The 144,179-nt window shown below is 44.6% G+C and overlaps 2 protein-coding genes across 5 annotated transcripts; one reads left to right on the top strand and one right to left on the bottom strand.

The window, feature by feature from the left end:
* The first annotated feature begins 46,265 nt into the window (after positions 1–46,265).
* C1QL3 (complement C1q like 3) lies at positions 46,266–98,320 on the top strand. 2 transcript variants are annotated; one of them, XR_014792413.1, is made up of 4 exons: positions 46,287–46,874; positions 54,511–55,107; positions 66,347–66,414; positions 97,734–98,320. XR_014792413.1 is itself a non-coding variant. In XM_084858991.1 (2 exons), exons 1-2 carry the CDS (start codon positions 46,287–46,289, stop codon positions 54,688–54,690), a joined length of 768 nt encoding a protein of 255 aa, XP_084715117.1. In that variant the 5' UTR covers positions 46,266–46,286; the 3' UTR covers positions 54,691–55,216. The 2 variants fall into 2 exon arrangements, 1 of the variants encoding a protein (XP_084715117.1); XM_084858991.1 differs by lacking the exons at positions 66,347–66,414; positions 97,734–98,320 and having other exon boundaries at positions 46,266–46,874; positions 54,511–55,216.
* PTER (phosphotriesterase related) lies at positions 57,525–101,583 on the bottom strand. 3 transcript variants are annotated; one of them, XR_014792412.1, is made up of 7 exons: positions 101,464–101,583; positions 76,189–76,652; positions 69,881–70,146; positions 64,058–64,198; positions 61,643–61,778; positions 60,248–60,464; positions 57,525–58,302 (listed from the first exon to the last, which is right to left on the bottom strand). XR_014792412.1 is itself a non-coding variant. In XM_084858988.1 (6 exons), exons 2-5 carry the CDS (start codon positions 76,618–76,620, stop codon positions 60,254–60,256), a joined length of 1,050 nt encoding a protein of 349 aa, XP_084715114.1. In that variant the 5' UTR covers positions 76,621–76,652; positions 101,464–101,583; the 3' UTR covers positions 57,525–58,302; positions 60,248–60,253. The 3 variants fall into 3 exon arrangements, 2 of the variants coding, with proteins under 2 accessions (XP_084715114.1, XP_084715115.1); XM_084858988.1 differs by lacking the exon at positions 61,643–61,778; XM_084858989.1 differs by lacking the exons at positions 60,248–60,464; positions 61,643–61,778.
* Positions 101,584–144,179: the final 42,596 nt, after the last annotated feature.

Here is a 144,179-nt window from a genome sequence, read left to right as displayed (position 1 = left end):
TCTCATCTCTGGCACCCGCAGATTACGTTTCAACGGGCTTAGGGAATTTTGATTATATGACAGCAGGGAAAGCGGCTGTTGCTGCTGAGGCTGAATTCATTACGAGTGGAGCCCGAACTTCAGAGAGGTTTGGGCTTGGCTCTTATTTAGCCTGGACAGTCTCATAGTCCAAACTCTCAGACACCGTTGACCGGGACAGAGTTTAGTTTGCAACAGAAAAGTGAGATTTTCTGTTCAGTATTATTCAGTAGCACCAGTATTAAATCAAGGGGCATACTGCAGAGTGAAGATTCTGTAAAGGTTAATTGTCAACTGGAGCAGACATATTACCAAGAGCATGTGGGCTCAACCTTTACTGAACAGGAAGCACAGCCCATAACCAGAGCATGTTGAAGAAGGAACTATAGCTGCACCATGCAGCCCTGTATAGCAGAGACCAGGAATTCCTAAGAAAGAGAGGAAAGTTAGTAATCCTTGTAAAGACATGGGGTTGGACCCAGATTTCAGCTGGATCAACTGTGCTGGCAGAAGTGGACTTCCCCACACCCACCTTCCAGGGCAGCTCCTCCAGCCCCATGAAAATGCTACACAGAGAGAGAGGTCTGAAACTTTGAGAGAATGTCATGGGTGCTCTCACAAAATGGTTGCCATGGGGGGTTGCCCATTCATAAAATGGCTACTATGATGGGAGTGGCCAGTCACAAAGCATTCATTTTCCAGAAGGCAAACTGGTGAGACTAAAAAACAAAAAAAGGAACTCATCCAAGAACCTGAGTACAAGGCAGAGGTGGCCTGAGCTCCAAAACACAAAACCACTCTTTTGAACCCAAATAAAAATGGTGCTGGAAGACAGCACTTTGCTTTGCACTATGCTAGCCTCTCACTAAAAAAATAATAATGTGAAGAACCTTAAAAGGTGGGAGCAGGGATCCTGGTTGGCTCCAAGAGATTGGTGCCCACAGGTACAACACCAGAGACCCCAGGACAAAGGAAGCCCTGCTGAATGGGGTGAGCTGTGGTGTGTAGGGAGAGGGGGGATCCCCATAAGTCAGGCAGAGGGATCTTCCATGATCAGATACTTTCCTCTCAAGGAAGACAGATCCTGGATCCAGCCCACATATTGGGGTGTGTACAGTGCAATTATTTTATATAGTTCATCCCAAGTCTTGCTGGTGAGAAGAGAATGCCTTTAGTCCACTATGATTTTATTTATTTATTTATTTATTGCATTTATACCCCGCCTTTCTCCCTCTCGCAAGGAACTCAAGGCGGCTTACATTATCCTCCTCCTCACCGTTGTATCCTCACAACAACAACCCTGTGAGGTAGGTTGGGCTGAGAGTCTGTGACTGGCCCAAAGTCACCCAGTGAGCTTCCATGGCCAAGTGGGGACTAGAACCTGGATCTCCCGGCTCCCAGTCCGTCACTCTCACCACTACACTACACTGGCTCTCCAGTGTACACTACACTATGATGGACAGGATCTGACCTGCTAAGTAGTTAAGAACATAAGAAGAGCCCTACTGGATCAGACCATGGGTCCATCTAGTCCAGCATTCTGTTTACACAGTGGCCAACCAGCTGTCGACCAGGAACCCACAAGCAGGGCATGAGCGCAACAGCACCCTCCCACCCATGTTCCCCAGCAACTCGTGTACATAGGCTCACTGCCTCTGGTACTTAGTAGTGCAATGGCAAATTCAGAAGTGCAGGGACCCTTCATGATAGTCACAGCCATGCTGCCTCACAGCCACGCCCCCTTCTAAAATTATACAACCTTGCAAGATTATACAATACAAATGAGCTTTCAGTCACTTTGTTTGGAGTATCTGGTCACCCTAATTCAGACTGATTAAAAGGTCCATTTGAAAAGAAAACACACACGCACAGTCATGTCCAGCAACTTGCTAGAAAATATTATTTGGTGAATCATAGAATAGTAGGGGCCTACAAGGCCATCGAGTCCAACCCCCTGCTCAATGCAGGAATCCAAGTCAAAGCATCCCTGACAGGTGGCTGTCCAGCTTCATCTTGAATGCTTCCAGTGTGGACTAAAAAGTTTAGTCCTTTTTAATTCAAGAAACATCATCATCATCATCAGGTGTAAAATTAATAGAACTTAGTCCGTGGTGACCTCCAACTCCTTTAAGGCTGCAATCCTATGTACACTTATTTGGGAGTAAATCCCATTGAACGTAATGGTACTTACTTCTTAACAGACAAGTAGGATTGCCCTACAAGGCTACAAGCATAACTACACTCACTAAGGGAGTAAACTGAAGTCCAAATCAGCCTCCCATCACTAGCCACAGATGTAGACAAAACACACTCGAGTGGTGGGTTAGGAACAGATTTTTACTGGAGATATAACAAACTTACATCTCAAGGTAAGCTGGCTGAGGTCAGCATCACTTGCAGGAGGAAGAAGGAAGAAGGCAAGAACCTAGAGGGAGGAGACAAGGAAAAGGCAGAAGAGCACTCTCATTCCCTCCCACCTTACTCATATTAACCCTTCAAGTTCAGCTTAAGTGATGCATGGCCCTAGTCCCTCCATCATAAACTCCACTGAACACATTGAGACTTACTTCCAAGTAAACAAACCTAGGATCCTACTGTCAACCAGATGGGTTGGATCCATCCCCAGGCCCCCTCCTGTGCCTTGAAGGACAAACTTGATGTGCAAACAGAAGGTGAAAACTTTTCACTGCATGGTGCTAACGTCTTCACATGGATTCCCTGCTAACATCGGCACATCAAGCCCACTAGAATCCATCTCTAACACACACAGCAAACCCCATGTGTAAGCACAAGAATCAGACAATGGCAGCAGTGGCACTCCCCTCTCCTGCCTGCTCCTACTGTGGCCAGCAGCAGCAGCCCTGAATGGGTGGCCGGTGCGGCAGGACGACGAGGGCAGCGCCGGGCATGCAGGCATGGAGCGGGGATGGGCAGCAGGGTGGGAAAAGGGTCAGGAAGCTGAGGGGCTGTCTGGGGATGGTCGAGTTGCGAGGGGTGGTGGCTGCTCAGGGTGTGGAAGGAGGAGAGGCAGAGAGCTGAGGAGGAGAATAGGGGGTGCAAGAGGAGGCTGCAGAGCTCCCTCAGGCTCCCTCTATCACCACCTTTGTCTGACTGGCTCTGCGTGGTAGGTGAGAGGCAGCCGCCAGTCGCTCGCACTCCCTTCCTCTGCTCCCTCCTCCTCCTGCTGCGTCTGTCCCACAGCGGCAGCGGCAGCAGCAGACTATGGCAAGGCTGGGAGCTGGCTCCAATAAAAGTGCAGGAGTGAAGACCCGGTGTGACCCCAGAGCACTACACCCCTTCTGGTACTGGAAGTAGCCCAAAGCCACCAAGACTAGTAGCCACCGATAGCCTTTTCCTCCAGGAATCTGTCCAACTCCCTTTTAAAGCCATCCAAATTGGTGGCCATCACTACATCCTGGGGTAGCGAGTTCCATAGTTTAACGGTGGGCTGTGTGAAGAAGCACTTCCTTTTATCTGTCCTGAATCTCCCACCAACCAGCTTCCTGGGATGATGCCAGGTTCTAGTATTTACTAATTTTCTCTGATCTTCTGCAGGCTTCCCAGATTTTAATAAAAAATATGGTAAAACGTTTGCCCATAAAGCCATGCAGGGCCAGCCCTACAAAATGAGGCAGGCAAAAGATGTTGGGGCATTATTTAGCAGAGGGTAAATAGTCAATTATATAGGGAGCAATCCTATCTAGATAAACGGCCGCCTCTGAACTCAGAGGCGACCGCCTATCCAAAGCAGGGCAGGAGAAGCACAAAAGGGATCGGTGCCTCCGCGCTTCTCCTGCCCTGCTTTTTCGGCTAAACAGACACATAGGATGTGTTGTACAGGCAGTAACATTCTCCCCGTCCCTGAATGCCCCAGCCACACTCCTTTCCGGCCACTCTGCATTTCTCTTGCGAGTGCGGAGGACGGGGCTGTTCCATTCTGCCTCGAAGGCAGTATGGAAGTGGGGGGAGGTCGGTTCTCCTGGAACTGACTCCGGAGCGCGGGCTCTGAGGTCGGTTCCCAGAAAACACCATATCCTGTGGCCGTCTAGCCACTGTCTAGCAGCCATAGGATTGCTCCCTTAGTTGATTATATTTTTACCACCAGCAGGGGATCCACTTGGATTTTCTGCCTTGGGCAGAAGGAAGAGAAAACTCACAATGTTTGTGAGAGGAAGAAACCCCTTTACCCCAACAGGGAAATTTCATATTATCTAGAAATAATAGTAATAATAAGCTGTTGGGGGTGGGTGGGGTGGGAATGAGTTCTCCTTTCTTTCAATCTTTTAATAGACCAGGAGGCAAGAGATCTGAATCTTGTTTAGAATGTGCGGTTGAAAAAGAATATCTGTGAAGATCCCTTGTAACACGGTGCTCCTGTGACTTTGTCAACATCCAGGACAGCCTTCCCAGCCTGGTGGCCTCCAGATGTATTGGGCCCCATCATCCCCAGTGAGCAAAGCCATTTGCCCAAGCTGGCTGGGGATGATGTGAGTTGTAGTCCGACAGATCTGGAAGCTGCCAGGCTGGGGGAGGCTGATCTAGGATCAGAAGCAGGACCTGATGACACTGGGTTGGATCCAGATTTAGTTAGGACTGATCCATTGAAATCAATGGGATTGAAGTTACTCATCACTAATTGAAGTCCCATTGATTTTAATGGGTCTACTCTAAGTATGACTTCATCTGGATCCAACCCACCAAATCCCAAAATGGCTCATAAACTGTAGGCCAGCACTTGACTGTGTTTCAAGTGACGATATCTCAGTGGGGATTAACACCGACGTGCTACAGAGAGACCACTCTTCTCAGAGTATAGCTGAACTTCACATTATAATTCTGTAATCAGCTCTCATCTGCAGTGGCTAAATGCTTCTTGTAGCCCACAGAGAAACATTATCTTATATCTGCCAGGAAAAAAAAAAAACAAATGAGAAGGGATTCCATACAAGAACTAGTGACAGTAATTGGAGGCAATTTCAGTAACGCGGACAGAACCTTCCCCTCAACCCCTTTCTGCCCCAAACTCACAACTCCCCTGGTAGTTTTTATAGTAATTTAGCATTATTGTAATTTAACTAAGCCGTATTTTTTTAAAGAATGCCATTAGAACTGCAGAAACACAACAAAATAATACTTTTCTATAGGATTATTAAGGACTCTGGCTTGGAGCCAAATAAGTGTGAGCAGAAGGAAAACAGCCATTTGTGCTGTTCCACATCTGCACAAGAGTCAGGGCAGCCCAAGACATTTTGCTGAGCCAGCTGAAGGACAAGATGGTACATTCCACATACAGAAGGTGACTGGACTGGCATCAGAATCTTACTACAAGGCTGGCAATGGTATAGTCTCCTCCACCGTACCTGAAGGCAGCTGGTCAGCTTAGGGGATGCACAGCTCTGTCCTCCAACGCCTAGCCACCTGGTTTACTGTCCCCCAGCACCTGCCGCCTGAGGCAACCGCCTCAATCTGCTTCACAGCAGGCCCATCCCCAACAAGAGTTAATGCAGTGCTAATGAGTGATGGATTCTACCTCTCATTGCTTCCTCACTGTTGCTCACCTTCCCTGGCTGTTTCAGAAAGTTTGTGTTAAATGGATTGATGCCTTCTTCAACTTTTTCTATTTTGTGGCTTTATATGCTTGCTGCAGCTATATTACTGTGTATCTAATGATCTGTCTGCAAATTTTCTGAACTCCCATTCATCCACTAGGGATCCTAAGTTGGTATATATAATGGGTTGCATCCAGACTTAGTCATAGTTAGAGCAGACCCATGGAAATCAGTGGCACAATCCTATGCATGTTTAGACAAAAAAAAGTCCCAGAACTCTCTTCATTCCCCAGGCAGCCAGGCTGGCTGGGGAATAATGGGAATTGTGGGACTTTTTTCTGTCTAAACATACATAGGATTGTGCCCTCAGTCATGACTAACATAAGCCCCATTGATCTCAGTGGGTCTACTCTAAGTATGATCACATTTAGATCCAACCCATTTCTTTAAAACACACACACAACAACACAAAGACACAAGCATATTACACAGACAATAACAATTAAGTCAATACAATAACATTGATTAATGTATCGTGCAATATTGCATTGCACAATAACACTCCCAGCAAACGATACACTTCATGTTAAAAGCTTGGCCAAATCAAAATGTCTTGAGCTGGCACTGGAAAGCATATGGGATCAGACTTGGCGATGAACCTGGATGCCCAGGTTAGGGATGTATGAAAGTCACTTACCTTTTCGAAGGGTGACATTCGCGGTGCGGGGGAGGCGCTCCGTCCTTCCCCCGAAATTCTCCCCGGCCGGCTCTGCTCCGCAGCGACTCCGCAAAGCTGCTGGCCGGGGCTGCCTGCAGCTGGACATCCGGCCGCTGGGCTGCACAGGGACACAAATGGCGGCCGCCGTAGCTGCCGCCATTTGCATCCCTGTATTTTGCCATGATAGGCTATGTATATATTTACGTAGCCTATCATGGCAAAAAAAAAAAAGGGAACGCAAATGGCGGCGGCTACAGCGGCTGCCATTTGTGTTCCTGGTTTTTGCCGTGATAGGCTACGTAAATATTTATGTAGCCTATTACAGCAAAAGACAGGGGTGCAAATCATAGAATCATAGAATAATAGGGCTGGAAGGGGCCCACAAGGCCATCAAGTCCAACCCCCTGCTCAGTGCAGGAATCCAAGTCAGAGCATCCCTGACAAATGGCTGTCCAGCCTCGTCTTAAAGGCCTCCAGTGTGGGAGAGCCCACCACCTCCCCAGGTAATTGGTTCCATTGTCGTATTGCTCTTACAGTCAGGAAGTTTTTCCTGATGTTCAGCTGGAATCTGGCTTCCTCTAACTTGAGCCCATGATTCCGTGTCCTGCACTCTGGGATGATCAAGAAGAGATCCTGGCCTTCTTCTCTGTGACAACCTTTCAAGTACTTGAAGAGTGCTATCATATCTCCCCTCAGTCTTCTCTTCTCAAGGCTAAACATGCCCAGTTCTTTCAGTCTGTCTTCATAGGGCTTTGTTTCCAGTCCCCTGATCATCTTTGTTGCCCTCCTCTCAACCCTCTCCAGTTTGTCTGCATCCTTCTTAAAGTGTGGTGCCCAGAACTGGACACAGTACTCCAGATGAGGCCTAACCAGTGCTGAGTAGAGGGGAACTAGTACTTCCCGGGATTTGGAAGCGATGCTTCTGTTAATGCAGCCCAAAATAGCATTTGCCTTTTTTGCAGCCACATCACATTGTTGGCTCATATTCAGCTTGTGATTGACAACAATTCCAAGATCCTTCTCGCTTGTAGTGTGGTTGAGCCACGTATCCCCCATCTTGTAACTGTGCATTTGGTTTCTTTTTCCTAGGTGCAGAACTTGGCATTTGTCCCTATTAAATGTCATTCTGTTGTTTTCTGCCCAGCGGTCCAGTCTATCCAGATCACTTTGAATTTTGTTTCTGTCTTCCGAAGTATTAGCTATCCCTCCCAATTTTGTGTCATCTGCAAATTTGATCAGCATTCCCTGCACCTCCTCCTCCAAGTCATTAATAAAAATGTTGAAGAGCACTGGGCCCAGGACTGAGCCCTGCGGTACCCCACTCATTACCTCTCCCCAGCTTGAGAAGGTCCCATTGATAAGCACTCTTTGAGTCCGATTCTGTAGCCAACTGTGGATCCACCGGATCGTTGTTTCATCTAGCCCACTTTGAGCTAGTTTGCTCATCAGGGTATCATGGGGCACTTTGTCGAAAGCTTTGCTGAAGTCAAGGTATATGATGTCTACAGCATTCCCACGGTCTACAAGGGAGGTGACTTGATCAAAAAATGAGATCAGATTTGTCTGGCAGGACTTATTTTTGACAAATCCATGTTGGCTTCGAGTAATCACGGCATTGTTGTCAAGGTGCTTCCAGATGGATTGCTTTATGATCTGCTCCAGAATTTTCCCAGGGATTGATGTCAGACTGACTGGTCTGTAGTTCCCAGGTTCCTCCTTTTTACCCTTTTTGAAGATAGGGACAATGTTAGCCCTCCTCCAGTCATCTGGCACTTCCCCCGTCCTCCATGATTTCTCAAAGAGAATAGACAGCGGTTCTGAGAGTTCTTCTGCCAGTTCCTTTATGACTCTAGGATGCAGTTCATCTGGCCCTGGAGATTTGAACTCATTCAAAGTAATTAGGTGTTCCCTGACCACATGCCTATCGATCTCAAGCTGCAATCCTGCCCCTTCAGCCTGTACTTCGCCTTTGCCAGGGGGGTCATAGACCTTCTTTTGGGAGAAGACTGAGCCAAAGTAGGAATTGAGCACCTCTGCCTTTTCTTTGTCATCTGTTATCGTTTTGCCATCCTTATTTAATAGCTGAACCACCATTTCTTTCCTCTGCCTTTTACTATGCACGTAGCTGAAGAAAGCCTTTTTGTTGTTTTTAACATCCCTTGCTAACCTCAGCTCATTCTCAGCTTTAGCCTTCCTGACGCCATCCCTGCAATTCTGTGCTACCTGCCTGTACTCTTCCTTTGTTACTTGGCCTTCTTTCCACTTCCTATATGTGTCCTTTTTTGTTTTCAGGTCATCTCTAAGCTTTTTGTGAAGCCACATTGGCTTCTTCTGTTGTCTTCCACCTTTTCTTCTTGTTGGAATTGCTTGTGATTGTGCCTTGAGAATTTCCTTTTTTAAAAGCTCCCACCCATCTTGGACTCCTTTTCTCGCTAGCATCACTTGCCATGGGACCTGACTGATCATTGTTCTGAGTTTATGAAAATCAGCTTTCCTAAAATCCAGGGTACGTGTTTGACTACACTCGGCTTTTGCTTCCCTTAGAACCAAGAACTCAAGTACAACATGGTCGCTTTCCCCCAGAGTTCCTGTAACTGCTACTTTATCCACTAAGTCATCTCTGTTGGTTAGGATCAAGTCAAGGATAGCCGATCCTCTAGTTCCTTCCTCTACTTTCTGTAGGAGGAAGTTATCCGCCACACAAGTCAGGAATTTTCTGGAGGGGCCATGTTTTGCAGAATTTGTCTCCCAACAAATATCGGGGAAATTGAAGTCCCTCATTACTACTACATCATGCTTCCTTAAAACATTGGCTATTTGCTTTTCAAAAGTTTCGTCCTTGTCTTCTCCTTGATTGGGTGGCCGGTAGTAGACTCCGACCACCAGGTTCCTTTTATTCTTTGCTCCATTTATTTCAACCCAGATGCTCTCGATGGGGCTACCAAGCTCCTCCTCCTGTATTTCTGTGCAGAGATATGTATTTTTCACATACAGTGCAACCCCACCTCCCTTTCTGTTCCTCCTGTTCTTTTTGAACAAGTTATATCCTTCAACTGGTGTATTCCAGTCATGAGAGTCATCCCACCAAGACTCAGTTATACCTATCAGGTCATAATTTCCCTCTTGTATTAATGTATAAATGGTGACCACTATGCCATTTGCGTCCCTGTCTTTTGCCGTGATAGGCTATGTAAATATTTACGTAGCCTATCGCAGCAAAAAAAGGGAACGCAAATGGTGGCTGCGGTGGCCGCCATTTGCGTTCCCTTTTTTTGCCGTGATAGGCTACGTAAATATTTATGTAGCCTATCACTGCATCCGCAGGGACGCAAATGGCGTCCCTGCGTTAGCCGTGATAGGCTACGTAGTTATTTACGTAGCCCAACACGGGTATAATGAAGAAGCCTTTCGCAGGGTGGGGAGCCGTTCAGCGCTGCACGTGAGAGGGCGCCATTGGCATGGTGGATTCCTGCCCCGTCTCTGGGCTGAAAAGCAGGCAGGGGTCTCAACAAGGCTTAAGAAACGAGCCCACCAGTGGTGAGCTGGTGGACACGCTGGTGGGCCTGTGTTGACAGGAGCGGCCTTGGCTCCCCATGCCAGAAGCCCCCTGTGCTCCAGGCATACATGTACTGGCATTCGGTCTCACCGAGATCCGTGGCGGAATTCTCCGACATCCCTAGCCCAGGTCTCGGTGGTAGCCAGGAGTGTGTTTGCACAGCGGAGGCTTGTGTGCCAACTGCACCCATTCCTAGAGACAACTGATCTGGCCATGGCCACGGATGCCTTCGTCACATCCTGTTTGGACTACAGTAACGCACACTTCAACTGGTCCAGAATGCTGCGGCCAGAATGTTGACCAGGGCTGATTACAGGGAGCACGTGAGTCCCTTGGGCCTTGTTGCAACAGCTTCATTGACCACTGGTCTGTTTCAGGGCAGGATTCCAAGTGCTGGTTATGACCTATAAGCCCTATATAGCTTGGGACCAGGCTCCCTGAAGGATCGCCTTCTCCAATGCAAGCCTGCCCGGTTCTTAAGATCTTCTGGAGAGCCCCTTCTTTCGAGACTACTGCCCCCAGAGGCGCGTTTGGTGGCAACACAAAAGAGGGCCTTCTCGCCAGCTGCTCCCAGGCTGTGGAACTCCCTGCTGAGGAAAGCTAGGTTCACTCCCTCTCTGCTGCCTTCCAGTGGCAGGTAAAGGTAAAGACCTTTTTATTCAAGCAGGCCTTTGGTGTGTAGGCAGGTCTATTGAGCTAGGTGCTGTTTTTACTCGGTCATTGTGTTTGTAATTGCTTTTAATGGTGTTTGAATGTATTTGCTTATTGTTGTTTTTATCAATGATTGTAAGCCACCTTGAATGCCATTTTTGGTAGAAAGGTGGGGTACAAATCAAATAAATAAATAATAATACACTGATGCCAGCCACACCTCCCTTGGGAGGGCTTTCCAGAGCTGCCTGCAGCACCCCCATAGAGAAGGCCCTCTCTTTTGTAAATGCATAAACTTTTCTCAGTGGTGGAACTCCAAGAAGGGCCTCCACTGGCTGGCTCCATGCATGGGCAGGATGATATGGGGGGAGGCACTCCTTCAGCTATTTAGAGATGAAGCCATTTTACAAATCAGCACCACCATCTTGAATTGGGCTCAGTAGCAAAGAGGAAACCAATGTCATTCCTGCAGGATGGGTGTAATGTGGTTCCACCCAGATCAGCCTTCCCCAACCTGGTGTCCTCCAGAAGGATTGGACTACAACAACCCACCATCATCCCTGGCTAGCATGGCCATTGACTGGGGGTTATAGGAGTTAGAGTCCAACACATCTAGAGGTCACCAGGTTGAAGAATCCTGACCTAGATGAACCAGCCAGAATACTAGTAGCTGGATGTTGTACCAGTTGACACTTCTAAACCGTTCCCAAGCAGACCCCCATATATAGCACATTACAATGGTTCAATCTGGAGATTATCAGAGTATGGTCACCATGACCAGACTATCCCTGTCCAGGAAAGGACACACCTGGCCAACCAACCGAAGCTGGCAAAAGGTGTTCTGAGACACCAAGGGCACGTGGGTCTCTAGTGACCAAATTGGATCAAGGTGCATGCACCTGCTTGATGAGGGGGGGGGGTGACCCCATCCAAAAAGGATTGTTTTATATTTCTTATATGAGTGCATTGTTAGTTACCTTGAGTTATCCAGAACAAAAGCCAGGATAGGTATATTCAAATGCATATGTACAATAAATACATACAATAAGAAAGTTAAGTAAAGAGCAACGCCTTTGCAAATGAAGGAAGGAAAGGAAAAGTTCAGGGGACCTGGGAGGCAGCTTTCAAACTTACAAAGGCTTCGACCTGAGGAGAAGACAACTGCTGCAGGGTGGGAGCAGGGCTTTAACCTGAGGTAGAAAAATATCCCAAGAGTCCCATAAATAGTTTAATGTTAACTGTGCATGTTAGGCTGGTGTTCCTTCTTCTCCTAATCGGTGTATCTCTCTTCCATTAACACTAACAGGATAATAGGCATCATGCATCTTCATTAGGACTTATCCCCTTGCAACCACAGCATTATTAGGGTGAGACGATCACCTCAGCAATTCTGAAGACGGAGCCACTTTTTGGACATCTGAACACGGATTTAGGCGGCAACTTCTGCTGTTGAAGATAAAGGAGCTTGGAAGGGTACATGACTTGGTGCAAGGAAGCAGTGGCTAAACTACACACTATGTTGAATGTATAGTGTGTAGCTCATCTGCACTTTTATTAAATTTTAGTGTAATGTTGCAGGGGCCCCAATCCAGATCAGGCCCACCATATGCAGGTAGAGGTGAGTTAAATCTGCCCACCCAGGTGCTTTCTTTACCCCTAAATCCCCCCGCATATGGGGTTTGTGTGTGATCATGAATTACAGGGTGATCTGATGTCTACTCAGAAGTAAGTCCCATTGAGTTCAGTGAGGCTTACACCCACATAAGTGTGCCAAGGGCTGCAGACCTACAGCACAATCTTACATTTTATGTCTATTCAGAAGTAAGTCAGAGGTTTCCTGGGGGCTGTGAGAAAACAGTACAGCAGAAGTTAAGCTACGAAAACAAGACACACACACACACACACCTCCTTTGCACACATACCAGGGAGGGAGGGAGGGAGGGAAGCACTCCCTCAGTGCAAACCACATGGCTGCCATGTAAAGCAGCCCTTCCTAATCCTGCAAAGAAACTGAAAGCAGGAAGCTCTGGAAAGGATGTGGATTTTTGCGGGTTTTTTGCTTAATGTAGAGACACCCTTAGTCTATGGAAGAACAAGCACTGTCGCCTTCTTTCTGGGCAGGGTGATCTTATTGCTGTGTCGGAGCACTCTGACATGTCCTAAGCCCTGCCAGGCTCTAGCTGGTAGGACAGCAGTGAGGGAGGAATGGCGGTCAGCACTCTACCTCTATTCCACCACCACCACCACCACCACCATCATTATTATATTTATATCCTACCTTTTCCCAATACTGGGACGCAAGGTGGCTTTACAACATTAAAACTTATACAGTTAAAACCTATAAATAGAAATATAAATACAAGTGTACAAAAGTTTAAAATATAATTAAATCATCAATATTAAAATTGTGAAAATTTCTAAACATTAAAAGACAACCACAACAACAAAAATAGTATCCATACGTCATATTTTCACAGGTCCAGAGACTAGTTATCCCCAAAGGCCTGCTGGAACAAAAAAGTTTTTACATGCCAACAAAAGCATATCAAGGAGGGTGCCACTCTTGCCTCCCTGGGAAGGGAGTTCCAGAGCGTTGGGGCAGCCACCGAGAAGGCCCTCTCCACGTTCCCACCTGGCATGCCTGTGATGGTGGTGGGATGGTGAGAAGGGCTTCCCCTGAAGATCTCAGGTCACAAGTAGGCTTATAGAGGGGAATACGGTCTTTCAGATAACCTGCCTTTGTTTTACTGTTTCCTTCCCATTGCAAACAATGGGATGGAAATAGTTTAGACCAGCCCCAGGACTGGTCAAAACCTTTCCTTATGTTGGTTGGGGGCATGGTGAGGGCTCAGGGGCTCTGGATCTTTCAGATTCAAAGCTCCCCTGCTCTGCCCACACCACACCTCCGAACCTGGCCCCCTTTCCCCTCTCAGATGCTGAAGTTCTGTCGTCGGAGGGTGAAATGGCCGCAGAAAGATCCATGGGGGCCAGGATGGTGGTTGGAGTTCTGCCTCTGACTTCAGAGAGGGAGAACGTCTCTCTTTTGCGACCCATGGGATGCCACCCAAGGGCTGTAGGGTTGCAGCCGAAGTAATACACAATAGCTATTGAAGTGCAAGAAATGACTTGTGCTAGCTGCTGTTCTTAAACACAGCGAATTCCCAGGACTGTGTGTACTCTGTACTAAACATATGTCTGTACTCTACTATATATATATATATATATATATATATATATATATATATATATACATGCTTCAAAGCAACCCACATTCTGCACTGAAAGCTGAATGCAATGGTGGACTTGTAACCTTAACACAGCACTGTGCAAAGGCAATATGGCACCCAGCAGTGGCTTGCTGCCAGATGAACTTATTTTATTTATTTATTTATTGCATTTATACCCCGCCTTTGCAACTTGGTGAGGGGCACCGGCTCACTTCCTGGCTGAAGATAGGAGAAGCCTGTAGACTCCTGAACACTCTCAGGAGTGTCCTTTCCTGCCACAGTGCACGGGAGTTGCAATGTTCTATGGTTCCTGATTCAATCAGCCTCTCAATTCAAGTCAGGACCAGGGCCAGCGTCAAGGGTCGGCAAGGCTGGGCAACTGTCCAGGGCTCACAACCCAGCAGGGGCCTACTGGCAAGGCTCTTGTCATCATAGATCGTTGCAGCTCCCCCGGAGCTGCTCTTCCCCTTGATCACTGCAACCTGCCTTTCATTCTGGCCCACACAATGGTGGCGGTGAGAAGAAGGAGCAGTAGATGCCACTGCCTGCTTGCACACTGGCCCTCCGCCTGTCAAGCAGACAACTGGTAGCAACACTGAGAAAGAGGATGAGGAGCAATAGCAGCTGGTGACAATGGCATTGAGAAGGTAGACTCACTGGGGGAGCAGTCCACTGAAGGTGCCTTGTCTGAGGGCTCTCAAACACTTGGAGCTGGCACTGGCCAGGACCCAAATTTGGAGTGGTTTGTGCCTGGCTAATATTGATTTCCTAACTTGGCAGGGGGTGTTGCATTCTGAGTCTCCAGTTCCAAATGTCATCCTCATCCTTAAGTCAGTTCTTCATGCCTCTCTTGAGCATGAGGCCCCATAGGATGGTACCCAAAGAGGCAAGGGAGTATTATTTTGGTATCACAAGTCATCAGTCACGTCGAACTCAAATTGTGATGTAACAAATGTGTTGTTGCTGTTGTTGTTTTAAATCGGGTCTTATTGAGTCTTCTGCAGATACAGAAATCCTTTGGAGATAACAATGCACATGAAAATGAGCTATAGTAATACAAAAGTTTTAAGAAGTGTTCTTCCTACTTTTTATTATAATGTGTATGTTTGACCAGCCTGCATAAAACTACAACTAGATGAGGTTTGTCTTGCATAAACTCTGGGGTCCTGTTAAATATACAAGCAAAAGAAACTTTGGGGATACCGTGCTAAAACAGTTGCTGTAACTCTCATGCTGTAAGGTATGAAGTAGTCGAGGTTAATTCTAACAGAATCTTTCCATTGAAATAACATTTCCTTTTAGGTACCCATTGAGAGATGGTCCATTTTTCCACAAGAGACTTCATCTAAATAGAATGAATTGATCAGACACCATCTCTAAGAGGCCTGTTCCAGGTTCATCATTGTTCTCTGAGCTCAAACACATGGGGTGAGCTAGGTAGAAATTGCTTATCCATATAACCTCCTTTGGGATAAGATCCTGAACAGTGAACAAAGAACATATTCATGGAACCATTAGACCCAAATTGACAAAAATTACCAATGTAGCATTTCTATGTATTTGTTTTCTGGCATTGTTCGCTTCCCCCACTGAGGACATTACATGATAAGCATTGAATGTTGGGCAGCCAGAGATTGCTCTCAAGATATGTCAGTTTCTAGGGACAAGGGTGGGGCTTCTGGGTTGTGATGATTTCCATTCATGCACAGCAGCCCATGGCACACATGTTGCTCACCCCTGCCCAAGAATATGAGAATTCCATGAAGATCTCTCCTTGAAGGGAATAAGGGCCGGTAATTCAACCAGAAGGAAGCTATCCCACAACGATCTTGGGTAATATCAGCTTCAATCCTTCAGCCCAGCCCGCAACTTCCAACAGATTTCCAGCATGTACCGGCATCTCTGCAGTTGTTCTTCCATATGGTATGAATTAGAGTAGCATTTTCTCTGTCCCAAATCTTCTTGAAAAGGTGGAGAGCTGAGGGTTTTTCTTCTCTGAGGCCTCCCATCTCACTTAAATACCAGCCTCCGCATGAATGCAGTATTTCTAATAAACCTAATAAAGCAGGACAAACAGCATGAAAATGTCATAGACATAGACATAGAATCATAGGGTTGGAAGGGGCCTACAAGACCATCGAGTCCAACCCCCTGCTCAGTGCAGGAAACCTGATTCCCAGGTGGTCTCCCATACAAGTACTAACCAGGACTGACCTTGCTTAGCTTCCAAGATCAGCCAAGATCGGGCACATCATAAAACATGGCTTACTGGTCATCCTGTCAAAAGCAACATCTTTGACTTACAGCAAAAGGAAGGATCTGAACTGAATCAATCAACTATCTATCTATCTATCTATCTATCTATCTATCTATCTATCTTGCATCTTGTTTTTGCACCTGTTGGTGTTTCTAAGATTTCTCATGTCTCAACTCACTGAAGCATCCATTTTGAGTTTTAAAAAATCATACCTACAGGTTTCAACAGGACACAAATATTCATCCTCCTCCGCCATCTCTGATCCAGCATGCAGTCTTCCCCAACCTGGTGACCTCCAGGTATGTTGGACTACAAGTCCCACCATTCCTAGCCAGCATGGTCAAATGGTCATGTTAGCTGGGAATGATGGGATTTGCAGTCCAACACATAAGGAGGGTACCAGTTTGGAAAAGGCTGCAGTAGGGTGTTTCAAGCTAGTAACTTGGGGGCATATTGTGTTCCTCTTTCATGGTTTGCTGGGGACCAAAACAAACATTACTTTAAATGTGTGTCTACCAGCTACATCTTTTTTAGTTTTTATTTTACTCTAGAGTAGGTGTAGGCCCCTGACCTGGATCAGGACCCTAGCATGGGGGCAGAGGGGCTTTTAAGATCCAGATCAGGGGCCCCTGCACCTACTCTGGAGTAAAAATGTGGGGGGAGAAAAGATCTAGCTGCTAGACACACTGAAAGTAATGTCTGTGTTGGCCCTAGGAACGTTGGCTTGACTCTGCTTTCCTCTTGCTCTCTCTTTCTAGTGGGCTAAAAATGACTGTATCTGAAGAGGGCTTCATGACATACTTGCCATTGTACAATAATATAATGCAATTATGGTACATGATGATGTGGATGTTTTAAAGGCCTAGGCTGCTACAGGAAACAGGATATAAAGGGCATAGCAGGACACAGCAAACTGAGATGAGTGCCAGATGTTGAGATTGGTTAATGGAAGCAGTAAGCAAGAAGCAAAGACCATCAGCCAGCTTCACTGAAAGAAATATCTAACTGAATGTCACCCACTGGTAATAAGTATATTAAAACACTGAAAGAAAATTTTCCAAGCTCACTGATACCCATGGAAATAACATTACAGCACTGAGACCAAGACTGAGAAATGGCTGCCTCAGTACACAACCAGTTACCCTTTCATACTAATCTCTGGAATCAGTTTAAATCCTGGTTGGTTAACCTGCTCAAGAGGTGAATCCATGATGATACTTGGCATCTGTAGAGCGCTGTCAGGGTTCAGTGGGTTGGATCCAGATTGACGCTGGATCAGTTGCGCTGATGGTAGTGGACTTCCCTGCCCCCTCCTTCCTACGGCAGCACCCCCCCCCCGCCACCTGAAAATGCTACAGAGAGAGTCAGAAGACTCTGCTGAATGGGGTGACCTCTGGTGTGGGGGGGCATCCCCAACAATTAGGTAGAGGGACCTTCCAGAAACAGAGCCCTCCCTCTGGCAGAAGGCAGATTCTGGATCCAACCCAAAGTGGTTCCCATATATGAACATGTGGTAACCCTTACAACAACACTCTAAGGTAATGTTACCTTTATCTCCATATCTCCCCCACATACACACCAAAAAAAGAACTGAACAAAATTCTCACCCATTCCTACTTATTTCAGGATTCACGGGATATGACTCAGGAACCTTTGCTCTTGCTAGTAAGGGGAGGGGGTAGCTTTCTTTGAAATTGCTTCAGCCTCCAAGCATAGCAGCTGAGCTACAAAACAAGAAGTCCTCAGTTCAAATGTTGCTCCTGCCATAAATTAAATAAAATAGGGAGCTTCCTTAGGGCCCCTTGTCATTTCATCTGGTCTAGAGATGTGAAGGCCTGGAGGAAAAAAAAAAACATGGGGGAAGTGAAACAAATTGAAGGAAAATGCCTTCCCCCCTCCCCTCCTATTTTTTTCCAAGGCCCTAGGAAAAAAATAGGTTTTTAAAATCTACGCACACACACACCACCCAGGCTTTCACATCTCACACAAGGATCAGCCAACTGAACAACAAAACAGGGACCCCTTGTCAGGATATTGCGAAGCATGTAGCTGGCGCTATCTCAGGAAAGCAAGCAGAGTGATTTCTCAGGACGCTCCTAGTGCCAACGCACCAGCCTTATGCGGATGCATATCCTAGAGTTGCAGAGCACCTCTGACATAAGTGGGCAGCTTTCCGCAAGTGCTGAGACTTGGCAATTTTAAAAAAACAAAACGTGTTTTTTTTTTTTAAGCAAAGCAGTAACAGAGAGGTATGCTAATTATCTTGGGCAGAGAGGTCCCTGCCAGTTTTTTTTTTTTTTTAAATCAAGGCATACAAAAGCAATTATTAAAATTAATGCAACTTACCATGTGTTCTACTTCTTGAGATGCTATTTTTGGCTAGAGTTACCATCTGTCCCATTCACAATGATGGGCTCCAGAGTTTTTGCTCTCTGTTCTGCCTCCTACGATTCCCATGTGTAGGTCTGCAAACATATTCATTTGTAAAGAAAACTCCAGAAGACTAGGCACCGGCACAAATCTAACTTTACTGAAACTGGCAACAGTTAAGGGAAAAGAGAGAGAGAGAGAGAGGGAGGGAAGGAGGGAGGGACGGAGGGAGGGAGAAAGCGAGCAGTGAAGGAGCCATTGCTACTTCCTCAGTGAAAGACAGCTCCCCTTCAAGGCGCAGGTCAAACTGTCACCTCAGTGGCTTTTGCTGGCTGAGATAGAGCAGCAAATGGCCCCTTCCCCAAGACTATGAGATAGAATCATAGAATAGTAGGGTTGGAAGGGGCCTACAAGGCCATCGAGTCCAACCCTCAAAGATCAACAGGCAGCCTGCATCCCCACATTCCCCCCCAATTCAAGCAATGGGGGCTGGGGAGATGATCCCCGGGCCTAAAGCCTCCCCTCCTGCGTTACTTCCCCAGCAGCTCCGAGCTGCACGCTTTGCCCCCATGTATCAGATTTCTGGGACTGCATTTTTAATCAGATTTCTGTTATTACTAAACAATAAGTTCCCCAAACCCCAGCACTTGCACTCCTTTCCCAATTTGTAGGTACTAAATTATTACATAGGAAACTTATAATTTTTCTTTTAACAGCAGCTCAACTTACAATAGCGGGGGTGGGGGTGGGGGTGGAAATAGTCAGATTTACTTTAGAGATTTGGTATAGTCGTATATGGAAGCTTGCCCTGAGGCAAAACATTTATGTATTTTTACTAAAAAAAGAAAAGAAAAAGACAGACTAGGTGCATAAGGCTGCCCAAGTTATTTTGGCACCTGAGGTAGAAAATCCCACAAGTGCCTCTTCCCCTCCCGCCGACCAGCAGTAAAAATATGATATTAAAATTAATAAATAACAATTTGCTACCCTTTCCCAATTTGTAGGTACTAAATTATTACATAGGAAATTTATATTTTTTCTTTTAACAGCAGCTCGACTTACAAAAGCGGGGGTGGGGTGGAAATAGTCAGATTTACTTTAGAGATTTGGTATAGTCATATATGGAAGCTTGCCCTGAGGCAAAACATGTATGTATTTTTACTAAAAAAGAAAAGAAAAAGACAGACTAGGTGCATAATACCCAAGGCTGCCCAAGTTATTTTGGCACCTGAAGTAGAAAATCCCATAAGTGCCTCTTCCCCTCCCCCCAGCAGTAAAAATATGATATTAAAATTAATAAATAACATTGTGCTACCCTTTCATGACACCTCAAACCAGTTGCCTGAGGTGGCTGCCTCACGCTGTCTCATTATATGGCTGGCCCCAATTATATCTCTTTACAAGTACCTCTAAGATTTTTAACGTGTACACCTACGGCATGAACGTAACAAAACATGAGCGTTTGACAATGTGTGATTCACATGGCTACACTTGTCAGTTAGATGGAACTGAATCAAGTTCCTCGTTGAGCAAACCCTCTATGGCAAACCCAGTTTTACTATTACTGCTGCTGCTGTTACACATATCGCACCTCTTCATCAATGATAAACTCAAAATGTCTTGCGTCATGTAACAGGCCTCAGTTCCTGGGGACTGGGTGGAAGGAGGAGCAAACATAACCTTTACCTGGTTCACATTAGGGGTGTTCAAAGGAACCTTCTCATGCATGTAATGAAGCTGGTGAATAGGGCTGGCTCCAGGTTTTAGGGGGCCCTTGGGCAAGACACACTCAATAGGCCCCCTCCCTCAGTGAGGCTCCCTTCTTTCCCCCACTGTTACCAGCTGCCATTGCTCCTCATCTTCTTTCTCATCATTGCTACCACTTCCCCATGTCTTCTTAGCACTGCACACACAGCCACCGGTGGGTGTAGCCAGCCGGAGGATGGGGACGCCAGGGGGAGCTTCCTTGGAAGGTGTGAAATGGTTCGTTCAAACAACCCTCTTGTTATGCAGAACTATGCATGCCAAACCCATTGTGATCAATGGGTCAAGATGGACATGATGCAGGAGATCTGTGATTGGCTCTCCTGTTGTTGTTGGGTTTGGGGTTTTGTTTAAACTAGGGATGTCAGAGAATTTCTCCACGAATCTCTGGGAGGCCGAATGCCAACGCATTCGGCCCCCCGAAATTGGTGGAGAAATTCTCCGACACCCCCTGCCCCCTCCCCGGGATGGGACTTACCTTTCCCGAATGTCCCTGGTGCTGGAGGCTCCCGGCGGCTCCCGGCGGCAGTTCGGCGGCAGCGGCGGCGGCCGGTCTTCCAACCGGCTGCCACCGCCGCGATTTCCCAATAAAAAAAACAAAACAAAACAACAAACATGATAGGCTACGTAAAGATTTACGTAGCCTATCACGGCTAGTTTTTCAAAAAACACGGTGATAGGTTAGGTAAATCCTTACGTAGCCTATCACGGCTGACTTTGGGGGGGGGAAAGCGCGTACGCAAATGGCGGCGCCCATGGGAGCCATCATTTGCGTTCCTTATTTGGGCACGTGTAGTCTACGTAAACATTTACGTAGACTACGGCGAAAATAAGGGCAACGCAAATAGCGTTGCCCTTTTCGCCGTAGTCTACGTAAATGTTTACGTAGACTACATGTGCCCAAATAACGAACGCAAATGGCGGCGCCCATGGGCGCCGCCATTTGCGTACGCGCTTCCCCCCCCCAAAGTCAGCCGTGATTGGCTACGTAAGGATTTACGTAGCCTATCACGGCTGACTGCAGGGACGCAAACGGCAGCAGCTATGGCCGCTGCCATTTGCGTCCCGGCAGGACAGCAGGATTCGCGGCCGGTGGGACGGGGCGCCTCCCCCCGGCCAGAATTTCGGCCGGAGGGACAGGGCGCCTCCCCCCCCCGCCCAGAATTTCGGCGGGGAGGGATGGGGCGCCTCCCACCCCGCCCAGAATTTCGGAGGGAGGAACAGAGCACCTCCCCCCCACTGCAAAGCAAGCTGTGGGATAAGGTAAGGGACTTTCGTCCATCCCTAGTTTAAACCCATTAAATCAGGTGTGGGGAACGTCTTTCAGCCCGAGGGCCAGATTCCATTTTAGAGAAGCTCTTGAGGACCACATCCCAGTGGTGGGTGGGACCAAAGGCAAAAGGGGCAGGGCCCCAAATGCCAGCATATTTTAGCTTGGAGTTCTTACTGCCAGTAACAACAGAGGCTGGTGGCTCAGATGTCATGGGGGAATCCTCTCTGGATTTCGGTCAGAACCAGTCAGAACTAGGGCTGTGCACCGCTTCAGTCCAAAGCCCAAATAACAAGGTGAAGTGGGCTGATTCAGAGGTGCCTCATCTTGCTATGAAGCAGATCAGAACAGCACCAAAGTGCCCAGAACTGGAGCATGTCACCGATGAGGCTCCTCAGTCTTACTTGTATATTTGGTGCTCTTCTTAGGCCTTCTGAGCAGCCCAGACAAGCTGTCTCTAAAATGTATCAACTTCTGAAAGATTACGCAGAGGGGAAGGAGGAGGGAGGGCGGAAGGTGAGAGGCGAGAGGACACAGAGGTGCCAAATGTATCAATTTGAGAGAGAGCCAGCCACCGGGAGGGGCAGAAAATGTGGAGGGAGAGGGGAAGGGGAGAGGAGAGGAGAGGAGGTGGAAGAGGAAGGAAGGAGCTTTGCTGTGAGTCAGCCTCCGTTTGCTCATTGTGAGAGAGGTGGTGTTACTGGAGAGGAGAGGACTAGAAGCTAGAGCAGTGGTCTCCAAAGTGGGGTGCACACACCCCAGGGAGTGCACAAGACAATCCATTGGGGTGTGCAAGCCGCCTGATAATTGAGCAGAAGCCAAGAAGAAAGTGCGCGCTATGACAGCTATGATAGTGTCTCCCAACCCCACCCTTCTGTATCTGTAATAGGTTTACCAATCATTCTTGTTGCTTGTTCATTTAACAATCCAGAAAATTTCACTGTAGTTGCTTATCTCCCCCCCACACACACGCACACACTTTTCAGTTCTCTCTCAACCATTACTTTGCCCTTACTTTGATTCTGTCTAGATTTTTTATAAATATATATTTACATTTAGGACTTTCCTTACCTCGTTCTTGGCTCCCCTCCACCCCCCTTCTCAATTCCTGTATTCCTTCTGTTCCCATTTCTTATCTCTCCTCCCTAATATTTATTTATTTATTTATTTATTTATTTATTTATTTATTTATTTGATTTATTAGCCACCCATCTGGCCGGCTACCCGGCCACTCTAGGCAGCATACAATACTAATAACAAATTTACATTATGTATATATATACACACAAACACACACACGCCCCTTTCTCTTCTGTTAGGATGATAGTCTCCCACCCCCACTTCGCTTGTAGTTTAGTGTTTGCTTTTCTCTTGTTCATGTGTGTGCGTGCCTGTGCTGTGAGGACAAGCAAACGATGTGTGTCAAAGGGGTATGCACAGTCTCCATTTCCAGAAACAGTGGGTAAAGGGCTACACACATCAACAGCTATTATTTAAATAATATAACACTACACTGTGTGTTGCAAAGCAAGCAAGCCCAATATGAGGCACCTTCACAGTCTTGGCAGAGGTGGGCGAGGTGCCGCTGTGCTCTCCTGGCAGGGTTGCTGTGTTGCTTCCTGCCTCTGTCAGTCCAGCAGACAACTGGCACTGCTCTTCGTTCAAGTCAGTGTGCTCACCTGGCAGGGTTGCTGTCTTTGTTTGCTTCCTGCCTCCCAGCCAGTGTTTTCCCAGGCAATTCAGCCAAAGAGACCCTCAGGTTATTGACTGTGAATAGGAAAGTAGTACTATTTGCACTTCAAAGAAGCCTACAGTAGAATTTAGGGATAGTGACTTCCTCACCACTTCAATGCCTAACTTGATTATCCCTTTATGAACTTCGGTTTGAGTTTCTGAAAACAGCCCATTTTACCTGTGCCTAGCACAAACCCCATGGGCCAAACTGTCTGAAATTTGGCAGGTGGGATCTCCTCCAGGGTGGCTGAGAGTTCCCCAAATGCCATGCACTTCTGTGCAACCAGTGAACAGTTATAGCTCTTGGCTTTGCGAGTTTTTGTGGGAAAAAATCAAATTTCACCTGCATCTACCACAAAAACTACTGGCCCAAATTGCCTGAGATTTGGCACGTGGACACCGCTCTGCAGGGGCTGAGAGTTCCCTAAATTTCATATACTTATCATGAAAAGTGAAAAAGTTATGGTCATTTGTGTTTTCCCATGCAAGTTAATGGGAAAACGCCCCAAACGAGTGATTCGATTGTCCGAATCTTGCTTTGGATTCAGATCCGAGTCAAAGAAGATGGGGTCCAAATCGGTCCGAACCAAGGCGAGGCAGGTTCGGAAGGTCCAAAGCAGCATCCAAAGTGAAGCGCGGGGTCCATGCACAGCCCTAGTCAGAACTCTAAAGGACCTTTCCAAGGTTCTGAAACCTGTCCCCAAAATAGTTTAGACAAAAAAAAGGCTTACAACTTCCAGCATCCCCCAGCCAGCCATGGACACTGCACCTGAGCCATATTGTTCACTTCTTTGATAATCCAGCCCTGGCTGAAATGGCCTCCATCTACAACATGAGAAAAATGAATCACGTGGAGGGCCAAGTGAGTCACAGATACTCTTGAGACACTGCTCTGCAACCTTTCCACAGACCACCTCAGTGCAGTGGATGCATCACTATTGATCGACAAGCTCTACTTTATGGGGCATGCAACCCCATTCAGAACATGCTGAACACCACCTCTCCGGTTTAGATGGGCTGTCTACCCTGCTCAAAGAGGGTTTTTAAAAAACGTTTAGCGATCTGCTGTTTTTAGGGTTCTTTTAGTCTAATTCTACCATTATATAGTTCCAATTGTTTTCTAGTTTTAACTGCAGTATTGTTAATTGGATGATTTTTGTTATGTTTTACACTGTTCTAATTGGTTGATTGATGTTATTTTTGTGGTTCTGTGAGTATAAACATTTACAGACAAGCAGGGTAATAATAACCGCAGTGACGACAACAGCAGCAGCAGCAGCAACAACAACAACTGCAACAACAACAACAACAAGCAGCTATCCTTAATCCAATCAGCCCTACAAATGCTTCAGACCAGCTGGGCATAAAATCCCCCAACTAGCAAAGTAACGTTTTGCCAGCACTGCAGGAAGCTATACTTGATGCTTATATTCCTATACCTATATAAAGGTAAAAGGTAAAGGTGTCCCCAACCAGTCGTGTCCGACTCTAGGGTGCGGTGCTCATCCCCGTTTCTAAGCTGAAGAGCCAGCGCTGTCCGAAGATGCTTCCGTGGTCATGTGGCCGGCATGACTGAACACTGAGGTGCACGGAACGCTGTTACCTTTTCCGCCGAGGCGGTACCTATTTATCTACTTGCAATTTCTTGCTTTCAAACTGCTAGGTTGGCAGAAGCTGGGACTGAAGACGGGAGCTCACTCCATCACGCAGCACTCAGTCTTGAACTGCTGACCTGCTGACCTTCCAGTCTGCAGTTCAGCGTCTTAACCACTAAGCCACCGCGGCCCCTATACCTATAGGTATACCTATATTTATATACCTATAGGTATACCTACACATATTTATCTATAGGTATACCTATACCTATACCTTTACCTATACCTCTCTCTGTATAGGTATACCTATACCTATACCTATACCTATACCTATACCTATACCTATATAGCTACAGGTATACCAATACCTATACACCCATAGGTATACCTATACCTATACCTATATACCTATAACTTTACCTATATTCCTACACCTATAGGAAGCTATACCTAATGCCTACATTTAGGAATAGAGTGTTTGTCCACTGAAAGAGTTCACCGCTAGATTTTGCAAAATCTCGAAATACGCTTGGCATCGATTGGAATCAGATGCTCAGCAGCTTACAGATACAGTCTAAGAGGCAGCTGAATGAATAAGCTGCTTGGGCTCCATCTTGAAAGAGGATTTCCTGGTTTGAAATACTCCCTGCTTTGTTATCATTTTTTTAGTTTTACAAATGAATAATTAAAATGATTGCAATTTGCAAAGTAAATTACACCATTAGCAACTCGAAAATTAATAAGCAGGGAACAAAGAGAATAATATATTGAGAGGCTGACAAGAGAAAAAAATAAATCTTCTGGCAATTCCCCACTCTTAGGATTTTTTAATTTTGAGTTCTCCACTCCCAGCTATCCATTCTTATTGCACATCCATCAAACGCCTGATGAATATAAAGGATCCCAGTATATCACGTCATGGCACTGCAGCATGGGAGGAAAGGCGGCGTGGGAGACTCGCAGGGTTTGAGGAGGTGGAAGGGAACTGTAGATGACACTGTAGAGGCACTTGTCTCTCTGTCCTGCTACTTCTCATAATCATCTCCGCTTAATGGCCCTGGTATTCATTTCAAAGGCACCCAAATTCTTACTTCACGGCCAACCTCTCCCCTCCCCATGACTGCCTGGAACAAGTGACATAGCTTTTAATAAAAGTTCTGCATGATTTATACCATTGCTTATTCATACATTTCAGGTTGCCTGTTTAATTTCAGCACTTCTTAAGAAGCATTTGTCTTCAGCCCCGTAGCCCATTAAAATTTACTGTTTGCCTCTTAGTTTAAAGAGAAAGGAAAGAAAAAAAAAGCCTCAGGTTCTTTTTAATGGTATATATTGCCGTTCAAATAAGGCCCCCGACAGGCAACAGTCATCCTGTTGTGTCCTTCACAACAGTGAAGCGCTGAGGTTCTCAGCCTTGCGAGATCACTCAAAGCCCAAATCAAGAAACTTAATTGGAAGGGTAGGTTATAAATTGGGGGGGGGGATTTCAAATGTTTAACAAATCAAATGTCATGTGTCATAAATGGGTACATATGTGTATGAATTAGTGTGTTTCCATTATCCAGTTTGTACCCATTCATCACTCAGTTTGGGATTGAGAGGGCAGTTTTATTTTTTCTGGTAGCACCAGATGATTTCAGTGGCCATCACCTTCTGGCTGCCATTTTATTTACCCAGAATGCCCTGGACATTGTGTCCTTCCAAGGCATTCCAGGGGAGAGATGGCGCGCACCATTTCTCCCCCAACTCCTGAATGCCCTAGAACAATGCAGCATCCCAGGCATTCTTGGAAAACCAAAACCAGGTTGCTGCTGCTATGGCTGCCACAGGTGAAGGCAAAAAATATTTAAAAAGAAAAAAAAATAGGCAACAAAACAAATCTGAATAACAAAAGCAAATATAGTTCAAACAAATGAATAAAGAAACAAATGTAATATTAAAAATGAATAGTAAAACTAATGAGATTTTAATAACAACATTTAATTAAATAATAAAAAAACCTTGTGTAGTCCTATTCATGTTGGCTTTCTATTTGTCTTTTATTTTGCTGTATTTTTATTATTGTATTTAACTTGGATTTATTATTGTAATGTTAGTGTTTTTGCAAAGGTTGGACTTTCCCGCAGTAAATTGATACACAATAGTACCACACATGGTTATCATCGCATTATAGGCTGCCTAGATTATTTATATGTTGTTTATATAATCATTTTACATTCTTATACTTGGTCCATTAAGTATGTACCCTTAACTCCTGGTCGCTTAAGCCTGCTTTTATATGTGTAGTAATAAAATAATTTTATATCCTTAGCAATTCATTAATCAAAGCCATTACACACAGGTCTTGATCATTTTGAGTTTCTGAAAAATCTTATCCCACAACTGAATAACAGTCACAATTGACAGGTCTTTTTTTTTCTTATCAAAAATTGAAAACAAATCAAATATGGTGAACTTTTGCTTGCAAATAAATTCTGGCCAACCATGTTACTTTGGTGGTGACTTTCCTTAAACATCATGCAATGTACTTCAAAACTGTTTTTTTTCTTCTTCTTTCTTTAACCGTTTCATGCATGGGATATTATTCTACAATTAATTATTACCAACGATCTTCAGAAGACAGAAGTGGCTGCATCCATATTTTTATGCCCAGGTAATAGCCTTGGCAGAATTTTCCAAAATGTCACAGAAATGTTTGCTGTATTTTGTCAGAAGCAGAATGCATCACTACTCCTTCTACTGCTGAATGTGGGTGGGCAGGGCCGACAGCTTTGTAGGCAAAATGAGCCTACCAAGAAACAAGGAGGTGGCATCTGCATATTTGGGAGAAAACCTTGAGGTTTGGAGAAGAATATAACAACATTTTTTTAATGTAGGGGGCAAAAAAAGAAGCAAGACAGAAATAGGAGCATGCCTCTGTATGCTCCTGCAAAGAAAAGGGGAGGTGGAAGGCACATGCAATACAAGAACACACAGCAAAGCCCACTGCGCAAGCTACAGCTGATGCACAGGACATGACCTCAGACCCTCCTTCCCCAGCAAGCCTCCCACAATACTGCCCACCACGGAGGGATCAGTATGGGCAAGAATAAGGGAACAGAAGCCCCCCCCACCCCATGTGCAACATTTTGTGGGGGGCACCACTCATCTCTGGCAGCAAGAATAGGGAGGAGGGAGGACTTTGCCACCAGCGGTGAGCCATTGAGCAAGAGACATGCATACACAAACAGCAGTGGTGTCAGGGTGGACACTGAGCCCATAGAATCCCAGAGTAGTTCTGATGCTGAGGAAGAGCAGTCGCTCCTGGGAGAGGAGCATGCCCCTTTTTCCCAGGGCCCGCAGCTGCCAGAGATTCCTCCCACCCACATTCCTAGATTAGAAAGCAGTCCAGGGAGTGACCCAGCACAGATAGCAGACTGGATGGATGCGCGGCGCAGACGCAGAGAGCGGCGCCAAATGGAGAGCGCGGAAAAGGGGCGTAGCGCCTGGTTGGCGTTCAAAGAACGGTTGCGCCCAGAGGATCCAAGGGAAAAGGGGAGGGATTCTCCCTTGTCCTTATATTCAGGGGTCTGCCAGTAATTGCTTTTCAAACGGGGACCAACTGTTCTAACTTAGGGCATAGGGATGCTGCTGCTCAGATTTAGTTGCTACCTGTAGAGCTGTTAAGTTGTAAAAGAAGAATAAAGCTTTGAAAAGAATCCCTTTGTCTGTGTCTGGACTTGGCTACTGGATTAGACTGAGAGCCCTCCAAGGAGCCCTTGACAAGTGGTGTGGATGAGGCACACTGGTGATGCAGTAGAACTTTTTGTTGCAGGTGCTACTTGTTCCCTCTAGTAGCAAACTCAGGTGGCTGAGTGCTGATCGGTTTTGAAGCAAAATGTGGCCACCCCCAAATAATAATTTCTATGTACCAGGGAGACTCCCTAGGTAGACTGTTTTTGCACATTAAAAGGGGAAAAAAATTTTTTTAAAGAAAATGCATACACTGAAACCAGCTTCCATTCCTGTCAGGAATGCTGGAAGCTGCAACCCAACACAACTGGAGGGCACCGGGTTGGAGAAGTCACCATTGCATGAAGGGAAGAGTAGAGTCACAGTGCCCTCATTGGCCCCGCCCCCTCCACCGTGACAGGGGAACACGCGATGTTCAAAATCACTAGCATTCTCCAAACATCATCACGCCGCTTGACTTGTGCCCGATTCCTGTTCACATTTGCAATCGCTGCTTGCTCTGTGTGGATGGAAAACTTGTGCAAATTGAGCAGCGATCAAAGGGGAGAGGTGCCCAGATCTCCACAAATTTGTACAAATTTCTTCCATAGACTAAACTGGGGCTGATTCAATCTACTGAGGAAATTTGCACAAATTAGGGACTTTGTGCAAACAGACCTGGAAATGGGGAATGAGACAAATGCGAGCACGTGTTTGACAATTTGCAAATATTTGGGGTGGACACGTGCTCATGCTCACATTCAGAGATTGGCACATGCTGGCACGTTTTGTGAGCAAAAACAAAATTCTCATACATCCCTATCCCTCCATCACATCCCCATGGTACAGCCCAGTCATGCTGCCTGTGTCAGTGGCAGAAGATCTTAAGAGGGGAGCCTGCTCTAGGTGTATGAGCTCACCCTGTGATCTAGAACCCCGACTATGCAGGTGTCAGGAGCGCCCTAGCGGCCTCTTTCAGTCTACTCCAATAGCCAACTTAAGACACAGACAAAAGGATTCTTTTCAAGGCTTTAATCCTTTTACAACTTAACAACTCTTTCAGATGATAATCACCAGCGACTAAGCAATGAACTGCAGAATAGCCTATGCTCCGAGTAGGCAGTTGATCCCCATTTGAAGGAGAATCACTTGAAGTCCCTGAACTTATGGGCTAGGGAGAGATCCTCCCTCTTTCCCTTGGGTCCACAGGAGGCGGCCATTGCTTGTGTGTCAAACAGGTGCTACGCCTCCTTTCCGCACCCTCCATCGCTCATTGCTCCCTGCATCTGTGTCGAGCATCTAGCAAGCCCCCCTCCTGCACTTTCTCACAGCTAGGATCACTATCTATCTCAGGAATGCTGGCAGGAGGAATCTCTGCCAGCTGCTGTACCTGTGAGGGATGAGCAGGCTCCTCTCCCACGGATTGCTGATCCTCCTCAGAATCAGAACTGCTCAGGAGTTCTATCGGCTCAGTTTCCACCCTGACATCATCCCCCCTCCCATGAGGCCCACCTCATGCCCCTCCCCTGGGGCCCCAAGTTTGTGGGGGTACAGCTGGTGGAAGCGCCTCAGCAGCAACGGAGCATGCACATTTCCCACAGGTTCCCAGGTTCACTCATCTGGCCCATACCCCTTCCAGTCCACGAGATATTGCAGGAGGCTGCGAAAAAGGAGGGAGTCCAGAATCTCCTTGACCTCAAACTCTTCCTCCCCCTCCACCAGCACTGACAATGGGGGGGAACCGACCGAGTGATGAGGGTCGCCAGAAACCAGGGGGAACAGCAAGGACCAATGAAAAACAGGATGGATCTTCATGGAGGGGGGGAGAGCCAGGCGAAAAGCAACAGGGTTAATCTGGGCCATAATCTGGAAAGGCCCCATATGGCGAGGTGCGAGCTTCCTTGCAGGTGAGTGAGAGGGGAGGTATTGGGTGGACAGCCAAACCCAGTCCCCCAGTTGCAGAGACGGACTCGACTGGCGCCGCTGGTCTGCAGAGGCCTTGTAGGCTGTCTTGGCTTGCTCAAGGGAGTCCCGTAAGAGGTGGTGTACTGCTCGCAATTCCTCTAAAAAGTCATGGGCCACTGGCACCGAAGAGGGAGCTAAGGCGGATGGGCAAGCCTTGGGGTGGTAACCAAAACTGGCAAAAAATTAGGGGTGTATGAAACCCTGCTTACCTGGCACCACCGGGTTCCGCTGGGGGGGGGGAGGCACTCCTGGAATCCTCGAGGGGGGGAGGTGATCCGGTCCTCCCCCCTGGAATCCTCGAAAGCTGGTTGTGCTCCATGGCGGCTCTGTGGAGCAGCTGGCTAGGCCCAGGCCAGGGCTGTCCGCAGCCGGATTTCCAGCCGCGGAGGGCTCTGGGTAAGGGGGGGGGGAAATGCGTACGCAAATGGCGGCAGCTACGGCCGCTGCCATTTGCGTTCCTTATTTTTCTTCATCTTAGTCTTTGTAAATATTTACGTAGACTAAGACGAAGAAAAATAAGGAACGCAAATGGCGGCGGCCGTAGCCGCTGCCATTTGCGTATGTGGTGTTTTGTTTTGTTTTGTTTTTTACCCAGATGTTTTAGACTACGTAAAAACTTACATAGCCTATCACGTCTGGGGAAAAAAAGAAAAAAAACGCGTACGCAAATGGCGGCGGCCATAGCCGCCACCATTTGCGTACGCCTTTTTTTTTTTACCCAGACATTTTACGCTACGTAAAAACTTACGTAGCCTATCACGTCTCTGTAAAAAAAAAAAAAAAAAAGACAAGACTACAAATGGCGGTGGTGGCAGCCGGTTGGAAGACCAGCCAGCACAGCCGCCGCCACCGCCGAAGCTGCCGCCGGAGCTGCCGCCGCCCGGAACATCCACCCCAGGTAAGTCTTGTTCTGGGGGGGATCCGCGGGGGGGGGGGTGGCAGGCCATTCCGCCACAGATTTCGGGGGGCCGAATGCACTGGCATTCAGCCTCACTGAGATCCTTGGCGGAATTCTCTGACATCCCCACAAAAAATGGAGTTTGGCAGGTGGAAGCATGGCAGGCATTGTTATAAGCAAATTCTGCAAGAGGCAGCAAGGAAAACCAGTCATATTGCTGGTAATTGACAAAACAGCACAACTATTGCTCCAGAGTTGCATTGGTGCACTCGGTCTGACCGTCCGTCTGTGGATGTTGGGCGGAGGAAAGATGGAGTGTCACATGTAGAAGCCAAAGTAGCTCCCTCCAGAAATGGGCAGTGAATTGTGCCCCCCATCTGAAATGAGACCCTCGGGCCATCCGTGGAGCCGGAAAACATGCGCCGTCTCCCTGGCTGTGGGCAACCCAGAGCAGGGGATGAAATGGGCCATCTTAGAAAACAAATCCACCACCACCAGAATGGTGGTCTTACCGTGTGAGTGAGGCAAGTCAGTGATGAAGTCAAGGGAGAGCAATTTCCAAGGTCCTGAAGGAGGAGGCAGGGGGTGAAGCAAGCCTGTGGGCTTGCATGAGGGGGCCTTCACCCCCTCAGGAAGGGCAGGAGGTGACATAGGTCTTGACATCCCGACACACACGAGGCCACCAAAAATCCCATGTCACTCTGTGCAGGGTCTTGGCGAAGCCAAAATGCCCAGCAGTGGGGGAGTCGTGGCACTGATGGAGGACCTTCTCACAGAGGGGTCTAGAAGGCACATGGACCCAACCAGAATGGTAAAGCATGCCACCTCGCAAAGAGAAGGGGGTAGAGTGGGGGGGTAGAAGTTAGCCCCAATTCCTCCACTTTTGTGCAAACAAAAGCATCCTGAGCCTGTGCAGAGTGAAGGAGCTCCTCCCAAGAGTGAGGCACCGCAGCTGCTGCCAGGCTCTGGGGGGGAAGAATCAGAGGGGGGGGGATTTCCCTCACCCCCTGGCTGGAGGTCTGGCTTACGAGAAAGAGCATCTGCTTCTAGGTTGTCGGAGGCCTTCACATGGCAAATCTTAAGATGGAACTGGGGAAAAAATGCAACCACCTAATCTGCCTCTGGTTTAAGACACGGGCTGTCTGAAGATGTTCCAGGTTGCGATGGTCGGTTCTAACTTCGACTGGGTGCTGTGCCCCCTCCAGCAGATGATGCCAGGTCTCCAAAGCGGACTTGATGGCCAACAGTTCCTTCTCCCAGATGGTATAATTCCTCTCAGACATGTTCAGCTTCCTGGAGTGGTAGGCGCAGGGTTGCAACCCGCCGCCTGCCCAATCAGGCTGAAAAAGCACTGTCCCCACCGCAAAGTCAGAGGCATCAGTTTGCACCACAAAAGGCTTCCTCATGTCAGGATGTAACAGGATCGGCTCAGAACTAAAAAGCTTCTTAAGTTCCTCGAAAGCCTGTTGGGCAGATGTCATCCAATGAAAAGGAGATTTTCTGCCCTTAAGGAGGTCCGTGAGAGGAGATGTCAGCCAAGCAAAGCTGGGCAGGAACTTTCTGTAGAAATTAGCAAACCCCAGAAAACGTTGCAAGTCCTTCTTGGTGGATGGAGCCTGCCAGGAGAGGACAGCCTGGACTTTTGCAGGATCCATCCTGATACCATCAGCTGTGATAATGTAGCCAAGATAGTCCAAAGAGGTTAGATCAAATGCACATTTCTCCAGCTTGGCATATGGTTCTCGCGGAGGCGCTGGAGGATGGTGGAGACATGGTGCTGATGGGCATGGGGGTCCTCAGAAAATATAAGTAAATCATCGAGATACACAATGAGGAAAGTGTCCAAATAGTCCCGGAAGATGGCATTCATAAAACTAGAAAATGTGGGCGGGGGGGGGGGAACACAGGCGAGCCCAAACGGCATCACTAGGTATTCATATATTCCATACAGGGTGCTGAAACAGGTCTTCCACTCATCCCCCTCCCAGATGCGAATCAGATTGTAGGCGCCACACAGGTCCAACATTGTGAAAATCTTGGCTCGCCCCAGGCACTCCAGCTTCTCCGGTATGAGGGGGAGGGGGTACTTGTCGGGGATCAAGACCAAATTGAGGGCTCTGTAGTCATGCACCAGGCGGAGTTCTCCAGATTTTTTGGTCACAAAGATGGTAGGGGCGCAGGCAGGGGAGGAGGAAGGGCAAATGAAGCCACGTCTGAGGTTTGTGTCCAAAAACTGCCGCAGAGCTCGAAGTTCCGGCTCCGACATCGAATACAGTCGATCAGCAGGGATGGTCGCCCCTGGAATGAGATTAATGGCACAGTCAAATGGGTGTGTGGGGGGGAGCTGGTCGGCCTCCTTCTTGTCGAAAACATCCCGAAAAGCTGCATACTTCTCTGGGAGGATCACGGTAGCTGAAGAACTGCCAGAAGCAGATGAGGAGGGAGAGGAAAGAGTTAAGGCCTGGACTGGGACTGGCACCTCAGTCAGGAGGCAATGATCCCGGCAGTAGGGAGACACAAATTCCACTTACTGAAGCCCCCAGGAAATCTGAGGATTTTGCTTAGAGAGCCAGGAGACACCCAGCACGATTGGGTATTGGGGAACCTTGGCCAAGTGAAACTGAATCTGCTCAATGTGGGACAGGGCATGCAGAGTGAGCAGAGCTGTAATCTGGGTCACTGCGCCTGAAGAAAGAGGACGCCCATTGATGGTCTCCACTGCCAAGGGGGCAGGAAGAGGCAGGGTAGGAATCTTGTGGAAGAGGGCGAAGGTATCATCCATGAAACTGGTCGTAGCCCCTGAGTCCACTAAAGCCAGGGCCTCCACCCCACCCCACTGGGAGGAGCAGAGGGGAATATGTAATAGCAGATGGGAGGGTGGGGGGGTTGCGGAAGGCACCCACCGGGTGTGGAACAAACCCCCACACTGGAGACCCCCAACAGGCTTGGGAGGCAGCCTAGTCAGGCCTGGGGGTGAAGAGGAGGAGGAGGAGGAAGATGAGGAGAGGGAGGCAGAGGAGCTGCGGGTCTAGCACGGCAGGTTTTGGTGAAATGTCCCAGTTTTCCACACTGAAAGCATTGGCGCTCAGCGCACTGCCGCTCTAGTTTCTCTGGCGGCAGTGGGGCTCAAGTAGCTCCCAGCTGCATCAGGGTCTCCTCCGCCCCCACCGCAGGGGCAGGGGGTGGGGGAGGGGGCAGGAAACGGGGGGAATGGGAGGAGGGAAATCTTGGCCCCCAGTGCCCCGCCGGGTCTGCCGGCACCCCTCCAGCCGACTATCTATCTGGAGGCAGGTCTGGATGAGGTCCGCCAAAGTAGGCAGGCTAGGCGTGTGCGCCAACTCGTCCAAGATCTCATCGTTCAAACTGTCCAAAATCTGAGCCACCAGCACGGCATCATTCCACTGTAAATTCTGCATCAGCAAGCAAAAAGTTGTCGCATAGCTGGAAACTGAGTCCTTGCCCTGCCTGAGGCGGCGAATCTCCTGAGAAGCTGTCTGCGTGCGCAGGGGGTCACCAAAAAATCTGGCCATCGCTGTCATGAAACCTTGATAGTCCCCAAGCAGGGGGTCATTAGCGAGAAGAAGTCCCAAAGCCCATTTAGCTGCCACACCTGAAAGTAGGTTAATGATGAAGCCCACATGAGCCTGTTCCATTAGGAAATCCTCAGGTCGAAGGCGCATGTACAGCTCCGATTGGGCCAAGAAAATCTGAAAAAGTCCTTTCTCCCCAAAAAACTTCTCTGGCAAAGCCACCGGGCACTTGCGGCAGGGGGGAATTGGAGGTGGTGGGGGTTGAACCGCAGCTTGTAGATTCTGTACAGCAGTCGTCAGTTGGGCCCTTGATCACGGAGAATCTGGTTCTCTTGCACCAGAGCTTGCACTGCTGGGTCCCTGGCACCCTCCATTCGGCAGTAAGAGAAGAGAGAAAGAGAGGAAAAAAAGAGAAACGGGGATCAAGCTGTCAGGAGCACCCTAGCTGCCTCTTGCAGTCCCCTCCAATAGCCAACTCAGGACACAGATGATGAGGATTCTTTCCAAGGCTTCATTCCTTTATTACTTTATGACTCTTTCAGATACTAATCACTAGCAACAAAGCAAGGAACAGCACTGGGGAAAGACAGCAGAGTAGCCTATGCTCCGAGTAGGCAGTTGATCCCCGTTTGAAGGAGAATCACTTGAAGACCCTGAACTTATGGGCTAGGGAGAGATCCTCCCTCTTTCCCTTGGGTCCACGGGAGGCAGCTGTTGCTTGTGTGCCAAATGGGTGCTATGCCTCCTTTTCGCACCCTCCATCGCTCATCACTCCCTGTGTCTGCGTCGAGCATCTAGCAAGCCCCCCTCCCACACTTTCTCACAGCTAGGATCACTATCTATCTCAGGAATGCTGGCAGGAGGAATCTCTGCCAGCTGCTGTGCCTGTGAGGGATGAGCTGGCTCCTCTCCCACAGATTGCTGATCCTCCTCAGAATCAGAACTGCTCTGGGGTTCTATCGGCTCAGTTTCCACCCTGAGAGCAGGGTTCTAAATTGCATGTGGAGCCTATGCATTGAAAGCGGGTTCCCTGCTTCGGACCTTTCCCTACAGCTCAAGAGGGTGGCAGGGAGGGGCAGTGGAGACACGATGGAAGGGGTGGGGCTAGTGAGTGCTGTCCTGCTCTCCTCATCACACCATAGTAATTGTGTGAGGGGATGGATGAATTCGGTCTTAGACCGTCTTTGGCTGATGGCTTAACAAATGGTTTTTAGATATATGTTGTCTATGTTATTTGTTTATATGGTTTTATGTAAATTCTCTTTTTTTGTACTCTGTATAATGTGTTTTAATGATGTTGAATTTCTGTGAACCGCCCAGAGAACTTCAAATATGGGGCGGTATAGATAGAAATATAATAAATGAATGAATGAAAGTTAATTCAGTAGAATTATATTCTGAACTTAAACTGCTGTGGTTTCCTCTTTGTTTACCCCCTTACCAAGGAGACAAATGGTGTCTGTTGCACATTCTCTTTTGTGTCGTGTAAGGTCATTTTGTGTCTTGGTGGCAGGCTCTAAATTCTGCCAAAAGAATGGGATTCACATTGACACCCTAGCCTGATGAAGAATTCTGGAGAACTTGAAAGCGTACACATTTTTGTGGAATATTGGTTGGTCCTAATAAAGATTTCTGTCAAAGCTTTCTAAGGCCTAGCAACAGTTCGGGCTAGTGCTGTGCCAAAAATGCCCACCCACTTTCATAGGATCATTTGCAATGCATGTGTGGGATTTCCCTCAATTTTCAGAGGGGTCAAGAGAAAAACGATAATGTTCAGAGGGGCAGAGAACTTTACCAGAAAGGGCAGCAGTGACAGAGCCTTTCCCTTCTTTTCTTCTTTCAAGAACTTTTTTTTGTCAGACAGGGGTGGGTCTCCTTCAAACAGCCTAGCACCCATGCTTCCCCACAATGCCTCTCCTGAGCAGTACTTTTTCATGATGTAGAGTGATGACACAGTGTCATTTCAGGTGCATTGTTGGTGGGAGGGGGGTGGCAGGGAATGGCCGCTAAGGGTGGAGTGCATTTTTTTCCCCAGCAATGCACCTAGAAAGATGCTACATCAGAATGTAGCACCATTCAGGAGAATCATTGTGGGAAAAATATGGCTGCCAGGCAGTTTGGAAAGGGCACTGCCTGTTGCAAAAGAAAAAAATATTTAAAAGAGGAAAAAAGAAGAGAAAAGTGTCATTGCTACCACTTTTCAGGTAAATTCTTTGAAAGATCAAGGGAAAGTGTGGAGGCTAAGTTCTAAGTAGGTATACACAAGAATTTTGTTTCTATTCACAAATCATGCAAACGTTTTCCATTCACAAGCCCAAACATGGACAGAAGTGCTCCCCCCCCCCCGAGACAAGCTGGCAATTTCCCAAATCTGTGTTCATATTCAAAAAATGCATGCCCCTTTAGAATGAGCATTGTTTTTAAAATGCATTTTCATGCTTTAGTCAATGGGGGAAAAGTGTGCACTTTTGAAAAACATCTACATAAATGAGCACTTTTTCTGTTAGAAATAAACACGTTTCTTATTCAAATGAGATGAAAACCAGATTGGAAACAAAAACAGGAATGATCGAAAATGAGCTTTCAAGTGATTTGTGGCGAATTTTGGTGAGCTCGAAAATGGCTAGTTCTCCCATTCTTAGTTATAAACAAGAACACTATGTGAGACAGTAGAACAGGAGTAGGCAGCCTGTTTTAGGCCATGGGCATTTTTGGCAATATGAGGAACTGTCCTGGGCACCACCACAAAATGGCTGCCAGGAGAGGTGTGGCAAAGGAAAAGCAATCTGCTCAAAAGACTGAGTACAAGGCAGAGGTGAGGTCTGAGTCCCAGCACACTAAACAACTCCTCTGAGCCCACAATTTTCAGCACCACAGAAACCTATTTCACAGCAACTCCAGCTAGTGGTAAGAAAATGTTGTTGTTGTTGTTATTTTAAGTAGGAGGGTTTGGACACTTTGGCAGGCACCAAGAAAGGCATCTGGGGAAGCACAGCTGACCACTGACACCATGTTACCTGTTGTAGAACATGTTTATTGCTTACACAACATGGAATTGAAGCCCAGGTGCCTCAGCTTTCAATGTCTATGTTTGGGGGTGCATAAGGATAGGGACCCTTTTTGTTTTGCTCTTTACTTTATTAGCATACACAGATTTTACAATATATACATAAAACAAAAAGACCCATATGATTTAAAATTATCATTTGAAATACAACTCATGGAATGATTATCTAGTTTTCATCATGATGTATTTAAAATATCTTATCATATGACATTCATACAATTTAAGTGTTGTAAAACATGGAGCTATATTTGGAAGTAAAGTATTCATTGTACACAGATGAATAAAAGGAAACACATTTGTTCCCACTTTGTCTTTTTTCTTTTGTTCTTATATATTGTGTACATTTGTCTATCAATGCAAAATGACACATTTTATTAATCAACCCTCTTGTCTCCAATATCTTGCACAAAGTATCCTGGCTGCAGTTAACCATAAAGGATGTTAATTCCTTATGTTCTCAGTCACGGATTAAATGATCTGCATAATTCAAGAGGAAATACATTGGGTTTAATGGAATTGTATATCCCACAATATTTTCTAACAAAACATTATTTTTCCAAAACTTTTTTTTTTTACATTAAGCATTCTCACCCTTATGATAAAACCTTACTCTCATTTACTGGCATTTCCAACATATAGGAGGACAGTTCTTATTTATCTTATGTATCAAGGCTGGGGTCACATACCCCTTGATCTTGCAAGACTTTTCTCCAATTGGCATATTTAATGAAAAACTTTGACCTTTAGTCCATAGCTTTCCCCAAATCTCCATAGGCATATTTTGATCCTATTTAATCATTAAATCTTTTACTTGTTCCAATCCAGAATCGTATTTTGAAAGAAATTTATAGATCTTTGACAGTAAATTATTATCACCTTCATTCATATTTTTTAAAAGTCCATTTGGTCTCTGTCCAATGATGGTTAGATCTTAGATATTCAATTATGACTGATCATATCTGAAAATATTCAAATGAGGGAGGATTTATATCATTTAACCTTAATGTAATGTCAGATTAAGCAGTTATATTATTCTGAATTAAGAAATCTTTATATAGAAAGAAATACTTTCCCTTCAGACTTTAAAATGCAAATCTAAGTGTGCGATCCCATGGTCCCTCGGAAGGTGTCCCAGGGGCCATAGGATACTGTGGACTTCCCTCTTGTGTTGGAGGACAGGGGCTGCTCACAGAGAGTGAGGTCTGCACCCAGAGGTCTTCCCTGATTGGCTGTGAAGGTCTGCTCTGCCATGGCTGCCCTGATAGCAGTGCTCCGCTAATGGTGGAGTGAAAGACGGGGCAGTTGAAGGGCATGTCTGGGACACTGTCATGGACCAGCACCCTGAACCACCATCCTCAGGGGATTCTGACCCCTCTTCCTCAGAGGCTCTGGAATTCATAGGAGAAGACTCAGCCACAGAAAGGCATCATGTGGCTTCTATCGCACCAGGAGCCAGTTCTCCAGAGGAACCCTGAGAGTGGCTCCTTGTATCCAGAGGAGGCTCCATTGCCATCCTCAGACTCTGAGGACTCGGACCATGAAGACACAAGGATGCCACAACCACTTCCAGTCACCACAGCCTGAGGCTGCTAAAACAGGCCAGGCCCCTTTAAGGGTCAAAGCCTCAGTCCATGCAGAGAAGGCGCTAACCAGACCAAAGGCAGCTACCTTCCGGTTTGAGCCTCAGACTTCAACAAATCCAACCTGATTTACAGCTGCAGCTCGGCTCGGAGCTTTCCATGGTGCTGATCTCTCTCTTTCCACCTTGCTTCCAGAGAAACCTGATCCCTGCTCAAGAGCTGATCTCCAGCAAAACCCTGCAGTCCAGGCTACGTCACAGAACCTCATCAGAACCCGAAAATGGTACAGACAGCTGAGGATCCACATGATCCTAGGCCTGCTCATTCCCTGGGAGGGAGAGAATGGAGGAAAACGCCTGTCACCACCTTCTGCCCTAGCTGCAACTCATTGCTAGAAGATATGTTTGATTTAAAGATGGCTCTCTTCTCCTTCCTTTTCCATGGGCAGTATCCTATAGGATTTCTGCTAGCATGTCCACTAGTTCCATTGCATCAGCGGGGCTCACTGCTAGCACCATATGAACTAGCACTTCCCAAACCAGCCCCGGACTTAGCGGAAATACTTGTTTCCATAACAAAAGAGGTCAGCGGAGCTCCCTTCTGAACTACCAGTGGATACCACACAGGAATCCTATGATACTGCCCTATATTAACAACACCCACATATGGACACAAATCATGCAAGGGTCTTGAAGATGCGTTTCCTGTCATTTGTGAAAACGTCTTCACACTGAAACATCACACTGGCATAAATGGGAGATTAGTTCTTTCCTTTAAAAAAAACATGGACAAGAACTTGAAAGGGAGATAAGGATAAGTTAGATAAGAATAAAGGATCAGAATTTATTATTTTTTTAACAGCAGACTTAAAGGAAGGAGAGAAAGAACCAAAAGACAGAATACCATTGTAAATATGTAGTATAGAGGATCAACAAGGCAATGTATTTCAAAACAGAAGAAGGAACTGTGTCAAGACAATAGTAGTAGAAGGGGAAAACAGAGGAAGAGAATATAAGTATACAGTCTGTTTATAAGAGGGACATCACCCTAAAACAATGGGTTTGTTACCATTTTACCTTGACTGCTTTAAAGCACACTATGCAAAAAGAAACTCCTGTTATGCATGCGGACTATTGATTGTTATGGCATGTCCAAGTTGAAAAGGCAAAAGGCCTTTGAAAGGGAAATCACACCAGAAGTGTCCTGAACTGACATGCAATGTAAAATATTTCTTAATAAAGGAAGTCTTTTATCAAAGAATAAAGAGGAAAGATTATGGATATCAAAAGTGGAGGAGGTGACTGTAGAGATCAGATCAGAAGACAAACGCAAGAGGGGGTTGCAAAGACATAATATATATGTCAGCTTCAAAGAGGCTCTGAATGTAGAACGGAAGCATTTATCTAGTACCTGTAGCAGAACACTTTATGTGTGCCTGTTGTCATTAAATAAACCCTGTAGCAAAGCAGTGGCTGTCGTGCAGCTAGGTAATTTCAGAAGATAGACTTAATGGCCTTATGGGGGCAGGGGGGGCTTTAGATGCCCATGTGTGTTACTTCTATTGTGAAGCACAAAATTAACTGTTATCTTCTTCCACCCCCTCCCACCATTCCATGTGTTACCACTGCTCCTACATTCCTGATAATCAGCCTGTTCACACATCACAACAGCCTACCCATGGGGGCTATCACATTGTGCCGGGCACCTGCGGGTACCATTTTTGCATAGCGTCCATGTGGGCCCAGCTTGCTGTGGTGCAAACCCAGAGGGCAGACATTCTTTGAGAGTTAGACAAGACATGGGTTGTTTGAGGGTTGTCTAACCTTCAAACAACCCCTGCTGCCTGGATTCACACAACACAAGCTATGGCAAGCCGGGCTTCAGCGGGGAGGGCATGCAAAAATGTTGCCCACATGTGCCAGGTATGACATGACAGCCCCCATGGGTAAATTAACCCATGGTGGGCTGTCGTTTCATGTGAACCAGGTCATAACAGAGCAAAAACCTCATTTGCTAAACCTGATTATAAGAATAAATACACGGAGCGTGTATTTTAGTTGCCCTTTTCTGCACTTTTTCCAGCTCTATGGTATCTTTTTTTTTAGTGTGGTGACCAGAACTGGACACAGTGTTCCAAGTGTGGCCACACCATAGATTTGTATAGGGGCAGTATGATATCGGCCAGTTTTATTCTCAATTCCTTTTCTAATTTTGCCTAACATGGAGTTTGCCTTTTTTACAGTGGCCACACACTGGGTTGACATCTTCATCGAGCTGTCCACCACAACCCCAAGATCTTTTTCCTGGTCGGTCACTGCTAGCTCAGATCCCATCAGGCTATACTTGAAGTGGCAATTTTTTGCCCCAGTGTGCATCACTTTACACTTGCTTACATTGAACCACATTTGCCATTTAGATGCCCATTCTCCCAGTTTGGAGAGATCCTTTCGGAACTCTTCACAATCCCTTTTTGTTTTAACCACCCTAAATGGTTTGGTGTCGTTGGCCATTTTTTTTAATCAGCATCTGTAACCATGTCGGTGCCCAGTTGGCTGCTCCCTGACTAAATACTGTTAAATAAAAGAAGATTCTCAGCATCTAGCATCAACTTGATTGGCTCCAGTATGCCCATGCCCCCCAGGTGCTGTCACTGGGCTAATTTGCCACTGCTCCCATTACCTGCCAATCTCTGGGTGTTCATGGGGGGGGGGGCTGGGTTGTGGGACCTGGAATTCAGCCCCATAGCCCAGCCGCAGCAGCGCCTCCGAGAATTGGCACAGGGGTACTGTTGGTATGTTGGGCAGCACCTGTTCAGATCTATTTGGAATGAGGCAATGATAGGACAGTGTTGCTGGCTTTGTACATGACTTGTGCATCTTTTTTCCATGCATCAAATGGCCCATCATGTGGAAAGCAGCTCTCAGACATTTGTATTAATCCTGGTATCCTCAAATTGCATGCTAGAATTAGGGATGTCAGAGAATTCCACGACGCATCTCAATGAGGCCAAATGCCAGTTCATTCGGCCCCCCCGAAATCCATTGCGGAACAGCCTGCCACACACACACACACCCCGCGGATCCCCCCTGGGACGAGACTTACCTGGGGCGGATGTTTCGGACGGCAGCGGCTCCAGTGGCGGCAGCTGGTCTTCCGACCGGCTGCCACTGCCGCCATTTGCAGTCTGTGTTTTTTTCTTTTTTTCCCCATAGACGTGATAGGCTACGTAAAGACTTATGTAGCCTATCACGTCTGGGTAAAAAAAACAACAAACGCATACACAAATGGCGGCGGCTATGGCCGCCACCATTTGCGTTCCTTATTTTTCGCCGTCTTAGTCTACGTAAATATTTACGTAGACTAAGACGAAGACAAGAAAGGGGAACGCAAATAGCGCCCAGTACGCGAAAAATAAGGAATAAGGAACGCAAATGGCGGCGGCCATTTGCATACGTGTTTTTTGTTGTTTTTACCCAGAGCCCTCCACGGCCAGAAATCCGACTGCGGACGGCCCTGGCCTGGGCCTGGCCTGGCCTGACCAGCTGCTCCGCAGAGCTGCCGCAGAGCACAGCCTGCCATCGAGGATTCCAGGGGGGAGGACCGGTTTGCCCCCCCATCGAGGATTCAGGGGGAGAGACGGAATGCCTCCCCCCCCCCATGAACAGAATCCGCGAAAAGGTGACTTTCATACATCCCTAGCTAGAATACACCACATATTCTCCTGGGGACCAGTGGAGGCTAGTGGCTCCAACATCACTGGGGTGGTAAATCCACTCCAGGTTTCAGTTAGAACCAGTCAGAACTCTAAAGGAGCTATCCAAGGTGTGAAGCTTCCACCGCTGGGGACAAAAAATGGGTATGTTTTATCAGGTCAACTGATTTCATTTTGATGACTTGGAGACCAAAATGTGGCTCCTGTTCAGGGTTATAGCCAGCCAGGTATGCCCTTTTCCAGTATATTCCATTCCATTCCCCCCCCCAACTCCAGGTTTTCTATTTTTTATCTCCAACAGTCAGTCAGTATTCTGCCAGTCCTCACTGAGGTATTTTGGGGGAGAGGTTGCCCTTTGTGTGTGTGTCCCCCCCAATAAAGATTGTATCTACTTCTTCAGACCTTGAGGTTCCCCAAGCCTGCTGGTACATCCCTGTTGTATGCGAGTGCTGTTGCTTTGGCTACGTAAGGAACCACATTTGCAGAATGAGTCTGCTAGTAGTACATAACATTTAAATGGAATTTTATAGTCAACTATGATGATGTGGAAACTTGATGTTTGTGTGAGGACCACAGAAAACTGAATGCATGTTTGACTTCTCAAGTTTTTTCCCCCCCTTACAAAGAATAAAATCATATTTGAGAATCCTTTCCTTTGGGAAACTCAGCATGGCATAAACAAGCCCCTCTAAATGTCTTTCACAGGATGGCAGGGGAGCTTGAAGCAAACGGATCTGGCAACCGGATTGTGTTGTTGTGAGATAACGACTTTATTAAAGGTTGAACTCCGACAAAAATCAGAAAAGGGGTGATGGTGGGAATATTTACAAGTGCAAGAAGCTGAGACTTTTTTTTATCAGCAGTCTGCTGAAGAGATAAGGAGCTGGGTTGGCCCATCTCTCTGGCATGGCATGGCCACACTCTCTTCATCTTTTGATTCTCTTAGGGAAGAATGCAAGGAGCTGCTGACATTTCTACTTAAAGAGAGAATCGATGGATCTTTGTTTCCTGCTGTCTGCCTCTTTGACCTTATTGTGTTATGGAATAGAAAAGAAAGAAAGGGGAGTCCCGAGAGAGGAGTTATAAAGACGAGATTCGTGCTATACAAACCCCAGACAAGATCACCACTTTCTGATCAACACAGGGGAAGGTGTTATTTGGCTGTTTTCTTATTTGCTGCTTTGGCTCATTTCAGATTCTTGCCCCGCATGTAATAAGTCACACTCTTTCCAGCCATCATCCCTGTATTGACAGGCAAATGTCACCCACGTTTGATTGACGTCCAGTTGCTCTTGAATGCAGAAGTATGATTTAGGAATCAATTCGAGCTATTTGTTTAATGCGGCCTTGTTCTGCCTTGTATTTGGAAGAAGCGGTACTTGCTTAATATCTGCTTCAGAGAACTACCATTCAAATTACAGAAGTCAGATGTCTTGCTCACCTTGCTAAAGAATGACATTTACCTCCACCACCAACGTGGGGTGTGTGTGTGTGTGTATGTTTAAGGAAAGAGGAGTCAGTCAACCAGCACTGTCTCTGCTTGGGGAAAAAAAATGCACTCAGACTTGGCACAGAAACTTCTTCCTTGTCTTTAACGTACATCTTCTTACAGGAAAAGCCTGCCATTGGAGTGACTCTTTGCCTAATCTACCTAAGGGGCACTTTTGTAAAGCAGTGAGAGCTCTTTCACTCACTGCTGCAGATCTAGTGCTTGGCCAAAAGGCAGGGAGAAGCCCTCTGTAGCCCACTAGCATATCATTCTCTGCATGTGATATCCAGAAAAAAAGAGCAGGAGGTGAGATTTTCTCATGTGTTTTAGGCCATGTGTTATTGTGTTTTAGTTAGATGCCATACAGATTTAAAATGGGGAGAGAAGTCCAGCTCCATTCATCCCAGTGGTGGTATGGCTGCTTTTCCAAATGGCTTTTGCAGGAGTGAATGGCAATGACACTGCCCTTGTATTAAAAGGGATATTCACATGACGGGCGGAGGCCGTTGGGGGAAGAACCATTAAACAAGAAGCAGGCTTGACCTTTGCATTCAGGATGTGATCTGAAGGTTACCCAAAAGGTGCTAAGTAGATCTCTCTAACGCCCCCCCCCCCTTTTACTTGATCCAGCAAGAAAGCTGTCATCACTCAGGGCTCAGCAAGGGAAATGCTCACGATTTCACTGCTCAGTGCAGGGAAAAAAAGAAGGGGGGGGGAGAGAAAGGGAGAGGGAGAAAGAGGGGAGGAAAACATTTCCCCACACTTGTCAGTGAGATGCCAAACTCTCCGTGAGTGGGATGCGTGGAGCAGATGCTGGGATGAGATGCCAAGGCAGCTCCCCTTTCCCCTGCGCTTTTGGGTGCTTATAAATTACCGCGGCGCCTTCGGCAGCCTCCTCTTGGGTGGCGAGGGGTGGCGTGCGCTCAGCGCCTGTGTGTGCTCAGCTCGAGCGAGCGGTGCTTCGCGGGGCCCCGGCGGCAGCTCCAGCGGAGGAGCCAGGCAAGGCTGACGAGGAGCCTCTCTCTCGCTCCCGTTCTCTCTCTCCCTCGCGGTGGTGCGAGCAGGAACCTCCCGCGCTCCCGCGTCTCCCTGCTGTCCTCGGAGAGTTGGTGTCGCTGCGGAAGCCTAAGAATGAATGAGTGAAAAAAAGGGGTGAAAAAAAGAAGAGGGGGGGGGAAAACCCCGCGGGAAGGCCGCGAGAGAGGCGACCGGGAGGAGCAGAGGGGAAGTTGATTCGAGCTGGCACAGGCGGAAAAAAAAGTCGATCGCCAGCAGCTGCATAAAAGTGTGCGCGGCTCCTCTCCAGGGTAGCGGCGGCGGCGGCAGCCACAGGTGCCCCAGACGGAGCGGCCGGGCGGCAGAGCGAGGCGGCGCGCCCGGGACTCCTCCGCCGCTGGGCTCTGGCGACGGACGCCGCTCCGGGCGCCCCTCCCCGCCGGCGGGAGGCCGAGGGCGAGGAGCCCCGAGGGACGCGGGGAGGCCGCCCCGCGGAGATTTCGGCGCGAGGAGGTGCCCGCCCCGCCATCAAGATTTTGTCCAAAAGCAGGCAAGAGGATCGCCCCGCGCTGAGCCGCCTGGTGGGCAGCAGGCGCCGGCTGATCGCGGCCGGCGCGCTGGGGGTGGTCATGGTGCTGCTGCTCGTCATCCTCATCCCGGTGCTGGTCAGCTCGGCCGGCACGTCGGCGCACTACGAGATGCTGGGCACCTGCCGCATGGTCTGCGACCCGTACGGCGGCACCAAGGCGCCCAGCACGGCGGCCACGCCCGACCGCGGCCTCATGCAGTCCCTGCCCACCTTCATCCAGGGCCCCAAGGGCGAGGCCGGCCGGCCGGGCAAGGCCGGCCCGCGCGGGCCCCCGGGAGACCCCGGCCCGCCGGGGCCCGCCGGCCCGCCGGGCGACAAGGGCGAGCCCGGGCGGCAGGGGCTGCCGGGCCCGCCCGGGGCGCCGGGCCTGAACGCGGCCGGGGCCATCAGCGCCGCCACCTACAGCACCGTGCCCAAGATCGCCTTCTACGCGGGCCTCAAGCGCCAGCACGAGGGCTACGAGGTGCTCAAGTTCGACGACGTGGTCACCAACCTGGGCAACCACTACGACCCCACGACGGGCAAGTTCACCTGCTCCATCCCGGGCATCTACTTCTTCACCTACCACGTGCTCATGCGCGGCGGCGACGGCACCAGCATGTGGGCCGACCTCTGCAAGAACAACCAGGTGGGGCCGAGGGGGGGCCGGCGGGGGGGGGGAGCCCGGGCGGGGGGGAGCGGCGGGACTCTCCGCGCGCGCGGCGCCGCCGCTCCTCTCCAGACCCAGGCGGTCGGGGCGCCCCCGAGCGGGTTAGTGCCTTTCGTGGCCCGTGTCGTGGCTCCTGGCACAACTCTCCGTGCCGTTGGGTTGCTGCGCGGCCGGCAGAAACGCAACCGATCAAGCGTCACCTGTTGAATTTCTGCCGGCGGTGCAGCCGGGAAAAGATGGCAACCGAGCAGCGATGAAATTAAGCGGAGCGGAGAGCGGCGCCGCCGCCGGGAAGGCGTAGCGAGCAGGAAAGAATGGGCGGGGGGGGGGGGAGCCTCAAAGGACTTGGGGGCTGGAAGGATGCCCGGTGCTCAATTTCCAGTGTTAAGAGACCACGTAGCCGCCCTGGCTTGTTTGAGAACCAGTACTGGTGAGGACAAAATACTCTACACATGCTCTAAGGCACTGCTTCTTTATTTCTTCACATGGTCAGTCTGCACGTGGTAAAGAAGTGAGGGCAGGATGGACAGAACCCGGTATTGTTGACAGGTTCCGGGGCTTTGTCTGGCTACTCGGATGAAGAAAGCGCGGGTGTCTCGGGAGGCAGCAACGGAGCGGGAATTCGGGCTCGGGGTAAAGGACCGGGCGGACGTAAAGGCAGCGCCAAAGAGGCGCAGCCCGCGATATCTGGGTGCGTACACCGGCATAGTCATACGGGTGCAGCGCGGAGTGAGGCTCGCCGCCTACCCGCGATGACTTGAGTTGCACTAGTCGCTCCTTGAGCCCGCCGGCCGTGCCCCAGTCCAGCCATCACTGGGGCTCGAGTTGCCCGCGATGGCCGTTCCCTCTCCCTTGCGGTGCGTGTTGGTTCTGGGTGAAGCGGAGGAGGGCTCTTGCGCACGGCGCGAGCGAGCATCACTAATCCAGGACTAACTCACGCGGGACGCGGGTGATGGTTCTTGGTGTTTTGTTTCCCCCCGCGGGGAAAAGAACAGCGCGGGCCGAGGAGCGGGGCAGGGGAAGGGGCAGCGTCGTTTTGCAGGGGAGGGGGAGATGAGAGCGGGCGAGCCCCGGGGAAGAGCTACGCGGCGAGGAAGGAAGGAGGCTTTGGGGCAGTGGGCCGAGCGCTCCGACGGCGATTGCTGGGGCGTGGAACGGGCACCCAAGGCCTCTATGGGGTGCCAAGGGCGCGCTGGAAGGGGCGCTTCAGGCCCAGGAAAGAGGGCCGGCAGGTCCACTCATGCGCAGAAAACATGAATCGGGTTGGGGGGGGTGAGATAGGGAATAGGCGACCCACCTTCCCCTGGAAAAGAGGCGTCTCGGGGAAAGTGAGAGGCTCTGGGAGCGGGGCCGGCAGTCCAGGGCAGGCGTGGTGGCCCCACTGGGGTAGGTCAGCGGGACCCGCTCCCCCGCTCTCCTTGGCAGTGGAGGCTTTTGGCCCCGATTGCGGGGGAGCTGTGAATCCATTCTGGGTTTTAGCCAGAACCAGCCAGAACTCTAAAGGAGCTATCCGGAATTGTTGCGCCCTATCCCCAAAATAGGTCCGGCACGTTGGGCTAAAATCCAGAATGGACGTACAGCCCCACCGAAATCGGAGCCACCTGCCTCCACTGCTCCTTAGTTACATTTCCACCAAGCCCGGCCGAGGCGTGAAGGCGCCTTGTACTTACTGCCCACTCCACGCCGGCTTCTTGCTCCGCTTCCCCTCGGGCGGCGGGGGCGCGTGTGCTAGCAGTAGTAACTTCTGAAGGAGAAGAAAGAGCCTCGTTTAACTGGGTCTGTCTAAAAGCGGCCCTCCTTTCTCTGCTCAGAGAGCCCCGGCGAGTGAGTGGCCACAAGCGGCATTTGCAACCGGACTGACGCGCCACGGCGACGTGGCCCTGGCAGTCAGTCGCTTCGGGGGTCAAAAAACAAACATCCCCCGTCGCCCGCTTTGTGCATTTTGCCCGCGTGGTGAGCGGCGAGGAGAAAGCCAAGAGGGCCTGGCGGGCGGGCCTTTTGCGCGCCGCGCCGCTGACGCTAGTAGATAGCTATGCCTCTTGCAGGCCCGTCGAGGCCTGCAAGACCTCGAAAAAGCTCGGATGGGGTCGACCGAGCCCAGACAGCTACTCAGCCGAAAGCCCGCGCTTGCCTCCCTCAGGCTTCCGCGGCTTGCTCCACCGCCGCGGCCTTGCGTTATCGTAGCCGCAGCACGCCTCTGAAAGGGCGAGGGGGGAAAGCGCGGGCTCTCGCTGAGGGCCTGGCTCCTGGTGGGAGACCCCTAACTTGGGCAGGAACGGGCCGAGCCTGGGCGGAGGTGGAGGAGGCTTCCGCATGGCTAGAGGAAAACTTTTGGCGCCTCCATCTCAAGCTTGTCTCGGAAGAAAGTTCCATTTCAAGCCCTGGGGACTCTTCGAAGGCTGTAATCCCATGCATGGGGAGCAGGGAGTAAGCCCCGTTGTACTACATGGGGCTTCATTTTGAGTAGATGTATAGGATTGCGCAGCTCCAGTGGAACCCTATGCATGTCTACCAAGAGGCAAGTCCTGTCGAGAGCTCAGTGGGACTTACTCCCAGGGAAGTGTGTACAGGATTGCAGCCTAAATCGGTTTAGGATGGAGCCCAAAGAATCTCTAGGAGATTCATCTACACCATGAGAAATCAAACAGGAAGGAAATGACAAGAGAAGGGAAGCAACAGGGGATTTTCCTCTTAATTTGCAGTTTTGTGACAATAAAATAAAAATCCTTTTAGAACCCAACATATAAAATCGGGGGTGTGTGTGTAATGCTAGAATAAGTATGGGGATAGTGAAGGGAATGGCAAGCAAAAGATTGTTATGGGAAGAAAAAGGGATTGCTTAGAGATGCATTGAGAGGAGGAGGTGAACGCTATCCATTTTGTGAACTGCCCAGAGATCTTCTGCTATTGGGTGGTACAGAAATGTAATAAATCAATAAACTGCTACCATTACTGTAAGTACAAACCAGATTTATGCCAGAACACATGCAACACAAACCTTTGCATGTTTTCAGAAGTAAGCCCTGTAGTGTACAATGAGGCTTACTCCCAGGTAAGTGTGCATAGGATCCTGCAGTGCAGTGCCATAGATGGATAGATAGAATCTATTTGTCTATCTTTGGAGATTTGTCAGGGAGGGGGTTGTGTTACTCCATTCTTGCCACACTACTTTTCCAAAAAGCATTGTTTTCCTTCCTGATTGTTGGCAAACAGGCAGAACTAAACCCAAACAAACCCTCTATTTGAGCCATATTTCCTCTTCCCCCTACAATTCTTCACTAGGCCAAACATTAAATATGAGATTCTACAGGATGAAAGACATAGGAATCATCCATTTTAATTAGTTTAAATGGTGCTACGATTGCTTGCTTCCTCTGGCTCTTAAGTGGCCCCCAGGGATCTGGCCCTCATATATATACATAGATATGATTAGCACATGTATATAATTGTTTGCATTCATTATTGTCTGTGTAAGCGAGATTGATAATTGGATAGGGTAAGAAAAATTAGTCAGAATTTGTGCCTAGATGCACTTTGTTGCTGCAAAAGTCCAGTAGATAGTTCATGGATAAAAATATAATACAACAAACATTATAGACACATGCACAATCCCATATAAATATGTAATTCCATAAATGTGGAAATCAAAAAGTAATATTTATCAAATTATGCCACTTGTAAGACAAGAAATCAAAATAAGGCATCCTTAATGGAAAGCATTCCAGAGTTTTACCAGTAAATGTTTATGCCAACAGAGTGCTAGGTGCTGTATAGAAAACAAAAATGGCACTGTTTCTTACCTAGGAGTTTGCTGATTACTGCTTTCAGGTTTACAGACTCCACCAGAATATTAGAGGTCGATCTTTAATATTTGCTTTTTATTTATGAACTACTGTCACTATAGGTAGCACAGTGAGCATGGTTTTGCTTGCTGTATTCTGACAAGGGTTTCACAAAAGCTGCAATACAGGATTCCATATCTGTATAAAGTACTCGAGATTGAAGGGATTTTTTTTTCCCCTGAAAGGCAAAATAATGAAGTTGAAATTGCTGAACACTGGTACTGGGGAATACCAGTGTACCGTAACCACATGACAGTCCTTTTCAGTCATTCCAGCTTTGTGTTGAACCCAGGATCACAGATGGGAGCATCAAAGGCTGGTAAATTAATCTGATATGCCACTTAACCTTTTGTTTATGGTTTCTCACAAGTACTGTAAAAATGAAATTATGAGGACATCAGTAGTAATTAATCAAATTAGCAAATGCCTCTAACATAAATACTGCCTTTAAAGATGAGACCACATTGTTAAACATTAAATACAGTGCAATCAATTGTCATGTCTCACATGTACATCTGTTTGGCTTACAAATAAAAAATGTTCAAACATTTTTGGTTATTAAAAACCGTTATTTCTCTTTAACCCCAGATGGAAATAAAAATACACAATAAAAATGCACAAACTACAGTGCATGGCGTATTTTTATGATTGTAAATATTAAAATAAGCCTGAAGATAGACTAAGTACATAATCCCAGACATTTATAAATTGCTTAATTTAGTCACTATACAAACAGAACAGACAAATATTGATCATGCAGTACTGAACTCAGTTTATATTTATGGAGTCATAAGAAATCCGTATGCCAATTTTTTATATTGGTGAGTAGCATTAATGCACTGATGTTGCGGGGACAGACTGTGATTTGCTCTTATAAAGTTGACAGCCAATGAATTGTGAATAGAGTTTTCAATACAAATTATTGTTGGGGGTGGACAAATTACCTTTTGGAGAGAGCAAAGTGTTACAGATTCACACTGTAATGAAGGAAAACATCAGTGCTGGAAGTGTATATGACTTGCAGAGAAACACAAAATCATTCAAGTGCAACATATATTGAATATCTCAAGGACTCCCATGTAACACATTGCCTTCCTTAATAGTTAGCTTAAATATAGAAGTGCTGAGACTATAACATAATTGGTTTGTTTGCAGTTTTAATATCCCTGTATACCTCTATCGCTCATTGAGGTGAGCAATCATGAAACTTATGTAATGTACACCACATTAATTGTTTTAATTTTAAGACACCTTTAACATCTACAGCAATACACTTAGAATTCTTCTGAGACTGTCCTTGTAGGCTTTAAAAAGAAATTGCATTGGATACCAGCAACAACAAAGGAGGTAGAGAGACCATAAAGTTAGCACACTGAGTATGGGATTGAGGTTAATGCAGACTCAAAACGTAGCTGAACACAAAATGACTGCAATCTACAAAGTATTTTTAGGAGCACAATCAATAAATCTTTCGATTCTTTTAGTGCAGACAATGTCCATTACTGTGGAGTGTGTCCACTATCTTTATATAGTGTACATAATGATATACGAAGTACATTTAATGCTAAAGCCAGTAGGACAATAGAGTTCATGCCCCTTTATGGCAGGAAAAAATAATAATAGTTGCTGTAACATTAAATGTTACAGAATTCAACATGTAGCATTTAAATACAGAATAAATGGAATCTGAGTAATGATTTAAACAGTCATATTTAATAAAATGTGGGCATCAATTCACTTCAACTCATGCTATAATAATCATTCAGAGGAACTCAAGCATACCTTCTTTCTCTTTACTATTTGTAGTATCAGTAATGATCTCAGAACAGGATAGTTCCTAAGGATGAATATTTCTGGCACTAATGTCTGTGACCATCAGCTCCTCCCAGATGCTCATTAATCCTTAGGAAATAGACTATTTGATGGTTATTGCTTAAAGACAGATCACTTCAAAAAACAATGTAATATTTTGAAGCAATGAATCCAAAGCAGGACTGCTTGGGATATTATTATACAGTGTGTCAGCTTAAATTAGAACATTAGTTAAGCAATTACAAATCTCTTAAGCCTTTCTGAACCTTGCTATATGATGCAGAAGAAGAGGTTTTTCCTGCTTCTGTGACTTCTAAGCTTCATAATACCCTATGAGATCTAGTATGGTGAAAAGTCTTATCCATTGCTAACATTTCTGTATTAATGTGGGATCATATCACATGAAAATTTAATTTGAAAACCTATCATTTATACCTTTGAAAGGCATTCATAGACATTTTTGACTTATTGTACTTTTTCCAATTCTGAAAAGATAAAAAAATCCAGCAGATTGTATGCCAAGTCATGCATTATTTCTTAGTTCTGGTTTGCAAAAACACTAAATCACTAACAGCTCTGTATAACTGTACTGGAATAAGGACAGGCAACAAAGCAGATGATACATTGTAATAATATAAATTGTGTACAAATAAAAGTTTAAATATTTTATCTGTAGAACCAAACTGCATATAAATGATCTGAATGATTATAGTCTATTAAACTGGACTATATGCACTTCTTCTTTGATTATATGCTGTACTGAGAGCAAGATTATGTCAGGATTCCAAAGACAGGTTGTTAAATATATTGAATATGTAATACCTTAAGATATAAGCAAAACCATGAGCTTGGAGACTTCTAATGCACTGTTTATGACTAAGAACCGAATATTTCTAAGATGATCATCATGAATCAGGAAATGGTGATATGTATTTATTCTCTATTTTAATGAATTGCTTTTAAACCACACACATTCAATGAGTTTGACTTGATCACATTGCTGTGCTGCATCTTCTTCATACATCCATTTAAATTCAATCTCAGCAAGAATGTAAAGTTCACTGATTCAAAAGCCAAGGCATCAAGGGATTGTTTTATTATATGCTTATCCCTTCTCCATACTTCTATAATCACCTTATATCCTTATCTCATAACAGAGCTGATTCTGATCCTGAATCGATAGGAATCAAGTGCAATCTTAGATTGATATACACCTGTTTGAATCTGGACTGAAATCAAAATTGTGGCCAGGTTTTCCCCCATCACCACTTTGGCGCATGCTGTAGGCTTGTGCTAGCCCAGTGGAATGTTTGCCTGTTTTTCCCATGTCATATCACAAGCTACTTTTGAACACCCTCCTTAGTTTGTCATGCATCGTAGGAGCTACAGTTCAAGGAAAACAAATCTGAAGCTCTCCTAGTCTCATGGAACTAGTTTCACAGTTCTTTGTATCTTGGCCTAAGTGTAGAGTACCAGTTTGGTGAAGTGGCTAGTGATGGATTGTGGATCCCTGCTCAGCATTATAGCTCACTGGGTGACTTTGGACCTCCCAGTCTAATATGTGAAAATAAGATGGAATAACGCCCATGCATGCCACCCTGAACTTCTGAGAAGGTGGGATACAAATGGGAGAGATAATAAATAAAATAGTGTGTCAAGTTATTCCTTAGAAGGAAGTTTTCTTCCTTCTAGGAATATATGCTGAGGGATGGGGGAAGTAGTTTTGCAATATTCTGGCAAACAAAAAAGCTAATGGTTGGTGGCTTAAGTTTAAATGTTTTGCTACACCCAAGTCGGCTACTACTGTGCGATATGTCGGTGACCACACTGGTAGAGAAAAAAAAATTCTACCAAGAATGATGGGCACTGGAACATGCTGCTAACCATGCAATTTCATTCCACAGTGCTTACAAGTATTAAAATTGTAAATCAAGTATTTTAATGCATTTTTTTAAATTTAGGTACGAGCCAGTGCAATCGCGCAGGATGCAGACCAAAACTACGATTACGCCAGTAACAGTGTAGTTCTACATTTGGAGCCAGGAGATGAAGTCTACATAAAATTAGATGGAGGAAAAGCACATGGAGGAAACAACAACAAATACAGCACATTTTCTGGATTTATAATTTATGCTGACTGATAATGAGTCAAAAACAAAATCACATTCTTCTAAGTGATGGATTCATGTGGCAAAAATCAATGAATCAAGAATCCCAGAGGATACTGGCTGTGGACACCTCAGTAATGGGGCCAAATGCTACCTGACTCACATCTGTACAATCCAGAGTGTGTTAAAAAAATATAAAGCAAGTTAAACAGATGTGTGATCCACTATCGCCAAAGCAAAATACTCCTTGTTGTTAGTGTCCATGTGAATGAAGTCCTATATAGATCACAACTTTTATAGAGAGAAAAACAAAACAAATCATAAGGCACTGAACTATTTCTTCAGCATATATGATACTTTTGGTGTGCTATGATCTTGCTGCTTTTATCCATCCATCAGCTTGTGACTTACCTGCTAACTATGATGCGTGTGGAGCCAACTCAGTATGTGGTGAGGAATGATTTTACAATAAAAGATAACTAAATTTTGGTTATTCCCTCCAAAGGAATTATTTGCCTAGTCCTTGTATTCCCCTACTACCTAGAAATAGAAATTAATCTGCTTCAAGCCTTATCTCTAATTTTACTGTATATAAGTGAACATCAGATGTTTAATATCTATAGCACAGTTGTGTCTAATCAGTTTTCCACTATTGCTCCGGTTCAATGATTTCTTACGGGGATAGGAGCTCTAGTGTACACAGAGTTCCAACACCCAGAAGGGGTGTCCCATTCATTTCAGCAGAGGAAGAAAAATCCATGTGTAAATTTCTGTACATGCCCCTGTTCTCCCTCCACTGATGTGAATGGGCAGTCTGCACAAGCAAGAGGGCCACGTGTTCACTGAAGTATGCAGTGCTCTGAATCTGTATGTTTGAGAGAAAAGCATGGAACAGTAAAGTTCTGAGGAAAATATATTAAATAGAAACATACCATATCCTGATATTAGGGATGCTAAAGGTACAGCTTGTAATTTTCATTAGGAATATGATCTGGTGTTTACTCCTTTTTCTTCCCTAGCACAATGTACAAGACATTCCTGCCCATCTTGTGGCCCCTCTTTTGGAGAGGTCATCCCCCATTCCCAGTGTCATGTGCACGTTTTGCCCTCACTATAAGTGTCTCCAAGTGCTACACTTCTTTCCACAGGAGTGAATGAGAGCCATTGACCTATATGGAAAAATAGTAAAAGTGGATACTCAGGAGCACCATTTTGGTAGCCCAACCTTTGCGACCACACTAGTGATGATGGTGGGGGAAGCACGTTTTACTTCTTCCTGCCCTAACATGTTGCCAAATGTAACCCATTTACTTTGTTCCATAGAACTCAATGATATCGATCAACATTTGGGCCTGATCTTATCTGCATAGTCTCACCCTGTGCTCTTCATTGGGCTCCATCCGCCCATAGCTACAGCTGTATGGAAGCTTCTCTCCTGTGGTGCTTTCTAAAGCACTTGCAGTATGTCGATACATACAACCAAGCAGGTATAGCTGATTGCATGGGTTTTCTTACCCAGTCAGCACCTTCCTTTTCATCAGGGTGCCAATCTCATTAGGCAAGGCCCACCCAATCAGGCTTGCCCATATAGTTGTGATATTTGCACACACTGATTCCACATAGTTCAGTACTTTCAGGAAACAGCTGTCACGCAGCAATGGTGTGTATATATGAAGGGTGTGGTGTGTGTGTCTTACAGCACAATCCCATGGATGTCTACTCAGCAGTAAATCTCATTGAGTTCAGTGGGCTTTATTCCAATCAAAGTATGTACAGGATCATGCTAGAATGTGACAGATAGAATGTTGGTACCCAGTTAAAACTTCAGTAAATAATTTTTACACCCTAATTGTCGAACAGGCTGTTCCAGCATGTGTTTAGCATGGATTATGCTAATAAGCTGCTCTGCAGCAGCATCAGAAAAATGTGTCATACAAGCAACATAATCAGATCTGCCATCATGCGTGTTTTGCATTGCGTTCAGTATGGGCAGAAGGTTTTTCATTCCTTATTTCTGTAATGATCCCGTGAATTAGGCCAGTGTTAGTCTACTCTCACCCCTGTGGAACCACCATGGAAAAATGATATGCTTTTGGAATATCCGAGTCTATAGCTGAATGCTGCAATATCTAAGTCTGGAACACTATTCATTACACCCAGTTGGATTCAGGACCTGCCTTCTATGGACGGAAGGGCTTCGCTCATGCAAAGTGCTTCTGTCCAATGTTTAGGGATCCCTTATCCCCTCTGCAGCACAGTTTTCACCATTCAATAGTCTTCAAACCCTCTGTGTAGCTTTTTCAAGGGGCTGGAGCAGTGGCCATGGGGAGGCGGTGGTATGCAAGTCTGCTTCCGTCAGCCCAGTTGCATGCGCCTAATTCTGGATCCAACCCACCATTTAGTACTGGCTGTTTCATCCCCACTCCCAGATATGTTCATATCAAGAGAATTTAAACACCTGTTTTTATGGATCATTTTAAGTCAGGTTGGAATGAGTGCTCTGAAGCAACTAATCCTGTATATAAATTTCTAGTTAGTTTCTATTTTTTAATATTAATGTTAACATTTTATATATTTAAAAGCTTCACTGCCTGGAACCATTACGTGGGAAGTTATGAGAATACTAGAATGCAATCTTATACTCATTTACATGGGAATGAGTGCCACTGACCTCAGTAGGACTTACCTCTGAGTAGACATGTGTAGGATTGCACAGCAAGGGTGCTAAACTAATATAATATGATTTGTTTCACCATTAGTCCAATGCAAGGAGGTCTTCAGAGTGCTAGATTGTGGAATAAATAATGGGATTATGTAATATATGTATATTATTAGAAGATAAGAAAATTATGCAAAGGAGACATTGCCAAATGTGGAAAAATGTTTATTTTAAGCCTATTTTTCTTATATCAAGAAGCTCAAAAGAGACTTTCCAGTTACATTTCCATAAAAAAAAAAAACTCTTTGACACAATTAATGCTTCTATACATGTGTTCTGGAATAATTTTTTAAAATACCCATTATATGATTTATACCAGAGATTCTAGGCGACCCTTAATTGTACTGTGGAAGTTCATCTGTGAAGCAGTTTCCTGATACAATAAGCTGGTTGCTGCCACTCATAAATGTATTTACATGAAAGTAATTTCCACTGAAACCTGGAGTTATTGCCAAGTAAAAATTGTTTACAATCAACATGTTGGGAAGCATCCACAAGTGAAGTAGAGCTTGCTTATTTAAATTTATTTACAGTGCAATCGTATACATATCTACTCAGAAGTAAGTCCTATTGAGTTCAATGGGATTTGCTGCTAGGAAGTGTATACAGGACTGCAGCTTGAATGTTATTTTTATAAAGAGGAAGAATAATAACAGGCCAGGCACCTAGTTTCTCTGTTTAACAGAATCTTCCACAAAAGATCAATTTTAGTTTGAAAATTAGGTTAACCCTATCTTTAAGTACCCAAAATATCATTCCCGTCTTTCATAATCCAGTCTCTTTATTTTCTAAATGTCTGTAAATCACATATTAAAAATGCAAAAAATCAACTCTCTAAAAGGATCTGTTGAATTCTGTCATTATTCCATTATCTTTTCTCTGCTTGGAAGACATTCAGGTTCATAAAGGATGTTCCACGACTCCATCTATGTAGTGAAAAAAAAAATGACTCCCATAACACATCAGTATATCTCGAAATATTACTGTGTTTCATTCAACTGGATGATTCAGCCTAAATTCACCTGATTATAGCACCAATTTATGAGTTGATGAAGTGATTGTTTTTATTTCAGTTCTATGTAAGCATACATTGAATTGAGCTTTCTGATGACTCTCTAACTTGCATCTACTGATTTCGTAATTGGATTTGATGGAAAGATACTTGGTATACATTGATTGACAGGAAAACTTTGGAGTTTTTCTGTGAAGTGTCAGATAGACAAGAGACATGTTCCAGAGAAATAGATTCACTTGTACAGAGGGGCCCATTTTCCTTTTTCTGGAAAGCAGAAGTTTCAATTGCAGTCTGGAATGCAATGTAGAGTGCTGCTATTTGGAAAAGGTGAAAAAGGGACAGCATATGTGCACAATCTGCTGTACATGCAATTTGCTCAATTGCAGCCTATGACTAGACATGCAGTGTCAACAGTAGGGCTGTGCATGGCCCCCCCGATCCGACTCAGAGGCCACTTCGGGGCTTCTGAGGTGACCCAATTTGGTTCAGGCTGATTTGCCCCCCCCCCCCCCGACTCGCTTCGGCCGACACAGCTCCTTACCTGGGCCTTTGTTCCATGGGTGGGGATGCTGCCATGGGGGAGCTGCCGCCACCGGGGGAGCCGTTGCCGGCGCTGCCGGGGGAGCTGCTGCCACCACCCACTCCTAGGTCCTCTGGATGCGTGCCGGCAGCCGTGTTGTTGTTCTGGAGGGGGGAAGCCATTTTTAAAATGGCTCCCCCCCTCCAAAACAACAAGATGGCTGCCAACGCACATCCAGAGGACCCAGGCAAGGAGCTGGGGGCTGGGCGGTAGCTGGGATTCCAGATTGCTTTGAAGCACTTCGGAGCGCTCCACTTGGTGCCCCTTCTACTTCGCCTCAGAGGTGGCCTGAAGCACCCTGCTTTGACTTGGACCTCAGGCTTTGGGCCGAAGCAGTGCACAACTCTAGTCAACATGAATATAAGGATTTCAATGCCATAGGACAGCCTTCCTAAAAGTTATACCCTCCAGATGTTTTGAACTACAATTCCCAGCATTCCTGACAATTGTCCATGGTAGGTGGGGCTCCTTGGAATTGAAATCTAAAAATATCTGAAAGGCACCAAATTGGGGAAGGATGCCACTAGGATATCTAATATGCCATTAGAATATCTAATGGTGGACATGTTTTGAAGTATAATAAACATGATGTTAGGTTGTCCTTTTTGAACAGATAAAACATTTTCTTGAGATAGATTAGCACTTCTTTCTGATTAGAACCACAGAAAACAATAACAAGGCAATTTTTTAAATCATATCTTTACATACTGATTTGTAAATTATGGGCTTTGTCACATTAGCTCATTAAACTGTTACTACATATTTTGACTTTTGGTATCATCTCTTCACAATTATTTATGATAACATTTCTTAAAAAACATAACAATCTAGCTCCATTGTTTTGATTATAAAATGTATGTGTGTGTTTTCTTTAAATAGCCATAATCAAGGAAAGCAAGACTTTGGTTTATTTAGCCTGCATTATTATACACACTTACCTGGGAGCATGTCCCATTGATCACAATGTACAGAACTGCACTGTTAAGTCTACTGACTAATATCTGATGGGGAGGTAGGCATGCTGAAATCAATGTAATGCACCTCATTCTGTGGGATTGTGGCCACTGATTTTCAGTGAGGTTTAACTGCTCACACTAGCATTCAGTTTGGCCAGTGCATTACTGGAGGCTTTCAAATTGTTTTATTCACATGGATATTTTCCAATCCATTCCTTACAATGCCATTTTTTAAAAAAAAGATTCTTTATTCAGTCTAAAAATGTTAAGTCGCAAATTTACATTATCTCTGAAGTAAATCTGATCACAGCAATACTTACATTTTCTTACTTAAAAGTTAGCCACTGTTTTGGATTCGCTACCAATAGCTTATCAATCTTATTTTGAGATATGCCTCTAACAATCATTTTGGGGACTATGTTTTCAAGTATATGAGAATATCCATGACCCCCATATTTCTTTAATCTATTCTTTGTGTGTATGTCATGAGCAATTAAAACTTTGTCTTCATAGCCCTCATCAATCAACATCCGAACCCTGCAAAATACAGACAATAGATATCTGTCAGTGCATTCTTCATATTAATCCAGTAATACTGTGGAAATAATTCTTGGATACAGGTTTAGACTGTATTTTTAACGAAATGATCTATTTTGGCATGTTTAAAAGAAATACAGGTTATGTCTATAAATAACCGGAGGGAAAAGAAAAACCAATCCTGACACCACCTTGCTTATGAGTATCAGCTATTGGCTGAGTTGCTGTGATGTAACTGAATATTTATGAGCATTCAACATGTTCAAGGATATACTGTCCATTATAGAATGTTTTCAAATAATGCAGCTTCTGTGAGGGAAGTGAAAAATCAGTTTGGCTGGGAAATAACAAGACAAATGAGCTGGATGCAGTAGAAAAACTGAATGGGGATGTGGGGTAGTAGTGGGTAAGAAAGCAAAGTCATAAAATGAAATACGTCCAACACTGAATGCCATCATCCACCGTTCGAAGGTACTAGAACACTTGTGAATGAAGCCTGAGGTTTGGCAATATAATTTTTACAGGATATCAGCAAACATACCTTTATGCATAACTTTAATGAACAAATCCAGCATATTCAGGGTGTATCCAGGAACATTATGTTTTAGACACCCCATGCAGTGGTACAAGCCACTAACGAAACACAGATATGATCAAGATAGTGCCAGATGCAATACCTAGACAGCCAAAGGCTTATTCCTTAGAAAAATGTTCGCTTCCTGCAATCTTCTGTTTGAGAAGAGAGACCCGGACCCCCTATTATCATTGGTTAGTAAGTCCTACCAGCAAAAAATGCCTAGTTCAATACCATTTAAAGTTTTTATTTTGCAAACCCCTTGAGAAGGGCTTTTTAAAACCTTTAAACATGGTATTAAAATATTTTAAATAAATACATACTGGAAGACCAGCATGGTCTAGTAGATAGAATTCTGCAGTTGAACATCTCTGCTTAGTCACAGACTCAATGGGTAGCTGTAGTCAGCTGCTCATTAGTATGATCATCTTCATGATGGTATGAACCCAAATTATTTGGCCACAAGCAATGAGAGTTACCCATGCTGCATACTACTATGAATGAGGCTGAGCTTCACCTGATCACTATAACTACATTTGAGCTAATAAACATTAGAAATATTAATATGAATGTAGTATTACAGGAAAGTAGTAGTTTGACCCACCTCAAACTTCCTTGGATCAATGGATAAAATAAGTCAGCCAGCTGCAACATCATCTTGAGGGAAAATAAACTTCTCTCCATATAATTTGTCAAAACACACCCTAACATAACTACACCCTTGAATTTTCAATAAAATTCTGTAAAATTAATAGATAAAAAAACCTCAGTTTAAATTATGTTGTCTCAAAGGCCATATTTAAAGATCCACGTGCAAATTTAGATATTCACAAATCTTTTATTCAGCATTAGGGAAGCTGAACACAAGTTAAATCTGAAAATTCTTTCCCCTTCCAATGTTTATACAAACGCAGACACAGAGGTCAGTTTGATTTGTATGAATATGATGAATATAAGTCAAACATGAGCTGGCTACGAATTAACAAGTAGTCTGCCAGTTATCCTAGTATGTTCAGCAACAACAAATTGAGTACAAAAAAAGCAGTTTAATGGCACTTCCAGCATAAATGCACGCACTATTCTGGGAGAAAGGCAATCTTGTAGCCCTATAAAAACCTACTGTCACTTTTGCTCAATGCCACTCTGAGAAAAAATTTTGAAGGAATTGTGGTGGCTAGGAAAAAGGAGTATCGCGTTGTGAATTGAACAAAACTATTCCCATTATTGATAGAAGTCTTTCTACCTGCATAACTTCCAATCATATATGTTCAAGGAGTACTTTCGTTTGTCACAAAATTGATTCCAGATTAGCCAAGCAGGAGAAGTTCCAGGAACGATTTCATGTTGTGTTAATTTAAGTCATTGTAGGGCAGGTAGACAGGGAGAAGCTGAAACACAGTTTACATCAAGAGAGGGAGAGCAACTTGTGGCCCTCCCGATGTTTGGCCTACAACTCCCATGATCCTCAGCATTGGCTATGATGGGAGTTGTAAGCCAAAACATTGGGAGGACCGCAAGTTGCTCAACCCTGATTTAAGCCTTTACTTGTACTTATGTTAACTTCTTTTCTGAGAACAGCAGCAGGACTTAATCAAGAAATTATTACCTGGGAGAGACAATCATATGATCAAGGTACTGTATCCATGCAAGAGCTAAGAAGTGAGTTTGTATAGACAATCAGAAAATAGGCATTGTGTGTCAATAACTTCAGTGTTAGTATTTCTTTTGTTAAAATGTAGAAATATATACTTGTCCAATCAGTTTTCGTTTCACTTTACGTATTATAATTTTATGAATTACACAAAATTGGTAGGTGTTGGTAGGGTAGGGGGGAGGCACAAATGCAGTACTTCCACTCTCTAACTCTGATTAGATCAGGAGAGGACTGCAGGACAGCACAATGCCTTGCCTCCTGCACTAATTCTCCCTGCTCTTCCCCCAACAGCCGTAAGTAGAGTTAAGAATTATGTTTGCGCTGGCCTTAACTGTGATTACTGTTTACTAGAGTTCCTTTCATAAACAGGCTTTGAAGCTGGTTTATAAAGTACGGTCAAGAGGGAACCTGGTTAGCATCAACCCTTATCCAGGAAGCCAAACTAAAATGTTACGGAGTTACAATCTCTGCATTACAATGTGGATTGTGCCAATTTCCTATAAAACAAAGTGTGGATGAACCATCTAAAGAGTAGCATGAGTGAGTAGAAGGGTTGAACGCTGAACCCTTTCCCTGCACATGCTTTCTTTGTAACTGTTTTTCTCCTGTTAGGGGTTGGAACCTCCAGTCTCAAAAGATTCAACATCCTTTCCTTCCAGAGCTGCACTTTAACTGCCCAAACACAGCACAGTGGGATTACCCACAACAGAAGACATAAATTGTGCTACCACAACATCTAGTTTGGCCTATGATTAACCATGATTAAGATAGGAAGCAGGGATCCCTTCCCCATGTGAATTTATCCTGCCCTTTCCCTGAAAGCATTAACCACATGCCAAACTAGATGTTATGGTAGCACAACTTATGTCTTCTAATGTGGGTAGGGATAGACAGATCAGACTAGTTTTGATCTGTCATCAGTTCATTCCATCCTGTTTCTGCATTAATTTGGGTGGGTGTTAAAAAAAAAAAAATCACACAAAAATTAATGTGCATTTTATGGTAAAGTACACATTTTAATGCACATTTTGATGCATTTTTGAAGTGGAAAACCTGCATCACAAAATTTGGAGAAATGCAGAATCAGAAGACTAACTGCGTTCAGATCCACATCTTCATTTGGGAGGTGCTAATCAGGTCAGTCTGCTTCCAAGTGTGGACTGAACAAAATCCTTGAGCATCCCTTAGAGGCTGGGAGTGCTATGTCTGCTTTGGACCTTTGTGACTAAACCAAAGTACCATCCACAGGAAGCTAGAACACTTGCCATGATGATGTAAGCGACAGACAGGTTCAGTTTGTGGGACTTTTAAAACCTACAACAGAATTTTCAGTGTCTAGAAATGTTACTGGATTGCAATTTGTACCTTAAAATTCTTTCATTGTCACTTGGCATGTCAATATCAGGATTCATTTGGTAGAAAATGAATTCTGTTCCAAAAAGGTCATATTCTAAGTAGCATCCAAGTCGAGCAAACTCCAACAGCTTCTTCTCATCAAATATAGTCCTGCAGAAATCAAAGTATACATTGTAAACTTGCTTAATGCAATCTTATCTCACAGTTGACCAAAGCATTTATCTCATTTGACAAGTCTTCAAATTGATCAAATACTGCTTCATAACTGCTTCATATTCCTCAGAAGTCAGCTTAAATTAAAGACCTGTAGCTGTTCTCACCAGGCCATGTTTACAAACATTGCTATTCTCTGCACATCTGGTTTATTAATGGACTAACTGGTCATCACATTTTTATATCTTTTCAACTCTTCGGCAATACTATGGGGTAAAATCAATGAGCGCAGAACTTATAAACACTCCAAATAGTACTAAAAACCTTCCCTGAATTTCTCTCTCATATCCTTATTCTGTGTCTATTCAGAATAATTTCACTCCTGACACTACCAGGTCATGGAAGTGCTAAAGAGAACAAATTACCTTTTGCTGGGATTCATATACATAACTGATAATTTTCAAGGTAAGCTACAACCATTACCTGTTAATTATTACCCAACCTCGAGATTCCAAAAACTTTAAAGTGATAGTCTTACTGTTATCCTCCTCATGGCCACCAAAATAGTGTGCTGTGTAAGAGTACAACATTTTATAGTTCTATATTGTAAATTATTGGAGGGCTAGAATATCTTAAAAAAATAAAAATGGACAAGAGACACAACAGAGTATATGTAATGGTTCCACAGCTGATCTGATGTATTTTTTAAAAGTTAAAAATAGCAAAGTAAAAACCACTTTAATGGCTTTTCATCCACCAATAAGAATACAGCCAGAAATATAACTTATGAAGATGTTTCCAGGCTAACGACTGAGGCTAGTTTGATTGCTTGGTCCTCTTAATGGCAATTAAAAAAATATGTGGTGACTGTGAAGGTTTGAGATTTGAGGCCTACAGAGGCAAGGTAAAAAGGTCAAGCTTAGAGGCCTGGAGTTTTTTGTTCTTGTTGGGAGGGGGTATCCCTGAGAGGAGGAGTTTCATTTCCCTGGTTGGTTTCATTTTCCTGAGTTAGGTTTTATTTCTCCAGGTTTGAAACAGTACTTTTGGTTTGGGGGAAGGAGAGGATACAAAGTGAGGGAGACCAGAGCCTGAAGAGAGAGGGGAACCCTGAAAGTGGCATTTCTAAAGTAGATGGGCAAGTGAAGCTCCAGATAACATGCACTACCAGCAACAGTCAGGCATAAGAAAGCCCTATAGAAAGAACATACATAGGAACTAAAACCCCACACAGAGTTTTCTAATTGTGGTTAATCGTAACCTATGGTAGCAAAAAGGCATACATATTTATTTTATATAAACAGAATTTTATAATTCTGTTTATATAATTTTATATAAACAGAAGATACCCCCAAACATAAGAAACAAAGCAATTTATATTTAATCAGAATAAAATACATACAATTAATATATGTGTGTGTGCGTGCGGGGGGGGGGGAGTTAAAAGTGACTGCGTTTTTAAACCATGGTTTTATTTAATTACTTGTGAACATAAAGTTGTTGACCAATTAATGAATGGCGTATGGACTGATTGTGAACACCTCAGTTCCTTTTACTAATGCAAAAGCTCAGTATTAAGGCTACCGTCCAGGCCAGATATTGTTCGTTTGCATGTTCCTTGTTTTGGGGGTGAAATAATATTAAGAGTCCTGATGCATCTAGGCCAAGAAGTCAGAAAGTTTCTTCACCTACAGAAAAATTCCTTTGAGTAATGGAACATACATTTATTTATATGTTGCTTACATGTTTTGTCTTCTGACCTGGTTAATGAAAGCTTCTGATTATTTTCAAATTAACTTTCAGTAGAAACTTTAATTTCTGGTAAGTCTTGGAGTAGTTTTAACAAAAACAATTTTACTTTGTCTAGCCTATGCATTTGACATTAATGTAGATATCTGTATTTGAAATAGGGCTCAGCTGAAAGGGGAAGGATGCATTAAAAATATTTTTAAATGTCCTCCATGAAGTGGCCCCCCTCTCTGTTTTAGTGACTGTTTTGTGGCCCTTCTAAACAATCACCCAGAGGGAGGACAAGAAGCATTGCCCTTAACCTGATTTGGCTTCTCAGTGTCATCATGCTGAGTGGCTTCATGATAATGGGATGTCATCATGCTGCATGAAATAAGACCCCACTACTTCTTTTTAAAGGTGGTATGGAAACTACAGATCAGGGAAAGTACCATAAGCAAACAGGCATCAACCAGTATGCAAACAAGGTAAGCAGGGGTTGGGGTGTTGTGAAACTTTTTGCATTCTCAAACAGTCTTCTCTCCCGACCTTAAAAAAATATGAAAGAAAATTCAGTAGAATTATTTGAAATAAGAATTCTCACTATTTCAGTGCTCCTTCTGCTTAATGCCACAAAGTCATTAGGGTGAGCTCAATTACATCATAGTCTGTTACTATGGAAATGACTGATGTCACACATTCAATATTATGACTTAACAGCAGGATTAAGTAGGAGGAACAGATGGGATGAGTGAGAGTAAACCCTTGTTCAAACACAACTGTCACCAGCAGGAGTCTCATTATTACCAACTGTAATTAATAAAATCCTTATTTAAAAAAAATAATCTTCTCAGTTTATACAGGACCAGAGATGCTAACAAATAGGTTTTCAAAATGCTGTGCAAGAGGTGTGGCTCATATTTACAGCTTTGACACAGCTCTAGGCACTGTAGCAGCCAAAAGCATTATGTTATACTTAAGTTTCGCCGCCATGTTTTGTATTATCATTTTTTATTATTTAAATCACAAGTCATATGAGTTTGCCAGAGGTCATAATCAGGGTTGTTAATAACCAGCAGCCTGTTTACATGAGGCAATCTAGAATAACCTCTAAGCAATCAGGCAGGGTTGCATTTGGAAGACAGTTGGGGATTTTTTCTGTTTTTGATTTAGGGTTCCAGTGTCTCACAAATGAGTAGACATGAATGGAAAGACAAGCTAGTAATATATGTGGACTTTGCTGTAAGACAGATTTAAATTATATATGTATGAGACCAGCAACAAAGTGCTGCAGTGTGGAGTGCTCCTGTTTATATTGTTCCAGCCAGCCATGTCCTCCTCCGGTTTACTCCATTCCATTCTACCTCCCATCTGGTTTTCCATTCCCCCCGCCCCCAATCCCAACAGTCAGTCAATATTCTGTAGCCATTGAGCACACTCAGTCCTCATTGGGCTGTTTTAGAGGCTTTCTTCCATTAGTGTTTTTCCACACCAATACCTCCCTCTTGTGTGTGGATAGTGCCATTTTGGCTACATAAGCATCTGCACTCATGGATGGATATCAGAGAGAATTCTTAACTTTTGGGAAGGGGAACTGGTGTGTGTGTGCACGCGCATCTGTCTCTGCTTCCCCCCCCCGCTCCCTCTCACACATGCACCACAGATATAGTCCAACTCTATCGAAGTAGAGAATTCATAGTTATATGGATGGAGATTCTTCAATAAAAATCAGTTCTACATAAATTGCACTCTATCCCCAAAATTCAGTTATAAATCATATGACCACAAATAGCTTCCAGCCTTCAGCAATCAACATTGCTAATCAATACTTGGTCATTTGCCAGCTAATCATCAGCCACACAAGGTCATATACGTTTGGCTTGGCCAAATAGCTCTTATTTCTCAACTGAAGGGATGGGGCATTCATTACTCTGCTCTCTATGGGTGTAGTATGGCTTTTGCTTTCAGTAAGAACAACACCTTGCTGTTGTAGGAGGAGAGGATCCATCTAATGGAATGTAGCTTGTGGGTGTTTTTAACGTATGGGGTTTTTGTTGTATATTTTTGCTAGAGTTTGAAGAAAGTGGAGGAAGAACAAGATACAGCATTTTCCTGTAACAAGCAGCTTGTCTCACTTTCTCATTTAAAGCTATGTGCCCTGCAGATATACTTCTGCAATGTACCTGTGGTAAAAGTGGCCTCGGCTGTGTGAGCTGATCCACATGGCAGAGAGAAAGGAAGTTAAGAGTGGTAGGTGTATGGGTCTACCTTTGCATGGGGGCTGGACCAGCTACCAGTTACGAACACAGGAAGCTGCTTTATACCAAGTCATACAGGCAGCAGGTCTCCAGGAATTCAGACAGGGTTTTGGCTGCCAGGGATGTCAGGTGTGGAACCTGGGACTTCCTACATACAAACCATGTGTGCTCTTTCCCTGTAATTCTATGTAGAAACATGGGCTGTGATCCACCTACCACTTCAGCCAGCAAACATAAACTGACTTATGGCACAGCCCTGTGCTTATTTACTTGAGAGCATGCTCCACTGAAGTCAGCAGAACATGCTTCCGAATGAACATGTGCAGGACTGAGCTGTTAGTTAGTTTTTACTGATGACTGGAGGACTGCATTTCAGCATCCCAGTGCAAATTTGCCTACTCATCCAGCATCTCAATGAACATACTGTTATCTGTGCCACAGAAAAGTACATTCATTTTAAAATTTTAAGAAATCTGATATTGAGACAAGCAAGTAGGAAAAGAGGCCAAGCAAAATATTTGTGCCCAGTAGAAGCAGTGGTATGTAACTATATACCCTCAATATACTATATATTTCTCAACCAAGGGAGCGGCCCCTCTCACGGGAATAGAAGACATTAGCAAGGATGGGTAGGTATGAAAACAAGGTCTTATTGGTAATGAATCAAGACTCATGAGCTCCAAAGGATGTGATGTGGCCTTACTGGAACACCAAATGGGAAAATGGGATCACAATTATCTAACTGGAGATGAAGTTGCACAGAGAAAGAGTACAGAGCCAGAGCAGAGGAGTGTCATAGTGTGTGCTCACATGTGCATATGCATGTGTAAACAATACATGAAATGTTATGGGCATGTGCAGAAGCTCAGAAAAAACAACAGAAGGAGTGTAAGACCATAAAAGTCCATTGGGTTGGATCCAAGAGGAAGGGCTCTACTCGTGGAAAGTCTCTCTGACCAATTTTGGGGGAAAACCCTCCCTCCACACCACAGATCACTCCATTCAGCAGGGTCTCCTGTTACTTTGCAGAGCATTTTCAGGGGGTTGGAGCAATTGCCATGGGAAGGAAAGGGCAGGGGGAGTCCAATCCCACCAGTGCATTTGATCCAGCGTAAATCCGGATCCAGCCTAATAAAAATAGAGGAGTAACACAGATGTTTAGAAGGGATTTGTACAGCTTCATAGAGTTCCAACACTGTTATAGGAGTTGTATCTCAGTGAAACGTTCTATTTCATTATGGCATTGAACAGCTCCCTGACATAAATGGGACTTGATAAATGCAAAGTAGACTTGAAAAACATGGTAACTTATTTAGGTGCCCAAGCAGCAACTTAAGCAGACACTTGTGTTCTCTAATGAGCGCTGTGATTCACAAAGTGTTTAGGCTGGCATATTTGTATTAAGCTTTGTGGACTTCAGCAGGACTAAATGATCTTGTACAAGTATGCTGGTTTGAGTGATTTGAGGATCTATCACTGACTTCACTGGAGATTCAATCTGACAGTATGTAAGCATTATAGTATTCCTAGAACTGCCAGAGTTTTAGCATTGCAGTTGCTAAAACAAAGACAATGCTCAGTGTAATGACATACTGATTAAAGTTGGATTGCCACGATCTGCTGTAGGTTTATTAGAATTCCACTATCTGGATGCAGGAACATCTAAAAAAACCCCAACACCAAAAAGCCCATTTACCTGTCAAGGTGAGACATGACAGTTTTTGAGATATCAGCCCCAGCTTCCTGCAAAATTCGAATGATCTGGAAAGGTGAGTCACTATTTCTGCCGGGATGTATTATGACAGGGCAGCCGAGCTGGGACTGGGCATGCGCCGTTGCCTGAAGTACTTTGTTTTCGCTCTCTGTCAGAGGCCAAGAGCAGCCAATTTCTCCTATTACGCCACACTTGATGTTGGTGCCATCAGCTCCGTTGAGAACTTCATTAACAATAATCTCTGTCAGCTAGAGAAAATAAATGTTCTTTTGATAAAAGCTGTCTTTGTGCTGCATAGTATCAGAGTTTAAGTGAGTCAATATAATCTGAGGAAAAGAAGGGACAATGAGATTTCACCCCTCTCTCGTCCCAGCAGTCGAATGCATGGTCTAGTTTTTCAAAGTATAAGCAGAGGTACTAAACTCCATGCTACTCCAGATAAAGGGACCGTTCAGTATGTTAAGCATGAAGGGGAAGTATGACAGTTTTGAAAAATGGATGGTGTTACTTGTTAAAAAGAGGTGAAGTATGTTGGGGGCTTAAAATGTGATATCCTCTTCGGACAATCCCAAAATAAAAATACAACTGAACAAAGACCATTCTCAGAATGGGAGGAATAGGGGAGGGCCGTAGCTCAGTGGTAGAGCACATGCCTTGCATTTAGAAGATCCCAGGTTCAATCTCTGGCTTCTCCATGAAGGGCTAGGGAAGAATCTTGCTTGAAACCCTGGAGAGCTGCCGCCAGTCAGTGTCAATAATACTGGCCTAGATGGACCAATGGTCTCACTCAGCATAAGGCAGCTTCCTATGTTCCTAGAATATATCTTGTGTTAAAGCAATTTCCTCATGGTTGTATTCTTTGCAATTAGAGGAATAAATCACCATGTTTTATGATTTAATAGTTCAACTAAGAATAGTTTAAATAAGATTCTTAAATACTTGCTTTTTATTAAAGTCAAGAATGTATTTGATTTTACCACCACGTAAAACAGGGATGGGCAGTCTGTGGTTGTAGGGCCATAGGTGGCCCTTGGCCTAATTCCATGCACTTCTCACCCTAATTCAAACATTATCTGCAAGCAAGCAATCAGCTCAGACAAGCAATCAGCTCAAAGCAACATATCCTTCCCCCGTCAGCCCACTGAATGGGAAGGAAGAGAGACAGAGAGAGAGAGTGAGAGAGCAAGAGCGAGAGAAACAGGGTGTGCCTGCCCACTTTTGCCTCTGGCCCCACCCACCACCAGAGTACAGCCCTCAACAGATTACCCTTGAGAGAATGTGGCTCTGGACAGAAAAAAGGTATCCTGCTCCCAATGTAAAAGGTCCAGCCACTGATTTCTGGTCTACAGATTAAGAAATTGAACTACCAGTTAAGAAATTGAACTAACATTGCATTTTTGCAGTTAGAATATGAATCTATTATCTTTATTTAGAAAAAAGTGGCAGCCACCAGTGTCTCCTACTAATTCTTAGTGAAAACACTTGATGTAAATTCTTTTCCAGATAGTGGAGTTGATAGTCAAAGCTGACAATATTTTCCCATTTTCTTTTAAAGGTTAAGATAATGGGTGAACTCACATGTAACAATATGCATTGTTGATGAGCAGCATGCTCATGCATGTTACCCGACTGTTTGAACCTCAGGTGGGAGTGGCTAAACAAACGATGGACTTTCCATCCGTGGGTTGCTTATTGTAACATGCAAACCCAGAATTCTGCCCTGTCTCTCCCCTGACAAGCCAGAATCCTGACCCATGGTTTGTTCTTGGCTTAGGGCTGTAGCTTGCCAGAGGAAAGACAAGCCAGAGTTCTGGGTTCGCACATCACAGTACGTAACAGACTACTGTTTAGTTGTTTGTAAAGCTGCTCCTGCCTGCAGCAGGAGTGATTGGACAGCATGTACCAGTATGCTGCCTCATTCACTTCAGTCAAAGTTCTCAGAATTCCAGCTTATTGTTAGTTGTGGATGAACTGGACCAATGATTTCTAATCTTAAAGCTTTCTTCTCCCCTATGCAAAAAGCAATGCTTTTTTGACTTCATTTTTAGTATTTAATGCAATACTAAATGTGTCAGTTGATAAGGAGAAGTAGCTGGTAAATGTGGACTGTTCTCCTCCAACAGTTGTAGCATTACATGCAAAATCTCAAACTGAAGTCTAGTATTTTGTAAAGAAGAAACAATAATGTCTTTCTGCCCAATCATTGAAGAAAAGTAGAGTTTTGCACATTTGGATATTCACCATTTTCCACAATGTAGACAATTTTGACACAGTTGTGTTTATCACCACCATGGTCGATAGACAACAGAATGCTAAATAATACTGTTTTGTGTTGCAAGAATGAATGAAATAAACCTAATTTGTGTTACTGAAAAACAACCCTTCTTTTTTCCTAAATGGAAAATAGATCATCTCCATTGGTATCAGAGAGTTATGTAATAAATGTTTGGGGAATTTTCAAGTTCAGTTCTGACTGAGGACCTATTTCCAATTTAAAGCATTTCTTATATGGAAAGCACCTCTTTATATGAAAAGGCATGAAAACCACACACAGATCATGCAACACATAAGGCCAAACTTAAGATAATTCACAGAACTAAAATGGCTAGACTTTATCAAGGAGAGCAACAACAACTAAACTGGTTTATGCTTGTAGTGTAGTTATTCCATAAAATGGACATAAAGTTATTCCCCGTTTGGGTGGGTAGAACAATGAGTTTGCTCCAGAGCTATGTGAGCATACAAAATTCTGGAAGTCGTGCTGTTCAACAAACTGTTCAGGAATTAATACTGGGAGATTTTGCACAACAGGTTGTTGTTGTTCAGTCATTCAGTCGTGTCCGACTCTTCGTGACCCCATGGACCATAGCACGCCAGGCCTTCCTGTCCTGAGCTCTGTCCCGGAGTGTGCTCAAGTTCATATTCATTTCATCGGTGATGCTATCTAGCCATCTCATCCACTGCCGTCCCCTTCTCCTTTTGCCTTCAGTCTTTCCCAGCATCAGGGTCTTTTCCAGAGAGTTTTCTCTTCGCATTAGGTGGCCAAAATATTTGAGCTTCAGCTTCAGTATCTGTCCTTCCAATGAGCACTCAGGGTTGATTTCCTTTAGGATGGACTGATTTGACCTCCTTGCAGTCCAGGGGACTCGTAAGGGTCTTCTGCAGCACCACAGTTCGAAAGCATCAATTCTTCGGCGCTCAGCCTTCCTTATAGTCCAGCTCTCACAGCCATACATTACTACTGGGAAAACCATAGCTTTGATTAGACGGACCTTTGTCGGCAAGGTGATGTCTCTGCTTCTTACTATGCTGTCTAGGTTGGCCATAGCTTTCCTCCCAAGGAGCAAGCGTCCTTTAATTTCATGGCTACAGTCACCATCTGCGGTGATCTTGGAGCCCAAGGAAGTAAAATCTGTCACTGCTTCCATTTCTTCCCCTTCTATATGCCAGGAAGTGATGGGGCCAGATGCCATGATCTTTGTTTTTTTAATGTTGAGTTTCAAACCAGCTTTTGCACTCTCCTCTTTCACCCTCAACAAGAGGCTCTGGAGATCCTCTTCGCTTTCTGCCATTAGGGTGGTATCGTCTGCATATCGGAGGTTGTTGATAATTCTCCCAACAATCTTAATTCCGACCTCTGATTCATCCAACCCGGCATTTCTCATGATGTACTCTGCATATAAGTTAAATAAGCAGGGTAATAATATGCAGCCTTGTCGTACTCCTTTCCCAATTTTGAACCACTCGGTTGTTCCATGTCTGGTTCTTACTGTTGCTTCTCGACCCTCGTACAGGTTTCCCAGGAGACAGGTAAGGTGGTCTGGTACTCCCATCTCTTTCAGAATTTGCCACAGTTTGTTGTGATCCACACAATCAAAGGCTTTAGCGTAGTCAATGAAGCAGAAATAGACATTTTTCTGGAATTCTCTTGCTTTCTCCATGATGCAGCGAATGTTGGCGATTTGATCTCTAGTTCCTCTGCCTCTTCGAAACCCAGCTTGTACTTCCGGTAGTTCTCGGTTCGCATACTGCTGAAGCCTAGCTTGTAGGATTTTGAGTATCACCTTGCTGGCATGTGAAATGAGTGCAATTGTGCGGTAGTTTGAACACTCTTTGGTGTTGCCCTTCTTTGGAATTGGAATGTAAACTGACCTTTTCCAGTCTTGCGGCCATTGTTGAGTGTTCCAAATGTGTTGGCATATTGAGTGCAGCACTTTAACAGCATTATCTTTTAGGATTTTAAATAGCTCAGCTGGAATACTGTCATCTCCGCTAGCTTTGTTGTTACTAATGCTTCCTAAGGCCCACTTGACTTCACTCTCGAGGATGTCCAGCTCAAGTTCAGTGACCGCACTATCATGGCTATCAGGGACATTCAGATCTTTCCTGTATAGTTCTTCTGTGTATTCTTTCCACCTCTTCTTAATCTCATCTGCTTCTGTGAGGTCCCTGCCTTCTTTGTCCTTTATCATGCCCGTCTTTGCACAAAACGTTCCCTTGAGATCTCCAATTTTCTTGAAGAGATCTCTAGTCTTTCCCATTCTGTTGTTTTCCTCGATTTCTTTGCATTGTTCATTTAAGAAGGCCTTCTTGTCTCTCCTTGCTATTCTCTGGAACTCTGCATTCAGTTGGATATATCTTCCCCTTTCTCCCTTGCTTTTCGCTTCCTTTCTTTCCTCAGCTACTTGTAAAGCCTCATCAGATAGCCACTTGGCTTTCTTGCATTTCTTCTTCTTTGAGATGGATTGAGTTGCTGCCCCCTGAACAATGTTATGGACCTCCGTCCATAGTTCCTCAGGCACTCTGTCTATCAGGTCTAATCCCTGAAATCTATTCCTCACCTCCACTGTATATTCATAAGGGATATGATTGAGGTCATACCTGAATGGTTTAGTGGTTTTCCCTACGTTCTTCAATTTCAGCCGAAATTTTGCAACAAGAAGCTCAGGATCTGAGCCACAGTCAGCTCCAGGTCTTGTTTTTACTGACTGTATAGAGCTTCTCCATCTTTGGCTGCAAAGGACATAATCAATCTGATTTTGATATTGACCATCTGGTGATGTCCATGTGGAGAGTCGTCTCTTGGGCTGTTGGAAAAGAGTGTTTGCTATGATCATTGTGTTCTCTTGGCAAAACTCTATTAGCTTTTGTCCTGCTTCATTTTGTACACCAAGGCCATGCTTGCCTGTTATCCCGGTGATTTCTTGACTTCCTACTTTAGCATTCCAATCCCCGATGATGAAGAGGACATCTTTTTTTGGTGTTACTTCTAGAAGGTGTTGTAGGTCTTCATAGAACCGATCAACCTCAGCTTCTTCGGCCTCAGTGGTTGGGGCATAGACTTGAATTACTGTGATGTTGAATGGTTTTCCTTGGATTCGTACTGAGATCATTCTATCATTTTTAAGATTGTACCCCAGTACTGCTTTTCCCACCCTTTTGTTGACTATGAGTGCTACTCCATTTCTTCTAAGGGATTCTTGCCCACAATAGTAGATATGATGGTCACCTGAATTAAATTCGCCCATGCCTGTCCATTTTAGTTCACTGATTCCCAAGATGTCAATGTTCAATCTTTCCATCTCATGTTTGACCACCTCCAGCTTACCTTGATTCATTGATCTGACATTCCAGGTTCCTAAACAATATTGTTCTTTACAGCATCGGATTTTCTTTTCACCACCAGACACATCCACAGCTGAGTGACCTTTCGGCTTTGGCCCAGCTGCTTCACTCTTTCTGGCGCTACTTGGAAATACCCTCTGCTCTTCCCCAGTAGTATATTGGACACCTTCCGACCTGAGGGGCTCATCTTCCGGCATCATCTCTTTTAGCCTTGTGATACGTTCCATGGGGTTTTCTTGGCAAAAATACTGGAGTGGGTTGCCATTTCCTTCTCCAGTGGACCACATTTTGTCAGAACTCTCTGCCATGACCTGTCCATCTTGGGTGGCCCTGCACGGCATAGCTTATGGCTTCACTGAGTTACGCAAGCCCCTTCGCCACAACAAGGCAGTGATCCACGAAGGGGTGCACAACAGGAGGTTAGTGCAAAGAAGCACAACGCTAGATTTCAGTTCCTTTTCTCATGCAAGGCTCTTGGAAACCCCTTCCACCTACAGAAGTGTCCTTCCGCTAGAAATTAATCTCTGGATCCAACTCAGCGTATCATATTATTACACACACTATGAATTCCCAATTTTGAGGCTTTAAATTTTAATTATGTTAAAGGCAATTTAAATATTGAGGTTACCAAGAGTGCCCAGTTTTTAGTACATTTTGATACCCACCTGCTCTACAGTCATAGCTCGTGTCGCAGGAGAATGAGTGGCATCCACATAAAAACCAGCTCCAGCAATAATATGGACACCGGTTTCTTCTGCAAGTTGCTTAAGGGTCTTCACATCTCGCTTGATTCCGGTGGTTGTATTTTCCACTATGGTCCCACCACCTAGAGCCTTGTAATGCAAGAGCTCTTCCCTCACAGCATTTATCTCTTGACACAGAAGAAGATTCTCTTTGCTGCTATAGGGATTCTGCTTAAGCCAAAACAAGTTCTTCATCTCAATGGGTTTTTCAGATAGTGCTTCTTGGCCTGAAGGAGGTGGGCAGTAAGAGCAATTGAAGCTCATTGTCAAGTGTTCATGGGTCATAGTGTAGCCAAGCTGGGTAGGCTCTATGAGGCCTAGCACAGTCTGAACTTTACCCTTCAACGAATACATTTTTTTCCTTTTGTGCGTGGAAAAGGTGTATTCTAGAGGAAAAGAGGAAAAAGATGTTAGAAACCCCTACACCAATTTTGCTCCACACATAGATTATCAGACTAAACAAGACTAACAAGGCTACTTCAGAAAGAAATTAAAAAATGGCACACCTTTTCCGTCCCTATGCTCACAAAATATGTTGAAGGAGTCGTCCGATCAGTTTTATGTAGCTAAAAAGATTAAGCCAGTATTGCATCAGTGTACAGTCTAATTCACTCTGATCAGTCAAAGCAAAAACCATGGCTTTAAGGAAGGAGGAAAGGTCACAAAAGCTGATGACAAGCCATTTTTTTTTTCAGGCAATTTAAGCTTTACTAAGTCTGTATATAGGGACTATACCTCCCCCTGCCCCATCTGTCTTGTCATATGCAATCCAAAATATCATTTTAGAATATTTTGTCAGGGTCTCTGGGTTACTTTGGAAAGCGAAAGACAAATTAATATTAGAAAAGAGAATAGCTGCTAATATGTGGACCTGGGTAGGCTGAAAATTCCATTTACAATTACTGCATATGCCTCCATCCTGATATTTAAAGTAGTTGCTAGTTGTTCCTGTGGTACAAGCGGGAGGATAACTTTTCCTGGAACATAAAAACAACTGGAGTTTAGCACTGATGAGAAATTAGAACAAGAGACGTCCAAATTATATTCATCAAGAGGTTCAAGTCTATCCCCTGTGGCTTGAATCTGGATAAACGTTTTTTGTTTTTAAATTACGCTACATGTGTTAATTGGCTTATCCAACGCCAGGATATTTGTGTTATGAACAAGAATTGTTTTGCCACGTTCTACATTTCATTTCCCTCTGACCTCACTGCTTACAATCCCCCCGCCCATCTATGTGTATAGGATAACACTTCATGCATCTGATGACGTGGACTATGGTCCAAAAAAGCATATGCCTTAAAAAATATTTGAGGTGCCACATAGGGATGTCAGAGAATTCCGCGACAGATCTCGGTGAGGCCGAATGCACTGGCACTGGCATTTGGCCCCCTGAAATCCACTGTGGAACAGCCTGCCACCCCCCAGCCCCCCGGAGATCCCCCCCGGGACTAGACTTACCTGGGGCGGTTGTTTCGGATGGCGGCGGCTCCAGTGGTGGAGGCGGCGGCTGGTCTTCCGACTGGCTGCCGCCGCCGCCATTTGCAGTCTGTGTTTTTTTCTTCTTTTTTTCCCCCATAGACGTGATAGGCTACGTAAAGACTTACGTAGCCTATCACATCTGAGTAAAAAAAAAAGTGTATGCAAATGGCGGCGGCTACGGCCGCCGCCATTTGTGTTCCTTATTTTTCGCCGTCTTAGTCTACGTAAATATTTACGTAGACTAAGACAAAGACAAGAAAGGGGAACGCAAACAGCGTACTGGGCGCTATTTGCGTTCCCCTTTCTTGTCTTTGTCTTAGTCTACGTAAATATTTACACAGACTAAGACAGCGAAAAATAAGGAACGCAAATGGCGGCGGCCATAGCCGCCGCCATTTGCGTACGTGGTTTTTTGTGTTTTTTTACCCAGAGCCCTCCGTGGCTGGAAATCCGGCTGCAGACGGCCCTGGCCTGGGCCTGGCCGGCTGCTCTGCGGAGCTGCCGTGGAGCACAGCCGGCCGTCAAGGATTCTGGGGGGGAGGACCAGATCGCCTCCCCCCTGCCGTCGAGGATTCCAGGGGAAGGGACGGAACGCCTCCCCCCCACCATGAACAGAATCCACGAAAAGCTAAGTGACTTTCGTACATCCCTACCACAAGACTCTTTGCTGTTTTAAGAAACAAATGGTGAGAGTGAAATACTTGACTTTTCTCCTTAACTGTATTCAGTTTTGCTTGTTTCAGTTCAAAGCCCCCAGAGATTCACACTGAACTACTATTATACCAGGGATGGGCAGCTTGTGGTCCTCCAGATGTTTTGGCCTAGAACTCCCATCAGCCCTAGCCAGTATAGCCAATAGTAAGGGATGATGGGAGTTGTAGGTCAAAACATATGAAGGGCCACAAATTGGCCACCCCTGTATTATACAATCAAATGAACCACAGATCCCTGAAGATTCAGCAAAGCCTAAGTAGTTGCCTTGTAACAGCAGGAGTGCCCACGTGGGAATGGAACCACAGGGGAGAGAGACTGGGAATACAGAAATGGATGCCCAGACCATCAGCAACCCTGTATCCCCAAGCAAAGGAAGGAATATATAAAGATGCCATTATGTTATGAATACTGCCATAGGATGAGGGAGGAGGATCTGTGCAATTCAGAAAGACAAAATGGACAGAATAACCAAAGGCAGGTTGAACTCAGAGAAAGAACATTCAGCAAGAGAAAGCTGAAGGCTCTGCATTTTTTCTCCATGGAGGAGGCTCTTCCAATACAGATGAAGCTGTTTTTAGGACACAACTCAGCTATCAATGCAAGCTGAATCCTGGAAGCACAATAAATTATACAAAATAAGTGGCTGTACGCAGATTTGTTTAACTTGCATGAGACCATTCTGACAGCTGAGTATGGGGCTTCCTTCATGCTAAGTGTGGATTTCTTTCATTAGAAATAAAACTTTTCACAAAATTAATAATGCATTTTCTAAGAAAATATTAATATATTAAATACTGCAATCTACTCCAGAACTCTAAAAGGACAAAGGCTTTTTTAATTAAATAAACAGCACCATATATTGATGTTTGATTCTGTACTCCCTATCAGCTGTTAATTTCATTGCCTTTTTAAACTATAAACTGAAAAAGTTGCTAATTGCCTAATCCTTTTACTCTGTCTATTAATATCATGCATCACTAACAGCCCAATCCTACACATATTTAGTTGGAAGTGAGTCCCACAGCGTACCATGGAACTTTTAATATGTAGCATACAGCCACACCTGTTCTTTTTTCTTTCTCAAGTGTAAGTGTAGGGTGACTAGTTCAGGACCCTAGCATAGAGGTTAAGAGGGCTTTAACTTTCTTCACCCTGCTGTGGTCCCAGTCCAGATTGGGCCCTCCCATGCCTGCAATTTACATAGGAAAAAAAGCCCCCATTCACGTCCACTTTGGAACATCTTGCCACCCCACCTTTTTTTCTTTTAAAACATTGAGCCTGAGTAGGAGCTCTGGGAAACTTGAAAGGTACCTTAGTGTCTGACCATCTTTTTAAAATAACGTCCTATAAAAGGTATTACATTGTTCCTGTTTGAATTTTCTCTTTAAGTTCCAAAACCAAAATAAAAAAAGCACCAGGAACATTGTTTTGAGGGTAAGCAGCCAAACATCACAAGCCCCTATTGGCTCAGACTCTGTCAGCTTTGAAAATACAAAAGACAGATTCCACTGAAGTACTGTGGGCCCAGATAATGGTTGGAAGTTAGTGAATTAACTCTTGTTTTTTAAAACAAACAAACAAGAACAAAACCTGACATGGGGAAAATGCACCAAATTAGTTGCTTTTCTGGGCATTTCTGTCATGCATACAGGCTCACAGAGAGACTAAACAATTACACTCTGTTAATTATAATTATCTAAAATATTATATTCAACTTTTGTTGATAACAATTCAAAATGGCTTACAAGAATTATAAAAACAATAAAACAGGACTAAATAATTTAATAAAATAAAAATGCAGCAGTAAATACTAAAAAATTCAACAATAAACAAAAACTTAAATAGAGATTTCAGCCAAAGGTATGAGAGAATAAGATGACCTTCACTTAGTAAATGATGCTACCATCTTATCTGGGAGTATGTCCCATTCAACTCAATAGTAGACATGTAAAGAAGTGATGGGGCCAGATGCCATGATCTTCGTTTTTTTAATGTTGAGTTTCAAACCAGCTTTTGCACTCTCCACTTTCACCCTCAACAAGAGGCTCTTTAGATCCTCTTCGCTTTCTGCCATTAGGGTGGTATCATCTGCATATCTGAGGTTGTTGATAATTCTCCCGGCAATCTTAATTCCGACCTGTGATTCATCCAACCCAGCGTTTCTCATGACGTACTCTGCATATAAGTTAAATAAGCAGGGCAACAATATGCAGCCTTGTCATACTCCTTTCCCAATTTGGAACCAATCGGTTGTTCCATCTCTGGTTCTTACTGTTGCTTCTTGACCCTCGTACAGGTTTCTCAGGAGACAGGTAAGGTGGTCTGGTACCCCCATCTCTTTCAGAATTTGCCACAATTTGTTGTGATCCACACAATCAAAGGCTTTAGCGTAGTCAATGAAGCAGAAATAGATGTTTTTCTGGAATTCTCTTGCTTTCTCCATGATCCAGTGAAAGTTGGCGATTTGATCTCTAGTTCTTCTGCCTCTTCGAAACCCAGCTTGTACTTCCGGTAGTTCTCGGTTCGCATACTGCTGAAGCCTAGCTTGTGGGATTTTGAGCATAACCTTGCTGGCATATGGAAGGGGAAGAAATGGAAGCAGTGACAGATTTTATTTTCTTGGGCTCCAAGATCACCGCAGACGGTGACTGTAGCCATGAAATTAAAAGACGCTTGCTCCTTGGCAGGAAAGCTATGGCAAACCTAGACAGTATAGTAAGAAGCAGAGACATCTCCTTGCCAACAAAGGTCCATCTAATCAAAGCTATGGTTTTCCTAGTAGTAACGTATGGCTGTGAGAGCTGGACTATAAGGAAGGCTGAGTGCCGAAGAATTGATGCTTTCAAACTGTGGTGCTGGAGAAGACTCTTACGAGTCCCCTGGACTGCAAGGAGGTCAAATCAGTCAATCCTAAAGGAAATCAACCCTTAGTGCTCATTGGAAGGCCAGATACTGAAACTGAAGCTCAAATATTTTGGCCACCTAATGCGAAGAGAAAACTCTCTGGAAAAGACCCTGATGCTGGGAAAGACTGAAGGCAAAAGGAGAAGGGCACAGCAGAGGATGAGATGGCTAGATAGCAGCACTGATGCAATGAATATGGACTTGAGCACGCTCCAGGAGAGAGTGCAGGACAGGAAGGCCTGGCGTACTACGGTCCATGGGGTCACAAAGAGTCGGACACGACTGAACGACCGAACAACAACAAAAGGATTGCACTGCAAATGAGAAAAATGACAGCGCAAAGCAGATATCTCTGGAGGCTACCTATGGTGCCCCACACAATCCACCCACCTGCATCACTTCCAAAGGGAAGGCACCTAGAGTAGGGTCTTTTGTTGATGATCTAAGCAAACAAACAGAATCATGTAAGAAAATTATCCTTCAGGTGCACCCAGACCTTTGAGGACTTTATCAGTGCAATCCTAGACATGTCTATTCAGAAGTGAATTCAGTAAGAAGTACTCCCAGGTAACTGTATAGGAGTGGAGCCTATATAAGTGATAATCAGCACTTTGCATTGGGCCTGGACATCAGTGTAGAGCTTTCAGTGCCAGTGAGATATCATTATGGTGGTTGTTATTTATTCGGTCAGTCGCTTCCGACTCTTCGTAACTTCATGGACCAGCCCATGCCAGAGCTTCCTGTTGGCCGTCGCCACCCCCAGCTCCCCCAAGGTCAAGTCATTATGGTGGACCCCTGCTTTAATTGTTTAATGTTTTGCTTTATTAACTGATCCTACTTAATTGCCAATTAACATTAAGTAAACCCCCAAGACATACTTGCTGTACTTAAAAAAAACTTTCTGTAGTTTAATTTGATACATTTATTGAAAGCGTTTAAGTTTGCTGGTAATCTCCCCCAAGCCTTGGGTAGAATGCAGGCTACAACATTTAAAAACCAAGCCTGTCACTGTTATCAGACCATATTCAAAGGCATGAGGTCAGCTTTTACAAGCCCTCAATTTCTACCGTTTATAATTACCTCCAACTCTCACTTGTTTTTAAGTTTCCTTTCCATATTAACACTAAACATAGCTGACTGCTTAATTCAATTCAGATCTACATGATGGTGGATGCAAAGGCTTGAGGATATGTAGTTATAAACTCTAGTCAGCCAAAATCATCAGTTATGAAACAAAATACATGTTTAATGATGGCCAGAGGATAGGACTAACTGGAGCATACATTATTGATTAAAGAGAAGCCCTTTCTGTCTTCCTTTTAGCACATAATACCATAAACACTGGTTTGTTACTGGTAAAAAGCCCTCAAAGCATTTTCAGTGTTTCTCCCCTTTCCTCTATGAATGCAATAGATAAGCTAAAGTCAAGAGGGCGAAGAGCCCAAGAGGTTCATTTCTTCTACAGTTCCAGTTTTAGGGCAGAAGAGATAAACAAAACATCAAACTGGCACCCTTTCATAGCACTAAAAAGGTGACCTACACTCAGCATGCTATTATAAAAATAAAGAAATAGCAAAAAAACTAAGTAGAGTCTGTGTCACACAGTGGACAGTGACTAGCTGGGCTGCTTTGTGAAACCTTTGTACACATAAAAAAAAAACACTTTTGTCACTGCATTTATACCTTATGTAGAAGCCACACAGTTATGATTTGTTATTGCATTTATATCTTACGTTGAAGCCACACCATAATGCATGACAATCCAAGCTAGGGAAAAAAAAAACATTTTGGGAGGGAGAATGAAAGGGCAAATCTAGGCAGATGTCCTCTTCTAAAGTAAAATACCACTGCAGGGTAGAACCAAAATGAGATTACAGTATATGGGTCAAACTATTGAGTAGTTTATTGAAGGTAAAATAATATTCATTTTGCTAGAGCAGACTCCTAGTTTATTAACACTGGTGAGGTCACCAAACAATGCTACAATGCATAGGATTTCTAAGGGCATTTCTCTAGTGTGAATCATTAAAAGCAAAATGCTTCTCCTGTACAGCCACAGTTCATTTTGATTAAATTCAAGTTGTCTGACCCAGCTATTAATTCCCTGCTTTTTATGAGAGCCAGCATTCCGTTAGAGCAGCTTACAGTTCTGGGAAAGGTTCAGTGAATCGACTCATGCTTAGAGTCAGGGAAAAGAAGGAAAGAGAGGCTAATATGACTGCACAAAATTGTCTCTCTTAAACAGGGATGTTCTCATTTTTAAACAAACACCAACTGGACCACTAATGAGATTTAAATCCCATGCTAAACTCACTTCTCAACTTAAGTTCTTCGGCATGGCTCCTTTTAAGTTCCGGTGAAACACTGCTCAAAAACTTTTTAATTAGTGATTCTAAGTGGAAAACCCAAGTCATCTATATTTACACAAATGTTATAACCTTGTTACTCAGATTGACCTGGATCATACACAATGCCAATTCATGCATTAAACAACCCACTAATTGCCAGGGCAGCATGGGACCATGGTTAACCCAACAACAAATCATAGGTTCAAACTCTGGGTTGTTTAACCCTCAACAAGTTCAGGCGTCACAACCAACAACCCAGGAATGGGGCATCCCTGGATTATTTCAGAAAGCAAATGAAAGGTGGAAGCTGTGTGTGCACAGGAGGATGCGCGCTTGCTGTTGGCCCTGAAAAGCCATCAGTTAAACAACCCATGGGTTGTCGTTACATGCAAACTGGACCAAAGAGTAATTCACTGAAGCAAATTGCTTAAAAAAAACCTTGTAGTTCACTTTTCAAGACCGATTTTTTTCTGACATCAATCCCTTTCCTTTCATTATCAACTAATCTTGGCTGAATCTTGTACAGCCTCTTGGTTATGAGGTGTGTTTCCCTAACACTGGGCTCCCATAGCTGATTCAGTGACACCTCGTACAGGCAAACTGAGAACAATGAGGTGGTAAACAGATACATTTAGTCATGAATTCTGATGATGCTAGGCTAACTCTCATCCTTCTCCCCATCCCACACCCTCTACGTACATAACCTTCTTCCACATTCTTATTGATTTTACATTTCACAAAATTGCTTCCAGGTTGAGCTGTTCTTTGGCCAGTACTCTAGCATCTTAAAAGCACTGACAGGAAAATGCAATTCATGCAGCCTATGCTGGCTCCAGGAGGGGTTGGGGGGGGGGGTCCCAGACAAGATAGACTCAGTGCCTCACTAAGAATATAAGTGTTGGTGGGCCCCTCCCACACTCTCTCTAATAGTGCAAGTGAGCAGGCCGCTGTTGCTTCTTTTCATCACCACTGCCAGATGCCCACTTACTTGCCCACCTTCTTATTTCCTTTCTTCCTGGGGTGGTAGTGAGCCACTGTGGGACTAAGGATATGTGGGAACAGCAGCCCAGGGATAGTAAGACGTGGTTGGGCTAGCCAAGACACCTGCAGCCAAGGAGGAGGAGGCATAACAGAAGTGCTGCCCTCTTTGCCATGGCAACAGCTAGGGGAGGAGCTACAGCAGCAGGAGGCTCCAGCAGTGAGCCCCTGGCAAATGCCCACCCATGCCAGCCCTGCGATTTGAGAATCTACAGTCTTACATGCTATGAATTCACTGCTGCAGAAACATTTTTCTTTCTAGCATCCATAATCTGTATGTACACCATCATTCTTTGTTGTTGTTGTTGTTCAGTCGTTCAGTCGTGTCCGACTCTTCGTGACCCCATGGACCATAGCACGCCAGGCCTTCCTGTCCTGCGCTCTCTCCCGGAGCGTGCTCAAGTTCATATTCATTGCATCCGTGATGCTATCTAGCCATCTCATCCTCTGCCGTCCCCTTCTCCTTTTGCCTTCAGTCTTTCCCAGCATCAGGGTCTTTTCCAGGGAGTTTTCTCTTCGCATTAGGTGGCCAAAATATTGGAGCTTCAGCTTCATTATCTGTCCTTCCAATGAGCACTCAGGGTTGATTTCCTTTAGGATGGACTGATTTGACCTCCTTGCAGTCCAGGGGACTCGTAAGAGTCTTCTCCAGCACCACAGTTCGAAAGCATCAATTCTTCGGCGCTCAGCCTTCCTTATAGTCCAGCTCTCACAGCCATACATTACTACTGGGAAAACCATAGCTTTGATTAGACGGACCTTTGTCGGCAAGGTGATGTCTCTGCTTCTTACTATGCTGTCTAGGTTGGCCATAGCTTTCCTCCCAAGGAGCAAGCGTCTTTTAATTTCATGGCTACAGTCACCATCTGCGGTGATCTTGGAGCCCAAGGAAGTAAAATCTGTCACTGCTTCCATTTCTTCCCCTTCTATATGCCAGGAAGTGATAGGGCCAGATGCCATGATCTTAGTTTTTTTAATGTTGAGTTTCAAACCAGCTTTTGCACTCTCTTCTTTCACCCTCAACAAGAGGCTCTTGAGATCCTCTTCGCTTTCTGCCATTAGGGTGGTATCGTCTGCATATCGGAGGTTGTTGATAATTCTCCCGGCAATCTTAATTCCAACCTCTGATTCATCCAACCCATCTCATGATGTACTCTGCATATAAGTTAAATAAGCAGGGTGACAATATGCAGCCTTGTCGTACTCCTTTCCCAATTTTGAACCAATCGGTTGTTCCATCTCTGGTTCTTACTGTTGCTTCTTGACCCTCGTACAGGTTTCTCAGGAGACAGGTAAGGTGGTCTGGTACTCCCATCACTTTAAGAATTTGCCGCAGTTTGTTGTGATCCACACAATCAAAGGCTTTAGCGTAGTCAATGAAGCAGAAATAGATGTTTTTCTGGAATTCCCTTGCTTTCTCCATGATGCAGCGAATGTTGGCGATTTGATCTCTAGTTCCTCTGCCTCTTCTAAACCCAGCTTGTACTTCCGGTAGTTCTCGGTTCGCATACTGCTGAAGCCTATCTTGTAGGATTTTGAGCATCACCTTGCTGGCGTGTGAAAGGAGCGCAATTGTGCGGTAGTTTGAACACTCTTTGGCGTTGCCCTTCTTTGGAATTGGAATGTAAACTGACCTTTTCCAGTCTTGTGGCCACTGTTGAGTGTTCCAGATTTGTTGGCATATTGAATGCAGCACTTTAACAGCATCATCTTTTAGGATTTTAAATAGCTCGGCTGGAATACTGTCATCTCCGCTAGCTTTGTTGTTACTAATGCTTCCTAAGGCCCACTTGACTTCACTCTCTAGGATGTCCGGCTCAAGTTCAGTGAGCGCACTATCATGGCTATCAGGGACATTCAGATCTTTCCTGTATAGTTCTTCTGTGTATTCTTGCCACCTCTTCTTAATCTCATCTGCTTCTGTTAGGTCCCTGCCTTCTTTGTCCTTTATCATGCCCGTCTTTGCACAAAACGTTCCCTTGAGATCTCCAATTTTCTTGAAGAGATCTCTAGTCTTTCCCATTCTGTTGTTTTCCTCGATTTCTTTGCATTGTTCATTTAAGAAGGCCTTCTTGTCTCTCCTTGCTATTCTCTGGAACTCTGCATTCAGTTGGGTATATCTTCCCCTTTCTCCCTTGCTTTTCGCTTCCCTTCTTTCGTTAGCTACTTGTAAAGCCTCATCAGATAGCCACTTGGCTTTCTTGCATTTCTTCTTCTTTGGGACGGATTTCGTTGCTGCCTCCTGAACAATGTTACGGACCTCCGTCCATAGTTCCTCAGGCACTCTGTCTATCAGGTCTAATCCCTGAAATCTATTCCTCACCTCCACTGTTTATTCATCAGGGATATGATTTAGGTCATACCTGAACGGTTTAGTGGTTTTCCCGACGTTCTTCAATTTAAGCTGAAATTTTGCAAGCAGCAGCTCATGATCTGAGCCACAGTCAGCTCCAGGTCTTGTTTTTACTGACTGTATGGAGCTTCTCCATCTTTGGCTGCAAAGGACATAATCAATCTGATTTCGATATTGACCATCTGGTGACGCCCATGTGTAGAGTCGCCTCTTGTGCTGTTGGAAAAGAGTGTTTGCTATGATCAGCATGTTCTCTTGGCAAAACTCTATTAGCTTTTGTCCTGCTTCATTTTGTACACCAAGGCCATGCCTGCCTGTTATCCCGGTGATTTCTTGACTTCCTACTTTAGCATTCCAATCCCCTATGATGAAGAGGACATATTTTTTTGGTGTTAGTTCTAGAAGGTGTTGTAGGTCTTCATAGAACCGATCAACCTCAGCTTCTTCGGCCTCAGTGGTTGGGGCATAGACTTGAATTACTGTGATGTTGAATGGTTTGCCTTGGATTCGTACTGAGATCATTCTATCATTTTTAAGATTGTACCCCAGTACTGCTTTTCCCACCCTTTTGTTGACTATGAGTGCTACTCCATTTCTTCTAAGGGATTCTTGCCCACAATAGTAGATATGATGGTCACCTGAATTAAATTCGCCCATGCCTGTCCATTTTAGTTCGCTGATTCCCAAGATGTCGATGTTCAATCTTTCTATCTCATGTTTGACCACCTCCAGCTTACCTTGATTCATTGATCTGACATTCCAGGTTCCTAAACAATATTGTTCTTTACAGCATCTGACTTTCTTTTCACCGCCAGACACATCCACAGCTGAGTGTCCTTTCGGGTTTGGCCCAGCCGCTTCACTCTTTCTGGCGCTACTTGGAAATACCCTCTGCTCTTCCCCAGTAGCATATTGGACACCTTCCGACCTGAGGGGCTCATCTTCCGGCGTCATCTCTTTTAGCCTTGTGATACGTTCCATGGGGTTTTCTTGGCAAGAATACTGGAGTGGGTTGCCATTTCCTTCTGCAGTGGACCACATTTTGTCAGAACTCTCTGCCATGACCTGTCCGTCTTGGGTGGCCCTGCACGGCATAGCTTATGGCTTCACTGAGTTACACAAGCCCCTTCGCCACAACAAGGCAGTGATCCATGAAGGGGACCATCATTCTTAGTCAGCCATTAATTGTCCCATGAATTCTAGGTTTAAAATAATTTGGTACTCCAATATCAATACCTTAATGGTCTGGTGATCATAGCTGATTTTCGCCTGACCCATCTGTAGGTATTGGTCTCTATATTAAAGCCAGCACAACCTAGAGGTAAGACCTTCACAATTACGGAGTACACGTGCTTGAGTTTGTTGCCAATTGTTGCCAATGTATTATAAATAAAATCAATAGAGATGCAACAATAAAGTATGAAATATGATTCCCTTGCTAAATGTGAGCATAGTGATTTTCTGAATCTTACATTGCTTCTGGGAAGTAGTAACAACATACCAACAGAGCAGGCACAGGAAAAAGACAGGCCCAATCTGGAGAAACAATGCTGGAGCTTGTAAAAACTACTTATATGCTTATAGATGCATTTTGATGGAGGAACTATTACTTACCAGGCTAGAATAATCAGTACAGTTTTCCTTAAGGGCTTCGAACTGCTACACCAAGAATATATTAGAGTAATTTACAGCAAAGCAACTGTGCAAAATGCTAGTATAGTTTCACATACTGTTTCATCTAGTTCTCTGTAACCATCAAGTCAACATCTGCCCTAGGCTGTTTCAATTTGGGATGATTCATATTACCTTTCTCTGCTGGTCTGTGCATTTAACAGCTCATAGTACTTGAGTAAGCAGTATAACCCATGAGGGAGGAATTCACACAATTTGCCTTGAGCACTGATTTCTGTCTTTGGACCTCAGCCCTCTCCAGAAGTTCATTTGTACAATTGCACGTGTACCCTTGTCATACGTTGCATTAACCATGTGGGTCATCTACTCATACAAAAAAAGGTAAAGGTGTCCCCAACCAGTCGTGTCCGACTCTAGGGTGCGGTGCTCATCCCCGTTTCTAAGCTGAAGAGCCAGCGCTGTCCGAAGATGCTTCCGTGGTCATGTGGCCGGCATGACTGAACACCGCATCTACTCATACAAGCTATTAAATGCAAATATCAGCAACTGAACATACGTAACGTATAAATCAACCCAGGTGAGAAACACACTTATCTAAATTCAGTAGTCCTGATTTGGTCAAAATTCTGTAAAGATCGTTACAGTTTTTTGCAAGATGTTTTTCAGTAGAAAAATCTGACACCACTTCTCGTGTTACTTTTTTTTTGTACAAAGAGTCATATTTGTGCATGAAAAAGCATATAATAATGTAACTTAAGATGAGTTATGCAACCACATCTAACTTCCACTTGGCACATGCATCAGAAAGCTCAGAAAGAGGTTGCTGGAGGAAAATGTAGTATCAGAGTGGGAAGAGAACAAAATGATATAACCTCTGGTAATGGAGCAACTAATAAATGTAATAAATATACAATATCCAGTCCACTGTCCAAAAACAAGTTGCTGTCTATCCAGATCAATATGCCCCAGAGTCTATTCCAGCAACTTTTAAATGTTGCTGCATTTCAGACCACTATTTTGGATTGTTCTTTGAAGGCCACGTTTTTTACATTCCAGCCACCACATAGGCTACTTGAAATACTTCCAAGTTAAAACTCTGTTCCTTCTGTATTCCAGTGCAGCCGTTCCAATGGGAAAGGGAAAAGCAGAAGTATTGTTACATGTAGTTCCTAGTCATTGCTAGGTTTATCAGACAAGATGTTAATTTGGCATTTAGCACTCTGATCAGATTGACCTGAAGGCACACCATGGAAAGTTGGTGGTCCATGGATCATAGTTTAAGAATCAACATAATCCCAACCCATTACCCACAGACAGAGAGCAGATTAGGCAACTTCCACTTCATTTTCAAACAGGTGTGTTAATTTCTACACAGAGAAAATTGACATTAGAATTGTTCTTCAAGGTACTTGTTGTTTATTTGTTCAGTCGCTTCCGATTCTTCGAGACTTCATGGACCAGCCCACGCCAGAGCTTCCTGTCGGCCGTCGCCACCCCCAGCTCCTCCAAGGTCGAGCCGGTCACCTCCAGAATATCAACCATCCATCTTGCCCTTGGTCAGCCCCTCTTCCTTTGGCCTTCCACTTTCCCTAGCATCAGCATCTTCTCCAGGGTATCCTGTCTTCTCATTATGTGGCCAAGTACTTCAGTTTTGCCTTTAATATCATTCCCTCAAGTGAGCAGTCTGGCTTTATTTCCTGGAGTATGGACTGGTTTGATCTTCTTGCAGTCCAAGGCACTCTCAGAATTTTCCTCCAGCACCACAGTTCAAAAGCATCTACCTTCCTTCGCTCAGCCTTCCTTATGGTCCAGCTCTCGCAGCCATAGGTTACTACAGGGAATACCATTGCTTTAACTATGCGGACCTTTGTTGTCAGTGTGATGTCTCTGCTCTTCACTACTTTATCAAGATTTGTCATTGCTCTCCTCCCAAGAAGTAAACGTCTTCTGATTTCCTGGCTGCAGTCAGCGTCTGCAGTAATCTTTGCGCCTAGAAAGACAAAGTCTGTCACTGCCTCCACGTTTTCTCCCTCTATTTGCCAGTTATCAATCAAGCTGGTTGCCATAATCTTGGTTTTTTGAGGTTTAACTGCAACCCAGCTTTTGCACTTTCTTCTTTCACCTTTGTCATGAGGTTCCTCTGCTCCTCCTCGCTTTCACCATCAAAGTGGTATCATCTGCATATTGGAGATTGTTCATGTTTCTTCCAGCGATTTTAACTCCAGCCTTGGCTTCATCAAGCCCAGCACGTCGCATGATGTGTTCTGCGTACAGGTTGAATAGGTAGGGTGAGAGTATACAAACCTGCTGTACTCCTTTCCCAATCTTAAACCAGTCCGTTGATCCGTGGTTTGTTCTTACCGTTGCTACTTGGTCGTTATACAGATTCCTCAGGAGGAAGACAAGATTACTTGGTATCCCCATACCACCAAGAACTTGCCACAATTTGTTATAATCCACACAGTCAAAGGCTTTAGTATAGTCAATAAAACAGAAATAGATGTTTTTCTGAAACTCCCTGGCTTTCTCCATTATCCAGCGGATATTGGCAATTTGGTCTCTAGTTCCTCTGCCTTTTCTAAACCCAGCTTGTACAGCTGGCAATTCTCGTTCCATGAATTGCTGGAGTCTACCTTGCAAGATCTGGAGCATTACCTTACTGGCATGTGAAATAAGTGCCACTGTTCGATAGTTTGAACACTCTTTGGTGCTTCCCTTTTTTGGTATGGGGATATAAACTGATGTTTTCCAATCTGTTGGCCATTCTTGTGTTTTCCAAATTTGCTGGCATATGGCATGCATCACCTTGACAGCATCATCTTGCAAGATTTTAAACAGTTCAGCTGGGATACCATCATCTCCTGCTGCCTTGTTATTAGCAATGCTTCTTAAGGCCCATTCAACCTCACTCTTCAGCTCTAGCTCACTGACCACACCGTCAAATCTATCCCCGATATTATTATCCTTCCTATACAGATCTTCTGTATATTCTTGCCACCTTTTCTTGATCTCTTCTGCTAGGTCCTTGCCATCTTTGTTTTTGATCATACCCATTTTTGCCCAGAATTTACCTCCGATGTTTCTAATTTTCTGGAAGAGGTCTCTTGTCCTTCCTATTCTATATCTTCTTCTGCTTCTGTGCATTGCTTGTTTAAAAATAATTCCTCATCTCTTCTGGCTAACCTCTGGAATTCTGCATTTAATTGGGCATATCTCCCCCTATCACTGTTGCTTTCCTTCTTTCTTGGGCTGCTTCCAGTGTTTCAGCAGACAGCCATCTTGCCTTCTTGGTTTTCTTTTTCTTTGGGACGTTTTTTGTTGCCGCCTCCTGAACAATGTTGCGAACTTCTGTCCATAGTTCTTCCGGGACCCTATCTACTAAATCTAGTCCCTTGTATCTATTCTTCACCTCCACTGCATATTCATGAGGAATATTAGTGAGCTCATATCTAACTGATCTCTGGGTCTTCCCTATTCTCTTTAGTCTGATTCTAAATTGTGCAATAAGAAGTTCATGATCTGAACTACAATCAGCTCCAGGTCTTGTTTTTACCAACTGCATAGATGTCCACCACCTTTGGCTACAAAGGATGTAGTCAATCTGATTTGGGTATCAACCGTCTGGTGAAGTCCATGTATAAAGTCGTCATAAAGTCATACCTCAAGGTACTGCAGGAGCCCAAACACTACTATACTGAATAAGATTTGTGCCGGCAGAGTAGTTTGGATACCAGCCTTAAGTCATTATGCTGCTTTTCTAAGGCGCGCTATCCCTAGGTTGATTTCCTATGGTAATCTCTTGTTGCTACACCATAACAATCACATACACGGTCTGCAGTGATTTTAACTTGGTAAGCACATTTTAATGTTATTAGCACAGACTCTCTATAGAGGTACATTAAAAACACATTTTATTGCCAATGCAATACAGAATTATAATGCTAAAACCAGATTGCTGTGACCCAAAATGTTGAGTTGCAGGTATATCTCAGTAGCTATTTGTTACATTTCAGGGAAAAGAATTATCATTGCAGCTTGCTCTTTGGAAAGATGTGTTGCCCTCAATTCCCTGCTGGGTACTTTCATAGTTATTTATATAGTCATACAAAAACTATCATATGCAAAGTATTGCATCTTGGTTAGGAATTTTTATTCTTGGAGATAGTGGTAAATACTCTAACGGCACAGCATTCCCTCACTGATATTTAACAAGACCTGTAAGAAAAACTACAAATTTCACAAAGAAATAGACATACTGGTATATTAGGAAAGGCATAAAAGTTATGCTGTAGACTGGAAAATTGTATTGTGAGAAATCACTCAATTCTAGAATACTTCTCTCCTTAGGTTTTTTGTGGGGGTTTTTTAAATTACTCTGAGGGCTTATAGAGATGTTAATGTTTTTTGGAGCAATGGCTGTTGCTTAACTGGTAGAATTAAAATCCCCTGGGCCCAAACACTGCAGCAATTGCATGATAAAGTTTTAATCCTAATGGTGGGAGAGTGTTGCTGAAGAATGGAAAAAAGCCTATTTGCTCATATAAACACAAACTAAGAAGTTGTGCTCCCCAGTGTTAACATGCACACATATTTAAAAAGTGTTAAATATGCATGCACAATATAAGGGGAGAAATGAGCTAACATGGCATTGGTTGAGTTCTCCACTCCCCACACATTTTTTTTTTTTAAAGGACTACATGAGCATTCAATGCAATACAAAAGTATTCATCCAGAAAGTGTTTTTTAAACCACCTGAAATTACACCTTAAAAAAAAAGGATCAAAACTGTTCAGGAATTTCACTCATAGTGTATATGTGGAGGAGCTGTATTTCTTATGATAAATTCAGGTTGTAATCCTATACCCATTTACCTGGGAGTAAGCCCCAGTGAAAATTCAGTGGGACTTACTTCTGAGTAGACATGCATAAGATTGTGCTGTCAATCAGGGTTCATCTGACTGACAGCACAATCAGATATCTGTGTGAATGCTTTAGACATACAGCCCTATTTAGAAACTCCTTCCCCCCCACCCGCCCCTTAGAGTCAATCCAAACAATACAGGATGTATGACTTGTGACCCAAGATAAATACAGCCCACCAGCTATATGTAAAACAGTAACTTTCCTGTGATTGCAAAAACAAGGGGGGCATCAAGAAACTGCAAGCTACCATATAGGCTGTTGGGTTGCATTTGGCTTGGTTAAGTCACAAGCTGTGCAATCTGAGAATAACATGAGCAGCAGGACTGTGGCATAAAGCTCAGCGGGATTTACTTCTGAGTAATCCAGTACAGGATTGCACTCTTAGCCAGATTCCAAAGATTAATGCCTATGTTTTTTTCTAATGGCAGACTTTAAAGCAACCTTCCCTAACCTGGCAGATGTTTTGGACTACAACTCCCAGCGTTCCTGACCACTGGCCATGCTGGCTGGGGCTGATGTCCAAAACATCTGGAGGGCACCAGGTTGGGGAAGGCTAGTTTAAAGCAAGCCATTCCTTCAGGGATGTACCACTTTCCTCACCTCGTCATTAACTGGAACATTTTACTCTCTCTCAAATGCCTGCAGAGATGCTTAGCAAATGGTGTTAGTGTGGGGAACTGATGTGAACACACGTAAGAGCATATAATCACGCCTGTTGTGTGGCGGTGAAGGCAGCGAAGAATGCTTTATTTTCCACCTCCACCGCATCCTCACGTAGCCGTCCAGCTGAGCTTTTCCGAGTGGTTTGGGGATTACTTACACCAAACCCAGTGAATCCAATACTGGAACCCTCAGAGGTCCACTGTGATGAATTTGCAAGACACGTTGAGGATAAAATGGCTCACCTTCATGCTGACTTGAACACCACTATTGCTGCAGTGTCTGTTGAGGTATCCAGTGTATTGTCTTATCCTGTTTTGTGAGATCAATTTCAGTTTTGGGAGCCTGAAGATGTGGACAAGATGCTTGCATCTGTTCAACTCATCACATGCTCTCTCAGCCTTTGCTCATTATGTCTTATTCAAGCTAGCCATGGGAGGCTGACTGGATGGATCAGGGGAGTGGTGAATACATCATTGTGTGATGGGGTTGCCCTATCCCTTGAAGAAGGCAGTGGTGTGACCACTCCTGAAAAAACCCTCCCTTGATTCAGAGATCTATGCTACTTATTGTCCAGTCACAAATACCCTGTTCTTGAGTAAGGTGCTCAAAAGAGTAGTGGTGGCTCAACTGCAGTCACTCTGGGATGAAACTGATTATCTGGATCCATTCCAGTTGGATTCAAGCCTGGTTTTGGGATGGAATCAGCCTTGGTCGCCCTGACGAATGACTTTCTTTGGGAGAGAGACTGGGGAGCATGACCCTGTTACTTCTTCTTGATCTCTCAGTGGCTTTTGATGCCATTGACTAGGCATGGCAGAGAATTCTGCCATGGACCTCGGTGAGGCCAAATGCTAGCACATTCGGCCCCCCGAAATCCGTGGCGGAACGAAGCCCGCGGCCCCCCCACCCCATGAAATGGGCCCAGAACAGAGTCTACCTTTGTCGGCCGTTCTGGTGCTCCTCGAATGGCGGCTGTGTCTGCAGCCACCAATCGCATCTTTCGAATGGCCGCGATAGGCTACATAAATACTTATGTAGCCTACCACGGCTAACACAGTGACACTATTTGCGTACCTACGGAGACTGTGATAGGCTATGTAAATATTTACGTAGCCTATCATGGCAAAAAAAGGGAACGCAAATGGCAGCCGCCGTAGCCACTGCCATTTGCGTTCCCCCTTTTTTTTTTGCCGTGATAGGCTACATGAATATTTACGTAGCCTATCACGGCTAAAGCGGGAACGCAAATGGCGTAGGGGACGCCATTTGCGTCCCTGCTTTAGCCATGATAGGCTACATAAATATTTACATAGCCTATCACGGGCCGGCGTAGAGACGCAAATGGCTTCCCCTACACAGGACGCCATTTGCGTCCGCAGCAGCCTGGCAGTGGATGGAGGCCCTGCTGCCGGTTGGCCCGGCCGGCGGCTCCGCAGCCTGGCCGCAGAGCAGAGCCAGCTGGGCAGGATTCCAGGGGGGAGGAACAGATTGCCTTCCCCCCCGTCGAGGATTCCAGGGGGAAGAATGGATCGCCTCCCCCCACCTGCGGAACCCGGTGGAGCCAGGTAAGTGGGGTTTCATACACCCCTACCATTGACCAGTGTATCCTCCGAGATTGCCTCTGTGAGTGGGGAGTTGGAGGCACTGTTCTACATTGGTTCGACTCATACTTGTGGGGTCAGTGCCATAGAATATTGTTGGGTGAGTGCACCTCAGCCCCATGGCAGCTGAACCGTGGGGTACCACAGGGAACCATCCTGTCCCCAATGTGATTTAATATCTATATGAAGCCATTGGGAGTGGTCATCAAGACATTTGGGGCAAGGTGTCACCAGTATGTTGACAACACCCAGCTCTATTTCTCTATGACATCTGAATCGGGAGAGGCCATGGACGTTCTGAACTGGTGCCTGGATGCAGTTATGGCTTAGATGAGGGCCAATAAACTGAAGCTGAATCCTGATGAATGAATCCCTATGGGTTGGCAGTTCCCAGGTCTGGGAATTGGGGGGTTTGCCTGTTCTGGATGGGGTTGCTCTGAAGGAGCAGGTATGTAATTTGGGGTACTTCTGGATCTGTTTTTGTCACTGGAGGCCCAGGTGGCCTCGAGCACCCATTAACAACTTCGGTTAGTACACCAACTATGCCTGTTCCTGGATAGGGATAGCCTAGCCATTATGATCCATGCACTGGTAACCTCACAATTAGACCACTGCAATGCACTCTGTGTGGAGCTACCCATGTGCGTGGTTCAGAAGCTGCAGCTAGTGCAGAATGCAGCAGCTAGGGTGCTCGCTGGGACATCTAGCTATGCTCACATCACACCTGTGTTAAAACAACTGCATTGGCTGCTTATTACCTACCGAGCCACGTACGAGGTTATGTTATCATCATATAAAGCCCTGAACAACTTAGGACGAGGATATGTAGCAGACCGCCTTCCCTTATATATATACCCAGGTGACATTTAAGATCTCCAGAGGAGATCTTAAATGTTGCCTGGGTATATATGCAAGGGAAGATCATTCAAAACCAAACAGAAGGTCGCCATGAAAAATCCCAATGGCAGGCCTTCTCTGTAGCGGCAACCACCCTCTGGAAAACCCTCCCTCGTGCAGTTCGAGAGGCAGAAAATGTGACATCTTTTAAATGCTTCCTGAAGGCACACCTTTTCACCCAGGCTTTCACTGGGCTGTAACTGCCACTGGGTTTTAGTTTGGTTTTCTGTGGTACTTGTAAGCTTCTAAAAGTTTTGTATCTTGCTTTTCTCATGTTGTGTTTTATAATTTTAATTGTTGTAAACTGCCTAGAGAGCCTCGGCTATTGGGCAGCATAGAAATCTAGTAAATAAATAAATGTGTCCCACACCCAGTTTAGCTATAACACTTTATTTTAGTCCCACTTTAATAGGATTAAATCCGTTTATTTAGAATCTAAATGGATTATGGTTTTCCAGGAGAAGCTGCAAAAAGGAAGTGGTTATCTCCCCATGGTCTCGCTTAATACTCAACATCAAGAGTGAAAAGATCACACTTGTCTATGAACCCTCAAAAAAGCCAAAAGCTAGAAGACCGATTTATTTTGCTCTGATATATAGGCTAGAAATTCCCAGCAGGACTGGCATCTGCGAGTGCCATTGGAACAAACAATGCATTATTTGCTTATGGTTTTACATGTAATTTCAGTAAGCAACATTTTGGCTTGAGTGACACTAGCTGCTGGCTATTTGAGACAGCAGGTTAGGTTCCCAGAGTTAGCCTGGAGTCATCTACAAAATAGCCATCTCTATAAGCTAGAAGATACTGCCCTGGTATTGCAACTAACCTCAGTATGAAATAGTTTCCACTGAACCAGATTATGAAATGCATGCAAATTTCAAATTTCATTTCTTATCCCATTTTCCTTTCTAGCACAGTGCTGATCCTGGATCTTGCATCCCTAAAGGACTTCACGACTACTTCTGTTTTTTTCTAACAATAGTCCGAAGCAGTAATCTTTGCATTCATTGCATTAGTCACTAATTCTATGAGTTAGCTCAGGTCACCTTTACAAAATGTAATTAAACATTTGAATGCCACTGTTGCCACCTCTAATTATAAACAACAGAAGTGATTGTAACAATGGTGACACTATGGAGAACTTTACTGTCTGCTAGATCTCCTAATGCATGGAAGGCATTAATAACAGCCATTGACATTTATATAGTGTTTTTAACACAACAATCCCAAAATACCTAACAGAAAAATGCAAGTGTAGCTATTACAAGATTCACTTCACTCAACACTGAATCACATCCATTAAGTCTGCAATCCTATACACAAACGTAACTGGGAATAAGACCTATTGAAACCACTCCTAATCACTGAAAAGCAGCAACTTTCAGACAACATTTTAGGGGATAAAATTGGAAAGGAAAGGTGAAAGAAAAAGAACTGCGTGGCAGAATTTTAGTTACGTCTGTCATGGTTTCGTCTACAAACAGTGCCATGATATTCTTTCACAGCCAAAAATTGTTGGGAAGAACATTTTACCTTCTAACCAGAACTATTTCCTTCAATTATATAATGGCACCCAACAGTACTATTATGGCAAACATCTGCATTTTAAATAAATCATAAATGTATTGTTCACCTCTGCATCCATGGAAAATACAATCTATCTCCTTTTTTAACAATTGTAAGCTTCTTGGGGCAGGAATTTGTCATTTGCTTTTATTATTCCATGAAATGCTATGCGCACTGATTGCAATAAATACTTTTTTCAAAGCTTTGTATGCAAATGAAAAATCCTGTGTTATTTAATCCTAGGATTTTAAAACATTCTACGCCACTTCCTTGGCTATACAAAGTTCGTATCACCATAGGCCACTTGCTGTTGAATTTCTTGGATTCTCTTGCAGTACCACCTGAAGGTAACAAAACTGCTTGTGTAGAAACCAGTACAGGATGAGGAGACAACTACACACTTCAGTGTTAGTTTTAGCATCTGGAATACTAGATACTTTAAAACAATAATGATTTATTATTGTTAGTTGCCTGCACACATACTCATACACAGTATATTTTAACTGTAGGTTGTCCAGCAAGCCCGGTATATTTTGCTTCTATTCTTCAGCTTACACTGTAGACATCTTCCTAGTGCATACAAAAGGTACAACACTCACCCAGTTTAATCCTGCCTCTAACTTCAGGAACTCTGGAGATCTCAGGACTTTTATATACAAAATGTTGTTAGAATGACCTCATGGAATATACATGGAAAATGATAAAAATATAATAATCATGGATTTCCAATTCCAACATAGCATTCTTCTAGAAGAAATTCTTCCCAACTACTCCTAGGGAAGGGAACAGCTCTTAATCTTATGTCATAGCACATTGATTTTATAGGCCTAGTCCTCTATATACATAGAAATGACAATGGTAGATATCTAGTCTAGTCAGGGCACCTGTTTTCCAATGTTATCCACAAGGGCAGCATTCAATCAAGGAGTCAAGGCTATAACTTTTCAATTTATCTGCATCTCCAACTCTCATGGTGCCTGAAACTGAGGAAGTGCTAGCTAGAACGGAAGCATTTGGTCCTGCCACATAACCTGTTGTTGACATATGGGTATGTACTTACCAAATCATTAATAATGGCAAGCAGCTTTGATCATCATGCTACCATTCATCTTTATGTGACTCAGTTTGTCTGTAATTCAGCTACCACATTGTGCATTCTGTGACAATACTGCCTATCCTACCAGCATCACTGCTTTCCAGGGCAGAAAGGCAGTCATCTATTCTAGGCCAACCAGGGTGCTATACTTAGCGACAGCTACAGTTTGTCAAATCCCATCTATCTTGTTGAACAGTAAGGATTACTGCTAGCCCATCATGACTAGTGAATAGTCTGCTGCTCTAGACAATCCCAAAGCCTGTACATACATTGATCCTAGCAGCACCATACTGTGGCAATATACTGCACCCACGTGCACACAGACACACACATTGTCACTGTCATGCAGGAAGAGGGATGAAAAAGGAAGAGTATGGAATCATAGGCCAGGAAGAAACCCAATGGATCATTTAGATGTCTACCCACTAAATCCCAGGAGTTATTTGTCCAAATTTAAATCTGTGAGAAAAGAGATTATACAACTCCCCTCCCCAGGCAATGCATTACCCCACACCACCAAGCTTCATGCACAGTAAGCACATTTCCCCTAAACTTCAGAAGAGACAGACGGGTGCATCTCCGTATTCGCTGTAGTCATTTCCACAGAATTACGGGGTTGTGCCGAAAGCTCCCATAATCCAGCTTTCCAGTCCAGAAGCCTGCATGATTATATAATCATGGGGTGGGGAGGCTTTAACCTTTCCCCCATTCCAGTGATGCTGCAGCAAGAGGGTGGGGGAGCCTGCGTTGGGGTCACTGAGCCTGACCAGCAGTGTGGACACAGCGATGCTGGTTGCCTCAGTCGCCAGGAGGAGGCTAAGGCCTCTTGCCCACAACACCTGCCTCACCCACCCACCCCGACTGGTAGTACAGCTTCCATGTCACCATGAGTGGCACAGAAATAGCAACGCCTGCCAGTTCTAGGTGGGAATTCAGCAGTGGCAAGGGGCATGAGGGCCATACAACAGGCCTACCTTGTGCATCCGTGATCTAGTGTGAAATGAGGATAGAAAGATCATGTAACATTGCTTACATAATGGAGTCATACTACATCGTAACAGAGAGAAAATCTGATGGAAGTATCAAAATTAATACTGTATGTCACAGTGAATAAAGCAGTAGTCAAAATTAATCTGAACATGCCACTGGGTAACTACAGATGACCACTTGCCAAACTGCAAGTTACCATATATATGCTGGCTGTATCATCCTGCCAAGTAGTAAGAAGGCTCTTGCCATTCCACTGCTTCTCTGGAATTCTGAGCAGGTGTAAATAAAAATATAAGAACGTTCCCTTCACCACTTGGCAGGACAATACAGCTGACCATTTTACCAAGTGGCACTCCACAGTACAATACCACTTGGCGAATGGCCACCTAAATTCACCCACTGTGCAAATTTGGAATTTAAAAGAAAAATGCGGCCCAACGTTTACCACGACGCTAAAACCCACCAAGCCTTCTCCGTGACCCAGCACTAATCGTGGTGAAACCCACCACCACACTTGGCGATCTCCTTCCTATTGACAACTAAAGGCTCGAAGGAAGCCCACATATATTTCTCCGAGAGATCAGTTGCATAACGAAGCGTGGGAAGGGGAAGACGCTTCAGGCTACCTTGGCGCCTTTTTACAGATAACCCCTGGGAATTTCTCGGGCTCCGGGAAAAGGAGAGCGGATTCCTCGGCGCCCTCTACCCCCTTTCCTCACAAGAACCAAACAAAGCGGGAGAGACTGATTAAAAATAAAAGCAACAGGTAAAATCCAACATAAACCCTACTTGGAGTAGACCCATTAAAACGAATGGGGCATAAGTTAATTGTGGCTAAGTTAAATCCCACCCATTTCACTACTCTTATCGAGCACTTACGCTGGATTTTACCCAGCGTTTTAAGCTGACTCGCGCGGGCCTTTCACCGCGCCGAGAGAACTTCGAGGGTCCCCGCGGCCTCCCCTCAACTCTTCGCTTCCCAGGGCTCACCCGCCGCGTTCAGTCTCGGTCACCGTCGTTCTCTTTCCTTCCCTCCCCGCAAGCTGGACTTCGTGCCCGAACAAGAGGCGCTTTTCCTTGGCCCCTTTAACGCGGCCTCCCGCCTGGGCCGAGCCCGAGTGGCGTACGCTGCCGCTTTAAGGCCTCAGGCCGGAACCTGCCCTCGGAGGTGGGGATAAGCCAGGCCGAGTAGGAGGCGGGTGGTGCCGAAAGCTTCCGTTGCTATCAGCGGGCCTCCGCGAGAAGGGCGCCCGGGAAAGGAACAAAAAGGGGCGCCCCACCAATCAGCGGAAGCCGGCCCGGCCCGGCCCGGCTTACATACGGCCCGATCCGATGCATGTGACCTCAGAAACCCCGTGGTTTGGGGGAGATTTCTGTGCACAACTCTCATAGATAGGCCAACCCTTTCCGTGTTTACTCAGAAGTAAACCCCAATGATTTTGCAGAGGCTTACTCCCAAGTAAGTGTGCATAGGAAAGTCATTGCGCTCATTGGGGCTTATTCCTGGCTGAATGGGTACAGGACTGGACATACTAAAACAAATGATGGTACTTGCCCACAGGGAACCACAGGCTTCTACATGCCCATAGGAAGATCCTGAATGCCCACAGGGAACCACAGGCTTCTACCTGCCCATAGGGAGATGCTGAATGCCCACAGGGAACCACAGGCTTCTACATGCCCATAGGAAGATCCTGAATTCCCACAGGGAACCACAGGCTTCTACCTGCCCATAGGGAGATGCTGAATGCCCATAGGGAAACATGGGCTTCTACATGCCCATAGGAAGATCCTGAATGCTCATAGGGAACCACAGGCTTGTACATGCCCATAGGAAGATCCTGAATGCCCACAGGGAACCACAGGCTTCTACCTGCTCATAGGGAGATGCTGAATGCCCATAGGGAACCACAGGCTTCTACATGCCCATAGGAAGATCCTGAATGCCCATAGGGAACCACAGGCTTCTACATGCCCATAGGAAGATCCTGAATGCCTACAGGGAACCACAGGCTTCTACCTGCCCATAGGGAGATGCTGAATGCCCATAGGGAAACATGGGCTTCTACCTGCCCATAGGGAGATCCTGATCCCATAGGGAAGTCTATGTTTCTCTATGGGCATTCAGGATCTCCCTTTGGGCAGGTACAACCCTATGTTTCTCTATGGGCATTCAGGATCTCCCTTTGGGCAGGTACAACCCTATGTTTCCCTATGGAGATTCAGGATCTTCCTATGGGCAGGAAGAAGTCTATGTTTCCCTGTGGGCATTCATGGTTTTCCTATGGGCAAGTACTATCATTTGTTTTAGCATGCCCCTCCAGGACTACAGCTTTAATGTGTGGCTTGTATTCCTTTGTATGTTAATACATACATTTGGCAAGGATGATATATTGAACCAATTTATTTTCAAGTCCCATTTCAGAGGTGTGTTTATTTATTTGAAGGGCAGTGCCTTGTTTCACACTAAAGAGTCTGTTTCACGGAGAACACCATCAATGTCTCTAATCTCAACATTTCCAATGGAAGTCCCTTGTTTTAGATGCTACAGTTCCAGAACCACTTTGCTCAGATGGTTTTCCCATTAAGTTCTAATATTGGGGTGGAAGCACTGGAAGCCACAGACCTGTGAAAATAATATCTACATTAGCTGGGTACTTACAGCATGAGAGAGTCTATAGGGACTGAAAAAGTAAGCAAAAGCGTATTTTTACACTGTTTTTCAGAGCAAAGGCTTCCAAAGTGGCATAAACATCTTTTTTAACACCACACTATATCTCTTATTTCAAGGTCCTTTGACCTTGATTATCATTATGCCACATTTTGACAGCTTTTGTTCCTGATGGTAAAATCCTGGACTTGATAGCTAGAAGCATCAACATGTCTCCAACACCTCCTAAATTACCTCCACACTGCAGTCCAAATTAGTTTTTCCCTTGCTAAATGTGGAGGTACTCTTGGGAGTTTGTGTCATCAGAAAGCAAATTGCTCCTTCACAAATATGGAATGTGTTACTCCCATGAGCCTTGTAGTTACAGCCGCATTTACCTTGAACAACTATCCAGAGTCTATTAAGTAATTTTTACATATGCCTTAACATTTCATGAAATTAAATTAGCAACTTTTGTGGGGATATCTATAACATACTTTACATGGCAATCATGTTTGTCACAACTACAGGCCCAGTGTCTCCTGTATTTTATGTGTTTATACACATGCCCCTAAACATTTTGAGACATATTCCCATAATCTCTAATAGGCTAGAGACATCTGTGCTGATATTAGTATATTTTTAGGGAGATATGTCTGGTATGTGCATTTTATATATTTACTGCTAGAAATACCAGTGTAGCTGTATAGTTACCACATGAATTTGTTGTAATATGGGGCTGGTTTGAGGATGTGTCAAATTAGCCTTGTAGTTCTTGGGTCCTGAAAAGATCTGGAACAGTCTCAAGGGGGGGGGGAGTTAATACAAATATTATTATTAGCATTTTGATTTCTGCATTAAGACATCCAAAATCAGGTTGCATAAGAGCTTATGGTTAGCTACACTTTCTCAACATGTACAGTCAGGGCCAGAAATATTGGAACAAGGATAACTGTTTTGGCAGTTGGCCTCTGTACAGCACCACATTGACGTTGAAAGGAAACACACCCAGATGGGAGCAAAGTCAGGACTTTCAGCTGTAATTCAAGAGGTTTGACAAAAGTGGGGCACCAACCATTCAGGAAGTACAGCCAGTGGCATACACACACACCCATCGTTGGGGGCTCATAAGTAATGGAACGAATGGCTGACAAGCAGCTGCATGACCAGGTGTGCCCTGTTTCCTGGGTACCCCATGACCAATCAAGCAGGTAAAAGGCCTGGAAGTGGTTCTGACTATTACATTTGCATTTGGTAGCTGTTCACTGGAACTCCCAACATGAGGTCCAAAGAGGTGTCCATGCGAGTGAAGGAGGCCATCATTAGGCTGAAGAAACAAAATAAACCCATCAGAGAGATAGCAAAAACATTGGGAGTGGCCAACATAACAGTTTGGAGCATCCTGAAAAAGAAGAAATTAACAGGCAAGCTCAGCAACAGCAAAAGGCCTGGAAGACCCTGGAAGACAACTAAAGTGGATGACCACAGAATTCCACTCATGGTGAAGAGGAACCCTTTCACAACATCTAGCCAGGTCAAGAACACTCTTGCGGAGGTAGGCATGTCATTGTCAAGAGATGGCTTTATGAATGTAAATACAGAGGCTTCAGAACAAGGTGCAAACCACTGGTAACGCTCAAGAACAGACAGGCCAGATTAGCCTTTGCCAGCAAACACCTAAAAAAAGCCTGCCCAGTTCTGGAATAAGATTCTTTGGACTGATGAAACCACGATTAACTTGTACCAGAATGATGGGAAGAGAAAAGTATGGAGAAGGAAAGGAACAGCTCATGATCCAAAGCATACCACATCATCTGTCAAACATGGTGGAGGCAGTGTCATGGCATGGGCATGTATGGCTGCCAATGGAACCAGGTCGCTGGTGTTTATTGATGACCTGACTGCTGACAAAAGCAGCAGGATGAATTCTGAAGTGTATAGGGCTATACTTTCTGCTCAGATTCAGCTAAATGCCACCAAACTGATAGGATGCCACTTCATCATATTGTAGATGGATAATGACCCAAAACATACAGCAAAAGCTACCCAAGAGTTTCTCCAGGCAAAGAAGTGGGATGTTCTTCAATGGCCAAGTCAGTCACCTGATCTCCACTCCATAGAGCATGCTTTTCACTTACTGAAGACAAGACTGTAGGCAGAAAGATCCACAAACAAGCAGCAGCTGAAGGCAGCTGCAGTAAAGGCCTGGCAAAGCATCTCGAGGGAGGACAGTCAGCATTTGGTCATGTCCATGGATTCCAGACTTCAGGCAGTCATTGACTGCAAAGGATTTTCATCCAGGTATTAAAGGTGATCCTTAAGTTTGAAATGATGTTGGTTTGTTCCATTACTTATGAGCCACCAGCGATGGGTGTGTGTGTATGCCACTGGCTGTATTTCCTAAATGGTTGGTGCCCCACTTTTGTCTAACCCTTTGAATTACAGCTGAAAGTCCTGACTTTGCTCCCATCTGGGTGTGTTTCCTTTCAACTTCAGTGTGGTGGTGTGCAGAGGCCAACTGCCAAAACAGTTATCCTTGTTCCAATATTTCTGGCCCTGACTGACACTATATATCCAATGAAACAGACATGAGTGTTTTCTTCAGATGTGGTGTATATACATGGTACATGCTTTTTCTTATATGGAAATGACATTTGTCTGTGTGTGAGGTGGGTGGTGAGAATGACATGTGAAGCAACCCTTATTTTCATTATGTGTTTAGCACTGGAATTGCAGTGACTGAAAAAATCAGAGTGAATCAAAGGCAGTTGCTTTAGCTTCAGCTTTTGGTGCAACTGCAGGGGTAATTCCACAAACTCTTTCTTAGCCAAAATGAAGTATTTTTATTTATATTTAGCGATTGACAACATATCCTAGGTGGCACTACAGTTAGAGAAGCAAGAGTAGACATCTGCCCCTCTAAAAAAAAATTGCCAATTCCCTTCCCTCCACACACACCCTTCTCCCACCAATTGATGGCCCCCTGACAGGTAACTGTAGGTACAGTTGCAGCTGCTGAATAATGATGAACTGTGACTTTCCACATTTCCCTCCATACCATGCCAGGCACAGCTTGTTCCCTCAGGAGAAACTGGCTGGTTTGATATTTCTTCCCCTCCTCCACATACATTTTCCGCATAGTGCTTCCACTACATAACACATCCAGCAAAGTGAAAGGGTAAAGGTTTGTACCAAATGTGCAAGAGGGATGAACAAGCAAACTTTAATGAGAACAAAAATTAACTCCTCGGTTAATGAATGAATCTTATGCTAAATGGAATTGTGCCAGCAGCCCCTTTCCCTCTGTGTGGGCAGGGTGTTCTGAGTCCAGTGCCAGATTCCTCATCTTTGCCATGATGTGGACAGAAAATGATTTGTGCGTGATTGTGGATGAGTGTAGAATGCCTTGTATGCAATTGAATGCATAGAATATACCTGAAATAAGTGCGCGTGCGCGCGCGCGCGCACACACACACACACACACACACAGAGTACACCTAGAATGGATGTGCCCTATCCATAAAGATAAGATAGAGAGCAGATAAATTTTCTCTGTCCAAAACTTAGCATAACTTTTCCTTTCCCCATGTGTGGATGAACACATTATGGCTATTGGAACAAGGTACATCAGGGGCTGCTGCAGTTGGACTCCTCCCTCCCACCCCTGGCAGGGCTAACTGACATCCATGGGCCTGTGGGGAGGAAGAAGGAGCGAGGGAGACAGGAGCAGGCAAAGAGAACACCGGAGCTTGCTCCACTTGGACTGCCTCTACTTTGGGAGATGAGAGGGGGGAGCAGGACCATCCCAGCAGCCCTGATAATTCCCCCTCCCTTCCCTCTCCATTTCCTTTTCCTTATGTGTCTGTGTCTTTTTTAGGTTGTCTGCGGGCAGGGACTGTCTTCTTTGTTCATTGATTGTAAGCCACTCCAGGAGCCTTTTTTGGTTGAGGAGCGGGATAAAAATACTATAAATAAATAAATTTCCTATAGCATAGATGGGAATCCCCACCACTACATATTTACAGCTTTAAAGACATTGGGTTCGATCCAGATGTAGTTATACTTAGAATAGACCCATTGAAATCAATAGGACTTCAATTTAAGTCATGACTAAGCTTCAGAGATTTCAATGAACCTATTCTTTAATTAGTCTACTCTTTCAGTGTGTCAGGATCCGACCCATTGTGCATCTGGAAGCAAAGGAAAATCCCAAGGATTAGAGAAAACCAAGAACCTGTTTCTTCAGTTTACATAAAGAACATTTTTGTGGCATTACATTCAAATCCTGATCCCAGGTCACCCAGTCAGAGTCTATATAATGTGCTCAAGATATAGTTACATGACAAATATAGAACATAAATTAAATATATAAAACTGTTGTAGATATTGCAGTAGTATCTATTGTTCATATACTATATTGTTAAAAGTGGGAAAGGTGGATCTGAAATTAGTTAGATCAACAGAAACTCAAACTTCTCAAGCTGGTGTCCTAAGACTATGCTAAATCGAATTTTAATTATTCCAGGGAACACATGTGAGGCCTTTATAATATTGCACATTGTCCTTATCTAACTTGATCCAGAGAGACAGACGAAGTTAAGATTTCATTAGCACAGCCAGTTTGCTCTGGGACCATGGGAGGGAGGGGAGTAGAGCTTTAGATGTTCACCGAGGAAAAAGAAACCAAATGCACAGTTACAGGATGCGGGGTACGTGGCTCAACAACACTACAAGCGAGAAGGATCTTGGAATTGTTGTCGATCACAAGCTGAATATGAGCCAACAATCTGATGTGGCTGCAAAAAGGCAAATGCTATTTTGGGCTGCATTAATAGAAGCATAGCTTCCAAATCCCAGGAAGTACTAGTTCCCCTCTACTCAGCACTGGTTAGGCCTCATCTGGAGTACTGTGTCCAGTTCTGGGCACCACACTTTAAGAAGGATGCAGACAAACTGGAGAGGGTTCAGAGGAGGTCAACAAAGAGGATCAGGGGACTGGAAACAAAGCCCTATGAGGAGAGACTGAAAGAACTGGGCATGTTTAGCCTTGAGAAGAGAAGACTGAGGGGAGATAGGACACCGCTCTTCAAGTACTTGAAAGGTTGTCACAGAGAGGAAGGCCAGGATCTCTTCTCGATCATTCCAGAGTGCAGGGCATGGAATAATGGGCTCAAGTTCCAGGAAGCCAGATTCCGGCTGAACATCAGGAAAAGCTTCCTGACTGTTAGAGCAATAGGACAATGGAACCAATTACCTAGGGAGGTGGTGGGCTCTCCCACACTGGAGGCATTCAAGACGAGGCTGGACAGCCATCTGTCAGGGATGCTCTGACTTGGATTCCTGCACTGAGCAGGAGGTTGGACTCAATGGCCTTGTAGCCCCCATCCAACCCTATTATTCTATGATGCTATGATTTAACAGGCTGAAGTTTGTTGGTTTTTGGTAAGTATGCTACAGAGAAGTATCTATTCCCAGTAGTATGCCCTCAAAAATAGTCCCAAAGCAACCTATTCAGAAGCATTTCTTAATAAGATTGTTAGCAGAGAAGCCTCCTCCCCAACCATTCTCATAGTATCTGTATCTTTGTCCTCAGACAAACTCTTCTGTATGAAACAATTCTATGTGGATAGTGTGGGCCAGTGATGAGTTTCAAGGAATAATTCTGGAATACCCATGACTCCACTAAATTTGTGGATAAAGATACCCATTGCCAAATGGTAATTGTACTATGGTATGTGTGTAACCACTTGCTAGAGTGGTAAACTGTTTTGCTCTACCAAGTGGTATGTAGGGAATCTCTTATTTTTGCACCTGATAAGGAATCCAGAGAAGCAGTGGAATGGTAAAAAAATAAATAATTATTCACACCATTTCACAGGACAATACAGACAACCAGTTTACCATGTAGTTGTATGCACATGTGGTAAATTATCACTTGGCATTCATTGTCTGTATTCGTTCTTGATCAAACCTGTTAAGAAAATCTAGTGAATGTATTCCTGTATATAAGTCTGTAATTGGCACCAATAGACACTTCTCTCCTTGGGCAAAAAGCAACTTCAGTGGGGTGAGGCAGGGTGAACTTTTGTGCAGGAAGAAAGTGTTAAAAGCTCTTCCTCATGTATCATGGTCCCATTATTATTTGGGACACATCCCTGGCTATTTATGGTTTTTAAAAGATATACACAACATTAAACCACTTGCTTAATACTGCATATAGTTTGGCCCAAGCAGTACAGAAGTAAGAAACCCTTGAATGACTACAACGACTAATGCAGTTTGCCTTTGTTTGAATAGTTTAGTCTACATTATTTTAAAATTGTGAAATTAAAACAACACTTATTTATTCCCAACCGCTAAATACTTGCTTAAATATACAATATATAGTGTTCACTTCTAGAAGTTACTCTGGCAGATCATGAAACATCATGTGGAAGATAGAAAGGGAGATAGGATTTTAATAAGATTCTTCTGATGTTTGCATGAAGCTTATCCAAAGAAAATTAAAATATTCATCTTAGAAAAAAATTGCGCTGAAATATGTGAAACTAAAAAAAAAAAAAAATTGGTAGGGCCCTCAAGAGCATATGCAGCATCGGAAGTCATTAATTTTTTTTTTAATGTATTATCATTTGAAGTTGATACTGTCAATGTATGTATAGTTAGGGTGTCATTCTATGTGAATGTACTTTGGAGTAAGTTATCTTCAATTCATTGTGATTTATTTTCTATTTATTTTAAAACATTTATATACCACCTCTTTTCTTGGGATTTACTTTTGAACAAACATACCTAGGATTGGGCTGCATGGCATACACTGTATTTTGGTAATGCATATCTTAAATTCAAAATATGTCAACACTGTCAACCTGAGATGCTAACAAATGTCTGAATGCAAACACAAGTTGTTATATGTAAGAAGTTTTATCCGTCTCCTAGTTTCTATTCACTTTAAAAAATGTGCCTGAAGTAGACATTCTAACTTGATTATTTAGTATGTTCTTAGGTGTATATTCTGACAAGGAAAGACGAGGTCTATTTTCTTTTAATTGAAAACAATCACCCATATGGCTGCTGCATTTCTTTGATTTATTGCCTATTGAGTAACGAAGAAAGTCAGATTTTGCATTGTTTTTGTTCTAATTGTGATGCTTTCTTTTGTTTCTTGGGAATGGTTAAATAAATTATATTACATTTTACAGATGAAATTTGTACTGTGCTACTCTGCATATTAGATTATCATAGTCAGGTAAACTGGGTTAGGGAACTGGTGGCTAGATCTGCACCAAAAATCAGGCAGCTTGATCAGAAGAGAGAAGTATATAAGCCCCTAGGGCCCAGCTAACAGTCGAATAAAGTTTGTCCATAATGCACTATGCAAGCGAGATCTCAGGATAGGAAAAACACTGCTTTTTGTTGTCAGTTTTATATAGCGGTTACAGTTAGCAGCCAGTAAGGAATGAGTAGGCAGAGCTGATCAGAAATGTCATACATAACATGTTGAGCTTTGATAATAACAAATGGATGGTATAGAAGGAGTCAGCAACAAATTTTTAACAGTGGCCATATTTTCAACTGAGCAAGGGCTGAAGGCCCAACAACATTTAAATGTGGCAGAGCAGCTTTTAAACTAAACTATGGGGAAAAGCCGACAGGAGCTGGGAAGCATCCAGTTCAGGTTTAATCATCCCTTGAAGCTCTTTAATGAGCTTCCGTCATGCATTAAAAACGTGGTTGTTCAGGCAGGCATTTGGGGTGGGTTAGGGTATTTTAGAAAATGTTTTTACTGTAGAATTTTATTATTTTAAACTGTTTTATTGTATGTTGTACATCGCCCAGAGTGGCTGGGTGACAAGCCAGATGGGCGATTAATAAATTTAATAATAATAATAATAATAATAATAATAATAATAACGACTATGAAAATGTTTCTGATTGACCAACTGTAGAAGGGGAGGAAATAGGCCATGAGCATATGGTGAAACATGGTAGCCAGTCAAAGAGGCCTATGTGCCATAGCAGAAGATGCACTCCACAGACATATGTGGAGGGACACCATGTATAGTTGTTTCAATGCAAATACTAGAAGCCTCTGAACACACATGGAAGAGTTGGAGTGCCTGATTTTAAAGTACCTAGATATTGTGGGCATTATGGAAACCTGTGGGAATGGAGAGAACTAGTGGGATACAGTCAACTCTGCATATAACCTGTATAGGAAGGACAGGGAAGGGCATAGTGGAGGAGGTATTACTCTATATGTCAAAGACGGTATAGTGTCGAGCAAACTAGAAAACCTAAAAGGGGCAGAATCTTCCATAGAAGCACTGTGGGAGACAATACTGGGCTCCAAAACCAATTTAGTACAAAGAACATGCTATCATTCTATAGACTAGAACACCTCGGTTTGACGGTGTGGTCAGTGAGCTAGAGCCAGACATCCTGAAGAGTGAGGTTGAATGGGCCTTAAGAAGCACTGCTAATAACAAGGCAGCAGGAGATGATGGTATCCCAGCAGAACTGTTTAAAATCTTGCAAGATGATGCTGTCAAGGTGATGCATGCCACATGCCAGCAAATTTGGAAAACACAAGAATGGCCATCAGATTGGAAAAAATCAACATATCCCCATACTAGGGATGTACGAAAGTGACTTACCTTTCGCAAATTATGTTGATGGGGGGGGGAGGCGCTCTGTTCCTCCACCCGGAATCCTCGAACAGCCAGCTGTGCTCTGCGGCAGCTCTGCAGAGCAGCTGGTCAGGCCAGGCCCGGCCAGGCCAGAGCCGTCCACAGCCGGATTTCCAGCCGCGGAGGGCTCTGGGTAAAAACAAACAAACAACCGCGTACGCAAATGGCGGCAGCTATGGCCGCCGCCATTTGCGTTCCTTCTTTTTGACCGTCTTAATCTACGTAAATATTTACATAGACTATGACGGTGAAAATGAAGGGGAACGCAAATAGCGTAGCGGGTGCTATTTGCGTCCCTTTTTTATTCACCGTTTTAGCCTACGTAAATCTACGTAAATAGCGCCCACTACGCCCTTCATTTTCGTCGTCATAGTCTATGTAAATATTTACGTAGATTAAGACAGTAAAAAGAAGGAACGCAAATGGTGGCGGCCGTAGCCGCCGCCTTTTGCGTACGCGGTTGTTGTTGTTTTAAAACCCACCCCCAACCATGATAGGTTTACATAGCCTATCACGTCTTTTTTTTCTTTTCTTTTTTTTAACCTAGCCATGATAGGCTACGTAAATCTTTACATAGCCTATCACGTCTTTTTTTTTTCTTCTTTCTTTCACAAGCCTGGAAATGGTGGCGGTGGCAGCCGGTCAGAAGACCGCCCCAGGTAAGTCTCGTCCCGGGGGGGGGGGCAGGGGGGCAAGCCATTCCGTCACAGATTTCGGGGGGCCGAATGCATTGGCATTCGGCCTCGCCGAGATCCGTGGCAGAATTCTCTGACATCCCTACCCCATACCAAAAATGGGAAACACTAAAGAATGTTCAAATTATCGAACAGTAGCACTTATTTCACATGCCAGTAAGGTAATGCTCCAGATCTTGCAAGGTAGACTCCAGCAATTCATGGAACGAGAATTGCCAGATGTACAAGCTGGGTTTAGAAAAGGCAGAGGTACTAGAGACCAAATTGCCAATATCCGCTGGATAATGGAGAAAGCCAGGGAGTTTCAGAAAAACATATATTTCTGTTTTATTGACTATTCTAAAGCCTTTGACTGTGTGGATCATAACAAATTGTGGCAAGTTCTTGGTGGTATGGGGATACCAAGTCATCTTGTCTGCCTCCTGAGGAATCTGTATAACGACCAAGCAGCAATGGTAAGAACAGGCCACGGAACAATGGACTGGTTTAAGATTGGGAAAGGAGTACAGCAGGTTTGTATACTCTCACCCTACTATTCAACCTGTACGCAGAACACATCATGCGACGTGCTGGGCTTGATGAAGCCAAGGCTGGAGTTAAAATCGCTGGAAAAAACATTAACAATCTCCGATATGCAGATGATACCACTTTGATGGCTGAAAGCAAGGGGGAGCTGAGGAACCTTATGACGAAGGTGAAAGAAGAAAGTGCAAAAGCTGGGTTGCAGTTAAACCTCAAAAAAACCAAGATTATGGTAACCAGCTTGATTGATAACTGGCAAATAGAGGGAGAAAATGTGGAGGCAGTGACAGACTTTGTCTTTCTAGGTGCAAAGATTACTGCAGACGCTGACTGCAGACAGGAAATCAAAAGACATTTACTTCTTGGGAGGGGAGCAATGACAAATCTTGATAAAGTAGTGAAGAGCAGAGACATCACACTGACAACAAAGGTCCACATAGTTAAAGCAATGGTATTCCCCGTAGTAACCTATGGCTGCGAGAGCTGGACCATAAGGAAGGCTGAGCGAAGGAAGATAGATGCTTTTGAACTGTGGTGTTGGAGGAAAATTCTGAGAGTGCCTTGGACTGAAAGAAGATCAAGCCAGTCTATACTCCAGGATATAAAGCCAGACTTCTCACTTGAGGGAATGATATTAATGGCAAAACTGAAGTACATTGTCCACATAATGAGAAGACAGGATACCCTGGAGAAGATGCTGATGCTAGGGCAAGTGGAAGGCAAAAGGAAGAGGGACTAAGCAAGGGCAAGATGGATGGATGATATTCTGGAGATGACGGACTTGACCTTGGGGAAGCTGGGGGTGGCAACGGCTGACAGGAAGTTCTGGCATGGGCTGGTCCATGAAGTCACAAAGTGTCAGAAGCGACTGAGCGAATAAACAACAAAGGATCTTGAGTCTCTGCAATCAGAGGCGCTGGGTTGTAAGGGATCCCTGAAAGGTGATTTAGACTGCTCCCCAAAACATAATGCAGTATAAATCCTGAAAGGCAGCTGAAAAAAAATGGAGGAACCTTATAATTAACTGGTTTATAGTAAGATGCGTAACAGAGGGAAGAGAACAGTCTGGAAACTTAGACTGAATAATAACCAGGATAATGTACTGTTAAGAAGACCAACATGTTCCTAGTAAGTTAAAGCTTCTATAATCAGTAATATGAAAAGCAGCAAGTCTATCTAACCAAACTAAAATGGGAATACATTGTAAGACTTATACTTCTATCCTCAGTCCCCCAGAAAGACCCTATTATGTCAAAGTAAATTGTGCCAAGTGCTTTAAAGTGGTGCCTGTCTCTTCTAATTTTATTGATCTAGCAGCGAAGTCCCCATGTAATAGCGATTGTAGTGTCTTATTAGGGATGCAGCCGATACAGAAATGCAGTTATCCCCCCCCCCCACACACAGAGAAATAACTTTATTATTTTGATACTAGTGCCACAGATTATTTGTGTGTGTGTGTGTGTGTGTGTGCATATATCTTTGCCATAACCAGCCAAAGCTGTGCCACTGCCATTGTTTTCCAATTACTCAAAGGCTTTGCAAGCTTGCCACTAAATTTAAATGGGGTTCCTTTCAGAATGCCTTTGTCCATCTACTAACACTACCAGAATAAATTAGTTTTGTTTAGTGCGCTACTCTGACAACATCTTTTCAACAGCTCTGAAAATAGAGCCACTTCCCTGGTTTTATTAGTTTATTACAGCTCTACAACTCAACATCATTTCTTTAACCCAAGCTGGGTATTTTTCCTTTTTCTTTTTTGCTTCTTTATGGTGTGAATTTAGTTTTCATGAAAAGTGTCAGATTAACGGCCCCAGAGACTTAACTCTGTTTATCTGTGGAGCAGCTACAGTATGACCAGTGGCAGGTCAGTGTTTAGCACTTTGCTGTAGCAATTGCATGTAACACTGATGCGAACAAATGAACTGCCATAGCGTGTCACATCAAAGGCCCACCTAGCGCAGTCTTCTGTATCCAATAATGGCCAGTAATGGATGCATCAGAAGAAGTGTACAACAAATCTCCATAGCATTATAATAGCATCACCAGGTGTTCAATTCTTTCTTCTAGCAAATAGAAGTGTTGGGACAATTTGACCACAGAGCTACTTTTCTGGCCCCTGGCCACCGAGGGGTCTGTCCACTCACCTTCTAAAATTTCCATAATAACATTGACTTTTTACATGGTATCATTACATAATATCGTAATATTATGTGGCCTGTTCCACATCAATTATATAAACCATACTTAACCACACTTGAGGAAGGCTGTAGCCAGTGGTGTAGTGGATCCAGGGCTTGCAGGGATGCAGTGCTAGCACTTTTTTAGGAGGGACATACATTTATTTATTTATTTATTTATTTATTTATTTTCTATACTGCCCAATAGCCAGAGCTCTCTGGGCGGTTCACAAAAATTTAAACCAAAGAGCATACAATAAAACAATACAAAATATATAAAACATTAAACCACAGTAAACTACACAACCAGAATAAAACCAGAATAAAACCTAGCAGCAATGCAGGGATTTAAAATACAGATTTAAAACAGCAAAGCTAAAAGTCTAAAGAGCTAAAATGTTAAAATGCCTGGGAAAATAAAAAGGTCTTCACCTGGCACTGGAAAGAATACAATGTAGGTGCCATTGTACATCATTGTACATTATACCTAGGGAGGTGGTGGGCTCTCCCACACTGGAGGCATTCAAGACGAGGCTGGACAGCCATCTGTCAGGGATGCTCTGACTTGGATTCTTGCATTTAGCAGAGGGTTGGACTTGATGGCCTTGTATGCCCCTTCCAACCCTACTATTCTATGATTCTGTGATTCTATACATTAACATCATCTGCCACTCCCCTCAGAATTCCCTGTTCTCTCTGAGCTTAGCTGCAATTCCCACAATAGCTGGGAGGAAATGAATTTTCCCAACAATAATATATTGTTCCCCACTGTAATGCAAACTATTTTGGGGTGGCTTATTTTGAATGGGCAATTAAGACCCACTAGCCTTGTAAAAGACCTGTTCAGGGCAGAGATAAACCTGTTAGAACTGGTTTGTTGATCCGGAACAACACATTTGCCTGCATATTTGGACTCTCCTTGGGGGCATGGCTAGGGAGGACTGTCATGATGAGCTCCTGCACTTCAACAGTTACCGCTACATCCCTGACCACCGCTCAGTCATAGAGCACATGCTTTGCATACAGAAGGTCCCAGGTTCAATCCCTGGTATCTCCAGGTAGATCCAGGAAAGAATCCTGCCTAAAACCCTGGAGAGCTGCTGCCAGTTAGTGTCAACAATACTGGGCTGGATGCATCGATGGTCTGACTCAGTATAAGGCAGCTTCCTATGTTCCCCTGTTCGAAACCAAATTGTAAATTTGGTTTACGTTTGGAATTTACAATTCCAAATTGTAAATTTCAGCAGGCAAAGCATCCCAAGGAATACAAAAGAAAGGAAGAGATTTCTGGTCCACAAGCCAAAAGATATGCAGTGAGGAACATTAAGATATCTATATAGGGTGCATAAAACCTTTGACTACATATCCCTATTTGGCCTCCCTAAGGCTCTCAGAACTAATGTGAATAATTAGTATTCCAAAATGGTAGATCAGGGCCCACCAGTGGGCCAAGGAAGCTGCATGTGTGAGTTGTCATTGTGTTTGCAGTGCGTGCTACAGAAAAGCTTTAATGTGGTTGGCATCCAAGTCATGTTGTGAGGTCAAGCAAAAAATAACATTATACTTTCCCTTCCCCTAGTTTAGTGGGTCCCAGTGGCCAGGGATGGTGAGAGTTGTAATCCAACAACATCTGGGGAGAAAAGGCTGGGAACTACTGCAAACAGAATGTTTAGAAATCACTAGAATAGAATATGTTCTGTCATTACTCCTGTCCATCAATGATATTTTAAGTTGGAATGTCAATCTTCTCTCTTCTGAAATCATTCCATTGGATCATTCTACCTGCTGGCCTGCACTGTTCTTGTTTTTCTTTACTTTTTTTTTTTTTTAAGCATTGAACAGAATGGCACACTTTTTTAAAAAATGGAAGTGAGTAGAGAACTTATCCAGAGTTGTTCGATGCATTGTTTTCTGTCCCTTTTGCTGCTCATTTATAGACTGCTACAGATCCCAGCATAGTCGTATAGGCAGTCTTCATAGCCTTATTGAGAAATGTGACCTGTATAAGAGTACAGACAGAGATATTAATATTGGAATTTGCCCATTTTATCTCTGGATAACCCCCACACACACACTCTCACACACACCCCTTTAAAACATTTGCTGACCCTTCCATTTTTAAAGGATTTTTCCTCCATTATCAATCAGTTTCTGAAATTCAAGTAAACTATATAGCTCAAATTACCTGTATCTACATATTCACTGACATTCACAAAGAATAGGTGGACAAGGAAAATAATTATTTGAGAAAGAAGAACTGAATAGCGACTCTTAAAAAAGAAGTCTAATTTTCCTTCCTCTCTCTTTTGCCCTATAATTTCTCAGTGGTAAATTTCCTTTACTTCATGTTTTGTTTTAGGTCTAAGTTTGAAATCATTTTTCAGTGTCACATCATAATCAATTTTTAAAGGCTTCAAATGTCCTTTCTTTAAAAGGTTAATGTTAGATTTTTATTATTTCTCCAGCTGTACGTTTTTAAAGCAAAGCTGAAGAGCATGTTGTTGAAGCTGTTTGTGCAGGGAGATTTAAGAATCAAATAAGATTGTGCTCTTACTTATCATGGAATTCCATCTCTGTTATGCTTTCAGTAGCGCAAGGATAATCAGCCTAATTGGTGATATCCATGACAGGATTCCAACCTTTTAAATGAAGTATATCTGAGAAGTATTTAGCAGAGATTCCACAATGCGTTTTTTTTATAATGCACATGTTATTAATATGTGTGACTTTAAAGAAAATACCATGAAAGGAATTTGTCTTCATTATACTCTGGACCACATGACTATGTCCAGGGTTAAGAACATCCATGCTGAATCAGACCAAAGGTCCATCTAGTCCAGCATTCTGTTCATTTAGTGGCCAACCACAGTCTCCGGGATGGCTTGGAATGACCAAAAAATGCTCACACCAGGAGATTTTCATGCAGCATATCTGGTCTTGCCTCCAACTTCTGCATGTTCAAAACAGCTTGTGAACAGACCCTATGGATGTACAACCTACCAGTTGTATGAGTGTCGACCTGCTATACCCTCAGGGATGCTGTTTATGGCAGGGTCCCAGATTGCACATGCAGAGCCTGTGCATGTGCATTTTGTATGGGTGTAGAGTCTGTTTACAAGTTCTATTGAAAATGCATAGGTAGGTGGTGGGCCAATGGGCATGATCCCAGCGCACCTCCACCCCTTCCCTGTACATGAACAAAAAGAGGACAGTACCTATTCTTGCTGATGTATTCTGATCTTTTCATTCCATCTCTGTTTTCCATGCTGTGCTTAACTGAGAAGCTCCAGAGCTCATCGTCAAGGGTAGGCATGGTTGGGCATTGGCTGAGGGTCCACACCCCAGCAGGGGCCCACTGACAAGAACCTCCTGGAGTTGCTCCTCTTCATCATTGCAGCCTGCTTGTTCACCTGCCTCTCACTCTTGCCCAGACAACAGTGGTGGTGAAGAGGAGGAGGAGGAGGAGGAGGAGGAGAAGCAGATGCCACCACCTACTTGCTCTCTGGTTTTCTGCCTGTCAAGCAAGCAAGTGGTAGCAATGCTGAAGAAGAGGATGAGAAGCAATAGCAGCTGGTGACAATGACGGTGAGTAGGTAGACTCACTGAGGGAGAGGGGCCATTGAGGGTGTCTTGCCCAAGGAAAGGAAAGGTTCCTCCTGTGCAAGCACCAGGTCATTACTGACCCCTAGAGGGACACCTGCTTACACTGGCGTTTTCATGGCAGACTATAGCAGGGTGGTTTGCCATTGCCTTCCCCAGTCATGACTACCTTTCCCCCAGCAAGCTGGGTACTCGTTTTACCAACCTCGGAAGGGTGGAGGGCTGAGTCAACCTGAGCCGGCTACCCGAGACCCGGCTTCCGCTGGGATCAAAGTCAGGTCGTGGGGAGAGTTTCAGTTGCAATACTGCCGCCTACCATTCTGCGCCACACGAGGCTCATGTCTTGCCCAAGGGCCCTCCCAAACCTGGAGACAGCATTGCCCTAGCCCACCTAGAAGTCATAGCTTCTGACATTGAAGCTCTTCCAGTGAGTGATTTGATTTTTGGCTGTGATTAGGACAGAAGGACGTGAGGATAGTAAATACAAATAATACAAAATGCTGGCGAAACTGTAATCAGCAAGGTTTATATATTCATATGTGGTGGACATGTCCTGTTGTGTTTTGGAACATGATGTTTTTGGAAATGGCAAACATTGCTCATCAAAGTATATATGTCACACCAGCATTGGCTCTGTTCACAATATGGGAAGAACAAAATGCAAAAGTGACATCTGAGGAATGCATTGTGTTCATGCTGATGGAAGATTGTAGAGTGATAGCTAAACGTTGGAAAACCACAGAACCTTTAACACGGAGGTCTTGGTACATGGAGCTGTGGCAAATTGACATACCAGCTTAAATTAGTTAAAGGCAAAGCATGGATATAAGCACGGATAGGATTGCGGCCTAAGAGTGCAATCCTATGCATGTTTAGACAGAAAAAAGTCCTACACCTCCTAGCATTCTGCAGCCATCATGGCTGACTGGGAAATGCTGGGAGTTGTAGGATTTTTTTCCCCAGTCTAAACATGCATAGGATTGCATTCTAAGTAACAGTTAAAGTCAATGTGATTTTCTTTTTTTGTTGATATCTTTGTCTTTATATTTGGGAAATTAACAAAACCTTTTAAAAAGAAGACAGAAGGATTTAAGATGAGGAGGAGGTCAGTTGTCAGAGCAGCACACATGGAGATGTCACGCTCTTCAGCAAGCACCAAGGTTCCAGGGCTACATTGTGTGGGGAGGGATGCCAATCAGCAAATGGATGTCTGGATTTTCTGAAAGCTGACCACATCACTTTGTGTGTGTGTACTTCATGAAACTATTTTTATCCCAGACTAGGACAGCCAAAAGCTATTTCGATTTAAACTTCCCCAACTGGGCACAGATTGTTTGCATGCAAACCTGTACTTAGAAATATGACTGAGAAATGAATTTGCTCAATATCATCCTTACCAACTCTATGCGTGAGCACTGATTAGATATGCAGTGCAAAAATGGATCCATTTCCACAGGCCAGGTGAAGTGTAAGCAAATACCAACATTTTCACCATTACATTTTTTTTGGCTTTAAAGTTAATTTTTAAAAATCCAAAATGGGAATATAAATTGACATCCCAAATAGCTTTATTATCTCCCAGAAACATTTACTTTTAACTCATAATTCTTTAGTGTTTGTTGCTCCAATTTCATGGAGTTACTATCACAACCCATGAGTTCAGAAAGAAGAAAATGTACTGCACAGATAAAAGCATAATTGAAATTCATGAGGTCACACCAACACAGGTCGGAGGATGGCAGGCCAAAATCAGTTATACTTTTCTTCTGAAAATAATGTGTATTTATATGTTTATTTAAAAGCTACCCTTCCCATACTTTCTCCTAGGGATGTACAAAACACTTACCTGGTTTCGTCCAGGGACTTCCACGGTGGGGGGGGGGAGGCGCTCTGTCCCTCCCCCCGAAATTCTCCCTGGCCGGCTCCGCTCCACAGTGACTCCTCAGAGCCGCCTGCCAGGGCTGCCTGCAGCCGGACATCCAGCCGCTAGGCTGCGCAGGGATGCAGATGGCAGCCACCGTAGCCGCCGCCATTTGCGTCCTTGTCTTTTGCCGTGATAGGCTACGTAAATATTTACGTAGTCTATCACAGCGAAAGACAGGGGCGTAAATGGCATAGCTGCCACCATTTGCTTTCCCTTTTTTGCCGTGATAGGCTACGTAAATATTTACATAGCCTATCATGGCAAAAAGACAGGAACGCAAATGGTGGCAGCTACGACGGCCGCCATTTGCGTTTCCTTTTTTGCCATGATAGGCTATGTAAATATTTACGTAGCCTATCACGGCCTCCACAGGGACACAAATGGCATGCCTGCATTAGCTGTGATAGGCTATGTAAGTATTTATCATGGCAATAATAATAATACTTATCATGGCAATAATGAAGAAGCGAATGGCAGCTGCAGAAGCGGCCGCCATTCGCAAAGCAGTGCGAACAGTAGCAGGTAAGTGGTCTGTTTCGCATGCCTTTCGCAGGGTGGTGGGGCGGGGGGCTTCATTCCACCATGGATTTCGGGGGGGGGGCGAATGCACTGGCATTCAGCCTCACTGAGATCCATGGTGGAATTCTCCAACATCCCTACTTTCTCCCAGTCTTTATTCTTCTCCTGACTGGTGGTCTTTCTTATCTGTGCATCCCATTTGCAGCTGTTCATCTCCGGGGGCTCACACAGAAGTGCTCAAGAGAAGACCCCCCAATATCTCAATTTCAATAAATACATAAATAAATAAATAAACAAACAAACATGACTTTTATGCATCGCTGGGAACAGGGATGGAGGGAGAAGAGAAATAGCATGGGAAGATCGGTGCAGAGAGGGTATCCCTGTAACCTTTTGTTGGCCCTAAATAAATTGTTGCTGTTGTTTATAACAACCACCACCACAACAACTCTGTTTAATAATGAACTCGGTGAGTGGCAGCATAGTTGGAGCCAAAAGGGGGCTCACTGAGAAAGGAGAAGATATTGGCATGTTCAGGGGAATCCCAGGTTTGCAACCATACCCCACCCCCACCCCCCAAAAAACCTTTCAAAAACCAAATAAACTAAGGCAGCAAGTCTCCTCACCCCGTAATGAGGACTAAGCAGGTTCAGTAGCCGTATAATCTTGAGTGCCGGTTGGAAAAGAAAAACACAAAATCTGGGGTGGGGAGAGAGGAATACCTAGCTTCACCACTTGTAGGGCTTCTTCACATGGCACTTTTATCTTGCTATTGAGACTGGTTACTCATGGAAGTTTGTGGGCCCTTTAGATGACGTTGTCAACTTCCAGGGTGTCTCCCGCATGAAATGACCTTTATTCTGCTTTTTAAAAGATCGGAGATAATGAGCTATCAAATTACAGCACTTGAGTTCCAATTGAGTTCCCTCCTGAAAAAGGAAATGCCACAATAAGAGGCGCTAGACCACAGTGCCATCTAGAGGCTATATAATGAAACATTTTAAAGACTCAGATAAGCAGGAAAAGGAGAGGGGAAAGGGAGGCAGAGAGAAATCACATGTAAAGGGAGCCCATCATGATCCTGCATTTAAAATGGAAGCAGAAACCCCTGTTTTAAATGTGGGATTTTTAGGCTAGTGTAGAGATGCTCCTAGTAACTTGGAGGAGGCCATAGCTGGCTAGCTGGAACCCTGAACAGGAGTGCTATTGTTAGGGGTGATGACACACTGGACCATTTTGTTATGGGTGCTAACTGTACTAATAATATAAAATTCAGCCTTTTAATACTGACAGTGACATAAGTCCATGGGACAAAGAATATAGGAGATATTAGATAATGAAGCTGTTCAATTGACCTAGGAATCTCCCTACATTTCTTTCCTCAGTGCCAGGTATATCTGCCCATATTTACTAATAACAGGGACAGAGTGACACAAAAACAGAATCCATACAATGGCAATGGTTGACCCAGAAGATTCAATTTGCTTCTCCATCAAGTCCAATTGGGTATCTGCCTCTGCAGTCTGTGCTATTTCAGTGAAAAGGTGCCTTACATTCAGATGAGCTAATTATTATTGTTCCTGTGAATACCAAAGCAATTAATAATGATTAATTGCATAAGTTAAATGTCACCATCTATATTTGATTTCTGAACAGATTTCTGATGGCAACTTTGCTTGGAGAGGATGGCTATGCCTTTGGGAATATATATTAAATGAATACTTAACAGATTTAGGAAATGGTGTGTCAAAAGGCCAGGAAGAGAAAAGGCAGTTCTAATGTTTACGGCTGAATTTATGGACAGCACTGGAGGCATATGCTTTCCCAGAATACTTCTTGTTTTAAGTTTAGGATCAGAATGCAAAAGTTCTCAGGATCAGAAAAACGGCATCCATTTAACCATGCTAAAAAAAATGCACAAACCTAGGGATGGTGGAGAATTCCGCCACAGATTTCAGTGAGGCCGAATGCACTGGCATTTGGCCCCCCAAAATCCATGGCGGAACGGCCTGCCCCCCCGCGCCCCCCCCGCAGATTCCCCCCGGGACAAGGCTTCCCTGGGGCGGATGTTCCGGATGGCGGCGGGTCCGGCGGCGGTGGCTGGTCTTTCGACCGGCTGCTGCAGCCACCATTGCCATCTGCTCTTTGCCATGATAGGCTACATAAGTATTTACGTAGCCTATCACGGCAAGCCAAGAAAAAAAAAACCCTGCGTACGCAAATGGTGGCGGCTATGACGGCCACCATTTGAATTCCCTTTTTTTCGCAGTTTTAGCCTACGTAAATATTTACGTAAGCTATTACAGCGAAAAAAAGGGCAACGCAAATAGCGTAGTGGGCGCTATTTGCGTTCCTTTTTTCCCCCCCGTAATAGCTTACGTAAATATTTACGTAGGCTAAAACGGCAGGGGGGAAAGGAAGGCAAATGGCGCCCACTATGCCATTTGCATTGCCTTTTTTTTTTTTTGCCATAATAGCTTACGTAAATATTTACGTAGGCTAAAACTGCGAAAAAAAGGGAACGCAAATGGTGGCCGCCGTAGCCGCCGCCATTTGCGTATGCGGGTGTTGTTGTTTTTTCCTTCCAGAAGGAAGACTGCCCAGTGGCCGGATTTCCAGCTGTGGGTGGCCCTGGCTGGCAGATCCGCGGAATCTCCACAGAGCGGAACCGGGAGGTGCGGAGCGCCTCCCCCCCACCGCAAATCACCTCGTCAAAAAGGTAAGTGACTTTCATACATCCCTACACAAACCTTGAAATGCAGGGCCAGCCCCATCATTAAGCCGAGTGAGGCATCTGCCTCAGGCAGCAGAGGTTTGGGGCAGACATTGACAGCAAAGTGTTGGGGGACAGAGCTGTGTGCCCCCTATGCCCCCTAAGCTATCCTGCTGTCCTTAGGTCTGGTGGAGGACGCTGTCCCATTGCCAGTGTTGAAGTAAGATTCAGCTCTCGGTCCAGTCAGCTTCTGTACATGACGCGGCGGCAGGGGTGGGGGGTGCAGGGGACATCTTGCCTTTGTCTCAGGCAGCAAAATATCTTTGGCCAGCCCTTGGAAAATATCTGTGGGGTAGCTATGTTAGTCTGTTACAGCAAAAACAACAGAGTTCCGTAGCACCTGAGAGAGAAACAATTTTATTTCGGCATGAGCTTTCCTGGACACTGTCCACTTCATCTATGTTGCACATAGAAAAATGCAAAAAATCAAACTTATCTGATGCACTTAAGACTATGCTATATTATCTCTATTACGGTATCACCTTAGAATATCATGGAGGCGTTGTGATCTATGGGCATGCAACCATAACAAGCAACACTTTGTCACAGTGAGTAAAGACCTCTCTGTGGTTTTTCACACATGATGCTAAAGTTGCAGACCAATGCCATGTCTTTGAATTTACTGAGGCTTACTTTAAAGTAAACATGCATAGGTTGGGGATCCAAAAGCTCCCCCCTTTCCCTCCCCATGTGTAATGCAAATATAAATTCTGCATTGATTACAGTGTGAATTCAGTCTAAAAACAGCACTCTTCCACTTTCTTTCCTTAACAACTTCCATTCTGCATATAAAAGTACTTAACACGGCCAAGTGAGGTTCTTATTTCATTGGACTTCTGTTACTGAATGTGCTCCTCTAGATAACATGAACAAAACTGAGTGCATTCTCAGTAGGGATGTACGAAAGTCACTTACCTTTCCACGGATTATGTTGATGGTGGGGGAGTGAGGCGTTCCGTCCCTCCCCCTGGAATCCTCGACGGGGGGGAGGCGATCCATTCCTCCCCCCCGGAATCCTCCACGGCCGGCTGTGCTCCACGGCAGCTCCGCGGAGCAGCCAGCCAGGCCCAACCAGGCCAGAGCCGTCTGCAGCTGGATTTCCGGCCACAGAGGGCTCGGGGGGGGGAACCACGTATGCAAATGGCGGCGGCTACGGCCACCACCATTTGCGTTCCTTATTTTTGGCCATCTTAATCTACGTAAATATTTACGTAGACTATGACGGCGAAAATAAAGGGGAACGCAAATAGCATAGCGGGCACTATTTGCGTCCCTTTTTGATTTGCCGTTTTAGCCTACGTAAATATTTACGTAGGCTAAAACGGCAAATCAAAAAGGGACGCAAATAGCGCCCGCTACACTATTTGCGTTTCCCTTTATTTTCGCCGTCATAGTCTTCGTAAATATTTACATAGATTAAGACGGCCAAAAATAAGGAACGCAAATGGCAGCGGCCGTAGCCGCCACCATTTGCGTACGCAGTTTGTTTGTTTGTTTTAAACCCAGCCATGATAGGCTATGTAAACCTTTACATAGCCTATCACGTCGTGTTTTTTTTTAAAAAACCCAGCCATGATAGGCTACGTAAAAACCCAGCCATGATAGGCTACATAAATATTTACGTAGCTTATCACGTCGTTTTTGTGTGTTTTTTTTTACAAGACTGCAAATGGTGGTGGCGGCAGCCGGTCGGAAGACCAGCCGCCTCAGCTGCCGCCGCTGGAGCCACCACCGGAGCCGCCACCGCCCAGAAGATCCGCCCCAGGTAAGTCTTGTCCTGGGGGGATCCGCAGGGGTGGGGGGGTGGCAGGCCGTTCCGCCACGGAGTTCGGGGGACCGAATGCACTGGCATTCAGCCTCACCGAGATCCGTGGCGGAATTTTCTGACATCCCTAATTCTCAGGACAAGCATTCATGTAGGGATCTTTTTAACCTTGGCAATATTGTGTCCTCAGCAAGGTAGAACCTAATCACACACACATACACACACCAGCTTCTTCAAACAATGGGGAATTTAACACAAGCGAAGACTTCAAATGTACACTCATTAATCAGGGAGTAGCGTGTTCTTCATAAATATGTACAAGCAAAGCATACAAGGTTCAGCACCTTCAGAGTCTGTAGAGAGAACCAGCTTATGAGGATATTAGTTTAGTTGACTTGGAGACTGAATCTGAGGGTTTTGGAGCTTAAACTAGGCCATAGACATGTGCTAACAATCTGTACTGACACAGGATGGGTTTGCAAATGTGCAAGGTCAAAGAGGTGAGGATAAAATAAACTGGAGCCACTAACACTCATGGGAAAGGATAAGAAAGGTTTGGAGTAAGCTTGTAAGGGTGGGGAGGAGAAAAAAGATATTAGGAAGGTTTGTCCCAACATGACCCAGTGCAATTGGCCTAGTCCTGGTGCACGGTCACATTAACAAAAGGGGATGGGGGAAGGAAGTGTCCAGGGCCCCATCTACACCCGGCTTTTACTCCAGAGCAGGTGCAAGTTGAGGTCCCTCATGATAGATGATGCAGTCGCAGCTTCGCAGCCATCTGTGGTTTTCGCTCGGAAAGTGCAGAGTTCCAAGGAGTCGGTTTGCTGCGATTGGGGGTTTGCCGTGGGTTTCCCTGCGGTTGTGGGCCATCTGTCACTTCTCTGAACTGGCTTTGCATTTTGCAGTGGGCGTGTTGTAGGCGTGCGTAGTGCCCGCGTCACTCTGTGACGCCCCTTTACTCCCCCCATCCCTTTGCAGCTGCTCAGTTACAGAGGCACAGAGGGGCATTTTCATCTATTCAATCACACTTTTGCACATTTTTGCAGCTTCGTATCTTCGCAACGGTTGCTTTTGGACTCAGTGCCTAAGGGCCGGCGGGGGGGGGGGGTTCTTGGGGGAGGAACAACATTGCTCTGGCCACCATTTTGGAGCGATGGCTGGGCACGTAGAACTCATGCTTGTGAGTGTGAACCACTGCGAGAGCCTCAGGCTGGGGAACTGACAAACTGATGGTGCAGAAATGAAGGAGCAAAAAACACCCACTTTTTACCTAAAGAGGGACGGAAAGACACAGCAGAGCCCCTCAGATGCAAAACAGCCACTGAAGTGCCACACCCCTACGCTCACGGGACTGCACAGCTGCGCATTTCAGTATAATGGCAAAAAAAGAGGGCACGGCGAGTCTGTAAGGGAAGCGCGCAGTACATTGCGAGTGTATTGCAGGGCATGGTGATTCAAAGCTGCATTGTTGCGCAGTCGCGAGGGGGTGGGGTGGGGTCAGAGTGGTGCCATATAGATGGGGCCCTAGAATTCAAAACATCCACTCCAATTTATAGTGCTTCGTGTGCTTTTGCTCACACTTCGGGGGTCGCCAGACCCTATCATTGCAGGCTTTTAAGAAGCCTTGAAAACATGCTACTTTACTCAGGTGATTATGTTTTATCAGACTGGCCTGGGTTGTGGCTGCAGTTGTCTGTTGTAAGTTCTATGTTACACTGGTGTTTGCTGTTATTTAGAATGTTTGCTGCTGTTGCTGTTTTTATTGTGTTTTTATTGTTTTTAATACCCATTGGTTTTTATTACGTGTTTTATTGTTGTACGCCACCTTGGGAGGGCTCCTGCCCTGAAAGGCAGCCAATAAATATTATAAATGAATGAATGAATGAATGAATGAATGAATGAATGAATGAATGAATGTTCATTGGATCATAGGCAACACCCCCATGAAATGTTCAATGTATTCTGAGACTAGGAAATTTGAGAGAATTGGGCTGCAATCCAATGCATGTTTAGACAGAAAAAAGGTCTACAACTCCCAGCATGCCCCAGCCAGCTTCTGCCCATCACAGTCGTAGCATTCCTCAGCTTGATGCCTTCCAGATGCTTTGGACTTCATCTCCCCTCAGCCCCAGCCAACATGGCCAAGGGCCAAGAGTGCTGGGAGTTGTAGTCCAAAACATCTGGAGGGTACCAGGTTGGGGAAGGCTAGGCTTGATGGTCAAATAGTCTGACCTGGCAGTTATTTAAGTGCTTCAAAAACTTGTCCATCTTGCTAGATTATTTTAGTTCCTCAGTAGTACTGAATGGGAGACTGAATGTGTAGAGGAAATGCATCGGAAGACCATTGTATTTCAAGGAGAGTGGCGTGCCACAGTTGTTCCTTGCACGCCTGAATCTCCTGGAGAACCTTAAAAACCTGGCCCCCTTAAGAGCTCTCAAGCCTCTAGGCTGGAGGCTTTGCTTTCCAAGGTCAGTTGTCTGCTTCGGAGCATACAACTTTGAGTCAATTAAGATGGCCACTGTCCACTCGCTTTAGCTTATCTTTGGAGCAGTAGAAGAATGTATGAACATCATGAGACCTGAGAATCTGACCATCACCCAGGTGTGAGTAATTAGGGTGCTCTTCAAACCTGCACATAGCAAAAGGAGAACCTAGGGATAAAAGTCACCAGAGACTTGCCCATGGAGAGCTTTGACACAGATGTGGACCATGGAGGTGCTGCATGCCAGCCATTTGACTGTGGTCTCTCTGTTGTCATTCACTTGAAGCTCCCGACAACTGAACGGGGAAGTAAGCTATCTTGGTCAGTACTGGTATCATATGTTATTCTGAATCATTTTGCCTGCTCTTTAATAAAATCCTTGACGTCTATGCATGTGTATGTTTATTGCTTCTGAATCCTAAAAGAACCTTTGCATCTTGGCAAAACAGAAGGGGAGACTTGGACAGAAGGGGAGCCTTTCCTCATGGCCAGCATCAAGGGTAGGCATGGTGGACACCTCCTGAGGGCCAATACTCCTGAGGGCCAATACTCCTCCTGAGGGCTGATACTCCAGCAGGGGCCCACTGACAAGAGGGCCGATACTTCAGCAGGGGTCTCCTGAAGGCTGATACTCCTGAGGGCCGATACTCCTCCTGAGGGCCAATACTCCAGCAGGGGCCTCCTGAGGGCTGATACTCCTGAGGGCCGATATTCCTCCTGGGGGCCGATATTCCAGCAAGGGCCCACTGACAAGAGTTCAACCTGCTTGTTCTCCTGCCTCTTGCTCTGGCACAGGCCAAGGTGGTGGTGGTGAGGAGCAGTAAATGCCATGGCCTACATGCTCACTGGGTCTCTGCATGTCAAGCAACCAAATGGTGGCAGTGATGAGAAAGAGGATGAGGAGCAATAGGAGCTGGTGACAATGGCAGCGACAAGGTAGGCTCACTGCAGAAGGGAGCCCATTGATGGAGTCTTTCCCAAGGATGCTCCAAAACCTGAGGCCAGCACTGCCCTTCCTTCTGAGAAAACAAACTGTTAAATGCAACTGGGCCACATTTAATAAGAAGACTTCAGCAGCACCTGCACAAGTGGGAAATAAGCTTCATGTATTTATTTACCTTCAGTGCAATGTTTGGATATGCACACATTTTTCAAAGGCTTGTTACTATGACATTGCAACACAGGCCAGGTTGATTTTTTTAAAATCCTTATTATTAAGTTTTCTTTCTTGAGAGGAATCCTGACATGAGTACACATGAATTTTTAGCAGATACATTTCAGCAATTCCATCCCAGTGGACAAGACACACTCTGTTTTTTATACAGTTTTGTACAAATTGTATCAGTCAGCTGAATGAGCTGTTTACCCCCCAACCCCACTTTCACGATCGCCTTTTCAGTAATTCGTTTTCTGAAAAGCGATGCATACATTGGAACAACAGTGCACAGCGGATTTCAAAGAATTTATATCAGGCAAGTAACAAAGTGTCTGCCCTCAGGCTAGATGCAAGCATATGTGGCTGTAATGCTGAACCATTGCCTCCTTCAGAGACTGCCTCAGCTGCCATCCATTGCGTTCAACACTCAGCTTCCCACATTTTCAGTGCTGGGCAGCGGGGTCACCCTCACAAGTCATTCAGGTATGTTGATACCTGTGAAAATGTCATGTGTGAATCTATAGTGTGGGCAAATTGCTTGCCTAGAAACTGGGTACTCTGAGGACTGTTTCCAGAAACTGGGAATACATGGAAACAAGTCATATGCATATGATAAACAGAGAAACAGACACATGATTTTCTCATGGATATTCAGACCAGAGAATTATCATGATACGTGGTGTTTTGTATTTGAACTAGATTATTTTTAAGCTAAGCGAAGAAGTCCAACACAGTCACATTTGATATCAAAAGAGGAAATTTCTCCAAAATGAGGGAACTGGTAAAAAAGGAATTTGAAAGGGGGAGTCAAGAGGGTTAAATACCTTCAGAATGCTTGGAGGTTACTCAAAACCACAATAATAGAAGCTCAGCTAAAAATGTATATCACAGGAGTAAGCAGTGAAGTGACCAAGTCTGTCAATGAAACCAAATTATTTAGGATGGTTATGGGTCATCCCATGAAGCTGAATGGTGGGAGATTCAGGACAGATAAAAGGTAGTATTTCTTCAAACAGTACGTAGTGAAACTACGGAATTCACTTCCACAAGATGTAGTGTTGGCCACCGATTTCGATGGCTTTAAAAGGAGATTGGACAAGGACTGGATGGAGGATAAGGCTATCAATGGCTACTAGTCCTGATGTCTATATGCTAGTATCAGAAGCAGTAAGCTTATGTACACCAGTTGCTGGGGAACATGGGCAGGACGGTGCTGTTGCACTCATGCCCTGCTTGTGGGCCACTGGTTGGCCACTGTGTGAACGGAATGCTGGACTAGATGGACCCTTGGTCTGATCCGGCATGGCTCTTCCAATATTCTTATGTTCTTAACAACAACAAAACTGCAGCCAACCCTGATTAGCTTTTTGTTTCTTAAATAGTCTGAACTTGTGCAGTTCTGCTTTTTAAACTCACCATCATGACTACAGGAATACAATGGAGTTTACTTCTGCACCTGCTGCTTTCTGGGTGGTCATCCCCACCCCCACCCCCCATGGACTTTGGCCCCAAACTCCAGTGCTAGCTGAACCACCACATCCATATATTCCAAGACTGAGGTGAAATAAAGGTACAAAAGTGCATTTGTTTCTCTCATGTCATTTTAATGACGTGACAGAATTTTGTCACTAGTACATGTTTCTTTCCAAGATGGAGTTCTTAGTTCATTATCAATCTCATGGCTAAAATGTATCAACTTTGGCCTGTTGAAGGCCTGCCCATCACAGCAGCCCCATTGCCGTGTATGGCAACAGAAGGAAATTAAGGGAAGTTGAGAAGTTTCGTTCAGTACATCTAGCTACAAGTTGACCTGAATTCCACCTTCTTTCTTCCAGCATGAACAAGGGTGTCACTGAACTTGTAACAAGATGCAGGAGCCCTGGACAATGTAAATTATTTATTATCCTGTGCCTGTTTTATAGGGTTGATAGCGTTAAAAATTCTATTACTGAGCCTGCCCCCAGTTGAAGGTGCAAGGAGCAGATGACCGACAGGGTACTGAACAAATAGATGAGTGAAACAATTGCATAATTAAGCCTCATCACTTGCCATGGAAGGACCTGCTTAGATTTGATGGATATAGACAAAGTGATGCTTATCTTTCATGACTGAAATAGCAGCTCAATGGGTTAGCCATAATAAAATCATGCCAACCAAAGGGCAATGTGACTTGAGATTTGTTAATCTTCCACATCAACCTAATGGAGCTCTGAAGTGGCTCAGATTAGAGACTGCCCATTAAGTGGACTTCCAGGTAAGTTATTTTGCAACTGCCTATCCTTGGTATTAGATGACTGAATGCTAGAAAAACCGTAGTCTAGTGTAGTTGCTTTATTTAAGATTTAGGCATTTCTTCTGTGTCTCCTGTTGTACAACAACTGCATCCCATATGGACCCTAAGGACCACAGCAAAATGTCTGGGTTTTATTTTACTTATTTAAAATTGTTTTTAAGCCACCTTTAGTTGTGGAACCCTCTCAAGGCAGTGTGCAAGATAAAATCCACTCAAAGTGGATACAATTAAAATCCAGGAGAAGATGTTAGGGCTCATACTTATGTACTGTGATCATAATAGCACACCGGGGCCTAGAGATGCATCTTGCTCCTGTTGACAAAGACAGGATTACACTGAGCACTGGTTTACACATGCATGTTTGTTCATTAAGGTCTGCAGTATCAAGCAGCAACAAGCATGTGTAAATGAGTCTATCACAGATTAAAAAACCACAGAATTTTCAGTTCACCTCACTCTTGATGCTTTCCAATGGAGTCAGTTCAACGCATTCAACTGCCAGTATTTTTGTGTATACATACATACATACATACATACATACATACACACACACACACACACACACATCCATAACAAGGGTGTGGTCTGAAGAACCATGATGCAGCAACCTTACTAAAGCTACACATGTCTGGGTCTGGCCATAAGAAGCTGCCTTACATGGAGAAAAAGATCAGACTCTTTGTCCATCACACCCAGTCTTGTTTACTTTTACTGGCAGTGACTTGACAGTGTCCTCGCTCCAAAACAGGAGTCCATAGGTGGAGAAGCTTCCAGCACTTCTAGCTCACAGGAATCCACTCCCTGGCCCTTCCCAAGTCGATCCACCAGGGCCAGATTCTTCACCTGGTCCCTTAAACCCTGGAGGGTGGGGGTGGGGAGAAGTTTTGCCACTGAACTCCGATGAATGAATGAATCTCATTTGAGACTCATTCGAGATCAGGAAAGTCCTGGGGAGCACCTGCCAAGTACGTCCCCACAGTTCAAAACCCCACTGCTAGAAGAAGTGAACAGCTGCATGGAAACACACTGGTCCTTTAACTGCCCAGATGCAGCACTCAGAGAAGGCATGGCTTCAGTACTGACTCCCTGTTGTTGTTGTTGTTCAGTCGTTCAGTCGTGTCTGACTCTTCGTGACCCCATGGACCATAGCACGCCAGGCCTTCCTGTCCTCCGCTCTCTCCCGGAGTGTGCTCAAGTCCATATTAATTGCATCGGTGATGCTATCTAGCCATCTCATCCTCTGCCGTCCCCTTCTCCTTTTGCCTTCCATCTTTCCCAGCATCAGGGTCTTTTCCAGGGAGTTTTCTCTTCGCATTAGGTGGCCAAAATATTGGAGCTTCAGCTTCAGTATCTGTCCTTCCAATGAGCACTCAGGGTTGATTTCCTTTAGGATGGACTGATTTGACCTCCTTGCAGTCCAGGGGACTCGTAAGAATCTTCTCCAGCATCACAGTTCGAAAGCATCGATTCTTCGGCGCTCAGCCTTCCTTATAGTCCAGCTCTCATAGCCATACATTACTACTGGGAAAACCATAGCTTTGATTATATGAAACTTTGTCGGCAAGGTGATGTCTCTGCTTCTTACTATGCTGTCTAGGTTGGCCATAGCTTTCCTCCCAAGGAGCAAGCGACTTTTAATTTCATGGCTACAGTCACCGTCTGCAGTGATCTTGGAGCCCAAGAAAGTAAAATCTGTCACTGCTTCCATTTCTTCCCCTTCTATATGCCAGGAAGTGATGGGGCCAGATGCCATGATTTTAGTTCTTTTAATGTTGAGTTTCAAACCAGCTTTTGCACTCTCCACTTTCACCCTCAACAAGAGACTCTTTAGATCCTCTTCGCTTTCTGCCATTAGGGTGGTATCGTCTGCGTATCTGAGGTTGTTGATAATTCTCCCGGCAATCTTAATTCCGACCCGTGATTCATCCAACCCGGCATTTCTCATGATGTACTCTGCATATAAATTAAATAAGCAGGGCGACAATATACAGCCTTGTTGTACTCCTTTCCCAATTTTGAACCAATCGGTTGTTCCATGTCCGGTTCTTACTGCTGCTTCTTGTCCCTCGTACAGGTTTCTCAGGAGACAAGTAAGGTGGTCTGGTACTCCCATCTCTTTCAGAATTTGCCACAGTTTGTTGTGATCCACACAATCAAAGGCTTTAGCATAGTCAATGAAGCAGAAATAGACGTTGTTCTGGAATTCTCTCGCTTTCTACATGATCCAGCAAATGTTGGTGATTTGATCTCTAGTTCCTCTGCCTCTTCGAAACCCAGCTTGTACTTCCAGTAGTTCTCGGTTCACATACTGTTGAAGCCTAGCTTGTAGGATTTTGTGCATCACCTTGCTGGCATGTGAAATGAGTGCAATTGTACGGTAGTTTGAACACTCTTTGGCATTGCCCTTCTTTAGAATTGGAATGTAAACTGACCTTTTCCAGTCTTGTGGCCACTGTTGAGTGTTCCAAATGTGTTGGCATATTGAGTGCAGCATCATCTTTTAGGATCTTAAATAGCTCAGCTGGAATACTGTCATCTCTGCTAGCTTTGTTGTTAGTAATGCTTCCTAAGGCCCACTTGACTTCACTCTCTAGGATGTCCAGCTCAAGTTCAGTGACCGCACTATCATGGCTATCAGGTCACAGACTCTCAGCCCAACCCACCTCACAGGGTTGTTGTTGTGAGGATAAAATGGAGAGGAGGAGGATAATGTAAGCCGCCTTGGGTTCCTTGCCAGAGGAAAAAAGGCGGGGTATAAATGCAATAAATAAATAAATAAATAAATAAATAAAGATCTTTCCTGTATAGTTCTTCTGTGCATTCTTTCCACCTCTTCTTAATCTCATCTGCTTCTGTTAGGTCCCTGCCTTCTTTGTCCTTTATCATGCCCGTCTTTGCACAAAACGTTTCCTTGAGATCTCCGATTTTCTTGAAGAGATCTCTAGTCTTTCCCATTCTGTTGTTTTCCTCGATTTCTTTGCATTGTTCATTTAAGAAGGCCTTCTTGTCTCTCCTTGCTCTTCTCTGGAACTCTGTGTTCCGTTGGATATATCTTCCCCTTTCTCCCTCGCTTTTTGCTTCCCTTCTTTCCTCAGCTACTTCTAAAGCCTCCTCAGACAGCCACTTTGCTTTCTTGCATTTCTTTTTCTTTGGGATGGATTGAGTTGCTGCCTCCTGGACAATGTTATGGACCTCCGTCCATAGTTCCTCAGGCACTCTATCTATCAGGTCTAATCCCTGAAATCTATTCATCACCTCCACTGTATATTCAGAAGGGATATGATTGAGGTCATACCTGAATGGTTTAGTGGTTTTCCCCACGTTCTTCAATTTAAGCCGAAATTTTACAATAGGAAGCTCATGATCTGAGCCACAGTCAGCTCCAGGTCTTGTTTTGACTGACTGTATAGAGCTTCTCCATCTTTGGCTGCAAAGGACATAATCAATCTGATTTCGATATTGACCATCTGGTGATGTCCATGTGTAGAGTCACCTCTTGTGCTGTTGGAAAAGAGTGTTTGCTACTATGATCAGCGTGTTCTCTTGGCAAAACTCTATTAGCTTTTGTCCTGCTTCATTTTGTACACCAAGGCCATGCCTGCCTGTTATCCCAGTGATTTCTTGACTTCCTACTTTAGCATTCCAATCGCCTATGATGAAGAGGACATCTTTTTGGGGTGTTAGTTCTAGAAGGTGTTGTAGGTCTTCATAGAACCGATCAACCTCAGCTTCTTCAGCCTCAGTGGTTGGGGCATAGACTTGAATTACTGTGATGTTGAATGGTTTGCCTTGGATTCGTACTGAGATCATTCTATCATTTTTAAGATTGTACCCCAGTACTGCTTTTCCCACCCTTTTGTTGACTATGAGTGCTACTCCATTTCTTCTAAGGGATTCTTGCCCACTGTAGTAGATATAATGGTCACCTGAATTAAATTTGCCCATGCTTGTCCATTTTAGTTCACTGATTCCCAAGATGTCGATGTTCAATCTTGCCATCTCATGTTTGACCACCTCTAGCTTACCTTGATTCATTGATCTGACATTCCAGGTTCCTAAACAATATTGTTCTTTACAGCATCGGATTTTCTTTTCACCACCAGACACATCCACAGCTGAGTGTCCTTTTGGCTTTGGCCCAGCCGCTTCACTCTTTCTGGCGCTACTTGGAAATACCCTCTGCTCTTCCCCAGTAGTATATTGGACACCTTCCGACCTGAGGGGCTCATCTTCCGGAGTCATATCTTTTAGCCTTGTGATACGTTCCATGGGGTTTTCTTGGCAAGAATACTGGAGTGGGTTGCCATTTCCTTCTCCAGTGGACCACATTTTGTCAGAACTCTCCACCATGACCTGTCCGTCTTGGGTGGCCCTGCACAGCATAGCTTATGGCTTCACTGAGTTATGCAAGCCCCTTCGCCACAACAAGGCATTGATCCATGAAGGGGTACTGACTCCCAGACCTCATTATAAAGCTCTGATAGTTGTTTTAGGCCAACGCTAAGGCAATTTGCTCCTTCACTCTCAACTGCAGAATTGCTATCTGTGGTCCTGAACTTTAGCTGCTCTACTCTAACTCAGCAACTTTGTCTCTGTCCAGAGTCCTGCAATACAGGCTCCTTGCTGCAGCACCAAGTCAGCTCTGGAACTCTGGGCCCGCCTTTGCCCATCTTGCTTGGGCCATTGTCTCTTCTCAGTGGTGGAAATTGTGATGGATCAGGACATACAGGGTCTCCATTTTTTCTCCATCAACCACTATCTGCCCTGTTTAATTGGAGATTGAACCTGTCACTTTCTGCATGCAAAGCATGTGCTCTACAACTGAGCTATGGTCCCTCTCCCATGTCAGTGCCTGGACAGGACAGTACCTGGGAGCTACATATGCACCACCTTGAGTTCCATCATGGAAGAAAGGTGGGATATAAATATCCATTCTGTGTTTGGGGTCAGTTTAAATTACCTCTAGGGATCCCTTACAATTCAGTACTGTTGAGTACAAAGAGACCGAGGATTTCCCAACAACAACTCTGACTCTTGATCTGGTAACCTTTGTCCTACAGGGCCCGAAGGGGTAGGAGGAAATGAATCTGGGGAAAGGCTGAATCTTAGACAAAGGGAGAGTGGCTTTTGCCTTACAGAAGGCGATCCACTGGGAAGCTGGGAGGAAGCTGAGATGGCTTGGAGTTGTGATGTTGTAGGTCTTCATCCTGAGAACAGTGTAAATAAACCTTTATAAAAGAAACACCACAAATCTCCAGTGCCTTCCTTCCAGGAAACTGAAGTCCACGTAAGCGCTGAAGGCCCTGCAAGTTCTCCCCTCTTGGGACTGGGATGCAGATGCTGGGAAAGATTGGAGGCAAAAGGAGAAGGGGACAGCAGAGGATGAGATGGCTAGATAGCATCACCGATGCAATGAATATGGACTTGAGCACGCTCCGGGAGAGAGCGCAGGACAGGAAGGCCTGGCGTGGTACGGTCCATGGGGTCACGAAGAGTCGGACGCGACTGAATGACTGAACACCACCAACAACAACGTATCATAAAGTCAATAAATAAACAAATACTGTACTGGTGTGTTCTTCTTCCCCATCCTACCTCCACTACATTCATATTGTGTCTGTGCCAACATCTGACTTACGCAAGGGGCAGCCTAGTTGTACCAGTGCAGTCACATCAGCATTCCCAACTTGGTGCCATCTAGATGGTTGGGCTACAAACCCACCATCCCCAAACATTGGCCACACAGCTGGGCTGATGGGAGTTGTAGTCTAAAACATCTGGAGGGCACCAGGTTGGGGAAGGCTGAGTTACACTGTGCAAAATGTTTGGGATTGTACCTGAACAACAGTTCTGGGGCCTGATCATAGCTGCTTTCTTCCTTGAACATCACATTTCAGGGCAGAGCTGAGCGACACTGGGAGGTGAAGATACACCCATGTGCCTGTGACATCCTTCTTTGAGCTAAGCTGGCATGGCTCTGCCTTTAATTTGAACAGCATAGGCTCTTCTTTCCCAGTACCTTCTTTCCCAGCAGTGATTCCTGCTGTGCAATGAAATGCCATTCAATATGTGCCATTTATTGAACCCGTTTGCACTGTCAGCTGCAGCATTTGCACACACACAAATGGACATTTCTCCACATGAATCATCATGCTGGCTGATCCAAGCCTTTGCTTTTACCCATGCAAGCAAGCAGTGAGTGCGAAATGAATCAAATCTTTTTAGAGGCTGATTTGCTCCAGGGTTTCTCCCCACACACGCACACACACACACACACTTCATGGTTGAAAGAGCACCAGTACAAAAGCTTCACAACGCCTATAAATGTGGATTAGAACAGGATATTCTCCTCCCCACCTGCATCTGGACTGGATTGTGAATGCCATGCTCTTGGTCTAAATTCAATGGGGAACCTCTTTAAGCCTGAGGGCTGCATTCCATTGTGGAGAAGTTCTCGGGGGCCGCATTCCCGTGGTGGGCAAGACTGAAGGCCAAAGTGGGGGGGGGGACCAAAATACAAAATAAATCCCAGTCTATTTTAGCTTCAAGCTCTTACTGCCAGAACTGAACCCTTACAAGAGGCATTTCAACCTTTTACAATGGGAGAAAAATTGCACAATTGGCAGGAAACAAGCAAACAATTGGTGGTTTGGGGGAGGGGCCAGCAGGGCAAGGGCAGGGTCATCAGGGGAACCTGGGCAGGGGCAGATTGGGACACCAGGAGAGCTAGATTTGACCCCCATTCCTGAGGTTCCCACGCCTGGCCTAAGTGACTTGGGGGTGCAGTCCTACTTACAGTGCAATCCTATGCACATTTACTCAGAAACAGATCCCATTGAGTACGATGGGACTTACTCCCAGGTAAGTATGCATGGCATTGCACCCTTAATTAGATACCTTGGAAATCATTGGAGCTTATCTGTGAGTCAAATTGCTTAGGCTTGGGGTACGTCTTCTCGTTCTCTCCACCCTTGTGACAGAGTAGGGTGTGTCTGGCAGCTGACTAGACTAGACTGTTCAGGAGATGCTTGAAATACCTGGGAGGATAGGAGGTATTTCAGACTATTTCTTTATTGGCAAGTTTCTCATTCCCCAATGTATCTCCACTCGATTATCCCTATGGTGTATGATACCTGATGGAGCACCTCTCCCGGCATGAACTGACCCATACACTATGTTCAACATCTAAGGCCCTCCTCCAGGTGCCTCTTCCAAGGGAGGCTCGGGGGGTGGCCACAAGGGGAAGGGCCTTCTCAATGGTGGCCCCCTAATTCTGGAATGATCTCCCCGACAAGGCCGCCTGGTACTAACATTGTTATCTTTTCGGTGCCAGGTTAAAACTGCCCTCTTCTCTCAGGCAGTTGGCAGCATATAGTGAGTTTTTAATCAGGTCCTGGATTGTCTTTGGTTGATTGTTTAAAATTGTTTTTAGACATATGTTGTCCATGTGCATGCTATCTGTTTATATGGTTTTTATGTAAATGCTCCTGTACTTTGTCTAATGTATTTTTGATGGTTTTTAATTTTTGTGAACTGCCCAGAGAGCTTTGGCTGCGGGGCGGTATAGAAATATAATAAATGAAATGAAATGAAATGTTGACAACATAGGTAGTCATCTGAAACGTTTTTACAATGAGTGTCCTTTTCCTGCCTTCCCAATGACAAGTACTGATAAAGTTTCTCACACATATACATGACAGAGGCAACATCAAGGGTAGACAGCATCAGGATCAGGGGTAGGCACTATTGGGCACCTGCTAAGGCCTACACTTCAACAGGGGTCCCAGTGCCAACCCAGAGAAGGCTGGTGGCTCCGATGTCAGTGGGGCAGTGAATCCACTCAAGCTTTCAGTCAGAACCAGTCAGAACTCTAAAGGAGCTATCCAAGGTTCAGAACTCATTTAGAGTTCTGACTGAACCCTGGAGTGGATTCCCCAACTCACTGACATCGGGGCCACCAGCCTCCCCTGTGTCAACCCCTGGAGCCCTCAGGCCCTCCTCCTCCTCTTCCTCCTTCTCCTCCTCCTCCTCCTCGCTGTCACTGCTTGTTTACCTGTCGCTTCTAAGCAAGTGAGCAATGACAAGAGTGAGGAGATGGAGCTGTATAGGTGCCCATGTATCTTACTTTTCAGAGGAGAGTTCTCGACTTGAAAGTATTCTCTCTTTAAAGGACTGTCCTGCCTAAGTCTGGTTTAAAGAAAAAGAGCCCTAAGAAGGGAGAGCAGGGGCCTTGAAGCTGCCCATGAACAGGTAGCACCTGGACAGCAGACTGAGCAGGCACACAGCTCATCTGGTTACAGTCTTCACCACTGTGGTGAGATCTGAAGTTGGCATTGACAGGCGCAACTCCCCCCCCCCCATGTTTATGCATTATTCTTTTCTTTCTTTTTTTCAGAAATATACTATATACTACCATTCAGCCATATTTCCAAGGTGATTCACATCAAAATAACACAGAATCAAAATAACACAATACAAAATACAGACTCATAATACTACTAATTAAAAAAACGTGCAGCAGCAGCTCAGTTAAAGCCATTAATGGAGTCATCCTATGCATGTTTAGACAGAAAAAAAGGCTTACAACTCCAGCTCAGAAAAAAGTCCCACGCCACCCAGCGTTCCCCAGCCAGCACAGATAAAAAGTCCTATACCTCCCAGCATTCCCCAGCCAGCACACAAAAAAGTCCGACACCTCCCAGCATTCCCCAGCCAGGACAGAAAAAGAAGTCCCACAGCTCCCAGCATTCTCCAGCCAGTACAGGAAAAAAGTCCCACACCTCCCAGTATTCTCCAGCCAGCACTGAAAAAAGTCCCACACCTCCCAGCATTCTCTAGCCAGTACAGGAAAAAAGTCCCACACCTCTCAGTATTCTCCAGCCAGCACTGAAAAAAGTCCCACACCTCCCAGCATTCTCCAGCCAGGACAGAAAAAAAGTCTCACACCTCCCAGCATTCTCCAGCCAGTACAGGAAAAAAGTCCCACACCTCCCAGTATTCTCCAGCCAGCACTGAAAAAAGTCCCACATCTCCCAGCATTCCCTAGCCATCCACGCTGGCTGAGGAATGCTTGAAGTTGTTGGACTTTTTTCTGTCTAAACATGCCTAGGATTGCACCCTAAAACAGGGGTGGGGAACCTGTGGCCCTTCAGAAGTTGTTGGATTACAACTCCCATCCTCCCTGACTATTGCCCATGCTGGCTGGAGCTAATGGGTATTAGAGTCCAACAACATCTGGAGGGCACCAGGTTTCTCACCCCTGAATTGAAACTCTAAAAGACTGGGAGAATAAGACCGTCCTTGCATAGTGTCGAAAAGGCAACTGTGTGGATGCCAGGCAAGCCACCCCCGTGAGACAATCTGCCCACAAGCTGGTCAGAACCTGTGATTATATTCCCCAGGACATAAGCAGGAGTATTTCTGACCAGTTTACTGTATCTGCCCATCATTGTTATAAAGTGGGAAATATGGAAGGATAAACACCCATTGTGTGTCATTCAGTGGTCTGAGGATCTTACTGCTTTTCCACATTTGAACATATAACCTTTCACAGTCAATGTCATCTGGATACCTGTTCAGATACTTATTAATGTATACATTTAAGATGTCACTGCTGAATTTCTGCTAACGTTACTGTGAACTGTCACTGCCTTTTTATTATTTCTTTTTCTGTTATATTTGCAAATTAAAAATACAAGTTTAAATAATAAATCTAACTAGGAAGATCTAACTTTCCAGAACTCTGCCGTTTGAGAGAAAGAACCCGTTTTGACTTAAAAGTCATGCTTCCATTTGCAACTTGTTAAAAAAAATTGCTTTATCAGAATGGGTGACCTTATGCCTCTTACAAAAAGCTCTTCCTTCTTTTCGGCTTTCCTTCCTTTCTTTTTTTATTGCGGGGTTTGTTGTAGTTGACTGAGAGGGCATTTTTAAAAGTTTCACCACATCTCTTCTTTTCAGTAGATTTTTTTGTTAACCATAAGTATAGCAAGTGAATTAATTAATGCTCAATTATAGCTGCCATCTGGGGACTTTTGAGTTAGATCCATAATTAGGCTAAATTAATGCATCATGTGTTTAAGAAATTATGCAACACCAAATTAATTAATCATGATTAGAGGCCTTTCATGACATGTTGCCTGTCAGTTAATTAATATTTCCTCTGGCCTCAAAAGAAATGAGTGCATAGGCAGCCAAAGAAGAGAATTAAGGAGGTCCTAAGAATACTGAAAATAAATGTGTGACAATATGCAAGAGAATCCGACATTTCCAGCTCCTAATTGTGAAATTGCTGCATGTTTAGGTTCAGCAAGTTTCATGGTAAGCTCATTAGGGTAGTGAGAAGGATGCAGAACTGATTGTGTGAACTTCCCAGGAGATGCAATCTAACCGCTAGCCCATGTCCTGACTGTCGCACAGGTCTATCAGTCATCCACTGACCTTACTGAGGCGGGGTAGATTTTCAATGAGAACAAAGAAATTATTTTTCTCTCTTGATTGTCTTTGGAGACAATTCCCCCCCCCCCCCGATAGCTTTTTTTTTTTTTGGTCCTCAGCATGCAAATATCTTATGCATGCTGGGCAATCACTGTCAAGAGTTGGTGGGGTACAGGGAATGCAAGCGAGTGCAGATGGAGGAGGCTGTTTTAAATGGCAGCCGTATGTAGGCCTTTCACCCTGGAAAGATCATATAGGAAAGATTTCCACAATGTGTGGTAAGGCAAAAATGGAAGCTGCCTGAGTATTTGCACATTTTATTTAAAGCGCAATCCTATGCATGTTTAGACAGAAAAAAAACCTACAACTCCCAGCATTCCCCAGATAGTCCCTGCCCTGAGGCTCACAATCTAAAAAGACACGAGACAGAAGGAAAGGGATAGGTTCAACACCTTTGAATGATAGCTCCTTTAGAGTTCTGACTAGTTCTGAGTGAAACCCAGAGCAGATTTCCCACCCCACTGACATCGAAGCCACCAGCCTCCACTGCAAAAATGGTAGTGATTTTGTAAGGAAACAAGCAGTGTGATTGTGCTCCCTGGAGAGAGTAGGGTTTTGCTTGCAAACAAGGTGCAAAATCGACGTGTGTTTTGCTGCTGTAGTGCCAGCAAATTCAGCACTGCAGCAGCAGGAAGCCCACGAAAACAGCCAAGGGTAGGGTGGGATTTCCCCACCCCACTCCCGGTAGTCTGTGTGTACTCTGAGTGTGTCCCACCCCCGCTTTATGAAGACCCAGCACCAGGGGTCTGCCCAAAACCATGAGACTTGAGCACACTCCTTGGCCATCTCCTAAGTAAGATAAGTGCAAGAAACCCAAACCCAACCCATGAGAATTTCTCTGAAATTCCTCACTGCTGAATTTCTTTTTGAAAGCAATTTCTTTTCTATCAGATTGAAGGAGAATGGCTGAAAAGATGTGGGAGAAATTTTTGGTACAGCACTGGTTTTAACTCTAGAACTTCCCCACCTTCTCAGCATGTGCGGCCTGTTACCTCACTCTTCCTCTTCATTCCTGTTTTGATTCACTTCTCTTTATTATTTCTGTTGAAAGCTTCATAGGTTTTTTTCCCCCATCCCCTAAGCAACATCCTCCAATCTTTTCTGTTCATCCTGTTTGCCACAGTGCTCCCTGCAAGAGCAACAGGGAAAAACGACTGACTTGCGTGCCAAGGAATTCTGACTGTTTTCCAGCTGGGCAGACTGGAGGGGTTAACAATTCTCATTCATACTTCTGTCAAGCAACTGCTGCCAATCCGAAAGGGGAAATTTTCCCCACATGCGCTGATGGCAAGAAGCAGAGTTTCATAGAAACAGGACTCCACAGTAATGGTGACAGGACTTAACAGTGCATAATGAATTTTCCCTTGAATATAAACAGATTATGCAGAATCAGAATGGACTTTGGTTTGGGTTTGCTTTGCCTATATTTATTTGTTAATTATATATTTCTAATCCTCCCACTAACATTCTCTGGGCAGATTACAAGCAGTGGAAAGACTAAAAGGCCATACAAACAATATATTACAAGTATAATGCAAATATTTAAAAGAATACAATGCAATACAACAATAAAACAGTGCAGGAATAGATAAAGATATATACAAATCTTGAACTGGGTCTCTAAAATGCCTGGGAGAAAAGACAGTTTTTTCCTGGAGCCAAAAAGATAACAATATAGGCACCAGGTGAACTCTTTGGGGAGAGCATTCCATGAGTGGGTGCCATGACTGAGAAGGACCTTCCTTTTGCAGCAACCCACCTAGCTTTCTTTAGCAGGGGCACCCAGAGGAACATTGGAAGCTGCCTTATACTGAATCAGACCATTGTCCATTGGTCCATCTAGCCCAGTACTGTCGACACTGACTGGCAGCGGCTCTCCAGGGTTTCAGGCAGGATCCTTTCCTTGCCCTATCTGAAGAAGCTGGGGATCGAACCTGGGACTTTCTTCCCGCAAAGCAT

Source organism: Heloderma suspectum, chromosome 5 (genome assembly GCF_057233095.1).
Source record: "Heloderma suspectum isolate Gila_16-S chromosome 5, 16-S_ref, whole genome shotgun sequence".
Lineage (NCBI taxonomy): Eukaryota > Metazoa > Chordata > Lepidosauria > Squamata > Helodermatidae > Heloderma > Heloderma suspectum.
This window is presented reverse-complemented; position numbering and strand designations above follow the sequence as displayed.

Bases quoted from the DNA above. Each gene is read 5' to 3' on its own strand.
- C1QL3 (XM_084858991.1), top strand. From the start codon at position 46,287: ATGGTGCTGCTGCTCGTCATCCTCATCCCGGTGCTGGTCAGCTCGGCC. The intron at 46,875-54,510 runs GTGGGGCCGAGG...TTTTAAATTTAG, and splicing joins ACCTCTGCAAGAACAACCAG to GTACGAGCCAGTGCAATCGC.
- PTER (XM_084858988.1), bottom strand. From the start codon at position 76,620: ATGTATTCGTTGAAGGGTAAAGTTCAGACTGTGCTAGGCCTCATAGAG. The intron at 64,199-69,880 runs GTAAATGGGCTT...TGATTTCTGCAG, and splicing joins GTCATGTCTCACCTTGACAG to GACTATATTTGATGAGAAGA. The intron at 60,465-64,057 runs GTACAAATTGCA...TGTATTTTGCAG, and splicing joins GACAATGAAAGAATTTTAAG to GGTTCGGATGTTGATTGATG.